Source organism: Cavia porcellus, unplaced genomic scaffold (assembly GCF_034190915.1).
Source record: "Cavia porcellus strain 051 isolate PalLab524CR breed Dunkin Hartley unplaced genomic scaffold, mCavPor4.1 scaffold_2, whole genome shotgun sequence".
Classification (NCBI taxonomy): domain Eukaryota; kingdom Metazoa; phylum Chordata; class Mammalia; order Rodentia; family Caviidae; genus Cavia; species Cavia porcellus.
The window spans coordinates 39,425,246-39,541,857 of record NW_026947485.1 but is presented as its reverse complement, the minus strand read 5'-3'; the positions used below and the strand labels follow the sequence as shown (position 1 = coordinate 39,541,857).

The 116,612-nt window shown below is 39.6% G+C and overlaps 2 protein-coding genes across 6 annotated transcripts; one reads left to right on the top strand and one right to left on the bottom strand.

The window, feature by feature from the left end:
- The first annotated feature begins 4,556 nt into the window (after positions 1 to 4,556).
- Positions 4,557 to 13,074, top strand: Irf5 (interferon regulatory factor 5). Of its 4 annotated transcripts, none has more exons than XM_013158439.3 (9): positions 4,557 to 4,573; positions 8,411 to 8,616; positions 9,915 to 10,104; positions 10,399 to 10,466; positions 10,685 to 10,718; positions 10,876 to 11,130; positions 11,370 to 11,762; positions 11,848 to 11,966; positions 12,170 to 13,074. In XM_013158439.3, the coding sequence occupies exons 2-9, from the start codon at positions 8,422 to 8,424 to the stop codon at positions 12,410 to 12,412; spliced, it is 1,497 nt and encodes a 498-aa protein (XP_013013893.2). In that variant the 5' UTR covers positions 4,557 to 4,573; positions 8,411 to 8,421; the 3' UTR covers positions 12,413 to 13,074. The 4 variants fall into 4 exon arrangements, with proteins under 4 accessions (XP_013013893.2, XP_063097018.1, XP_063096999.1 ...); XM_063240948.1 differs by lacking the exon at positions 4,557 to 4,573 and adding an exon at positions 4,669 to 4,686; XM_063240929.1 differs by lacking the exon at positions 4,557 to 4,573 and adding an exon at positions 4,872 to 5,001.
- Positions 13,075 to 18,600: 5,526 nt separating this feature from the next.
- On the bottom strand, positions 18,601 to 106,148 carry Tnpo3 (transportin 3). Of its 2 annotated transcripts, XM_013158378.2 has the most exons (24): positions 105,679 to 106,148; positions 92,531 to 92,691; positions 79,954 to 80,154; positions 78,623 to 78,696; positions 77,209 to 77,365; positions 66,091 to 66,234; positions 62,163 to 62,338; positions 61,404 to 61,542; positions 60,127 to 60,273; positions 58,646 to 58,753; positions 57,505 to 57,596; positions 55,257 to 55,396; positions 52,121 to 52,312; positions 49,876 to 49,967; positions 48,129 to 48,205; positions 46,651 to 46,711; positions 45,488 to 45,628; positions 42,809 to 42,925; positions 41,851 to 41,945; positions 39,643 to 39,799; positions 38,406 to 38,573; positions 33,613 to 33,725; positions 21,690 to 21,781; positions 18,601 to 19,713 (listed from the first exon to the last, which is right to left on the bottom strand). In XM_013158378.2, exons 3-23 carry the CDS (start codon positions 80,074 to 80,076, stop codon positions 21,721 to 21,723), a joined length of 2,574 nt encoding a protein of 857 aa, XP_013013832.1. In that variant the 5' UTR covers positions 80,077 to 80,154; positions 92,531 to 92,691; positions 105,679 to 106,148; the 3' UTR covers positions 18,601 to 19,713; positions 21,690 to 21,720. The 2 variants fall into 2 exon arrangements, with proteins under 2 accessions (XP_013013832.1, XP_003475232.1); XM_003475184.5 differs by lacking the exon at positions 92,531 to 92,691.
- Positions 106,149 to 116,612: the final 10,464 nt, after the last annotated feature.

Here is a 116,612-nt window from a genome sequence, read left to right as displayed (position 1 = left end):
CCGTGGAAGGATCCCCAGCCATAATCCTGAGGCACAGGAGCTTAGTTAGGGTGGGTCTGGCTCATAAGTGCTCAGGAGCTGAGGCCTGGGGTCCTCTGCATCCCACACTGACGATGAGTGATTGTCATACACCTGGGTGAGACACCTCTCCCTGATGAGGACATTTGCAGACTGAGCTTCACCCAGCTTCCTCTTGGAACAAAAGGAGATCACCAGTGAGCATCTGCAGGGCCGGATTGACCTCTGTGCCATCAACACAGGACTGGATTATTTGGCTGCAGGAGCCCTGGACACTGAGGTTTGCAGCGGAGCTCCCAGCGTACATCTTCCTCCTCATCCAGGCACTGCATGCTCAACAAGTCCTCTCAGCAGGCAAGGGGGGGGGCCCAGCACCCCCCAGTACAGGGATGCTGAGCTCAGCAGCCTGCAGGAGGCTTGAACAGATGGAGTGGGTGGTACCTGGGTGGACATCTAGTACTGGCTGGGAGGGCTGGCCAGGAAAGTGAGGGGCTCCACCACAGCATTAACAGGAGACTGGAGAGGCCCAGGCAATAGCGAACGGCCGGGATCGAAGCCTTTAAATGAAAAGCTGGGGGCTGGTACAGAAGGACTGGAGTGTAGGGGGTTCTATGGGTCCATGGCCTGGAAGGAGGAGTGAAGCCAGAACAGAGTCCAGGCAAAGGGTTGGAGCCAGAGGCACCGTGGAGAGCAGGGAAGCAGTAAAGAAAAGGGAAGCAGTGTCACCACCCTTCATGGGGCAACGGGAGAAGGAGCCAGGGCCTGGGTGAACGAGGGCATTTGGCAGCTTCGCAGACTCAGGCTGGATGTGAGGGTGACCTGCATGTGACAAGTGGCACCCCACTGATCGCCAGGGTTGATTCAGCTGATCTGGCCAAGTGGGTATCCCCTTCCTCACCGCTCCATGTACATCCATCCCTCCCACAGCTGCTGCTCAGTGGAGGAGGACCATTTCCTGGGTCAAGGAAATGTGAGTAGACTCACTTCCCTGCTGGAACCTCCAAACAAGCCCTCAAGGTCGGAGACCTCAGGCCCTGGAAAAAGACAGGGATGTGAGTCGGCCAAGCCCGGGTCCTGGGACACAGCTATAGCTCAGGGGTACAGAACTTGCCTGGCTTGCAGAGGCCCTGGGCTGGATCACTAGTCCCGCCAAAAATAAGTGGAGAGGAGACCTGAAGTGTCGAAGTGTCCATGTGACAGTGATGACCAAGTGGGGGACTTCCAGGTCATACCCCACAGAGGTCTGAGGAGGTGGCAGTTAGCAAGAAACAGAAAGGAAGCCTCAGCTTTGGTGTCCTGGGCATTGATCATAAAGCTACTAGAAACCACAGGATGCGGTTACAAAGAGCCAGGGCAGTCATGGTAAAACCCACATCAGATTCCATCCTGCCTCTGTTCTGAACCCTCCAGGGACTATGGTCTCGAGCAAAGCCACAGCCGGTGTGATGCTCTACAAGATCTACACAATTGTGTTCAGAATCTACAGTGCTGAGTGTAGTGCCCAACCCTGTAACCCAGCTCTCTGGGAGGCTGAGGCAGGATCATCACGTGTTTTAGCCCAGCCTGGGCAACTCAGTGACTTAGTGAGACCTTTTCTCAAAAAATAAAGCAAACAGGGGCTGGGGATTTAGCTCAGCGGCATAAGTACCTGCCTTGCAAGCAGGCGGTCGTGAGTTCGATCCCTGGTATTGATAAAAAGGAAAAAGACCAAAAAAAAAAAAAAAAAAAGCAAACAATCCTCCCAACAAACAAACAGGTCTGGGGATTAAATTCATCGAGAAGAGATTGGATTCAATTGGAATATTGAAGAAAAGAGAAAGAAAAGAAAGGATTTTTTTTTTTTTTTTTTGTCTTTTTCCTTTTTATCGGTACCGGGGATTGAACTCATGACCGCCTGCTTGCAAGGCAGGTGCTTATGCCACTGAGCTAAATCCCCAGCGCCAAAAAGAAAGGATTTTTGGCTTGAGGTCAGGGGGTTTAGGACAAATGGGTCTACTTAGCACTTCACCCCATCAAGTACAAGGTGCAAGTGTCTGTGAACTCATGACACCTATGACAGGGATGGTGCGATTCTCACTTTACAGAAGGGGAACGGAGCTTTGCTGGAGTCTCACGGCCCTGAGTAGTAGAGTCCTGTTGGATGGGGAGCCTGATGTCCAGCGGGTAAGTTCTCAGAAACTCAGGTGCCACAAAGAGGCCAGCCTGGGGATTCCCAAGATGCAGGCCTGAGGAAGTGGGTTTCCTAGATGGAATCAGCAAGAGCAGCCATCATACTCCTCTGCCGGTCTACAGTGCTGGGGCGGCAGGGGTGCATGAGCGGGTCTTTCTCCTCAGCTGTCCGTGGGCTTCTGTCCTCCTGCCCTGCCTGCCACTCACACTGGGTTTCTTTCAGTTCCTTCCCTGACAGGCTTCCGCTGCTCCTTGGTGCCTCTCCTTGTACCTGCTGACTTCTCCCACGCAGGGGAGGGGGCCTCTGATAGCACCCAGGGCAGGGGGGCCCACAACCGGGAGGAAGGCGCCCAGACACTGGCTGCAGGGGGCCTCTGGGGCTGTGCAGGCCAAGCCTCCTGTTCCCCACGGCCCCCGCCTCCCTGCTAGGGGGAAGTGAGACTGCTTACAAGGGGGCCAGGCAGAGCCTCACTTCCCCTTTGCTGCCTCTGCCACCCACAGGAAAGGACAGCAGGGGACGCTTCTTGGAAAAGTGCATTCTCTCCCAAGCCCTGCCTTCCTCCTGCTGTGTCTCTGGCCTGGGGTGGTTCTTGATTCAGAATCTCCCCAACCAGGGAAGGCAGGAACTGAACAGTGAAGAGTCCTTGCCCAGCTCCTGCATAGGCCCAGAGTCCCATGGGGATACTGGGAGCCCAGTAATGTCATCTCCCTTTTAGGGACAAGGGACTGGGAGCACAGGGTCTGCCTAAAGTTGTGCAAGCTGAGTCCAGAGCTGGAGCAAGTCCAAGTCCCCCCTGCACCCCAGCTCTGCTGGTTCTTGGAGTTTAGAGACCCTAAGGGTTGGCCTCACTTGGGCCTAGCAGACAGTGGGAGGGGAGCTGGCCTCATGGTCTCGCAGAGTGTGAGTGTGTGACAGGGTTGACAAGATAGGCTGCTCATGGCTGTGGCTATCGCTCTGGGTATCTTTTCTGGACCAACATAGGATATTTTTCTATTAAGCATAAATGATCCCCAGTGAAGAAGGTTCTTAATTTGAGAATGACCATTTTCTTTCTTTCTTTCTTTCTTTTTTTGAAAGTGACCATTTTCAATGAAATAGCAGTTAGGGTGGGATGTAGCTCAGTAATAAAGTGCTTGCCTAGCATAAGCCAGGCTCTAGAACCTGGGGCGGGGGGAGCAATTTTGATTTGAAAGAATGAATTCTTTTTTAAAAGGGTATTTATGGTTGGTTTGTTTTTTTTTCCTGATGAAACAGGGTCTCATTGTGTAGCTCAGATTGGCCTTGAATTTTCCATCCTCCTGCCTCAGCCTCCCAAGTGCTAGGATTATCAGAGGTGCCTCATCACTCCTGGCTCTTCACTTAAAATTTTAAAAATGTGGAATAGTGAAGTGCTCAGTACCTACAAACAATATATATATATATATATATATATATATATATATATATACTGATTTCCATTTAATATTAGAGTTACATAGTTGCAGGGGAGAAGAATAGAAATACAGAAAAGTACAAATGCAACAAAGGCATCTTTTGCCATGAAAGACCAACCCCAGGTATTCCTGGAGAGATGGGGAGTTTAAAATTCTGATTCACTAATACTGCTATATTTGTTAAAAATGCAAGGCTCTAAATTCTAAGGACTTTAATATTATGTAGAATTTATACATTTTATTTAGGGCTTACAACTTTGAGCTTTTCTACATTAATAATATGTTTGACTGAACTGGGCTGATGGCATGGCCCTGTCATTCTAGCTACTGTGGAGGCCAGGAGTTCAAGACAAACCAGAGCTCCCTTCTCAAAAACAAAAACAAAAACAAAAACAAAACCCAACCTTTGAATAAAAATTACTACTGAGGGCAATTAAATTACTACTGTGGGTAAAGGCTTGGGGTTTATTCAATAGAAGAACATTGTGCAAGGCCCTGGGTTGTTTTGTTTTGTTTTGATGTTTGCTTCACCTTTTGGCTCTAAGGTTCTGGATTCTATTCCTTGCATCAAGTAAATAAAAATAACAATAAAAATGGCCATAGAAAATGAATAATCAAGACAGGAATGGTTGTTGATTAAGCTGATTTGAGTCGTCATCAGATATTAAGATTGTGAAGGAGGTCTGTGCTGCCTTGGTCCGCATCACAGGGCCGGCAAGGTGACTCCTTCCCAGAGGTGTCGCTGCCACGGGAATCTGGAGAGCAGGAGTCACATAGCGGGGAACCTTCCAGAAGGAACAAATGTGTGAAGCTTAAGGCTAGTGGGGAGGCTTTTTGTAGAACTGAAACCCATTTGGAGTGGCAAGCAAATGGAGAGGAGGTCCTGGAGAAAGGGGGCGCTGCGACCACGCGCTGAGCCAGGGGGACAGTCAGGGCGGCAGGGCCGGCGCAGGTGCAGTGCGGGGTGTTGGCAGGAGTTCGCGCGGCAGGAGGCGGCGGGGACTGCGGCGGGCCGGCTGTGTGGCTCGCTGAGGCGCGGCCCTGGGCGCCCTGAGCGCGGCAGGGGTGGGGACCTGCCTTCCATGCCCTCTTGCGGTTCAGGTTCTTTTGTCGACCCGCAGTCGGTGCGCCGCTGCGCGCCGCCCGGCGTCTCCCTAAAGCGCGGGTCCGCGGGGCCGAGCCGTGCGGGGCGCGGGTGGCGCGGCGGGCGGGAGGGCGCGGCCCGAGCACCGAAGCGCTGTGGCGGCGGCGGCGGCGCGGCCGGGGGCGGGGGCGAGGGCGGGGGCGGCGCGACGCGGAAGTGCGCGGCGCGGCCATCGTGGAGGCGCCGCTCCGGGAGCGCGCAGTTCGCCCCGCGCCGACCCGCGCTCCCGCGCACAGGTAGGTCGGGCGGCCGCGCCCCGCGCCCCGCGCCCCGCGCCCTCGCTCGCACCCCGAGGGTCCCGGCGCGTAGCCAGCTCGCTTCCCCTGCCTCCGCCGTGCCCGGCGCCCCGCGGTCCCGGGCCGCGGGTGGACGCTGTCACGGAGCGCGCCTCGCCGGCCTCAGCGCCCTAAGGCGCCTTCCAAGGCTGGATCGGCGTGGGGTGCCGTGCCCGGTAGAAGCCCCGAGCCCGGAGCGGCGGCGTGGGCACCGCGGTACGGGTGCGGACTCCGCGGCTTCTCGCCCGGCTTCTGACTGCCGTGGCCGAGGATGGCGAACGGCGCCGAGGTCAAAGTTGGGGCTACCAAAATTGGGGCGAACGCAGAGCAAGACCCCGACACCCCTCTCCGTCAGCGCACTCCTCGCCCCCAACTCTTTCGGGGGGAGGTTGAGGTTTCAAGCAGTAGCCTTCCTAGGATTTAACGCTAGTGTCAGGAATGTGCTGGGAGAGTTTTGGGGGGAAGGCGGTGCCAGGCAGAGGAGCCGTGCTTTGACTCGTGGTCGAAAAGGGCTACGCGGGCCCTCCAGACAGCAGGGAAGAATGGGGGCGCGATCACTTCCTTGCAGTGCATCCCCGGACTGAAGAAGGAAATAGCGAAAAGTCTCAAGGCGGAGAAGTGAGACTCTGCCTGTTGGGGCGGGGGGACGCTCCAGAGCGCGCGCAGTTGTCACACGGGGCGCGGGCGGGAGTGGGAACTTTCCTGGACTCAGCTAGTGGCGGGCGGGTCAAAGGGCGGGGGGCACCCCAGCCGAAGGAGCGGTCCGGGTTCTGGCGTGGTGACTGCGCAGGCGAGAGGCTGTGTAGCCGGGTCCGGTCTTAGCCTGCGGGGCAGCTGGGGACGTCGGGTTTGGCCTGGGTTCCACAGTTGGGATGCGTGAACACAACCAGAAGGGACGCGGGCTGGGCGGGTGCAGGAAGCTTAAGCTGAACGCTGGCCTGCAGTGGGTCGCCTCTTGGCGCTCCGCCTGCGGCGCCGGGACAGAGCGGCTCCCAGCTAGACGTTTTGAAGCGGTGGGAAATTACCCCTTTTGACCTAAAGGCCCTGTTTTGGGGTTTTCCCTTGCACCCTAGCCTTCCCCACCCTTCACCGGGGAGGAAGCCGAGAGGCTTCTTCCTGCCGCACCTGCCGCTCCGGAGGCTCAGCCTGTCTGCGCATCGTGGAGGCAGGGCCCAGGGTGTGCCCTCCTCGTCGGTCACCTGGAGAGGGCGGGATTTAGGGTGATGCTTGCTGCAGGGTATCCCTTGCTGTCTCCCCACGCTGGGTGTGGGGTTTCCAGGGAGACCCGCTGACCCAGACAACTCGGGAGGCCGCAGGTTCTGCCCAGTGTTCCTCATGTCACGATGTAGTGTGCTCTGGAGGCCTCTCCTGGGACTTAAGGGCCCTGGTATGACTTTGGAGTTCACCACCCCAGCAGGGCTCCAGGACTGCCACCCTCGGATGCTTCACTGCCTGATCCACTTACGGAGGCCTCTTCAGATCCTCCGCACCCCGCACCCCTTCTGACATTTCTGTAGCAAGTGATGGTCCCTTTTTCCAGGTTTCTCAGATCCACAAAGCTAGGTCTGGGGGTTCATGAATTTAAAGACAGGCATGTTTAGGCACTGGAAATTAAGACTGCATAGGCATTAGGATGGACAGAAACCAATCTAAGCCTGCCTCTGGAAAGCACGATGGAGTTGGAGCCTCACCCTGCCTAGGGGAAGACCTGGCCGCAGATGGAATGGGCTGGGCTGGGGGCCTGGCAACTTGGCTTTAGGGATCCATTTATGAATCTTCTTGGTCAGCCCCCTCCCTCCCTCAGCACACAGTGAGTCAGGTTTCTGAGTTGTCCACTTTCATTTCCCCTGGGGCTGGGTGGAGGCTAGTGTAGAAAGAGGAACTGAGCCACAGCCTTGGGGGGGGGGGCAGGGCTGGAGTCTTACCACCCTCCCTGGCTGGGGCGGGCTTTACTCTTCATGACTGAGCTCCACGCTGCTCTGGACATTTTGACAGCCACAACCCAAAAAGGTACTGGTAGGGAACTTCAGTTCTGTGCTACTAGGACCAAGTAGGCCAGCTCTATCCTTTGTTCCTTACTCACTGAGCAACAGATTAATTTCCGAGGACCAAGTGGTATGATCGCTTACCCTTCCTAGGCTCATCCAGTAAAGGACCAAGGGTCCATAGGCAAGAGAAGGAAAGAAACTGCCTAGGGGTGGAGAGGGACAGGAGGGGCTCAAGACAGAATTTTCAAGTTCTGGTAATAGAGAGTGGGTGGCAGGTGAGGTGGAGCCCAAATGGTCTCATGGGTCCTGCTGTCCTGACTTGAGTGAGGCAGAGATTGTGGCCTGGGGAGGGGCTCATGCCCCCCTGGGGAGCTGTGCTTCCTATAGCTGTTACAGGCCCACAAACATCAGGGGTTTCTAGGTACTGAACGAAGCTGGCTTATACCTGTAATCCTAGCACTCAAGAGGCTGAGGCAGGAAGATCTTTTTGAATTCTAGCCCAGGATGGGCTGCATAGCAAATTCAGGACCAGTCTAAACTACACAGACCTTGTCTCAAAACAAAAACAATTTTAAAAACACCTTGCCCCCACAAACCCAACCCAAATGGGAAAACAGCTAAGTGCTGAAAGAGTATGTCCAGTAGGAGAAAGGGCAGGGACAAGAAATAAGGCACTGATAACTTCACGGGGGTGAGACCTTGTGGCAGTTGTCCTTGCCAGAGGCAGGTTGAGTGGGTTGATGGGATTTGTCTAAGGAGTAGGGGCTTCATCCCTGAGGGAAGCTGAGAAAACACAGCAGCTCTCAGCACTGAGTCCAAGACGCCCTTCTCATGGTCTGCTTTTGTTTCCTAGAAACCAGCAGTAGGATTCCTGTGCAGAGAATTTGTTGGGGGGGGGATTTTTAGGGGGAAGGAGGGCAAGAAGAACAGAGAGAAGGAAAAGCTGAGCAGGGTTGGGATGGGTCAGGCTGATCCTAAGATGCACTGGTTATAGCTATTAACCCACCTTGCAGCAAGCGCTTTTGTCCCCTGCAGTTGCTGTCCCTCTAGAGTAAGGTGTGGCCTAAGCTTCAAAGCGAGGCAGCTGAAAGCAGTTCTCTGGCACAGCAGCAGCTGGTGCTGTTAGCATCTGGGGAAAGGATGCCCCAGCCTGGTGCAGGGCTTGGGGTGGGGGGAGTTGGGCGTGTAATCATCCACTAGTGCTGAGATCTCTTCCCTTTCCATTTCCTTTCCTGCCACCCAACACCAAGCACAGCCTCGGTGACTTGAAAGCTAAGGGTTAGAAAGGAGAACTTTCCTTGAATACCTGGGTGGGCCTGTCTCTGGGTCAGGGAGTGTTTAGCTGCCAATTTGCTGAGCTTATGCCCTGGCTTTCCCTACAGAGCCCTTTGCCATGAACCAACCGCCCCCCAGAGCTCCCCCTCAGCCCCGCCGTGTGCGGCTGAAGCCCTGGCTGGTGGCCCAGGTGAACAGCTGCCAGTACCCAGGGCTTCAGTGGGTCAACGGGGAAAGGAAATTCTTCTACATCCCCTGGCGCCATGCTACGAGGCATGGCCCTAGCCAGGATGGAGACAACACCATCTTCAAGGTAAGCCCTGGATAGGCGCTGCCTGGGCCTCAGAGGCACCCCCTCCCCCAGGAAAGGGACATACCCACTCTTCTCAAGGCCAATCTGTTTACCAGCTAGCTTGCTCAGGTGATGCCAGGCCTAGACTAAGGGGACACAGGCCTAGCCACAAGTCACCTTTACTATCTTGTATCCCTAGCTAGGTGTTATGGCACACACCCGTAATCCCAGCTCTCAGGAGGCTGAGGCAGGAGGATCACTGTGAGTTCAAGGCCAGCCTGGGCTATACACAGTGAGACCCAGCCATCTCCCCCTCCCCCCCACTTTTGAGACAGGTTTTTATTATGTAGCTTTGAACTCACTATGTATCACTGGCTGGTCTCAAACTCAAGGCATTCCTCCTGCCTCAGCCTTTGGAGTGCTGGGATTATAGGCATGTACCACCATGCTCAGCTCTACTTTTTCAGAAAATGGTCTTTGTACTTCATATTTCTTCCTTCCTTTTTTTTTTTTGGTACTGGGAATCAAACTCAGAACCTCACTCTTGCCAGCCAGGGCCTGCACTGCTGAGCTATATCCCCATCCCTGCACTTCATATTTCTTGAAGAGCATATAAAAGAACCTTCCCCTAGCTTATCCTTGTGAGTTGATCATAATTTAACCAGCCCTCATGATGGACATGACATATTATGATCTTTTGCTTTTACAGATGACATTGCAGTGAGTAACCTTCTTTGTACAGTTTTGTGTGGATGCCTTTAGATTCTGCATGTATGATTCTATAGACATCAAATTGCTAGGTTAAAGCATGGAAACATTTACCTCCTGATGGGAGTCTCTGCAATTTTTAACTCTAGGAACTAGCCCTAAATAAGTCATGTAAGATGTCCAAAAGAAAATAAATTAATTAAAAAAAAGATGTCCAAAAGAAAGATTTAAGATGATTAAAGGGTAGAAGTTAAGCATCTGTGGCAATTTTTTTAACACTGAAACTCTTAAGCTCAGCTAGTAGAGCAAATGCTTAGTAAGCACAAGACCCTGAGTTTGCAAGACTGGTTCCACCCTGCTGTGCTGTCCACCTTAGACTGGACTCATTTGCCCTTCCTGGAGCAGTGAATGCAGATGCCCTTCAATGACTAGATTTCATTGAGCTTTAGGAACCCCTGGAGAAGGGCCAGGCCCTAGATACCTGTTGCACATGAGGCCCTCACCTAGGTGGTCTCAGCCAGTGGCTGAAAGTCTTTCCCACAGGACATGAGGCAGGCTAGAGCTTTGGTGAGGGTCAAGGTTCTCTGTGGTCAACTGTCCTTCTTACCCAGGCCTGGGCCAAGGAGACGGGAAAGTACACCGAGGGAGTAGATGAGGCTGATCCTGCCAAGTGGAAGGCCAACCTACGCTGTGCCCTCAATAAGAGCCGAGACTTCCGCCTCATCTATGATGGGCCCCGGGATATGCCACCTCAGCCCTACAAGATCTACGAGGTCTGCTCCAATGGCCCTACTCCCACAGGTATCCTTCCTGGTCCTATGTGGGCCACTGGGAAGCTGTGCAGCCAGGAAGCCCTGCAAGCCCTGCATGCAGTGGCCCAGGGCTCCCAGAAACAGCTTAGAATGGGGTCAGGGACCCTGATACATATTCCTCTCTGCTTCCCTCATGCTGGGCTCTTGGCTTCTAGGAGGTCCTTATAGTGGCAGCACCCTTCCCCTCACTGTGTCTGAGCGGCTGCCCAGATGGAGCCCCAGGCTGGCTTGGCACCTGCTCTACCACTGACTCCTTCCTGTCCTCTTCTCTTGCTTGCTGCAGAGTCCCAGCCTACCGAGGAGGATTACACTGTGGCTCCAGGAGAGGAGGAGGAGGAGGAGGAAGAGGAGGTGTGTGTGGGAAGGGGAGCGGTCGGGGTCAGGGTTTAGTGAGGTGCGCCTGCTTTGGGATGGAGCAGTCTCTAGAGCGTCCTCTTGGGTTCTGAAGGACCTGTTCCTCCCAGGGTCTGGCCAAGCTGTGCCACTGAAGCACTTCCCTGTGTCACATCAGTTTACTAATCTGTTCTTCCTTCTGTCTCTGCCTTTTTCCCTCCTCCTTTGCTCTTCAGCTCCAGAAGATGTTACCAGGCCTGAGCCTCACAGGTAGGGCTGGGAGGAGGTGTGGCTGGGGGTTTTGCCTATGGAGAAGCCACAGATACCATAGGTACTAGGTTGGGGCTGAAGGCAGGCAGGTCTGGGAATTGGGCCTTTGAGACAGTTCCTAGAGGTGGCATTAACAATTCTATTTCACCCTGTGTAGAAGCAGTACAGCCTGGTCCCTCCATGGCACCCTATCTACCTAAAGAAGATGTCAAGTGGCCACCAGTTCTACCACCGCCTGTGGGGCCCCCTACCTTAGACTCCAGCCTTCTGGTTGCTGCATCTGGCAACCCTGCTGGCTTTGGGCAGCGTCTCCCTGAGGTCCTGCCCAGTCCAGAGCCCCTGGCTCAAGCCCTGCCCACTGCAAATGAACAGCTATTGCCTGATCTGCTTATCAGCCCCCACATGCTGCCTCGTAAGGCCCTACCGTGGGCTGGGAGGGTTGGGCAGGGTAAAACAATACAGGGGGTTGGGGCAGGGTCTTTAATGACAGCAGAGGCTGGCAGAGGAGGGAATGAAAGTACGTGTATGTTCTGCCTGCTCCAGCACCCTGTGGGGAAGGAAGTGGGAGGGCTGAGGAGGCTGGGCCTACCACCTGGCTGCTGGATGCGGATGTGGGCTCATGGCTAGGTGGCTGACCCCTCTGCCCCACAGTGACTGACCTGGAGATCAAGTTCCAGTACCGGGGGCGGCCACCCCATGCCCTCACCATCAGCAATCCACAAGGCTGCCGGATCTTCTACAGCCAGCTGGAGGCCACCCAGGAGCAGGTGGAACTCTTTGGCCCTGTGAGCCTGGAACAAGTTCGCTTCCCCAGCCCTGAGGAGATCCCCAGCGAGAAGCAGCGCTTTTATACGAACCAGCTGCTGGATGTCTTGGACCGTGGGCTTATCCTCCAGCTGCAGGGCCAGGATCTGTATGCTATCCGCCTGTGCCAGTGCAAGGTATTCTGGAGTGGGCCCTGTGCCTCCACTCATGGCTCAAGCCCCAACCCCATCCAGCGGGAAGTCAAGACCAAGCTCTTCAGCCTTGAGCAGTTTCTCAATGGTGAGGCCCATGCTGTGTTCCTCATGGCCACTTCTCACCCAGGGCATGGTTCTAACCTCTGACCAGGGACTTTATCTTGATGCAGACCTCATCCTGTTCCAGAAGGGCCGCACCGACACCCCACCACCCATTGAGATCTTCTTCTGCTTCGGGGAGGAGTGGCCTGACCAGAAACCCCGAGAAAAGAAGCTCATTACTGTCCAGGTATGTGCCCCCAACTCCAACCCACGTTGGCTTGAATATTGGGAGATGTAGCTGGGTTTTGGTGGGGAGTATGAACCTGGATGCCAGAGATGGTCAAGATCAGGGCTCTGGAGGAGAGGCATCTACCACATGCCCCTGGTGGAAGCCATTATGCACAGCTGGCAGCCCTGCCATGGCTCTCCCTGTCCTATCTCTGCCCCCAGGTGGTGCCTGTTGCAGCCCGGTTGCTTCTGGAGATGTTCTCTGGGGAGCTTTCTTGGTCAGCTGACAGCATCCGGCTGCAGATCTCAAACCCAGACCTGAAAGATCGCATGGTAGAGCAGTTTAAAGAGCTCCATCACATCTGGCAGGCCCAGCAGCTGCAGTCTGTGGCCCACGCCACTCCCATGGTGGGTCTGGGTACTGGCCAGGGGCCCTGGCCCATGCACCCTGTTGGCATGCAGTAGCAGGGCTGTAGGTAGTGGCTGTGTAGACTAATAAGACAATGTGGTAGCTCCAGCAGGTCTGGCTGGCTGCAGAGTCTAACCACTGGGTCTCCTTGAAGTGGAGTTAGGACAGAGATAAAGAAGACACTTGTGCAGCCATTCTCCCTGCAGAGATTTACTTTCAGGGATGGCTTCCTAGGCCTGCCTCTCCTGTGCTCTTTCTGGCCCCCCCTGGAGAAACCCAGCAAGCGGCCCCTGAGCAGAGAAGGAATGTCCCCAACTAGAGAGCAGGGCAGGTTGCCCCATTCTTGTGGTTGATCATTTGCTGTGGCAAAAAGAGTCTGAGAAGAGTTGAGGGCCAGGTCCTCCTGCAGTCTCTGCAGAGCATGGGCCTGATTTGGATGTTCCCTTATTTGAGCCTCACTTCCCCATCTTTCTTAATCCTGAGACGAATTAAGCCTTTAGACGTCACTTAAGGCTGGCAGCTACGTGCTGCCTCCCCAGTTTATAAGAATCTGGGGGTAGAACTGAGGATACAGCTCAGTGGAATGGCGCCAGCTTGGCAAGCAAAAGGTCTTGAGTTCAATTCCCAGTTTCACAAAAAAAAAAAAAAAAAAAAAAAAAAAAAGCTGGGAGTAAAGAGTAGAATTTATGTATTTTTGGATTAAAAAAGTTAAAAAACAGAGTTGGCTGATTCTTTACTTTCCCTGGTATCTGTGGTCTCTGTGCTGTTCTTTTAGCCTCTCACAGGTGCCAGTCCTCTGGCTCGGCAACTACATGGGGTTACTGACTTCTAGCTACTGAGTCTGCTGGGCCTTCACCAAAACTTACCTGGCTGCTTTGCTGCCAGAAGGAAGATGGCTGAGGCAATGTTGTGGAATTTTAAATGTGCAGTCTGAAAACCTGCCTAGATTTTCAATTGTTTGGGATCATTATAATCTGTTATCTTCATTTTTATATGCTATTAAGATACTACATGCAAATTCGTAGCTCATTATTTGACTCAGGCTCACAGGTGTAGTTTTCTGGCTTGAAAAACTTATTGTAGTTTTATTTTATTTGTTTTTATGAGACAGATTGTTGCTACATAATTCAGGTTGGCCTAGAACTCCCTATGTAGCCTAAGTTGCCCTCTGTGATCCTGCTTTGGCCTCCTGAGTGCTGGGATTACAGGCATGTGCCACTATACCAGCTGTCTTTTCTATATAAAATTTTATTTTGGGGGGGGGACTGGGAATCAAACTAAGGACCTCATTCTTGGCCCTTACATAAAATTTTAAACATATGCAAAAATAGGGAAAAATGGCCAACCATGGTGGCACATGCCTATAATCCTAACATTTGGGAGGTTAAGGCAAGAGGATTCTTGCAAGTTCAAGACTAGCTGGGCTACAAAGTGAGTTCAAGGCCAGCCTGAAGAGACCCTGTCTCAAAAACAAATTAAAAAAAAAAAAAAAAACAAAGGCCAAAATGGTATGAAATCCCCATGTAGCAGTTCATGGTCCATCTTTCTCATCTAAACAACTATCTATGCCACACCCTCCTCAGTATTATTTTAAAGCAAATCCTAGAAATAACATTTTAAATATTAAGCACATATCTTTAAAAGACAATGACTTTCTTTTTTTAAAAAAAAATTTTGTGGTGCTGTGGACTAGATCTAACCAAGGGTTTCACACATGTTAGCAAGGCACTCTCAAGGCAAAACAATACTCTTAAAAACAGAACTAGTCACTACCACACCTCATGTGAAGAGATTAACTTTTTGTGTGAAGGAGGCTGAGGCAGGATTACTGTGAGTTTTGATGCCAGCCTGGGCTACATCATCAGTTTGAGGCCAGCCTAGAACACACAGCAAGACCCTCAAAAAAAACCAAACAAATCTGTGTTAAGTAGGAACTGAAATTCAGAATTTGTTTTTTGAGGCAGGATCTCACTATGTAGCCCAGGCTAGCCTCAAATTCAGTGATCTTCCTGCCTCAACCTCCCTCCTGAATGCTGGGATTATAGGTATGTACCATCACACCCAGCTTGAGAATGTCTAGCATTGAGCTACACCCCAAGAAAAATTCCCATCAAGATTACTAAAAAGTGACTTGTAATTTTATGTTCTTATTTGAAAGAATGATTATAAAATGCAATAACCAATAAAGAATGGTACCTAAGACATAAAGGAACTTGGGCTTTTGAACCACATCACACCTCACATTTAATATTCTTTTTAATGTTGACCTAGTTTAAGTGAATTGTCTTAACAAAGATAAGAGCCAGGACTACCGTGAAGAAATGAATTTTTACCAGAAACTCAAGAGTTTAAAATTTTAAGACAATTGGAGTTTTATATTGCTTCTCTGTTAACATTCTGTTTCTTCTATTTCCTCTAAACTATTGCTTAGATGTAGACTCTGGATTCTACAGGTTCACTTGTATTCAGGTTTCTAAGTATCTACTGAATGGGTATTTTGAGTTTCCATCATTAATTTCCAGCATTGTACGTACTTTGAGTCTTTTTATATTTTTGTCAATTATCTTTGGGATATAGCCCTAAAAATTGGGACTCTGGGCCAAAAAAATGTCATTTTTACTAGGTAGTAGTAAAAACTCCATAAATATGGAAGAGTGTCCTATTTCCCTACAGCCTCACCAACAGGATATACTGTCAGCTGTTTGGACTTCTGTTAGCTTGACAGGCGAGAAACAGTATTTCAGTGTATTTCTCACTATGAGCCAAGGTTAGACAGCTTTTCATATTAAGTAGCCATTGTAGATTAAAAAAAAAAAAAAAAAAAACAGGACTGGAAGTGTAGCTCCAGTAAAGCACATACTTTGCATTCATAAAACCATGGGTTTAATGGCTAACATGCTAAATAAAAGTGTAAAAATATAAGATTGTAAAAAGTTTAGATTTATCAAAAAGTTGCTAAGAGTTCTTGTATGTCACACACCATATCTTTTTTTTTTTTTGGTATTTTTCGTTTTTTTTATCGGTACCAGGGATCGAACTCATGACTGCCTGCTTGCAAGGCAGGCGCTTATGCCGCTGAGCTAAATCCCCAGCCCCCACACACCGTATCTTAATCACTAACATCTCATATTATGGTAGATGTATTACAACTAATAAAACAATATGGATACATAGGTATTAGTTAAACTTTATTTTTTGGTTCCAGGATCCTATCCAAAATATTACATTTGGTCACATCTTTACCTCCTTTGGTCTGTGATCAGTTTGTGACTTTGTTTTCAGTATTGATGAGTGAGTACTGGTAGGTGCTAATCAGAACACTGCTATATTTGGAGTTTATCTGATGTGTTCTTTAGCTTTTGAAAGGAAGACATGTTGGGGGTGTGGCTTAGTGATGGTGCACTTACCTGGCTTGTGCAAGTCAGCACCACCACCCCTACACAGTCTCATGATCAGACTGCAGATGTCAACCCTAACACCTGGCTAAGGCGGGTAGGTCCCTGTAAAGTTACCCTCCCTGCTTTTCTATACTTATAGTAGTTTCAGAATGATTAACCTGTGGCCCCTTAAAAAACTACCAACTTGAATGAAATGCTTTATCTATAGATCTTTTTATCTTTCATCTCAGTTTCCAATCATCTACAAAAGTTAGCATCTTTGTTCCCCACTGGCCTTACAGTTTTCTTTCCTCTTGACACTGAAAGTAGCTGTCATTGTTTCAAATTTTCCAGGTTCTCTCAAATAAATGGCAATATGGAAACATTGTCTCATATTTCCTGAAAGCAATAATCAGCTGAACAGTGAGACAGTCCCTCCAATTCAATAGTCCTCTCTCAGTGTGCTTCACTCCTTTTATTACATGACTTGTTCCTGAAGGCATTTGAGTTTGTAGCCCTCTATGGCTGGTGGAGCAGGGAGGCTGAGGGAAAGATGAATTATGGAAGCAGTATGTGATCATTGGTGGACTGACTTCACACTACTGATGATCCAGTAGCTGCTAAAAATCTCCCTTGGGATGGTACTTTTTGACTAAAAGTAACATAGAAAAAACAAAAAAACTTGTCACATCTTATTCTGTGTTGTAGCAGCCAGAAGGACTACACTGTGTCGCAATTCACTTTACTAGTGTTCAACTAGAATCTACAGAATACGGATACCTTGGCCATGGGAATGATTGTACCTCTTCAGTACCCAGAGTTTCTTTTCTTCTAAGTTCCTCCTCCCCACCAAATTCATCTTTTTATCCTTTCGTTCAGCTTTTCAGTGACATCAAAAACGCTTCCTTTTCAGAGCAGGAAAAGCGGTTGGTAGTTTTCCCACTTTGCTGAAGGAGCAATTTTCAGTCAGTTTGCTGGTAAATATATCCCAAAAGATCAAGCATCCCTTGTATTCTCAAGACTTTTAACTTCTCTGAATCCTGGCTCTTATCTTTAAAAGAATTCACTTAAACCAGGTTAACATTACATTTGAGGTGTGATGTGGTTCAAAAGTCCAAGTTCCTTTATGTCTTAGGTATCCTTCTTTATCAGTTACTGATTTTTATAATCATTCTTTCAAGTAAGAACATAAAATTACAAGTCACTTTTTAGTAATCTTGATGGGAATTTTCCCAATAGCAGATGTGTATTACACATTAAGCAGGTCTATTTTCTTGGCTATTCCAATCAGTTCTGTGGGGAGATGATTTGGGTAAGTTAGAGGTACAATTAATTGCCCTGCACACATGCAAGAAAGATACTGGTTTTACTTCCACTATACAATACTATGCAAGAACACAAAGTAAAAGACTGCTCTGTAACAGTTCCTTTTTTGGTTGTTTTTTGAGACAAGGTCTCACTATGCAGTTCACCTTAAACTCACTGACCTTGAACTATGTAGCCAAGGCTGGCCTTGTGGCGATTCTCCTACCTCAGCCTCCCGACTCAACCTCCTGAGTCCTGGTATTACAAGCATGCACCAACACACCTCGCCATAACAGTCTTTTTCAAATCTGTAAGGTTCAAAGAAAGCAGTGAGGCCTCAAACCATTAACAACATAGGGGTCAGCTTTTTACAGCTGTATCTGTAGTCAGAACATTCTTGACATTAACTCAGATACACAGTCCATGTGCTAGTTTTCAGTGGCTAGGAAGACTGTTGCTAAGCATTCCAGTTTTTCAATCCCAGATGCAACTTCCTGTGAAAAAAGTCAAATTCCTCAAACAAAGTCAACTGGTTGTTCAGGGTTACGTTTAATTTTGTTTAACTGGACATGAAGGATAGCTGGGATGAAGGATAGCTGGGATGCCATGCTGATCCCCAGGATCTGATAATCTTACCTCAAACATTCAAATTTTTTTTGCTGTCTTCCTAACAAGGTTTCTTTAGAGTAAAACCTTAGTACCACTCACTTTATATAGGAAGATTTGTTTCACTGACTCCAAATATTGTTCCGTAGTATGAAGACTTAGGCCTAGCCAGGCCTGAGACAGTTAAGTGGCCTACATGGTAAAGGAAAGGTAGAGACATGTCACTAACAACAACACTTTTTGATGTATCAAATCAGATACAGCTCAGCAGTCAGAACTGTTAGCCAATTACTGGGCTGGGGATATAGCTCAGCAGTACCACATCTGCCTGGCAAGTGCAAGGTCCTGAGTTTGATTGCTGGTAACAAAACCAAACCAAACCGCCAATTACCATAATATACTATTGATCCCATTGTACAAACCAAAAGAAACTAATCTACAGAAGCAGGAAACAGGTCAGTGTTTACTTGAGGGTGGCAAGGTATGGGACAGGGCAAGAACAAGGGACTACCCAGGGACTCAAGAAAATTTTGGGAGTAAAGAGTATATTTTACTCTCTTGACTGGGGCAATGGTTTCATGGGTGTAAGTCAAAGTTCATCAAGTTTTATACTATAAGTATGTACACTGACAGTTATACTTTAGTAAACTTATATACATACGTAATCAGTAAAACAATCTACTGACTCAAGTAGTTGTGGCAGTTGAGGATATAGCATTGCCACAAAAGAGGACCCCCCGCCCACACTTTCCTACTGAGATGGTACAGGAGGGTGGAATGCAGCATAAGGGGCTTTAGATGAACCAGAAGACTAGAGGATGCAAAACAAGCTACTCCCCTGGAGAACTTCATGCCCAGACATCTACTAGGTACCAACTAAGGATGCTTGCTCAGCTGCTTTAGGTGAATCTTTTAGAGCTACAAGGCAGTAAATGGAAATAAAGGGAAAGAAACACTTATTAAATTTTAAAAATTTATTGTTTTTCCTTTTTTTTGTTGTTGTTGTTGCTGATTTGTTCTTGAGATGGCTACAACACCAGACAGAACAGTACCCTCACATCTAATGGCTGTGTAGGGCTGCACTCCTTCAAAACATAAGGATTTGATTTGAGGTTCCCTCTTTAGCCTCACCCCTCGAGAAGCTGATTAATGTCCACACTTTATAGTGAAGTACAATTAGCCCTGTAAACATTTTTTCTTCATACTCCCACTCTTTTTCTTGAACATCTGTGGGTAAATAATTCACTAAGAAAAAAAAAAAAAACCCTTAAAAAAACTAAAACAGAATACACATTTATATCCTACCCTACCCACCCCGATTTTGGCTCTTTTCTCCAAGGCTGACAACAAGCTTATGTGGATTGGAAGGAGATTCAGAGATTGAACAGGGCCAAGGTTGGGTTCTACATGAATAGGAATTTTGACCCTGGCTGGTCCTGAGTATCATCAATGTGACCATGATATAAAGCAGAACAGGTTCATTAGAACAACTCTAAGAGGGGAAGGAAATGGGGAGGAAGGAGGGAGGGTAAGAGTGGGAAAGAAGACAAAACAATAGAAACCTTTCAGAGATGACCCTGACCCTTTACCTTCACTTGCAGCTATTTAATTCATTAGAATTCCCACATTTTCCCTAAGCGAAGGTTTTTGTTTCACAGAAAATCCTCACTTTTGGTTTTGTGTATGTGTGCACTGCACATTAGTGTGTGAGAGTGTGTGTACATTTGTTATTTGCTACCAGGTAAATGTTTCCATTTCGCTTTTTCTTTTTTCCCCATTTTTAAAGTTTCTTAAAATTATTTTTTTCTTTTAGAAACAAGTTCAGCAGCAAAGCAGCTCCTCTCTCACCACGCTGGATAGGCTGCAGCCATCTTTTAAAAAACCGCGCTGATTTTCCCTTGCACCCCCAAACAGGAACTCCACAGGATGCCTCAGAAGGCTGGAGTCTCTCCCTGTCTGGCGGACACCCTGGGGGCAGTGAAGGCCCCTCTGCCACAACGGAGGTTTCTGATTGTGGGACACAGTCTGGGTTTTGTTTTCTTCCTGTCTTCTAATTTAAAAAGACATTCCTGACAAAAGAAAGAAGATAGTCAATGACTGTGCTTCAGAAAATAGTACTGTATAAAAGCAACTTCAAGGTTTCTATAGTTGCTCCGGTACTGTTCTCTGCCATAAGAACTCAGTTTAAATAAAACTTGGATTTGCAAGTTAACTATTTCAAAGCAATTACTGTCAGGTCTCTGAACTAGACACTGCCCAACTCAGAGAGAAATACTCCCCAAGCAGATCTGCTATTCACACCTCCAGGAACGCTGCGTTCAACAGAAAGCCAGCAGCTTCCCCATGCAGCTCAACCTGCAGAGAGCTGATTCCACAAAAGCCACAAAAAACTGCTGGATGTCTGCAGCATCCCAGTACCCAACACCGCCTTGTCTATCACCTAGCCCTAGGCCTCTTACTCAAGAGACTCAAAATTTTGTGCCCCCTCCCATATCTAAACCCTCCTATAAAACATCCTCTCCCTGTTGCTTGGGGTTAACAGTCTTTTCGTCCTTGGCCTGACCACACCTGGTCTGCAATAAAGTTCTTGCCAGTTGTTTCTAGTTTGCTGGCCTCAGTGGTCTCAGTTGTGCCTCAGTTTACCCCAACAATTATTGTCCTCAGTGCGTCTCCAATGCTGAGTGGACTGCAGATACTAGGGATGCTGTGCAGGACCTGGAGTGACCCAGTAGATTCAGACCTCTCAATCCAAACTAACCAGAAAAACACCACTTTAGTACATTAACTATTGAGGTCTCATGTAAATTCTTATTTTGAAAGGCGGCTTTACGTACAGACAAAGTTGAAAACCACTGACTTAGGACTCTATGAAAATAGTAGGGTGCAGAGGTAATAAATTAAACGGAATGGTTAAAAGTGAGGAATTTGGCCAAATGTAGTGTCACACACCTGTAATCCCAGGCCTCAGGAAGCTGAGGCAGGAATATCATTGCAAGTTCAGAACCAGCCTAAAATATTATAGTGAGACCTTATCTCACCCTCCTTCTTTAAAAAAGTAAGACTTTAGTACCAGAATGTCTATACTTGAATTTTGGCTCCCCAAATTATTGTCTGTTGACATTAGACAAAATGTTAAACACCTCCGAATTTCAATTTCCTCACTTGTAAAATGAAAATCTAACTAACGGTAATAACTAACCCAGACACGAGGTACATCTAAAGTACACAGAGTAGTGCCTGATACCCAGTAAGGGCTCCACAAATGCTATGAACATCTTACACCCTCCAAACAGCCCTCTGAGGTGTACAAATGCAAACCCTGATAACAAATGATATTATTACTCATTTTAGTAATGGTGTGGCAAGGCACTGCTGAATGTCACCATCACCTATTAATGTGTTTATCACACAAACAGTAAGTACCACAAATTCAGAGTATTGTGGCCCAGGATAATAAAGTCTCCATATACATCAAAGGATGGGCTTAGAAAATGGTTGGTTTTTTTCTTTCAAGTCAAGAAATCTGCACCTAAATCTACTATCTAGTCTTTTCCTCAGGTAAACTTGTTTGCTTCAGAATCAAGAGACAGGAAGCACACTGAAAAAACCAACTACCAGGAGCTGGCCAAAGAGGCTACATCTCTCCTGTACCTCCTGCCCTGGTGAAACCCTGCCATTTCCACACTCAAAAAAAGTAGAAAAAGCAAGCTCCTTGGCAGTTAAATCTGGCCAGTCTTAAGAGACCAATGCCACACATCACGGTCAAATTTAGATCAGACATTCAGCATTCCTTTTCACCCAAATAGCCAGGTTAAAAGTACTTATTTGTACCACAAATACTTAACAACCTAGAAATGTCTGAAAGCAAAGACAGAAGGAAATTTGTCACATATTCTGCAATAGTAACTTGCTTATTGTGGCAAAAATGGCACCCAAATACACAGTCAGCTGGTTGCCTTGGTCCTGCATTTCCCAGCTCTCAGCACAGTTCATTCTTTCTCTGATGCTAGCTAGCTATAGAAAGTTGGTCATATGCATCACTCACCTGGGTGACAGGCACAGTGTAGGAGCGTGAGCTATCGAAACAACCTGGTGAAGTCTCTCAAGGCCCAACAAACTTGCTTACATTCCTCAGCACTGCAAGAGAAAAAGACAGGTATCCTTGACCAAGCAGAAAGATACAAACTGCTAAGAAACAATGGCAACACTGGCACACACTGCATGGCGTATCTCCCCCACTCCCCATCTTCTCTGGCCCCTGCTTCAGATTCTTCTGTAACTTGGTAAAAGTCGACCATTATAAATGAGAACAATTATAAACTTGCTGGTCCTTGAAGAATGTGGGCTTTGGAGACAAACTGCCTAGGGCTGAATCTGAGCTTCACTGTGTCCTTGGGCAAATCACCAATCACTGCCTCAATTTCCTCATCTGGACGATTAAATTTGTTCACATATGCAAAGCACTTAGGAACAGAACAATGAAGAAAGTAACATTTGATATAAGCAGGGGGGCTATGACACTTAAAAGTTTCTCACACAAATACAAGGAAGCTAAAACCCCTAAGTAGAAGACAAACACATTCATCTAAGACTGATCATGTTAACTCTGAATTATGCAAACCTCAGTACCCTAGTTTCCTCATTCTCTTCCAAAGGCAGATTCTGTTTACAAAGCTCAGTCCAGCAACTAAGTCTCTATCAGTCAGATTTTCTAGTTGAACAGGAACACTCAGGGTCTCCTCCTCTAGGAGGAAGAGGTCAGAGGAAATGGTTATGGTACACAGAAAGGGATGAGGGAGCAGGGCTTGCCCTCATAAACACTGAGATACCCAGGCATTGTGAAGAGCTCAATATTCATCTGGCTCTGCATTTCAAAAGGTTACCATTGTACAAAACTGTCAAGAAACCAACTGATGCCAACTTCATTACTTTTCCTATCTACACGTTTTTGCTAAGCCAATCTGAGGCTAAGCTGAAGCAGTGGGAAGGTACCCTTAGTTTCTTCCGTGCTAAGACACAATACCTGACACCTTCAAACTAAAGAAGAGATTTACTTTAGATCACACCTCAGTTTGTAGTTGGCTAGCATCAAATACAGGGTGGTAGGACACTAGGGTATGGTAGAGGAACAGATGCTCATGGCATGGCTGACAGAAAGCAGAGTGTGCTGGGTGCCCACCTGTATTCCTAGCATTCAGGAAGCTGATACAGGGGAACTGCTGTGAGTTAAGGCCAGCCTGTGCTACTGAGTGAGTTAAAGCTGAGACCCTATCTTTAAAAAAAAAAAAAAAAAAATGGAGAGAAAAAAAGGAGAAAAAAAAAAAGGAAGCAGAGTGTGAAGTAAGGAGGCAAGGAGCTGGGGAGGGAGATAAACCCTTCTAAGTCACATCCCCAGTGACCCTCCTCTTCTGACTGTATCTGTCTAACAGTAAATCACCTATAAGCCCCCTAATCCATTAACTTCCCAAAAGTTTCACCTATGAGTACATGAAGCTCTTGGGGAACCTCTAGACAGAACATTTCATCCCTGCCCACAAAAGATTCATATATATCACTTTGTGCAATCTGCATTTCGCCTCTCAGAGTTGTCCAAGTCCCAATAGTTCCAGAATTGCTGAAAAGTTCCACGACTAAGTCTCCTGTAAAATTTAAGACAAACTCTTAGCCACGAGCTCCCTAAAAAATCTAAAGAAAGCTAAATACTTCTACATATGATGGTGAAGGCCAAATATTTCCATTCCAAAAGGAGAGATGAGCGAGAGAAACCAATGGGACGTAGCACTGGGGAGGCTGAGGCAGGAGAACTGCAAAGTTGAAGCCAGACTGAACTACACAACAAGATCTTGCCAGAAAAGAAGAGAAGAGAAGAGAAGAGAAGAGAAGAGAAGAGAAGAGAAGAGAAGAGAAGAGAGAAGAGAAGAGAAAAAGAAAAAGAAAAAGAAAAAGAAAAAGAAAAAGAAAAAGAAAAAGAAAAAGAAAATCACTGAGACTGAAGCAAGACTGAAACCTAGCAAGGAAAACATAGCCTGTAGTTCCATGTCTAGCACCCAGGGCAAGTTGTGACGAGACATGAACAGCAAAAGGGCTTGGGCAGTGCGCTGCCCCTACGGCACTGCTGCAAGTAGTAGCCCTCACGGCTTTTCTCTGGGACTAGCTCTGCTCAGTTCTTGCAGCTTTCCTTAGACGTTTCATGTTCTAGGATTCTCCAGCGTCCACGGGGCTGCACTGCACTTTCAGCTTCACCCTCATGGCTTCACACACTGCCCTCTCAGGGGTACTGCCTGGTCTCCAAGGCCTTCTCCTCTCCCCTGGGAAAAATTTTATTAGCACATGTTTTTAGTACACAATTCCTTGTGTGGAGTTGGTACATGTACATATCCTAATTCCTTTTTTCATCTCCTTTCTCTCCATCTCTTGAACCCCTTTCCATTTGAAAAAGATTTATCTCCCTACTTCCAATGTATTTATCTCTTATTTTGTTCTATATTTATAATTTGGATTTCTCATATAAAAAAAACCATGTGATATTTAAGTTTGTGTGTCTGACTTTTTTCACTTAACATGGTCTCCAGGTGCATACATTTTCCAACAAATGACTCAAGTTTATTCTACTTTATGGCAGAGTATGTAAACACCACATTTTCTTTATCCATTTGTCTGCTGATGGACGACATATAGGCTGCTATGTATGCATCACTCTAATATAATGTCTTTTTTTGTTTTTTTGAGACAGACTCATTATGTAGTTCAGGCTGGGCTTGCACTCACTATGTAGCAGCCCAAGCTGCCTTGAACTCAAGGTGATCCATCTGCCTCAGCATCCCCAATATTGGAGATTATAGGCATGCTCTACCATGACCAGCTGTAATATGATGTTTTTAACTTTTTCAGGAAGATATCTAGAAGGGGAATAGCTGAGTTAAATGGAATTTCTAGTTCTAGTTTTTTGAAGAATCTTCATGTTGATTTCCGTAATGGTTGTACTAGTTTTTCCCTGCAGACTCACTAGCTAGTATTTGTTATTACTTGATTTCTTGATGATGGTCATTTTAAAATCTGGGTAGAAGCCTCCTGGATCCTACAACTCTTGCATTCTACATGCCTGTAAGACCAAGACTATGTGGATGTGCCAGGTCTGCAGCCAGCCCAAACAGTAGCCAGACTCCCATTGAATCACTGCTGCAGAGGCTTCGGAGTTCTTGGATGGCTGAGTACCTCTGAAGGGATCCCTGGATTCCCAGGAAAAAAAATTCCCTAGGTGGCCATTCTTTAGCACAGTGTCCTGGGGCTTTCATTTTTGTAATTTTGAGTCTGTGAAAAGTAGAGTATTGCTGGTTCTTGGGGTCTTCAGGTTATCTTTTCCACTGTTCTGTCGTAAACTTAAACTTTTATTTTGTAGTGAAGGCTGACCTCAGATTCACTATTGTAGCCCAGACTGGTCTCAAACTCACAGCCCTCCTCTTGCCTAACCTCCTAAGCGCTGAGATTATAGGTATGTGACACCATGCCTAGCCCTATTTTTTAATTTTTTGGAGACAGGGTCTCACTATGTAGTTCAGGCTGGTCTTGAACTGCAATCCTGGCAATCTTCTTGCCTGAGCCTCCTAAGTGCTGAGATTACAGACATGCACCACCATGTCTGGCTTAATCTTTTCTGCAATCAAGCTCTCCTCTGGCCAAACTTTTTAAGTCTGGATTTTATAGGAGTTTCCTTTCTAGTGAAACTCAAAACTTTTAAAATCACCTATTTGTTTCTGAGTTTCAATGTGGAGCTGGCTAAAAGTACCCAACAGTAGCCATGTTACAGCCTAAATGCTAGACTGCCTTTAAAATGTCCGCCACCAGATTAACTAATCGGACAACCTTAAAACTCAGTTTCCTGCAAAGTCTCATGCTCAGTAAAATGTACACATTTTTTTCTGCCAGAGCATAACACACATGGCCTCAAGTCTGCACTTTCCACTGAAAACTTGTGGCCTTGTCTTTACACCTGCTTTTTAAACCCTGCATTCTGGTTTTCTGAGCTCTGATCAAAATCTTTCATCAAGTTTGATTTACAGTAATGAAACTCCTCCTGCAAACCAATTTTAAAGATTTTTTAAACCACATATTCACACAACATCACAAAAATGACCTTTATTGATACCAAAATCTGTTTCAGCTGCTTTCTTCATCCTTGAGACACAATACCGGACACTTACAAACTATAGGAGGGGAGGATTATTTTGCCTCACATTTCAGTCATTCTAAGCTAGCACCAGACAGGATGGCGTGACAGGGCAGCACGATGAAGGAACAGCTGCTCATGGTATGGACGATAGGAAACATTTGAGCAAGAAGCAAGGAACCAGAAGTGCGATAAACCCTTTGAGGTCACGTCCTCAGTAACTCTTCTTCTGACCATCTGGTCCTTGCAGCGAGCTAGCTATGAACCCCCTTAATCCAATCATTTTTCAGAAGTCCCACACATGAGCACATGAGGCTCCTGGAGAACATCTAGATATAAACCGTATCAGGCACCTACCACAATCACCCTTCTGAGCCCCTTCTCTAGCTCAGAAAACTCAGATACCAGGGCCTACAGCTAGGCCTCAATGTTAGAAGATTTACTTTCTATCTCATAATGGTTAAATATTACAGGAAACTGCTAATAGTCTAATAGAAAAGATGAAAAAAAAATTTTTTTTTTTTGGTACCAGGGATTGAACTCACAACCTCGTGCCTAGCAGGCAGGTGCTTATGCCACTGAGCCAAATCCCCGGCCGAGAAGATGAAATTTAACTTATCACCTCAAGGAAGATCCCCTGATATGTCTACATCTAGGTTTCCCTACCTAATGTAAGATCTGAAACTTTGATTTACAGCTTTGTGTAAATGTATAAGCATCATGCATGCTTATAGTCCCAGGACTTGGAAGACTGAGGCAAGAGGATAGCCATGAGTTCAAGGCTAGTCCTGGACTACACAATGAGTTCAAAACCAGCCTGAACCACATAGGGAGAGACCTTGTCTCCTAAACAAAACAAAATGAACCTAATGATTTAGATGCCAGAACTTGATCTGAAAAACTTTCTTCTAGTCTCTTTCCACCCTAAGAATGTAATGAAAACAAGGGGGGTCTTCTGAGTTTCTTGGAATTGTGTCATCCCCTCTTTGTGAATTCTCAGTCTATTTCCAAGCCAATACTGACTACTATGGAGGCAGCTGGGGTATGCAAGCTATATATTGGTATCATTTATATGTCCAATGTCAGGATAGAGAAAGAATGTAATGCAAGAGAAGCTGTTGTGTGGTGTGTCATGACAAGGAACTAAGACAACAAGAAACCCTGACACTTAGAAAAGTGTTGAAGACTCAAGATTCTCTTACTGCCCTTATATCCTACATGTTTTAAATTTTATCCTTTTTCAATCCAAGATCTTGATTTAAGCTGGAATAGAAATATCTCCATTGTCAATTAATCCTTCTATAATACATTAAAAAGAATATTGAAACTGAAGTACAACTACACAAAGCTATAGTAATACAGGGAAAACGAGGGACAGGTCACTATGTCTCTAATAAACTTCACTTCTGCTTCAAACTCTATCAGTAACTTCTCTGGTGTCAAAAGCACGACCTAAGTGTTGAACTAAGTATCTCTGATGGGCAAGCCCACAGAAATGGATCAAAAAACTCCTTTAATGCTAGCACAAGGTTCCTCTTTTTTACTTCAGTCATACTGATGTTTACTAGGTTCCTGGATTCTAATTTTAGTCAACTCTTGCCATTTTTCAGGTTCTATTTTCTGACTTTTATCCCCACAATTCCAATCCTATCATTCTTCTGAATACCTTATCATTACTATTTCTCAAGCCTCAAAATCCTAGGGCTGTGTTGAGATAAGCAGCCCTTGTGATGTGATGTGCTGGTAGATAATAAGGAATAATCAAGCTATAACTGATGACTTGACCAGTGAGACATGCTCACACTGGCCTTTAATTCCAGTGTCAATGCTTTCCATGTTCAACATCTTTTGGCTTTGAAGATCCTCATGAAAGTGGTAAGTAATGAGATCAAGATAGAAAAATCATGGCAAGAGTTCTTCTGGTCCCAATCTCAGTCTTAGATAGTGATAGGCTCACCTGATGTTTGGAAAGTAAGAATAATATTCTAGAATGGAAAAGTCTCAGATTTCTTTAACTTCAACAACTAAAAAAGACACAAATTAATTACCAGCATCATTTGAAAAACAGGCTTGGACTTGTTGAAATGAAACCAAACCAGTTTACCCTCCCTGTGAGGAGGGCAAACAAAGCAGCATGTTGAGGCAGGAGTTATGAGACCTTAAGACCAGAAGGTAGACTGAGTCATACATAGGTTCAAGGACAACAGGCACACAAGAGAAAGAGAATTACTGAGGCAGTGAGCCTTCTCAAACTCTTTCTGACTTCTCAACATTCCCTCTTACTTTTGTTCATTACCCACCATCAGGTCACAGCCTACTACAGGAAAGCCTGCAAAACTTGTTTAGCAATGGAAGATCAAGTAAGCCTGATGATACTTTATTTTCCTATATCACAGACACTTTTGTTCACAGTATTGTTTTATTTAGGCCCTTTTCCTTAAATGAGGGAATGATGTCCTTAACCTTGATTTCAGACTTAATCTACTGTTCTATCCATCGTCTATTAGCCCTGTCAGGTAACAGAGGCACGCTAGAGACTTACTCCACAACGTGTGGGTGGCTACCTTAGAGCTGCGGCACACATGCCCCAGCTAGTTCAGTAGTACATAAGACATTCTGGGAGTTGCTTTGCCAAGAAGAATGAAGTTAAATTCACTGATCACCTACTATGTGCAAGATTTCCATTTGGATTGCATATCCATCTAATGAAATAGGATGTACTAATCTTTTTTATAGATGAATTAACTAAAGTTCAAACTAATTTGTTGAGTGACAAGACACAAACCAGTATTATTAACTCCAAGACCAATCCTGTAAGGTTTCCCCTCAAGTGTCCATTTGCTTTAACTTTGTAGCAATTTTTTTTCTTTTTAAAAAATTTTTTTTTAAACTGGTACCAGGGATCGAACTCATGACCACCTGCTTACAAGGCAGGTGCTTATGCTGCTGAGCTAAATCCCCAGGCCGTCCATTTGCTTTAGGACAATCAAAACCAATTTGATTGTTTCCTTCCAACAACCAGCATTACGTTGAATGAAACAAAACAAAAATGGACAAAAATGGAGAAGTAACTCTTATACTACTTTTACCTGCAGTGGCTTTTAGAAGGAACATCATGTTTACCAGAAAGATTCATAGGAAAAGGCTAGGTACTTTTATAAGGTCATCCCAGGCAGCATACACAGTCTATCTCACAGAGGAGTAACCCTCACTCTGGCAAATGTGTCAAAAAATCATATTCTATTTTTTAATCACTTGGTTTATAGATAAGTAACAGTTATCTCTGGGGCAAGATGTTAAGCAATGGTTAACACCATGGTTAGTACCCCATGGTTTGAGATTTTTAACATTAACAAAATTGTTGGAGATACCCTCAAAGGACAAGAAAGTAATATATTTACATTAAGAGATCAATTCTTTGGCCAAGGGCATAGCTTAATGGTCAAAACCTTATTAGCATAAAGTCCTGAATTTGATCCCTAGAACTATCACACAGAAGAAGAAGGAAGGAAGGAAGGAAGGAAGGAAGGAAGGAAGGAAGGAAGGAAGACAAAGACAGACTGACTGACTGACTGACTGAGTATGGTGCTTATAATCCCAGCACTCAGGAGGATGCAGCAGGAGGATAGCTGTGAGTTCAAAACTAAGCAAATTACATTCCACAGCAAGACCCTGTCTAAAAAGGAAAAAAAAAGTTAGCTATTGTACTACTTCCTAAAATTTGTCTTACTTTGTCTCATTTCTAAACACTTAGTCCTAGCAGGCCATGGTGATGCATGACTGTAATTCCAACACTTAGGAAGCTGAAGCAAAAGAACTACTGTGAGGCTGAGCATTGGCTTGGAAATAAACTGGGGCTATTATAGTGAGTTCAAATTCAGCATAGACTATAGACATCAATAAAAGAAATTAAAGATGCCAATAAATGGAAAGATAATCTATGTTCATTGATTGAAAAACTTGATATTGTTAAGATGTCATTACTATCCCCAAGAGACTACAGATTCAGTACAATCCTCATGAAAATTCTAACAACATTTTTGCAGAAATAGAAAAATCTAATCTAAAATTCATATGAAACCTACAGAGGTGACCAAAATCAGAGGTCTCAAATTCCTGGTTTTGAAAACTTATTGCTGGGTGTGGTAGCCCATAGCTATAATTCCAGTACTTGGAAGGCTAACCCAAGATGTTTGCTTTGAGTTTGAGGCTAGCCTGGGCTGCAAAGTAAGTTCACTGCAGAGGGAGACCCTGTCCCAAAAAGACTAAATAAATAAATAAATAAATAAAATAAGTTTATTATAGTCATGGTAATCAAAACATCATGGTGCTGGCACAAATAAAATAAAATAAAATAAAATACAGAACAATGGACCAGAGGGCTGAGAAATAAACCTGCTTGATGTGATCAAATAATTTCTGACACGGGTGTAAAGACCATACAATAGGGAAAGGACAGTCTTTACAGCAAATAGTGTGAGGAAAATTGGATAACCACATGCAAAAAAAAAGAGGTTTGATCCTTTCATAACATCATATAAAAAAATTAAAATCAAAGAAAGATCTAAGCCAGGCATGGTGGCTCACACATGCATTTGCAAGCTATTGGGGAGGCTAAGGTAGAATCAACAAATCTGAGCACAGTCTGAACAACATAGTGAGATCTTCTCCCAAAAATTGAAAAAAAAAAAAGGGGGGGGGGCGGGGGATTTAGCTCAGCGGCATAAGCGCCTGCCTTGCAAGCAGGCAGTCCTGATTCGATCCCTGGTACCAATAAAAATGCAAAAGACAAATAATAATAATAATAATAATAATGGGCTGGGGATGTTTAAGGCCCTGCGTTCAACTTCTAGTACTACTAAAAAACAAACCACTCAAAACTTCTGCGTATTAAGGGACACAACAGAACGAAAAGCTAATCTAAAAAGTAGATGAAAATATTTTAAATCAAATATACAGTAAGAAATTAATATCCCCAATATATAAAGAACCATCACAACTTGGTAAGAAATCCAATTTTTAAGTCCCTTGAGACATTTCTTCAAAAATATACAGGTAGCCAATAAGGTATAAAAAGCTCAGGGGCAGGGCACGGTGGCTCATGCCCAGAACTCCCAGCCTCCCAGCACTCAGGAGGGGGAAATGGAAACCTTGCTCACTGCTGGTAGGAATGAATAATGAAACTTTGTGTGTAGCTGCTATGGAAAACAGTAAAAAATAGCTACCATATGATCCACCAATTCTACTTGGGTATAAATTTTAAAAAGGGGGGGGAAGTAGAATCTCTAAGAGATGTTTCTACAACTAAGTTTATAGCAAAATTATTCACAATAGCCAACAAGTAGAGGCAATATATATGAATATTAGCCTTAAAAAGGACAGAAATTCTCGCATATGCTCAGAGACTATGTTAAGCAAAAATAAACCATATAAGGTATATAGGGTATTTAAATGAAAAGAAACATCAAGTAAGGTAAGGGACTGGGAAAGGGAGGATAGAAAATTGTTGCCTAATAAGTACAATTTCAGTTTTGTAAGATAAAAAGCTTTGGAGACTGGTTGCACAACATGAACTTACTACTGAACTGTACATTTAAAAAATGATTAAGATGCCATGTGTGGTGGCACATGCCTATATCACAGCAATTGGAAGACTAAGAGGACTTCATGTGAGTTCAAGGCCAGCCTGGATTACACAGTGAGACTCTATTAAATTTTTTTAAGATTGCAAATTTTGCTATGAATATTATAAACTGTTTTAAAAGTTCAAATTGTATCTGGGTGTGGTGATCCACACTTGTAATCCTAGCACTCTGAGAGCCTACGAAGATTGTAAGGTCAAAACCAGTCTGAACAACTTAGCATGACCCTGTCTCAAAATTAAAAAAGGGCTGAGGCAGAAGAGTTCAAGACCAGCCTGGCTACACAAGTAAATTCAAGGTCAGCTTGAACTACATACTAAGTCCATGTCTCAAAGAAATAAAATGAATTTTAAAAGAGCTGAGACTATAACTCAGTGTGAAAGCCCTTGGTTAAATCTTCAGTACTGAAAGAAAAGAAAAGAAAAGAAAAGAAAAGAAAAGAAAAGAAAAGAAAAGAAAAAAGAAAAAAGAGAAGAAAAGAAATAAAAGAAAGAAAGAAAGAGAAATTCAAGTTGGGTTATGAGACATTATTTTTGTTTTTAATGTATCCTGGATATCTTCCTGAATTATCATATGCATTTGTTCTTTATTCTTTTTAAGTGACTAGTTACTAGTGTAGGTTTGCCACTAATTAACCATTTTCTATTGATGGGCAATTAGAATATTTCCATTTTTTTCCACAATCAACCTCACTGCAGTAATTTTTTTTGCCCATTTATCTTTCTATAACTGTATGAACATAAGCTATAGCCTAAAATTTAGTCAAAATTCTAAAGACTTGACATAAAAAGGAGTACCAGTTATAAAATCAAAATTCAGTTGCTGGTATTGACATAATTAAGGACCAGGCAGTATGGTGCATATGCCTGAAACCCCAGCTACTCAAGAAGCTGAAGCAGCAGGATTATAAACTGGAGGGCAAGGGCCAGTGGTTTAGCTCAGTGGCCTAACTGCCTGACCAGCAAGCGCAAGGTCATGGGTTCAATCCCCAGTGCCAGAAATAAATAAATTAATTAATCAACTTTAATTGGAGGGCAGCTTGGGCAACTTAGTGGTACCCTATCTCAAAATAAAATTTGAAAAGGGCCTGGGATATAGTTCAGAGGTAAAGTACTTGGTTAGCTTATACAAGGCACTGGGTTCAATCTCTTAGTACTACAAAAAAAGCTCAAAACAAAAGGACTGCATGGACTTTTGATTCAATGATTATATTTTAAGGAAAACATACAAAGGCTACTTTTTAGTATTATTAGAAAAAAGAAAAGTATTTCTTAATAGAGGCATTAAAGGGTAATCTAGTAAGAACGGGGAAAATTGGGCTGGGGATTTAGCTCAGCGGCATAAGTGCCTGCCTTGCAAGCAGGCATTTGTGAGTTCGATCCCTGGTACCAATAAAAAGGAAAAAGAAAAAAAAAAAAAAAAAGGGGGGGGAAATTTGCTGAATCAGTGTAGTCTACATGACTCTGTAATGCTTTACAACCAATGTATCACCTACTTGGACCTCAGCTTCCTGACCCCAGAACACGGACAAGGTTTAAGGTCTTGGAGAAATACAGATCTCATGAAATGGGAGGCAGTGCCTCCACTTATGCTTAAACCAGCCTAGTTGCTATGTGTAAGTGATGTACACATAAACAACATGGTAATGTTTCTTTCCCCAAATTGGCATTATTTGTACAATTCACAGCTAACCACATACTAAATTATAAGTTACAAGGGCACATAAGGAAAAACAACAACAAAACCAATTAAACAAGGGTATGTAAGAACATGCTCATTTTGCCTGTACCCTAGCTCAGTGGTGAAACTTTTAAGAGATCGAGTGCCTAAACTGCAACCTAAAATCCACTTATTTATTGCAAAGTGCCAACACTGCAATTAAATTTGCATGCTGCAGGCCATGTGAAAGCTTGGAGGAGCTGTGACTAACAAGGCGCAACTCCTAATATCACTGTCCTGAGCTGCTATACCTTTCCACACACACACACACACACGGCCCCATTTATGCTGTTACCTGATTCTCTATGATGAGGTGACTTGGCTCACTTGCCAACAAAGAGGGTTCTCTGTGTGCCTGCTGCAGCGCACATCCATAGATTCATCACCACTGCCCTAGTTACTCACACTCCTTTTATGAGCTCTCCCACACCACCACTTACCTAGTGACTTGTTTGTGAAAATCTGTAAGTTGCTTGTGTGTCACTGTGACAGCTCCCACAGTTGTCTCCTTTGGCAAACCTTTCAAGGAATTCTCTAACCATCGACAAAAGGTCTGTATAGGGAAGAGGAGGAATAAGTGTTTTAAAAGGATTTACTCACCTCAGGCCCTGTGGATGCTAAGAATACCCCACAGCATTTGTTCTTCTAGAGTTGGAACAAATAAATGAAATAACAAAAGTACTAAGCTTAGCTTTCAAATGCTCTGGGTTGATGTAGTCTACAAATGTAAGTCTATACTTCCCTTCAAATGAGTAGCATCAACTCAGGCATCAATTCAGACAAAGGCCTTCAATACCTTCCAGAAGAAACCACTATTCTGTGTCTATCCTTAAATTTAAATAAATTTTTAAAAGCCTAAACAGGTGCCAGAAAACTCTTTAAACTTGAAGATCAAAAACCAACCCAAAGCCAGGCATGGTGGTGCATGCCTATAATCCCAGCATTCTGGAGGCCGAGGGAGGAGGATCATTTCGAGTTTTGAGACTAGTCTAGACTACAAAGTGAGCACAAGGCCAGCCTGAACTGCATGTCTCAAAAAAGGCAAAAAGGTGAAAAACAAAGCAACCCAAAGTAAATTTTTAGGTATAAAAAAAAGCAGTAGTAAAATGAATATTAAGTACGGCAGAGCAGGCTGACTTGGACAGTGTCACAGAAAACATCAAAAAGCTGAAAACAAGACTAAAAGATGAAAAACAGAAAGAACTTTTACAGACTTTATAAAGTAACTATTAATTGGGAATGTTAGTGTTAAGTATTCCACCATGTGCAACTTAAATGGCAAGGTCAAGTGGAAAGAGGGCACTTCAAAAGAAAAGAAAGAAATCATGAGTACCTATAGTTCACAGCAAAAGAACTGACAGAAAAATATGGAAGTTAGATTTTGGTAGATGACAATGAATTGAAATCACTATGTACTACAAATATATTAATAAAAATTAACGGATTTTGGCATATGAAAAATTTTGTTTTTGCAGACTTTATAATAGAATCAGGGCCTGGCATATTAAGAAGAAATGGACTCAATGTATCAAATATATTTTCCTTATTAGTACAAACTGCAAAACTTAGGAATATGCTAAAACTATATAGTTAAATTTACTGTATATGAGTTCTTCATTGTTCTTCTACAATGAGTTAGTGTCGCCAGGGTAATAAAAAGTTTACTAAAAAAACAAGTAAACTAAACGAGCATGTCATGCATAGCCAGGCATTGTGCTACATGCTTGTAATTTCAGCATTCAGGAGGCTGAAGCAGAGGACTGCCATGAGTTTGAGGGCGGCCTGGGCTCCATAGGGAGTTCAAGGCAAACCTAGGCTACATAGCAAGACCCTGTTTCAAAACAAAAATAAAAAACTAGATAAGCAAGCATGTCAGAAAGTACAAATATAACAGGAACCCAGACACTTAAGGATTTGAAGATTATCTTGAGTCAGTTTAAGTTATATCCATTCAGTTCCCTTGTGGTACTTGCCTATGTTCTAGGTTAGAAAATCTTGTGCTTACTGTTATTTAACATTATTTTATTTATATCTGAGCAGAATTTTTTTTGAAAACTTCACATGAAACCCCTTTTTATTTCCTTCCTCTTCAAACTAAAACTCAAAATTTCTAGAGACTTCCTTTAGGTTATTTTCAACTTAACTGTTCTTTTGAGTCAGCTCTAATTTTTTTCCTCATCTATTTCTTAAGTGTGATATACACTTTGGTCACATTTTTCAGCTGTAAAGTTATCTTTTTATACCTACTTTTTATATTATGTATTTCCTCATCATGTTTATTTATAATCATAAGACCAATGCATAAGTAAGTATTATAACATAAATGCTTACCAAACAATTCTCCAAATGTTTCCCACCAGAAAAGAATACTTTACTCAGGGAGGAAAAAAATTTGAGAGGGAAGTTTTAGAACAGAACCATCAAATTAATATTTTTGTACCCAAAAATGGACTAAGTTAATACTGTATCTCTCAACAAGTGAAAACAACAAAGTATTATAATCTAAAAGATAAAAGTTAATTAGACACAATGGTCCTTTATCATCTTTCAGTAAAGAGTTATGAAAAATATGGTTGAAAACACTGAATAAATTTGGCACAGATGAGTATCTGACAAAGAAATGAGGCACAAAGAATATTCAATTCTGATATAAGGAAGTGCTCAAGAATGTAAAAAAAAAATTTTTTTTTTTGAGACAGTCTCACTATGTAGTTCAGGCTGGCCTCAAACTCATGGCAATCTTTTTGCCTCAGCCTTTTTTGACTGCTGGCATTACTAGCATGTAACACTATGCCTAACTATGAATTTTTTTTTTCTTTTTTTTTTTTATCGGTACTGGGGATCGAACTCACGACCGCCTGCTTGCAAGGCAGGTACTTATGCTGCTGAGCTAAATCCCCAGCCCCCTAACTATGAATTTTGACACGTCTTATTTGCATTATTAATTTATATATAGGCAACCTAAACTTATGTAAATCAAACTATATAAGAGTTCTTTTACAAAAACTGTTGTGTTTTAAGTTATTTGACAGTCAAGGTCCAGGGATTTGGCTCAGTGGCTCAAGCACTTCCCAGCTAAGTGCAAGGTCATGAGTTCGACCCCTGGTACCAAACAAACAAACAAATAAATAAATAAATAAGGCTATTTGACAATCAAGTATATATCTACACAATAAATTCTTACAAGCACACTGCAACTTGATTTCTGTTCCTCTCCAAACCTGCCATTCCTAATGTTTTTCTTTTATTTGTGGTGCTGGGACTCAAACCCAGTTTCACACATATTAAACATGTGCTCTACCAGTGAGCTACACACTCAGCCCCAACTTCTTTCTGTTAGTTTGTAACAAGATGTTTAAGAATCAAGAATGTTTCTGTGAAGCGGTGTTTTGTTTTTGTTTTTGTTTTTGTTTTGTACCAGCGATTGAATTCACAATCTGGCAAGGTTTACGCCACTGAGCTAAATGCTTCGCTGTTTTTGTAAAGTTTGACTTACATAATAAGTCTTCTGTTTCCTAGTAGCCAAGAGTATTTGTAAAAATGTTTAATCAAATTATGAGTACTTTATTTCTCAAGGGATTTTGAAATTAAATCAGTTGGTCCCTGGAGGAAAAAGACTGCATTTTTAAAAACAGAAAACACAGAATAGCTGGGTATGATAGTACATGCCTGTAATCTCAACGTTTAAGAGACTGAGTTAGAAGAATCACCAAGAATTGTAGGCCAGGTTGGGCTATATGCAGTGAGTTTGAGGCAAGCCTAGAACATATAGTAAGACTTCATCTCAAAAAAAAAAAAAAAAAAAAAAAAGTGGGGCCAGGGATTTAGCTCAGTAGCATAAGCGCCTGACTGACAAGCACATGGTCATGAGTTCAATCCCTGGTACCAAAAAAAAGTGGGGGGGTAGATTGAGAGATAACAGCTAGGAGGTAAAGGGCTTTGTTTTGAGATAACAGAAGTGAACTAAACTCCACCGAAATACTATCAGATTAGATCGAAATGGAGTATGTATACTGAACAAATGATGATAGGAATTATAGGTACTGTTATATACTATTACTCATTACAATTCTATGAAGATAGCTCACTTTAACTAGGTTCAACTGTGTATCTTCCTGAACAGCTTTCTTTTACATTAAAAATTGTAAGTGCTATTTTAAAAAAATAATTCACAGGCTAATCCTCACCCTTAAAGATGGTTGTGGTGTACTACTATATTCTAGCATACAAGAGAATAGGCAGGAGATTGCTGTGGGTTGGAGGCCAGCCTAGATACAGAGCAAGACCTTGTCTCAAAAAACAAAACGAAACAGCCAGACATGGTAGCACACACCTGTGATTCAACTCAGAAGGCTGAGGCAGGAGGATATCTGCAAGTTAAGGGCCAGCCTATACGACATAGTGAGTGCAAGGCCAGCGTGAACTACATAGTAAAACCCTGTCTCAAAAAAAAAAGAGATCAAGAAACAAAAGACAAAATTCACAGGTTGTATTATAGTTCATCACTATGTGCAAAACTTATATGCAAATATGGTACATATACATAACTTGAATTATAATCATGTGCCTATAACTGAGATTACTTGGACTTTATTGGATGCTACAGCTCAGCTTATCACCAGAAAACAATGCAATGCTATAGAAAGTGCCCAAAGTGAGCAATCACTTCTTAAATAATCCATAACTCACTATAAATGATACATGAGGAACTCTCTCAAGAGAAAAGTTCCACAGTGTCTAGCTACAGAGCTAAATTCAAAGGTTTGTACTTAATTTCTGCTAATAAACAGCATAAATCTTATGACACTGCAAAAATATGCTTTTAAGAACCTAATAATCAAGCCGGGCATGGTGGCTCATGCCTGTAATTCTAGCACTCGGGAGGCTGAGGCAGGAGGATCGTGGCGAGTTCAAGACCAGTGTGGACAACAACTCAAGGTCAAGCTGAACTGCATAGAGAGACCCTATTTCAAAAAGACCAAAAAAAAAAAAAAAAAGAACCTAATAATGAATTACAGGTTTTCTGTGGACCTCTCAACTTAGCAATATCTATGATGAATGTACTCATATACTGCAAATAAATACTAATAAGAATTAACAAACAAAACTTAGTAATGTGCCTAACACACATAGCAGGGTCTAGTTTTAAAGTTAGGGTCAATTTCACGGAACTGAAGTCTATTATATTATGTCTACAGATCAGGACTATATATTCCTTATAAAACAATCTTACCGGTCTATCAACCTGCATGATCTCCCAGAGCACTTCAGCCACATCTGGTAAGGTATAAGGCGGAAGACAGAAGCAGCATGTATGCAGCAGTTGGCTTACAAGCTGCTGTCCAAGCTGGTTCATCACCTGTCCAATCAGTTCTTTCCGTAATTCAAAGTCGTCTTCATGCTGTAAGAAAGCAGATTACGGGGCTGGGGGTTTAGCTCAGCGGCATAAGCGCCTGCCTTGAAAGCAGGCAGTCGTGAGTTCAATCCCCGGTACCAATAAAAAGGAAAAAGACAAAAAAAAAAAAAAAAAAAAAAAAGAAAGCAGATTACACACATAAGTAGGAAAAGAAAAGAAAAGAAAGCAAGCAAATAGTATGACCTGTGGCTCTAGTTTCTACTATGCAAACAAGTACTTTCTCATTTAATGTAATAATTTCTCTTTCCTAAGGAATAAAATACATGTATTGTGTAACAGCTGAATCATAAAGTCCATTAAATGGTTTTTCATTAGGAAGAAAATATGAGTTTATCATTAAGAAATGGGCATAGGTGTCAGACGAGATCAATCTTAACACTTAGATTTTTATGATTAGAAGGCAGAAGAGAAACAACAGCACTGAGCACTTTCTAAATTCTTTTCCAACAATATTCCTTATTTCCTTTTTTTTAGTGTTATCATGACTTTCTGATCAAACTTTCTATGCCATTTAGACTACTCTGGTTCTTTCCAATTCATTCAAGTTCAAAATGTCTTATGGCTCCATTTAAGTCTCTACCTCTTCCAGAAAGTTATCTCATTCCATTTGTGTTCAGAACTTTCCTTCTACTGAACTCAAAGTAACCAAGACTTTTACCACTCATCTTTTTTTTTTTTTTTTTCTTTTTCCTTTTTATCGGTACCGGGGATTGAACTCACGACTGCCTGCTTGCAAGGCAGGCGCTTATGCCGCTGATCTAAATCTCCAGCCCCCTTTACCACTCATCTTAACAAATACTACCTTCTGTTGTTATTTAATTCTTTATACCTATTTACCTATTCAACTAGACACCAATTGTTTTTGTCGGCAGGGATAATTTTAGACTGCTTTATACTGCCTACTGCACTCAGCTGTCTGAGATCGGGAGTTGATAGCTTCGTAAGTGATCCACTATGTTATCGGTCTACTAATACAGATCAAATAAGTAGGATACTACCCTCCACTCCCAAAATAAGAAAAAGATAGTAGAAAAGTTTTAATGATTATACTTACATCATTGGCTACCCCTGTATGGATGAGGTCTCGTAGGAACCTCATGACACTACAATTGGCATCTCGATGATCTAGGGTAGTAGAGGCAATGGCCCACTGTAAGATTGGGATGACTACTTGGCTCCTCAGTAAGGTAACAGGGCTACGCTGAATAAACCTAATGTTGAAAGAAAGGTTAAGTATGAAAAAAAGATTAGGCTATAAAAATAGCATAAAGGACCAGGGAAACAGTGGTTGCTGGGGAGGAAGGAATGAATAAATAGAACAGAGGGATTCTTAGGGAACTAACAATATTCTATATGACTCTGTAATAGTGACTAGGTATCATACACTTGTCAAAACCTACGGAATACCTAACACCAAAATTGAACTCCGAGATGAACTATGGACATTGGGTGATAATGTTTAAATGCAGGTTCACTGATTAGAACAATGTACCAATCTAGAGGGAATGCTGATAATAGTGTAGCCTGTGTTTGTGAGAAGCAAGGGAAATACAGAAACTATACTTTTCATTCAATTGTGCTGTGAACCAAAAGCTGCTTAAGAAACCATATTTATTAAAAGAAAAAAAAGTCAGGGCAAAAGACGAAATATATATTTTAGATGAGTATAATAAAAAGACATGGATGTCCCCAAACTGTAACTTTATAAATCAAGTAGGTAGATTCAAGATCACTCCAGCATTTCCAAAACTATATTCCATAGAATATCAGTTCTCAGGGCAGGGGATTTAGCTCAGCTGCACAAGTGCTTGCCTGGTAAGTACAAGGTCATGAGTTCGATCCCCAGTACGAAGAAGAAGAAGGAAGAAGGAAGAAGAAGGAGGAGGAGGAGGAGGAGGCAGAGAAGGTGGAGGTAGAGGTGCAGGTGCAGGTGGAGGAGGAGGAGGAAGTCAGTTCCCAGGATGTCTAGGAATCCCTCAAAGAAAAGTTTAGTGTTCAGATAAGTTCAGCAAATGGTTGATTTTAGCTGGGATTACAGATATGCAGCACTATGCCTGGTTTAAGGGAGAAGAAAAAAAGAGCAATCTCTCAAAAAGAACTATGTCTTTTTTTCTCCTGGTACTACAGACTAAACCCAGGGCCTAGCACAAGTTAGGTAACTTATATCCCCAGTCTTTTCAGATTATTTATTGGATATAGAAAAAATTTGAAAAGAAAAAGATACAGTATTTTCCAATTTAGTTTTGCCCATTTCTGCAAAGAATAGGGATTCATCGTCTAAAGAAGATACTCTTAAGAAAACAGAGGTTGATAATCTGACAATTTTCTTAACAATTCACAAGTTTTTCTTTTTTTTCCCTTTTCTTTGATCTTTCTGAGACAGAGTCTCATTATGCAGTTCAGGCTAGCCTTGAACTCACTTTGTAGCCCAGGCTGAGCTCAAACTCAGAAGTGCTCCTCCTGTCTCAGCCTTCTGAGTGCTAGGATTTACAAGCATGCAACACCATGATATGTAAGTGATGTAATAATTTTTTTTAAAAAGTCAGGGCTATAGCTCAGTGATAAAGTACTTGCCAAGCAGGTATAAGCCCCTGGATTCAACCTCCTGAATTAAGTTTTTTATGTTCACTGACTTGGTTCAAATTCCTTAAGTAGGGGGCCAAGAAAAAATTCAAGCAGAGATTCAGCAACCATATTGTCAGTGCTACTGGCTGGCAGAAAGGTAGGAATATTACTGGGTAGTGTATAATCAAGAAACTTCTAAGTCACCTTAAAATCCTTGGAATCCTTTATTCTGAAATATCTAAAGGATACTAAGCTTCCCCAAGAAAAAGTTAGGATGAAGTATGAATCGGTCATAGCATGATGAAAAGTTAATACTGCGGGGATGGTAGAGATTATCCAGTCAAGTATTTGAACCAAGTACCTGGTTTTTGGGTGCTGGGATTCAGGCAAGGGCCTCTTCCATGCTATACCCCCAGTCTATACCAAACATATTTTTTGTCTTGTGTGTGTTTTTCCTTCATGAGAGCAACTCAGCTACTTTGCCCCTACTCCCACTCAATACCTTGTCACTTCTGTTGATATATCAGCTCACAATTTAACATTAGGAGATGAATCATTAATCTACCTTATCCGATGACCTCATTTTACAGAGATGTAAATGCCTAAGTGTCAGATGGCAAGGGTAAGCAGTGATGGGGAAAAGCAACAACAACAACAACAACAACAACAACAAAACTTGCTCTTCAGAAAGACTTACCGGGTAGCTAACCTGAACAGGTCATCTACAATGTCAGGGTGATTCTGGAGGCCATTCTGCTGTTCCAGGAGCTGAAAGGTAGGGATGCACAGTGCCTAGAGCAAAACAATGATTTTAAAAGGAATTATGTATACATAAAAGTCCCAGCATCCAGCTCTGCCAAATAGTACAACAAATACAAAAACAGCAAAGAAAGAAAGCACATGTAAAAAAGGAGAATGCAACAAGAAACAGATCAGCAAGTGAGAAATTTTTTCCCAGTTGAAATAGTTTTCACATATGAAATCTACATTTCAGATAAGGCTTTAGGCATATGTTTCAGTTGATGAAACTTGATAGATGAAAGTCTGAGAAACTTCTGAAAGCAAAGTTTTAGAAATTTCACAAGCAAAAGTGTGGTCTAATCCACTGAGTAGATGAAGTTTCCATAATAATGAAATGTCAATTTTAAATGAAAAGATATCTTAAAGAGAAAGCAAGAATATTTCAGTTCCCTTGTTTGTTCTCTCCAGATGACTAAAAGTGGGGGAACAGCAGGACATCAGGAGTTATGTGCAGTGCCTCCTATTTATCCTGAAGTCTTCCTGTTGCTAAGTAAATTAGTTCATTGGTTTGTTCAGGCAAGAAATCAAAAATAAAATCATGCTTGAACTCCTAAATAGGAGATCCTAATTTTAAATTCATTTGCTTTTCCTCCCCCTAAAAACTCTACCACTAGGGAACATAAAGCAGGCAGTAACACCTATTATAATTATTATATCCATGCACTCAATCTCTCTCTTTCCCCAAGCAAGGCTATCCAAAAAACAACCAGTAAGTTTCTACCCCCCTATTATTAGGAAATCAACAACATAGGAAGGAAATATAAAGAAATAGACATGGTGAAGAACATACAGCTAAGGCTTTAGACTCTCAGTTCTCCAGGCCTCATGCATCTATTCTCTCAAGAAAAACACACCTGCAGCATGTCTAGTAGTCCCTGTCGACAGCCTTCTTCCATACCATATTCATCCACAAGGATGCTGCCTAGGTACAGGAAACAGGAATGCTGATGTACATGGTACACATTTACCATCTGCAGAGGGAAAACAAAATAAAACAAAAATCAGTTCAATTCTTCATCCTTCAGAAAGGATGCTGTTTCCAGGAAGAAACTCAGAGACAGACTGGTTTTCACCTTTAAGGTTATATGGTAAAGCTTGTCAGTAACATGTTTTGAAATATAGGGCTCAATTTCTCAATAATTTTCAAGTTTTCTATTTGAAGTTCTTTCAAGCCTTTGACCTTTCCTTTCTTTTCTCTGCTCCTTCTTTCTTTCATTTTCTCCTCCTTCCCCTGCTTTTTCTTTCTGGGGCTGGGGAGAGGGAGGGAGTGATGTGGAATTTAACCCATGGCCTTCACCTGAGCTATACCCCAGCCTTTTATTTTGAGACAGTGTCTTGTAAAGTCACTAAACTGCCCAGGCTGGACTTCAAGTTGTAATCTTCATGCCTCGGTCCTGTGGAGTGCTGAGATTCAGGAAGTCTTTGATCTTTCATCTTCCTCAGATAATACTCTATAAGAGAGCTGTCTAGAAACTGGAACCCATTAGGGAGCTCATGTACTCTTTGCAAAACTCTAGCATTATACACTTAAACTTCTCATTCCCAACCTCTAGCTAGGCGTAGTGGCACATGCCTATAATCCCAGCACTTCTGAGGCTGAGACATGAGGGTCACTTGGAGTTCTAGGGCAGCCTGGACTATATAGTGAGTTCAAGGCCAATTTGAATTACAGCAAGACTCTGTCTTAAAAAACTTTTGTTGTTGTTGTTGGTACTGGGGATCGAACTTATAACCTTGCACTTGCCAGGCAGGCACTTAAGCCACTGAGCTAAATCCCCAGCCCTTGTCTCAAAAAACTTAAAAAAAAAAAAAAAAAAAATTCCAACATCTATAGGCTGTACTTATTTGCACTATAGAATTAAGTCTTATTTTTTACAAGCATATATAGCCACAGTATCAACAAAAATATCAAATGCATTCATCTTGGAGAAAACTGAAGGGACTGTTTAAATTGAGTTGTTCTTAAATCCAAGTTTTAATTAAAAACCATTGTTTCCAGTAAAAATATGGGCATACCAATAAAATAAGAATTATAGTATAATATGCACATTTAAATTAAATTATTTATTGTCAGGCATGATGGCACACACCTGTAATCTCAGCATTCTGAGAGGCTGAGCACAAGTTCCAGTCCAGTCAACTTAAGAACTTGTGGGTTACACAACTCAGTGTGAATGGCTTGGCTTCAATCCCCAGTGAGAGACAGACAGACAGATAGACAGACAGAGACAGAGAGACAGAGACAGACAGAGAGCGAGAGAGACAGACACAGAGAGAAAGAGACAGAGACAGAGAGACAGAGGGATAGAACAGAGAGACAGACAGAAAAAAAATTTTTAACTCCACCACCTTCCAAAAATTAGCAGGCAAGTACATTTACCCATTTAAAATACTGCCATAAGATATTTGTATTGATCTTATTATACAAATTCAACTATGAGCTTCGTGGGGGATGACAAAATAACTGACTCATCAGCATATGGTAGCGAATGAGCATGACATGAGAATGCTACAAATGAATAATTTAAATCAAGGGTTGGTCAACCTTTTATAAAAGACCACATCATAAAAAAGGATACCTTAACTGGCTATTCAGTCTTCTGACTAACTCAGTGCAGCATAAAAATGGCTGGGAGGTAATACTTAAATCTGCTACATTGCAAAATTTATGGCCTTGCTGAGGTTAATAGCGAAACAAACTGCTCAGTGGTCTAAGCATAGGCATTTCTTGTGGAGTAATTCTAGATGTGAATACTTCATATAGTGAGTCACAAAATCATACTACATTTTCTTCCCACCCCCGGTACTGGGAAATTGAATCTAAGACTTTATGCATGATGGGCAGGTCCTCTACATCCCCAGGTGAACTACAGGTGAACTACATCCCCAGTTCTTATTTTTATTTTGAAGGCCTCACAAAGTTGCTGAGGCTGGTCTTGCACTTGTGACCTTCCTGCCTCTACCTCCCATGTAGCAGTACTACACAGATCTTGATGACTAAGAGTCAAATTTATATATATATATATATATATATATATATATATTTTTTTTTTTTTTTTTTGTCTTGTCTTTTTCATTTTTATCGGTACCCGGGATCGAACTCACGACTGCCTGCTTGCAAGGCAGGTGCTTATGCCGCTGAGCTAAACCTCCAGCCCCTCAAATTTATATTCTGACAAATAAAATACACATGTGAAAAACAAACTGTGATCAAGAAAGAATAAAAGCTTACTTGGCACATTTTTCCCTATGCAAATTAACATAAAAATGCTTCAAATTGGTATACCAGGGCTGAGTACAAGTTCATTCTCTTCACATAATTTCACACTGGACTGTGTTGCTATTCAGACTACCACTATACAGAAGAGATTATAGGCAGTTTTCTCTTATTGATAACATGTCAACCACAGGTACTTATGGCTTTCAAATATCTTTTAGTTTGTATTTAATAAGTCAAAAGCATCCTACCAGAACTTTCTGATCTAAGCCTCCTATTTGAAATTCTGTGTGAATTCCTCTTGTGGAGAACTTACCTGTGTGACTAGTGGCTGCAGCAGGGCTGCAGACCCTTTGCCTACACAGCGAACAGCAAAACGCAGGCACCTGCAACAACGTTCTACAATCCGATTATCAGCCCGGTGCTTATTTAGTGTCTCAGACAAAACTGGCCATATCTGAGTCAAAAGTGAAAAAGCACAAGAAAGAAAATAATCAACAACTAAGAGTTGAAAAGATGTTCCTAAGCTGGTACCACCTGATTTATCTTGAAATAATTTGTATACAACGTTCTAGTGTGTGTACAAAATATACTATAACATCACTAAAACCCAATTTTGGGGGGGGGGAGGCTTTTTTAGACAGGGCCACACTATGCAGTTCAGGCTGACCTGCAGCTCTCTTTGTAGGCCAGGCTGGTTTCAAACTTGCAAGAATCCTTCTGCCCCTGCCTCAGCCTCCCAAGTACTGAGATCACAGGCATGCACACCAACACACCCGGTTTCCAATCACTTCTTAAGAAAAACAAAACAACTCTTTAGAAGAGGCAGAATGTGTCTAACTTTACTAAAAGGAAGATATACATCTTCCTAAACTTCAGATTCCCAGAATGAGGATGAAAACAATGAATTACAGGGCAACAGATATTTAAAAATTGTTCTAGCAAAGTAGAAGACCTTGGACTGAAGGACTAAGGTTAAGGAAATGGATCATTTGCATACATTAAACAATTAAGGATATTTTTTATATAATTCCTACCTAAAGTCTAAAAAGCACTTCTCAAAACCATTACTCTTGTTCCTCAGATTATCCTTAGAAAAAAAAATATAAGGGAAGTATGCTATCAGTGGAGAATTTGAAGCCACTAGCTTTGTCAAAAACATTTTCCAAGTCTTCCTAGCATGCGTGAGGCCCTGGGTTTGATCTCTATCACTACAAAAGTAAAAAACTGTTCTGGGTCACACAGTTAACCTGTACTTCCCTAGCCTTTCAGTGCATTTCCCCCATGATTGTTTTGTAATCAAATCTAAAGTTAAAACCATTCAGATGATCTATCCCTCATTTCATTGAAATTGAAACCATATGAACAATAAGAATCTCCCCATCAACCTGGAAGACAGTACCTTCGAAACCCAGTTACCCAAAGCCTTGTAAGGAAAAGAAGAAAGCCTTGATTCCACAGGCATCCATTAGCACTTACTTCCTGTATGACTTTTTGGCATGGATGAGTCTGTCCATTTTCCACAATGGGATTGGTGTGTCTGGGAATAGACAAAGACCCAAAATAGTGAAAAAAGAGCAAATTCACTGAAGACCCAGAAACCTGATCCCTGCTTGCTTGCCTGCTTAGTATAATTGTTACCATAGAAAGAAAACCATATGGTAGAATCATTTTCTTTACATCAACATCTTTTCCTCTTATCCCAGTTACACAAAATCAAGCACATATTCTCAATTATCCTATTTTTTCACCCACTGTTAAGTCACTTCCAACAGCATATACAAATTCTACCCAACTCTGGTTACATAAACTATAAGTAACTACTACTTTTCCCCAGTCCTTTTACCTTTTTCCATTTCTCTTTGTAATCCTAAATATGTAGTTTCTTCCAAATTAATAAAAAAAGTATACACAAGCTGTATAACTCCACCATGTGAAATCAAGTACTGCCCCATAAAGGTTTAGGAACTTTAGTCTGCCACAGATGTTTCTCATAGTTCTAGCCTGAATTCAAGGATACACAATATAGACTCACCTACAATTATGTCAAATCAACTCCTTTGTCTAGTTCTAAAGCCAACTAACTTGAGGAAAAGCAGTCAGAAAACGAGATGATTAACTACTAACCTTAAGTAACTTCAATTTAAAAAAAAACTCAGTAACTTAATAAAAATCTAATTTTCTTTAAGCATTTACATCCATTACAGATTTGCTTTTTGTTTACTATAAAATAAGGGTTATTGTTAACAGGTCAGAATGGCATATAAAATGTCCCTCCTAATAATGAGGAAAGCACTGCACCAACCCAGATTTGTTGACAATAGATAATAAGTGAAAACAATACCTTAACTTAATCTGCACAGAGTTCTATGCAACATTTACTCTATTTACTCACCTAAATAGCTCTACTTATACTAATGAGTCTTACAAACTTATGATTTACATAATTTAGTTGGCTATACATTTTGACGCTATCATTCAAATGCCTTTTTAATCATTAGCTCCACTTGACTTCAAAGAGTGATTAATTTCACCTGATCATTGAGGACGATTCAGTGATATTGTCTGTGTGTGTAACATACACTAGAAATAAGATGATACAGATATATCAACGGCTCTGAAAGTATAGTCTCTGAAACACTATGCAGCAGCAGTATCACTCGGGAGCTTACTAGAAATGCAACTTGTCAGGTCCTACTCGAGATCCAAAGAATCAGAAGCTTAAGAGCTGGTTGTGAGCACCTTGTATTTCAATAAACTGTCCAGGTAATTCTAATACATGCTAAAGTTTGAGAATCATTGAAATAGAGACCAAAAGAATCAATCATATTTATAAAAGTTCTTTCGACAAAAGTTCTATCATGAATAAATTAGTAGAATATGCCTTTGCTCCAAAACTTTAGGTAGGTTTCATTTGTGTTTTCAACCCAAGCAAGGAATCCAGTCTTCCTTCTTACCTAAATATCACTGCTAGGCGATCTAAGAACACAGTAGGATCTGAGGATATGCCATTGTTGGGCTCCTGAGACAACAGCTAAAGAAAGAAACAGCAACCAACACCCAGTGGTCACATGTGCAAGTTAGCACAAACAACATACATCTTTAAACATCAACCTGTTTCTGTTTCTATTTCCTTATAAAAAGCCTACAAATTACTGTTCTCCATCTTATTGCATCCTGGTCAACAGTACATATTATACGTTTTGCTCTCTTAGCATAGAAGTAGAAAATAGTATCATTTGATTGTTTCCAATTTATGATTGAGATATTAGCTTTACACAGTAAGGCTTTTAACTTTCTTACAGCTTTAAATGAGATGCCTCTGATTCCCCCCCCCCACCTTGGCTACAATGTATTATTCTTACCAGTGTATCATTTAAGATGAAATTTAGAATCATCATATAACATTTTAAAAATCCCATTGGTATGTCTATTATTGCACTAAAAATGTAACTGGGGATGAGGTGACATCTTAAAATATTCTTCAAGGATATATGATAGATTATGGTATCTTTTTTTTTTTTTTTTTTCAGTCTTGTTCTTTGGTGGTGGTATCAGGGATTGAAACCAAGGCATTCACAAAGAGCCACAATCTCAGTTCATTTTATATTTTGAGACAGGGTTTTCTTTTCTTTTCTTTTTTTTTTTTTTTTTTTGTCTTTTCTTTTTTTATCGGTACCGGGGATCGAACTCACGACTGCATGCTTGCAAGCAGGTGCTTATGCTGCTAAGCTAAATTCCCAGCCCCATGAGACAGGGTTTTGTTAAGTCACTAAAGTACCTACAGTGGGCTTAAACTCATGAACCTCTTGATTCAGCCTCCCAGAGTGCTGACACTACAGGCACCACATCCAGCAAGGTTATGGTTTTTTTGTTTTTTGTCTTTTTATCAGTACCGGGGATCGAACTCAGGACTGTCTGCTTGCAAGGCAGGCGCTTATGCCGCTGAGCTAAATCCCCAGCCCAAGGTTATGGTTTTGATTGCTAACTTAAATGGTCTTTTCCCATTTACTTTCTTATTGGTTATTGTACTGATTTAGATAGTCAAGTGCAATGTGAGCAATGTTTTGGTCAATGATGGAACATATAATAAATAGTGGTCCTAAAAGATTAAAACGGACCTGAAAATTTCCTTTTACTTAGTGACTTCACAGCTGTCCTAACAGTAGAGTGCACTCTATTGTTGTGTCTCTGGTGGTGCTGGTGTAAACAAATCAACTGTGCTGCTAGTGGTATAAGAACATGGCACTTATGATCATACGCAGTACACAACACTTGATAATAAATGACTGATATGGATTTATGTATTACCATTACTTTTAATCATTATTTTAAAATGTGTTCTTACCTAAAAGGAGCCACTTACTGTAAGACAGTATGCTGCAAGCAACCTCCTACATCTCATGATTGCAGCAAGAGGCCATGGAAGTGACTAACCCATCTGGGTTTGTGTGAGTACATTCTAATGTTAGCACAACTATAAAACTGTCTACTAATTAATCTCTTAGAATGTTTGCTGTCATAAAGTGAAGCATAACTGTACTTTTTCTTTCTATGTAGCTACTTGACTAATTTTAGTAATTTCTCAGTTCATTCTCTTGGACAGGTAGATAAAAGACAATTTGTAAATAAGAAAGTTTGTTTTTTCCCTTCCAACATAATCACTTTTTATATTTATTTTATTCCTCACTTAATTGGACTTACCTTTTTCAATGCCATAACCTGAACAGAACATAGTTCACTAAGACATTCAGTAATCTTATCCAAAGGTAATCTGGCTAAGACAAGCGCTGTCCCTAAAAAATAAAGATGAAAATGAAGCAAATAAAACCTAAACTGAGGTAATTCAACTAAATAGTCTACACCATACAGGTTAACAGAAAAGCTGATTGGTTCCATTTTTTAAAAAGGATTAGTACTATTTCTAAAATTACAGCATTCTGTTATTTATGTTTGTTCATTTTTTAATTTGACTTGGAATTTCTAACTACAGATTGGCTTTTACATTGACATTTATAAACAAAGCATTATTTCTTTTCAGCAGCCTTTTGGCTTAAAGATATTTAAACATGCCTTCCTTCTAGTTATTCAAAGACTTTACATATCATCTTCACAAAGCAAATGCCCAAGTTATTTTATGTACCATAATGCAATGTTTCCCTTTCTTCCCAGAGATTCTGATTTAGTGGATCAGTTAGAGTCTTTGTTTTGATAAGTACCTTAGGCAATTCTTATCAGAGAAGTCTAAGAAACACTGACAAAATGCTTTTAGAAGAATGAATCAAAGTCAAACGTTTCACTGTCATCTACTATACACTTTCCTTAGATTCAGTTTTCCATTTGTGAAGTAAGTAATTTGAACCAAACTTTTTATTTTTTTGGTACCAGAGATTGAACTCACGACCCCATGCTTGCCAGGCAGACACTTATGCCACTGAGCTAAATCCCAGGCCTGAGGTAAGTAATCTGAACAGAAAGTCACAAGTCTCTCTCTTCTTCGCCCCAAATAAATTTAACTTGTAACTCAACCGGGTCAAAAAAAAAAAAAAAAAAAGCAAAGAAAAGAAAGGCATTAGGTTTAAGTGAGGACATACAGCCCTGCCCTTATCACTCAACCTCCTTCTTATTGTAATCCCCACTTTATCCTCACCAACCATTCCCCAAATCCAAAGATTCCATATTAACCAACTGTCCTTCAGGTTAAAAAAAAGAGAGAGAGAAAGAACAAAACCAACCTCAACTGGGATTTTTTTTCAAGTTAAATTTCATTCAAAGTAATACTAACTCATTCCCAAAGTTGAATAAAAAACTGAGTCTATAAGCTATCGAGTTAGACTCAAAATGGCAGGGGTGGGGAGCATACAACTTAAATATGATTTTCTTGTAAATTCATTTTTACAGGAAAAAATGGTTACCAAATAGTTTTCTATGTGTAGAAGATATCACCGACAACTGGGAGACCACATCTACTTCACCTTGGACATCACTTCAGCATCATAGTTAATCATAGTTACATAACTAGTAAGAATACCTGACTCTGATTTACTGCCTTATATCTATATCTATGGGTGAAAACAACAAAACTCATGGTACAAAAACAATTATCTGTGGAAAAAGGACAGTTCCATGAGCTAGTAAGGAACCTGGTCATAGAAACAAGAGAATAAAATTCATTCACATATAAGGTCATCTCCTGCAAAGGCTGTCTGACACACAGGATCAGAAAACAGTAACAGAAGTCATATTACCTGATCCTTTACTTGTTAACACTCCAATGCCCTCTAATGTGTAAGCTAGAAGGATTTTACTACCTCAAAGGCACCCTAATCTCTCTTCAGAAAGTTTGGCTAGAAAGCATTTTCTTTCTAGGAGCGAGTATGTGCTTCTCTCTAAATGGCTAATAAATAAGTAAATACTCACAAAATAAGTATGATCACTTTTTTATAAAATAAGCTTCTAAATGTTTAAAAGTAACTGTTATGTTTGAAGTTGTTTCTGTCCTTCTGTTTCTAACCTTACTATCTCCAATTCTTCTATCAATCTGAGCCTCTTACCAGTTGGGCTGTTTTCCCCTGTCTAGGCAGACAAATAATGATGAAGACTAATGAGCCAGCAGAACCCTCATTTCTACTTCTTACACTGATCTATGTACATGACCTTGCAATTTGCACATAATCTTTGCAGAATGGCATTACCTACTTAGTCTCTAATTTTCCCTTCAATTTAAAAAGCAACTGCTCAGTTTAAATGTGTTATCTCCACATAAAATTTAAGTCTGCACTATGCATCCAAATGCAAGTACACACTGTTAATACCCTCCGAAGTGGAAAAGCCATCTTCACTGTTACTACAAACATTATAACTGAAAAACTGCAATATGCCTTATGCAAGATAACGCAAAGTAGTGGCCTATGGGAGATTGTTACTAATCAATGTCTTAATGAAATACCTTTTAGCAAGCCCACAGCAGCTTCTGGAGATAACATGAAGGAGTCAAGGGATCGGGCAATCTCCAGGAGTCCATTAAAGTGCTGAGCCATGTGATCTCGACAGACAGAGCAAATGTTATGAATGGCTTTAGCTGCAGCAGAAGCCAGGGGCTTTTCACACAGGCCTTTCATCAAATAGCCCAACACAGGGTCTAAGGAGTAAAACCAAATAGAAATTACACATATATCTCAAGAAAAACCAGTTTGTTAGAAGAAAGGTTTGTACATTTTTTTAAAAAAGTAAAAGAACTCTTTAAAAAATATGTATAGAATCCCCATATAAAAACATAAAAATAGAGCTGAGCTTGCTGACATAGTGTCAGGCAGCCCTGAGCCCTGTTTGTTCACCTCACATTTCTTCCCTCCAACCCATAATGTCAAAACCACTGAATAGTATTTAGATGGCCATCTAATTATTAAAAATATAGCATTGTGGGGCTGGGGATTTAGCTCAGTGGCATAAGCGCCTGCCTTGCAAGCAGGCAGTCATGAGTTCGATCCATGGTACCGATAAAAAGGAAAAAGACAAAAAAAAAAAAAAAAAAAAATATATATATATATATATATACAGCATTGTAACAGAGAATACAAAACTCAGAGAGTGATCATTATACCCCGAGATCAATCATTAGGTAAAACAGCCCATACTAGTGGTGGTTGTTTGCATCATCATTGAAAGCTCTAAAAGGTTCACCATCACTGCTCTACATTGATGAGGATGATGATAGTTATCTAAATCTGACATTTTATATTTGCTTCTTTCTAGTTACAAAATGCCTTAAAAACATGCAGACAAGGATTTACATTTAAATGAATTCATAGGGCTGGGGATTTAGCTCAGCGGCATAAGTACCTGCTTTGCAAGTGTGTAGTTGTGCATTTGATTCCCCGTACCAAAAAAATAAAAAATAAATGAATTCACTGTTTAATTTTACTACATGTAAATATTCAAAGAAAGTTGATTGAAATGATGAATTTTTTTGAAAAGAAAATTTTTTAGAGTAAGTTTCAAATATTTTACTTTCCTTTAGAAAAATCACTTTACAAAAACCACATATGAGGGGCTTGGGATTTAGCTCTGTGGCATAAGCACCTGCCTGGCAAGTGCACAGTCATGAGTTCCCAATACCAAAAAAAAAAAAAAAAAAAAAACCCAAACAAAAAAACAAAACAAAAAAAATCACATATGGTTAAATAGCATTTTATGATGACTGTCTTTTAGAGTGATCTCCCAGCAAACCAAGAAAAAAAAAGAAAAGAATAAGCTGTTGAGGCCCATTTCAAACCATTTATCTTCCTTTCTGGTTTAATAATGAATAACCATGCACCAAGGTGGCACGGCTTCTTCCCTCCTCAAACATGCCAAGCTTGTTTATAGTAGTAAGACTTTCAGAAATCTAGAATCTGGAACATAGCTTAAAACTTAGCTCTGAAGACTTTACTGGTTCTTAAACTGAGTATTTATGGTTTTGGCTATTTTAAGAGTAGGAACACACAGCAATTTATTCACTGCTGAGGTACAAATCTGTATGAGACATTGCAAGGGTACTGAATGGAAATTTTGCAGTTCAACCTAGCTTGGTTGTTTACTGGACAGGAACAGAAGACATCAAGTCAAAACAAATAAGCTGACTGCAGTGGTGTGTGCTTATAATCACAGCTACTCAGGAGGCTGAGACAAGAGGATTGCTTGAGCCCAGGAGTTCGAGATTGGCCTGGGCAAACAGTGAGACACCTATTTCATATCAAACAATAAACAAATTCACTTTTTCTTTCCTTGTGGAAAAATGATTTTTAAAAATGCCAAAGTAGTACAGGCATTTGCGTCACATGCACAAGGCCCTTTGGTTCAATTCCCAGCACCACCACCACCCTCCCAAAAAAAGTTGGAGCAAATAATGGAAGTGAAAACATCCAAGAATTAGAAAATAGTCAGTTTAAAAAACATTTTGAAATCATATGTTCTACTTGGAAAGTGCCTCAGTTTTTTGTTTTTGTTTTTGTTTTTATTGGTACCAGGGATCGAACTCACGACTGCCTGCTTGCAAGGCAGGCACTTATGCCACTGAGCTAAATCCCCAGCCCCTAGTGCTTCAGTTTTGATGTGAACATGTCCACCATATGCTCACCCCAGAAATGAAAGGGGAAAAAAAGGAACACATTGTTACTTACAAATGTTTTAATTGTTAAAAGCAGTTAAGATTATGTATAAAATAAAATCAATCAAGAGGTGATAATTAAAATTGCAAAGGAAACATCAAACTTAAAGATGTAGTATCATTCACAAATTTTGGGATTCTTAATATTCTCGGAATGCATTCTTCCCTATAAGGTACTTGATATAAGCTATCTATATCTTTATCTACATCTACCTGTATCTATATATCTATGTCTATATCTGTAATAGTCACTCTGGATAAATCACTTTCTTTGAGTCTCAGCATCTGTATCTGCATGAGGGGGTTAGGCTAACCAATTGCTAACTTTACCTTCAATTGTAAAGTTATTTTTAAGCCCAACTTCCCAGGGACCAGAGACCCATGTGTTGGGGACATAATAAAATAAATAATTACATACATACATAAACACAGTTATTTTATATGACCTTTCGTTATTTTTGCAAGTCAAAAGGGCCAGCACCAAAGGCAGCAAGTTCAGTAATAGTAATCTTAATTTGTATTTATCTAGTTTTGAATAATTCTTAGGTTTTCTGTTTGTATGTTTGTTTTTTGGTACCAGGAATTGAACTGAGGACACCTTGCACTTGCCAGGCAGGTGCTGTACTGCTGAGCTATATCCCCAGCTAATTCTTAGTTTTTAAATGAGACATAATAAGAACGTGTATTTAACACTGTTCATGCTTAAGCAGAGTACTAGAATCAAACAGTTTCTCTATCTGTATACTTAATCTTTCAAAGGTTCTTCTCCCAGATTAATTATAAATGTTCCTTCAACTAACCAACTTACAACATACCTACTCTAAGTGCCTACAAATATTCCATCTGTCAAAAACAATACAAATGCTGGGAAAAAAGCAAAAGAGAAGAAAAACAGAAAAATCACAATTAACAGCAACAGACGGGAATTCACACGTACCAAGGAACTGAGGATTTCGATCAACCACTTCACTCATTTCTCCAACCAACTCAATGCTAGTATATCGCACAGCTGTATGCACAGTCTCTGGGAGACGGACAACTCCTTCTAGGACTTCCACAAGAGTTAGGTTGTTCTCCCTGAGTACAGAAAGAAAGTATTTAAATTACTGACTTCAGAGATTATGTTCTGGTGAAGTGACAGGCTGCATTTAAATGACACATTGCTGAAGAACTTCTTCATAAATAAATAGTTCAAATAAAAGTTTGTTTTGTTTTTTAAAATACTGGGTATGAATGTGTTTCAAGTCCTTAAAAAAGGGAAAATGACATAAATGAGAGACATTGTTTGGGGAAATGCTCTTTCGTCTTCTGAATGTCAGAAAATTGTCTAAGATTTCATAAAGCTATCAAAGAGAGGCTCTTCCAATAGGAGAGGCAGAAATCTACTGGGAATAAAAAAGTCTTGTAAAAAAAAAATCTACCCCTTTTATTCTAATATCTATGGCACCTAGAACAGTGCCTGGCACATAGTGGGCACTCAAAAAAAAATATTACCTAATGGTTAAATGAATAACTTGCATAGTTTCATTTTTCTATGAGTTGTTACTCTCCAAAAGATTCCTTATAGATGGATATTAAAAACTTTAAAACCAGAAAGGTATAGGTAGACCAACTCACTAACTGAAAGAACAAGGCTAAGGCGGGTGGATCGCTGTGAGTTTGAGGCCAGCCTGGGCTACAAAGTGAATTCAAGGCCAGTACAAACAGCAGAGTGATATCCTGTCTCAAAAAAAAAAAAAAAAAAAAGGAAAAATACAAGAATAAATTAAGGTCCCCTAATTAGGACATGAGGGAAAAATAAACCAACCACTTTCCACAGTTTTATGAACTTATCACACTTCTATACTATACTTACTGAAGTTCTTTTAAACAGAAGATGCCCCAAAGTGATAAAACTAATCCAGAAATGAAGATGTTTAAAATGTAAACAATATCCTGGATTAGCACAAGAGCACTCCCTGCTTATTAAGTAGGTCTATTAAGTCTTTTCAATGGACTAAAATATTGTAATGCAACTGGCTTGACATGCAGATAAACAGTAGAAAATCTTTTATTTATGCTTTTTGTTTTGTCTGGACACTAAGCCAAAAATTATTGAAGACTATCCATTATCCTTTTTTAAACTAACACCTTTCAGAATATTAATGATATTTGAGACAGGGACTCTCCCTCATCTAGTTCAGACTGGCCTGAAACTTACAGCAACCCTCCTGCCTCAGCCTCTTGAGCACTGGAATTATAGAGATGGGCCACCACATCCAGCATTAATAATTTTAATAACCTTCAGTCTGTCAGAGAAAGTTCAAAGGCATCAAAATACATTTAAAACCAAATAGCATATAGTATGAAATTCAGGACCAGAACTTAATACAGAAAGATCAAACCTCGACTCTTGGATTAGAAACAAGAGAAAATCTCACTGATTAAGCCCAGAAAGGCAACTGAGAAAGAGGTACTTTTGTTTTAATAAATATCTGTCTTAACCATCTTTTCAGTTCAGGCTTTGAATCAAGAGGTTGATTAAAGGTATCTGATCAAAATATAAACTAACTTGATACTTATTAATATCAATATATAAACTCATGACACAAATAAAATTCTATCTTTAAAGGTTCATGTCACAAATAGAAGTTCCACGCTAAGCAATTAGAAATCAAATTTAATATTAAATTTTTCAATGTTAAAAATAACTGCCCTTTAAGAGTTTGCTTTTAGGTGAAATATGATGTATGCCTTACTTCTCTGAAATTCACAAAGGATTCTCTAAGAAAAACTAGGAAACAATATACTTAAAAATTGGTTAATGTTGATATTTTAAGCAAGGTCACAAAAGTAGGAAAGCCAAATTAGTACCTGTTCAATTACTTTTAAACAAGTACCAACAATTTCATACTCTTAACAAATTCTTGATCATATCTGTTTTGAAATGACAGCCTCAGTTGGAAAAATAGATCAGCATTCTATCCTAGTGTGAAGGTAAACCATTCTAACTCTAGGAAATATGGATAAAATATGGCATAAACAGTATATACCACCCTGAACAAAACTATAGAAATCAGAAGACTAGAGAACTACAGAAGTAGAACCTGCTGTGGTTTCTAACTATACAGCATATAAGAGAAAAATGGTGTAATATTTCTCTCTTTTGATATTAAGTTCTAAGAAAAGACTTATTAGACACTCACGGATCAACACTCTTTGCTATAGCAGCCATGATAAACAGAACCGCTTCTGTCACCTCCCAGGGTGGGTTGCCTTCTTTCAGAGTAGAATATAACTAGAGAAGAAGAGTTGGATTATGGATCCATTAAAAGGAAAACAATTCCAAAGCAAATAAAGATTAAAAAATGCTGTTAGAAGAAATTTAGCTGCTTGTTTCTAAATCTCATTATCTCCTAGAGCCACGCAAGAATCCTATTTTCATTTCCCACATCCTCATTAACTAGAAGTAACAATCATTTTAATGTTTGAAATACGCCTATTTGGATCTCAAAGAATTTATAAGATTATCATTTGCCCCCAGAAAGTGAATGTTATGGGAAAACAAACATATTACACAAGTCTTTTTCCTGGTCCTGACAGCTGACAAATACAAAAACACACATAAAATGAGGACATAATGTAAATCCTCTACACATAACATTCTCTTTACTTTTCCATTGTTTTAACTATTTGTCTACATCAATGCTGGCAGTACAGTTTAAATTTCTATAAAAGAACTAACTAGGATATACAAGCAAATTTTTTTTGAAACAAGAGACACCTACCCTCATTAGAATGCAATCCACCAACATGAAAGTCACCTGAAAATATGCTAATGTTAAGTGATGTGGAATAATTACGAATGCAACTGATCGTCTGGAAAACCACAGAACTATAAATCTAGTGTCAGCATTTCTGGGATAAAACTGTACAGGGTAGAAAAAGGAAATGCCAAATAACCAGAAGAGTTGACAAGAGGTGGTATAAAATTATTAAAGCAGGAAAACTTGCCTATTTTTCCTAGTTAGGTCCAAACTCCCTACCAGAATCCTGGAGGCTTTAGTGCTTATCTATCATCTTACAATCCAGCCGTACCAGTGGAACAGCTATCATTAGCAAGTGTAACAGACTAAACCAAAACTGAATTGGACTGTAATCGGATTGTTAGATACTAAATAAACATAGCTACTATATGCCAGGCAATGTGGTAGGCACCTGTACATCTATAATTGCAGTAAGCCACTATACTTGAAGAAAAGAAATGGAACGTTTACAATAGGCCTAGAGGTGAACACAATTTAAGGTATAGGTAAAACTGGCTCAAGAATCTCCCTATGAGCTTACCTGAGCAAAACATTCCATAGACCCAATCAAGAAAATCAAGTCCTTCACCAGGTCTGACACCCTCATCCGAAATTCTCCAAAGTCATCAGTTTCCTCAGGAACCCCCTCCTGAAATTTTAAATTTGGAATTATTTATTTTAAACTCACTGAGGTTTTCAAGTGACTACTATAAAGTTGACAGAAGAAAATGCCATTAAATAGTTATAACCCAATTAACCCAAGTTGCCTAAATCACAACTATATTTTACTTTAACAGGGGAACAAAGTCTCTCAAACTGTTGGGTATGTTGAATCAAAACAGCCTATTGTCTGCCTTTACTATGAGAAACTCTTCAGTTTATATGTGTGCCTGCTTCCAAGCTATACCTTCCAAGCTATACCTCTTTGATATTTGGAAAAATGTGGGGTGGTAGAAGTGAGAAGTGGCCTGGAAGAAGTGGTACGTTAAGAATTATGTCTATCTAAGGAGGGTCATCTCTTTAGTACTTACTGAACAAGTTTCTGAAGCTTTACTGTTCAAAATCTTCCACATCAACCATTATCACAATAATTTCCAAAAGAAAATAGAATTATAAGTCCTTCCTATCACAACATACTTACATAAGTAAAGAGTTACCAATTAATGTTCACATAGTTAAGGGTCTATATGAAAGCAGTTTAAAAACCATTTGACGAGGTCATCACTAAGATTCTGCAGAGATATATAATGCCATGATTCAAACACAATTCTAAAATTCAAATTAAGACAATGGCATGTCAGATTTATTTGTAAGCAACTAAATTTGCTCCAGGTCTTAGATTTAACAAAAGGATAAAATAAGGCAAAATTTGAAGAAACCAAGAATGAAGGTCTTGCAATGGACTTTTAAAACAAAATTTCTAGAAATTGCTTTCCTTCAAAGCAAAGGAACTACTTTTATATTTTTAAAATTATGAAATCAGTGTAAACAATATGAAGATACAGATACTTAAGTACAGATGGGACCACATGTAATTTTCAACATTCTCACGTAAGTATTTCACTTTGGTATTAGTTTTAATTCAAGCATACATACTATTAAAAACATACATTACAGTATTAAAACATTCTACATTGATATTTTTACTTATCCAACTATTACTATTTCAGTAGTCATTATGATTTTTAATTGATAATAGTTCAACAAAGTGCTGTGACATAATTTATGTTACTTTTTATATTGTTATACATGGCTTACCATTTTCCATTTTTATAGTAAATACAAAATAGTTAATTTTTTTCTGCAAAACTACTAAGATAAATTGCTAGAAGAAGAATTGCTCAGCAGGAGTACATCACCTACTCTTTGTTCTGTACATCACCTACTCTTTGTCTTACTGGTATTGACTTTTTCACTGTAAGCTTGAGTGGCAAAATCTGAAGATTCTACAAGTTCTAATCTTCTCAAATTACTCTTGAAAAGAGGAGGAAATTAAGATTTGAAGAAGGTAAGTGAACTTACATGATCTGGTTCTAGCTGGCAGTGTCGAGCCAAGGCATGAAGCAGCCTCTGAATATAAGCTTTGAAGATGCCATGTATGACTTCATCATTAGTTTTATATAAATGCTCCCCTAGTCGGTACCAAAAATTAAAGGAAATTTCTACTACCTGTCAGATTAAAAAAGAAAGCATGGTTTATTTCAGTAAGAAAAAATAAAGAAAACTTTAAAAATTTATTAACTGAAAAGAGCAGTTATTGTAAAAATTGTGGGGGGTAGCTTTTAGAGACAGGATTTCACTACGCAGTACAGGCTGGCCTTGAACTCAAACTCTGTAGTTCAGGCTGATCTCAAACTTTCAGCGATCCTTCTGCCTCGGGCTCCTGAGCGCTGGGATTATAGGTGTGCACCACCACATTAGGCCTTAAAGATTTTTAAATAAAGAAAATTTTTAGTTTTTTTCAATCATTTCCTCATTTGGAGAAGAAAAAATGAGGTGTGAAGACTTGTGAAGGCACAATTAGGACTGGTGTGTGTTAAGTTTAGACCTTGAGTAATTCCCAGTCTGTGCCAGTATTAGGAGGTTGCAGATCCTCTAGGAGGTGGAGCCCAGTGGAGGTTGGGTCATTAGAGCATAACCTGAGAGTGGTCCCCCTGGAGCCCTAAGCCCTTCTCTTCTTCCTCTCTCATACCTCACTGGGTTTCCTCTGCCATGAACTTTCCAACTCTATGATTTACTACTGCCTTGCCACAGGCCTAAAAGCAATGAAGCCAGAGGACCACGTATTGAAACCTGTGACTGTAAGACAAATCTCTTCCCTTTTCATTTATCTCAGCAATTGTTTAACAGTAATGAAAAGCTAACAAACGCAGTGCAATTTTTAGCTGCTAAGCTCTAGAAAATAAAGCTGGAAAAAGGGCTTGGTGGAAAGGTAATAGGCTTTTTCCTTAGATTCTCTGAAATGCTTACATGTTAACCCACCTAACCAAATAATAAAAAATCGAGCTGGGGATTTAGCTTAGTGGCCTAAGAACCTGCTTGCAAGCAGGCAGTTGTGAATTCAATCCCCGGTACCAATAAAAAAATAAAAAAATCAATACAGACATAATTCCCACACCAAGACTAATTTCTCAAGAATACAAGTAGAGTATGGAAAGGGCTGAAGAGTTAGCTCAGCAGTATAAGTGCCTGCCTGGCAAGTGTGAGTTTTCAATCCCCAGTACCAAAAAAAAAAAAAAAAAAAAAAAAAGTAATATACGACTTAATAGAATGTGGCCTTAGCATAGTACTGATATTACCTCATATTGAGGATGCCCTGCACAGATCAGAAGCAATTCCAGAGTTCGTAGATCTCCAAGACCTTGGCCGGGAGTACAAACAATTTTTTCAAGAAAAGTTTCACATAGTTCAGTGAAAATACGGCAGTAATTTAGAACTCTGTAGAAAAAAGAAAGAGCAGCAAGTCAAAAACCTGGGTGACATATATATATATATGTATTTTCACAGACCCCATGAATCAAATGAATAAAAGGTTCCTTAGCCTAAGGAATTACCTAACATGCTACATCATAGTATCCACAGCAGACACCTTCATGTAGATCATTTACTTCTACATAGATAAGCAAGTGACTAATAAGTCAGTTCAATTTTCCTTTACTAAAACAGTTGAATACAAATTTCCATCAAGTTACAACTGGTGTTTTAAAGTTTATCTCCAATTCTTAAGCTGTTTGCTTTGTAAACACAAAAAATTAGTACTTTTCATAATTGGGTAATTCTCCAACCTCTACTTCATCCAATTTGCCACTCTGGGTTTGGGTGGGAATAACAGAAAATCTTCAGGATGCACTATTTTCATACTTAAACAGAACTGCTGAGAATCACAAATGATAGCTATACACTGAAGTGTCTTAACCTCAGCTTAGGGATGTAGCTAAGAGATTACTTGTTCAGTATGTGTGAAGTCATGGGCTCAATTCCCAGCACTCAAAAAATAAAAAATCTTAAAAGAATACCAGCCTGCAGACAAACCCAGAGGTCCAGCTTTAATTACTCACTTGTCTAAATCTTCACGTGCTACAGCCATATGATAGGCAGTCTCCAATGTCAGGACTCCCTGAAAAAGTTGCATGGCTAATGGCAAATTAGTTTCCACATTCTCTATGGCATACAGAGCTGAGCACACACAGTCTGAAGCAGCTTCATGTAGGTTGGATGAGGTTTTATCCTGTTGCTGGAAGATACCAGGCACAGAGAGGCAAGAAGTATGATCATTGTAATCCAAGTAACAGGAAAATAATTACATCCTTTTCTAAAAATGTACTTTAAACATGTAACAGCTTAGAAGTCATGGCTTTCCACAAGACACATCCACATCCATCAAACTTCCCTTATGCTACTTCTATTGTCGTTTATGCCAAATAATTCAGCCTTTTTGAACCTCACTCACCTTCATCTGATCTCTAATCTACATGTTTTTACTCATATCAGCCCATTGAAACAGAATGCCAGACTTCTCCACCCTATTTTTGTTTATGGAAATCTTTTCCGTTCTCTTTTGATATGGAAGTACAACCTAAAATGAAAAGGCTCAAAGCTACCAAATGCCACACTTAAACACTTCACTGAGAAATGTCAGAATATCAAAGTTAAAGGTTCTTCAAGTTTCTGAGGAAGAGAGAATGTAATTTAGTAGCAAAATGAAACAGTTCTCCAACTTCTCATTAACAGTGACAAGCCAATGAATAGGATCAAGGCCATAAATATGTTGAAGGAAAAAAAAAATCAAAAATTTCAAAGAAAAAAATATTGAATCTAGAATCCTACATCTAGCCAAACCATTACTCAAAAATGAAAACAAAGCTTATTTTTTTTGTTTGTTTGAGACAGTTTTGCTGTGTAGTTCAGGTTGGCCTTGAATTTACTACATAGCCTGGGCTGGCCTCGAACTCAAAGAAATCCTCCTGCCACAACCTACTGACTGCTGGGATTACAGCTATGTGCCACTGCACCCAGAAAAAATATTTCTTGGGCATGTAAAAACTGACTTGACTTTCTATTTGAAGGAAGTTATTTGAGGAAGTAAAAAAAATAACAGAAAGCACAGGTCAGGTTACAGATCTAAAGAACAATCAGAATAGACCAGAAGGTTAAGGAAGGGAACTCTAGAATTTTTATTAAAAGACTACAGTTAAACAGGTGTGGTGCCACACGGCTGTGATCCTTGAGCTTGGGAGGCCGAGGCTGAAAGATTACTATGAGGTCCAGGCCAGCTGGTGTCTAACTTGCAGTGGTCCTGCTGCCTCAACCTCCTGAATGCTGGCTGGGATTACAGGTGTAAACTATGTCCCACATTTTAAATTATCCTTAAAGCTATGTGGTGGCTCAATTATATAATTTATACTACTATATATTAAATTAGGTTAAAAAGTAAATGTTCAAATTTATTCTTATAGATCAAAATATTTTTTGAAGGCTTTTTAAAAAAAGACTATAGAAGAAATGTTATACAAGCTACCTGTGGTTAAAATATAAAGCAAAATAAAATATGGCATGCTTTTAATGAAAGGGTGCAAAACAGAAATACTATATTTTGACCTTGGAAGCATTCTTCTTACAAGTGATAGAGGGGTTCTGACATGGGAAGAGCAGAGTGCCAAGGATAATCCTGGACACTATTTAGCTTCTTCCTCATTCAACTTCCAATTCCCAGAAGTCACCAATGTTGAGTCGGAAGTGTATTCTAGACTTTCCTCCTTTCATACGTAATTATAAAACTTTGAAACAAAACTAGGATTTTACTCTACTCATAATGACTTCCCTTTACATAAGTGGGTGAGATAAGAATAAAAATTGTCATTACCGAAGTAGGTAGAGTACTGAGAAAATGCAATGCCTAGCAAAACAATCACGAGCATCCTAAGTTTTCTGAGTTCTTGATTCTGCTGAATTGCTTCTGATGTAAGAGTACAGCAGAAGTACACTAACAAGAACCACAACCAAGTCAATGCTTGGGACACTGAGACAGGAAGATCTTCTTGGGCTCAGAAGTTTGAGACTAACATGGGCAACACAGTAAGAACTCTGTCTCAAAAAAAAAAAAGCCAAATGCATCCTTGAAGAATGTACTTTTACTTTTTTTATATACTAAAAACATTTTTTGAGGCAGGGTCTCACTGTTTAGTTCAGACTGGCTTTAAATTCACTATGTAGCTCAGGCTGGCCTTGAACTCACAGCAATCCTTCTGCAAGTGCTTGGATTGCAGGCATGTGCCACCACACCCCATTTTAATTCACAGTATTATCAACTCGGTATCATGCTACTATCTTCCAAAAAAATACACTATTAACATACTTTCAGAATATACAAATTTTCAGTATATATCTTCATTGAATGAAGTCCTCTAAGAAAAAGATATCATTTACATCTCAGTATTAGTACTTGAAATTAAAAGCTTCATACCACTGCGACATATGCACACCCTTACTTACAGAGACACAGGCCAGATTTATCATAGCCAAATCTTGCAAACAGCCCAAATGCCAATCAAATGATGAAGACAAAGAAGATGGAGTTTTTTATACAATAGAGTACTTCTCTGCCATAAAAGGGATAAGCCTATGATATTTCTAGCCTCATGGATGCACCTTGGGATGACACTTTTAAGTAAAATAAATCAAACACATACATTGAAATATTCCACAGTTTCTCTGGTGTAAGAAAACAAAAGTGTAAATAAGGACCAAAATGTATAATAGATATTAGAAAATATTTGAATAAGAAGAGGAATAAGGGAGGGGGAAAGGAAAAAAGGGACAAAAAAAAAAAAGAATAGAAGGAAAAAAATGGAAACAAAACTTGTAACTAGAAAGGGGAAGAGGGGTAGTAAGGAGAGGAGAGGAATGGGAAACAAAGGAGCAAGATATATCATATACAGATACAAAGTCCCTATGATAAATGCTTTCATTATGTATACCTAAGATGTACCAATAAAATAAAGTTTAAAAAAAACAGTGCTTAAGATAATATAATGTTTTTTGTTCTAAAATATTGTCTAAGTATTCACTGATTCCTACCTACTTACTAAGTAAGACAGGCATGCAAAACTAGGTTCTCCTATCAAAGTATAAAGAAATGTTAAATATAAAACAAGGCATTACCACTGTACTAATCTTAAACACTCAAAGTCCATTCACACATATACGGATGAATGTTTATTTTTTGAGACAGGGTCTCACCACATAGTTCAGGCTGACCTTGAACTCCCACAATGTAGTCCAGGATGGCTGTAAGCTCACAGGGATCCTCCTGCTTCACCTCTCCAGTGCTTGGGTTACGGGCCTGCACAACCACATCCACTAGACTTGGCTATACTGATATTTAACTAAACTATTCCAAACTAAAAGGATAATATTTTGATCTATAACTGTACTACAGATGTACTAAGGATGATTTTTAAAATTCTATTCTTTCTGTATTGTCTAAATTTCTGAGATATAGAGTTATGTCAAGATAATGTCAGAGACACAATGACCATTACTAAGTCTTTTATAAAAGCAAAAAGAGATTCATGGTTTCTTACTTGAATTTTAATATAAAAATTATTTATCTGCATATAAGACTGCTCTTTTTCTATTTTACCCCCCATTCTGAGTAATCCCAGAACTCTGAAGGCTGAGGCAGAAGAATCACCACAAATTTGAGGACAGCCTGAGCTACATAATGAGTTTAAGCCTGAACCACACAGTGAGATCCTGTCTAAAAAAAAAAAAAAAAAAACAAAAGGAAAAAAAAAAAATACAAACGGAAGTACAAATACAATACCACAAAACTACATTTGGTATTTAACAGCAAGGAAAGCACACTGCTTCTTACAATTTACTTCCGAGGCACTATGCAGGACTAGAAAACATGCTGTGGCCCAGAAGTCTAGTTACTAAAAGGGGCTATAGCAGGAATACTTGATAAGCAAAACCATTACTTACCAAAACCTCAAAAAGGAGTGCCAATAACTTATTATTAGCCATAAAGTTACTATCCAAAACACCCAAGTTAAACCAACTTCCCAAACAGCGAAAGACCTTCATAAGCATTTTCTCATCTGTTCCCGCCTTTTCTACACAGGTCATCTGAATAGGAAAAAAAAGTTAAAACAATGTCAGTCACCTCACAAAGTATAATAATGAGGACAACAATGATAACAACTAAAGTTTACAGTGCTTTGGACATAACATTGTTCTAAACACCATGAATCTCCCCAACAAACCTCCATTGGTAGGTCCAACACTATTGTCCCTTTTTCAACAGGGAAACTGAGATACAGAGAGGTAATAAACATGTTTTAGAAACTTTCTCTCACAAATAATTTACTAGGTTGCTTAGTCCCCACATTCCCATTATCAGTAAAATTATTTTATCTATTTATTGTTTGTTAGTTCAACTGTTTGAGAGAAGACTCCCTATGTAGTTCAGGAACTCACTATGTAGCCCAGGCTAGCCCCAAACTCACAGTGATTGTCTTGCCTCAGCCTCCTGAATGCTGGGATTACAGGCACGCGCCACCACACTCAGTAATACAATTACTTTAAAAGTAAAATTTATTCACCTATGTACCTGGCTTTCATAGAATAAAAGTAAACTAGGTATGCCACTATATAATCCCACATGAAAAACTTCAGCATCTGAATATTCTATTATATATGTCAACCTACAGAATATGATACTATTATAAATATTATAAAAGAGATATAATAGAAGTCAGACTAAAACTCACCACTTTTCTTTACAAACTGTTTTTGTGGCTCATTATTTTTACTAAAGTGTCACCCAACATTTTCTAGATAAGGAATATTCCAAATGTCTGGGATGCAGAGTGCTTGAATAGCATGTGCAAGGCCTAAGGTTCAATTGTTGGCACTAAAAGGGTAGGAAGGGCATGAAAGCTTTTGTAGGCAGTGGTTTCCAAACATAACTGCCATGGATTCAAGTGACATGGGTATTATACCTTTTGTCTAAATATACCCCCAATGCTTTATATACTCATAGGAGAGGCTTTTTTGAGGTGGCTGGACCTAGAGTATAATGCTGGGAATAAGGGTATGTGATTACTAAATTAGTCCACTGACTGGTTTGGCACACTTCTGGGTATGATTCAGGGTGCCCCAACTTAGGTGGGGGTGCTACTCATCCTGAAGGGATGTAGCCTGCATAAGATACAAGGGACAGAGTCACTGCTTGTCACCTTCTCCCTACCATGAACTGTTTCTCCTCTACAATGCCCTTCTGCCATACCACCTTGCCTTAGAGCCAACTAACTATGGACTGAAACTTCTACAAATTATAAGCCAAATAAACCTCCTTTAACTTTAGATGTTGAGTATTTTGTCTCAGCAACCAGATAATGAGGAAGCAGGGGTAGGATGGAATACTATTAATATACTATCAAACCAGATCTAAAGTCTGGTGCTCCTACTTCTAGGTAACCAACCCTATGTTTGCATCATCAGACAAGAATGATACGTGATTCTTTTTTTGTGTGTGATACATGATTCTTAATTAGTTTGAATTAAACTTAATTAGACTGAAATAAAAGAGAAAAAGAAATGATTCAAATACGTTTTTGACAACCATAATCTAAAGAACAAGTTTTTGGTACTCTTGTTTACATTGCATATTTAAGCAATATAAGAAAATCCTTCAGATTTAAACTTCCTCTAATATACAAGGTACACCCAACATGACTGTTTCATTGCTGTCTTCCAAGGGTTTTTAGGCTGCTTGTAAAAATGAAGAGAAGTGAGGAGTTAGTATGTGACTATATTCTTCCTTCACTCTCACAGGATACAGTATTAAAGGATATTAAGATCTGAAAAACTATCAAATTTTATTTAGAAAAATCAACCCCTTCTTTTTCTTCTGGCTGCTTCTTTTTATTATGTACATATAGTACTGTGGGTTCAACCCAGGGCCTTTGCATTAAACTACATACCCCAAGATCCCCACCCTCACCTGCCTTTTTGAGACAACGTCTTGCTAAGTCGCTAAATTGTCTGGGCTGGGCTCAAACTTCTGATCTTCCTGCTTCAGCCTCCCAGAGTGCTTCGATTACAGGTGTGGACCATTACACCTGGCAAACTAAGCTTTTTTTCTAAGTCAGAAAAAAAATGGAAGAAGAAAGGAAGTACAAGTATATGAACATACTTGGTTTTTAAAATTTTTCTTCTTAGCCATTACATTTTAGAGGGGGAAAGCAACACATAATAAATAAGCTGATCATTCATTATAACTAACATTTACTGTGTCCTCAAGTCTGTATCAGTTTAAAAACTTTACATTAATTCACTTAATTCCCACAAAATGGAATAGATATTATCCCCGTTATACAGATGAGGAAACTGAGACAGAGGAATTAAGTAACTTACCCAACATGGCAGAGCTAATAAAGAGCACAACCAGGACTCAAAGTTAGAAGCATGGCTTCAAAGTCTATAATCTAAGCTATAACACTATAGCTGCCTCTAAAATTTCTCTATCTGCTTGCATATACACAAAAAAATGCATTACTAATAATCTAAGACTTCCTATATTCAAAAACAAATAACAATTGGCAGCAGTGGTGCATGCCTACAATCCCAATCATTTGGGAAGCTAAGGTAGGAACATCATACATTCAAGGCAGCCTGGGCAACTCTGTGAGATCCTGTCTCAAAATAAAATACAAGCTGAGCATGGTGATGTATGCCTATGATCCCAGATCCCGGAATGCTGAGGTAGGAATTCACTAAAAGTTTAAAACTAGCTTGAGCTGCACAGCAAGACCCTGTCTCACAAACAACAACAACAAAAAGGGCTCAGAACATCTATGCACCAGACATCAGCACAATCAAACCTTACCCAACATAAAGAGACTGGTGGATTCCAATACAATTAACATGGATGACTTCAATACCTCTCTTTCACCAATGAATAGGTCATCCAAACCAATAAAACAACAAACAAACCAACAAAAAAACCACAAAGAAACATCAAGTTAAATGCACAATCGACCAAATGGACTTAACAGATACCAAAACCAGCAGTCTTTTCAGCAGCTCACAGAACTTTCTCCAAAACAGACCACAAAGCTTATTGCAGACCACAAAGCTAACCTTAAAAAAATAATAATTTCATGCAACCTATAAGATTACAATAGAATAAACCTAGAAATCAACAAAAGTAATCATAGAAACTAAAACACACACTTCTGGAATGATTGGTGGGTCACGAAGGGAGAAAATTAAAAATTCCTAGAATAAAATGACAAGGGAAATATAGTACAGCAGAACCTATGAGGTACAGTGAAGGCAGTTCTGAAAGTTTATAGGTCTAAGTGCCTATATGAAAAAAGCTTAGAGGTCTAAAATTACCTAATGATGTATCACAGGATCTTAGAAAAAAAGAATGAATCAAACTCAAATCTAATAGAAGCCAAGAAATAATAAAGATCAGAGCTGAAATTAATGGAGACTGAAGAAATATAAGAGATCAATGAGACAGTAGGTTCTTAGAAAAAAAAAGATGGGTAAAACTTTAGTCAAACCAACAGAATGAATCAAATTTAAAAAAATCATAGAGACAAAAAGGCAATATTGCAACAGACAGCACAGAATTCCAGAAGATTATTAGGAATTACTTTAGAAATACATGTTTGAACAAATTAGAAAATCTAGAAGAAATGGATAAATTTCTGACATACATGGTTTACTAAAATTGTACTAACAGAATGTAAAAAACCTAAACAGATCAATAATGAGCAATGAGAATGACAAAGAATGTCCAGGACCAAATGGATTTACTGCGGAATTTTACCAGTTTTTTGTTTTGGGAAGTTTTTTTGACACCAGCAATTGAACTCTGGGCTTTGAGCTTGCTAGGCAAGCACTATTTCACTAGGATAAAACCCTGGCCCACCAGGCCTTTAAAGAAAAACTAACTCTAGTGTTCCTCAAACTATGCCATGAAATAGGGAATAAGCACTTTCAAATTCACTGCATAAAGTGAGGGTCACCTTAATACCAAAACTAGACAGTGACTTAACAACAACAAAAAAGACCATTATCTTTGATGAATATAGATAGATATGAAACCCCTCAATGAAATTTTTTTCTTTCTTGGGTTTTTTTGTACCGGGAATAAAGCTTAAAACTTGTGTTTGCAGGGAAAGCACTGTGCCACTGAGCTATACCCTCGGTCTCAATGAGATTTTTTTTGCAAACAGAATTCACAAAGAGATTAAAAAGATCATACACCACGATCAAGTTTGTTTCATCACAGGAACACAAGAGTGGCTCAACATATGTGTGGTGAATTGAAAACTGATGGTCAACTTAAACACCAGCTGAGTTGCGTGTAGATGGCCCACCCACGAACTGTTGCCAGCATAACAAGAAGACCTGAAGAGGAAGAGTGCTGTTGTTTGGAGCTGTTAATTCTCCTAGAGGAGCTTGTCATGCTGGCTTCCCTGATATGAACTCTGTTGTTATCATTGGAGGTGTCTGGACCTTGCTGCTGGGAAGGCTGCAGTTCATTTTGAGAGCTCTGAGCGTTACCATTTCCTGGCTCTGGGGTTGGGGAAAATAGTGTACTGTTTAATCTCCAGTTTAAACTTGCCTGTTCTCATTGTCAGAGGAGCTAAGGACCTCGTTGTCACTGAGGATGGCTGTGGTACTTTTTGGGAAGCTCTAATTATTACTCTTGAGTGTTGCTTCCTGGCTCCAGGGCAGAATTCTCATCCTACTGGCACAGATCCTCCTCAGGGGCATAGACTTTCTAGCTTCCATCGCTGACCTTGGGGCCTTCCCAGTGCAGATCCATGAAACAGTCTTCCATAAGTCACCATCGTGGGCTCCAGGCTTCCAGTTGGGACTTACGGGAGGCATTGTCACGCCTTAAGATGGATCTGCACAGTATACTAGTACATGAGGGTAGAAAGCAACAGCACTGGAGACCCACTTACCATACAACTGATGATCAAAATACAGAGAATGCTTAAATTTTAAAAAATTGTTCCAGTCAAAAATGTATCACCATTAATTTCCTGAAAGTACTCCTTTTCATTTTGAACACACTTATCCCTTTATCTTTAACAATTTCTGAAGCAGTTCTGGGAGTTCTCTTTTAAGGTATCTTTATGAGGTGTGATCAAAAATATAGTGAATGTCACTGCAGGTGTGCTGTCTAGCTCCCAAAAACATTACAGTTGTATCTGGCATTGAAAAATTTCTAGCTCTTCCTCAAAGTCAAAATGACCACAAAATTAAGCATCTTGAACTGATTAAGGCACTGAGGTACTCACAACATTAACTGAAGACACAAAAGACTTTCAGAATTGCTTCAGAAAATGACAAAAGGGAAATCAGGACCCCTCCTGTGTCTCTGAGCTATTTCTATTCCCCATTCCTTTTCTCCAATGAATTTTACTATTCCTAACCCAAGAAAAAGAAAGAAAGAAAGAAAGCAAGCAAGCAACAGACAGACAGACAACAATGATGGGATAAGCCAGGCGTGGTTGCACACCTGTGATCCCAATGCTGGGAAAGTTGAGACAGAAAGATCACCACAAGCTTAATTAAGGCCATGCTGACTTACTTCTACATCATGTGTGCAAGGCAGCTTGCAAAACAAAACAAAGCCAGAACCTGTCTCTTAAAAAAAAAAAAAAAAAACACAACAGAATAACTGTTTAAAGCAAGAGAGAATATTCTGAAGGGAGTTAATGGTGACATACCTTTAACTGTAATTAGAGCCTGTGGACTGGTTATACAAATGAGCAATGTAATAGCTCCTACCTTTCCTAAAACTGCTAGTTATGATACTGTATAGAGTGTAAACAGGATATGACTCCAGCCAATTACAAACTTACTGCCTCTTGACTCCAAATTGACCCTACTACACTCCTTTGTGAGAACACTTTTGGACACTTTACTTTTTTCCTGTGTCTATACAAAACTTTTGTCAGTCGAGGACATTGGACAGACACTACTGGAGGAAAAGAATTTATTCCTGATTTCAGTGTGCCCATGTCAAATCCTTTGCAAAATGTAAAACTGCTCTAGCACCAGATTCCAAGCTTCTATAGGGCCCAGCTCTTCCAGAGCTCTGGCCAGCAACTTCCTCCAGGATCCCTTCAATCTTAGCAATGGTTTTATTGCAAGTATTCTTTCAAAAAAAATTTAAAAATTTACAACACCAGACTCTTACAATTCTCCATTTTTCCAGTATCGTCAGTGCATAATACCAGCAGCTTCCCCTGGTAACCACACCCATGCTGGAGTTTATTTTGGTTTATTTTTGCGGTTTTTGCTTTTGGTTTTTCTTTTGGCTTTTTGAGACAGGATCTCACTATGCAGTTCAAGCTGGCCTTAGGCTCACTTTGTTGCCCAGGCAACAAATTCTTTTTTTTTTTTTTTTCCCAGAAGCCCATCTCTGAAGGCAAATTTCTTTATGCAAGAACTTGAATAAATCCTCCTGCCTCTGCGTCCTAAGTGCTAGGATTACCAGAGCACACTATCATGCCTGGCGCACCCATGCAGTTTTATAGCGGAGTGCTTCTGGTGTGGTTTAGTGGAATAGCGCTTACATAACACGTATGAGGTCCACGGCATCAGTGGGAGAAAAAAAAACGCAGAGAGAACCCTAAACAGCTGTCTTGGGTGTTCCTGGAAAGTTGCTTTCCCAAAAATTCAGGAGATGGATTTCTAGCAATGTAGTGTCCCAGTTACTTTGAAATAGATTAGGGTGTGGCAAAACTGGCTGGAGAAATAGGCATGTGTGTTCATTACAACTTCTTAGAACTACAAACACAGAACAGTTTCCAAAGCCCAGTATGTAGGGCTCATCAGCCTAAGGTATGGAATCCCAGCATCGCTTCTCAGGACCTGTATGTAGAAACTGTCACAGGTTTCCTCAAGATTCAGACAGTATTAAAGGACACAAATTCCAAGGAGAGGTTGCGATCCTAGCTTTCCCCACGATAGCCTATCCTTCTTTCTCCAGGGTGTTCTTTAATTGCTTTTACTTGGTCCAAACTCTCTCTGCAGAGCCAGTTTTTCTCCCACTCTTCATTTTCACATACATACACACAAATTTTTTTTTGCTTTTTGCTTATTTTGTCCTTTTTTCTTTCTTTCTTTTGTTCCAAATGACAAGAACAGTGAATCTAAGTCCAGAAGGAGAGACAAGTAACCAACAACCTGGTATATTTGGCGAGCCACTTTTAGAAAGACTTACCCAAAAACATTTTGACGTAGCCAGGAGATTCCAGTAACAACTTCTCTATCGCCTAATAAGTCATATGTTTGTCCAAGACAGTCTCGATTTCAGCTCTGCAAAGATTCTTCCATTTTTGGAAACTTTATCTCAGCCTTAGAGACAAAGGCTATTCATTGTATTTATTTTATTTCTATATTTTTTAGACTTCTCTTTACTTCTTACCAGGCAATTCCTCACTACTGTAAACTTCCCTCATTAGAATAAGTAATTCTTTATATTAAAGCATGCTTGCTGAAATCAAAAATCTGTAATTCTTCAAAAAGCAGAATGCTTTTTTTAAAAAAGGGAACTTAAAGCAAACCCTTATTTTGTAAGTGGAAAATTTTCTTAGATTAAGATTTATCCTATTTTTCTAGTGGAAACTCAGAAGAATGCTAACATTTATGTAGGAGAAATGATAGAATTACTGAAACATCACTTAGCAAAATAATGAAATTATTGGTTAAGGTAAAGATTATCAGTTGGAACTTAAGAATCAGGAAAAAGATTGATAAAAAAATTGGACATTCATAGAATAACAAACTACCATCATATGAATTATATTAAAAAACAGAAAAAGGAAACAGAGGAAGCAAATTGTCATTGTTTAATTCAGTGGTAAACCTTGGTATCATTAACGGGATGTCAAACTAAGATAATATATCTTCTAATAAATTGCAGCATGAATTATCTATGACTGTATTCTAGCTAAAACTATTTTAATGTTTTTTTTTAATTAACCCATCAAGTTTCTCAGTTTTTCTCAACCAGGAAAAAACTAAACACTAGAGAAAAGGATCTGATAAGTATTTTCTCAATTATCCTAAAGATGGTACACAATTAATACCATTATTAATGAAGGGCAGTGAATTCATCACAGATAATGGATGACTAAGGGAACTAACACTTAATTCTCTTAAAGAACCCGTATAGAGCAGGGCTCCTTTGGATATAATTTCCAGTTAGAGAAAACACAGCTAGTGAAAATATAGCTAGTGAAAAATACTAATAAAAAAAAAAACCTAAATGAAACAAAGACAGAGCAATCAGAAAATCCAGAAAATAAGATACTGTATATTATAAAATAACTGGTTCAATCTTTTCAACATCACATCATTTTGAAAAAAGGACTATGATTAAGAATTGGTTCTAGGGCTGGGGATTTAGCTCAGAGGCATAAGTGCCTGCCTTGCAAGCAGGCAGTCGTGAGTTCAATCCCTGGTACCGATAAAAAAAAAAAAAAAAAAAAAAAAAAAATTGGTTCTAAAGTGGATATTGATTTACAAAAACTATGTAAAGGACATAAAGAACATTTTAGAACCAGCTGGAGAAATGTGAACATGACCAAAACATATTATTTGGATAGGAAAATTTACTAAGTGTAAAGATGAAACTAGATGACTAAAGAACTAGAGTGCAAAAGGGTAGGCATGTGGACTTTTTAAAAAATCTGCCTATATGTTCATAAAGAAATACTATGTTCATAGAGGACTGTATTAAAGGATTAACTGCAGTCAGTTCAATGACATGCCTCTGGAGACCAAAGCAGGAATACTGATTGAGCCCAGGAGTTTGGGTCAGCCTTAAAAACATAGTGAGACTCACCTCCAAAAAAAAAAGGTGGGGAAAGAAGGTCGGATAGCTCAATGATAAAGTACTTATCCAGTGTGGGTAAGGCTGTAGGTTCCAATCCCCAATCCCACAAAACAAATGAAAATAAAGCATATGACCTCCAAATGGTTTGAACGCAACTATCTATCCTTTCTAATTCTGTTACAATATTCCTTTAAATATGTTTTTTTTTTTTTCTTTTTCTCTTTTTATTGGTACTGGGGATCGAACTCACGATCGCCTGCTTGCAAGGCAGGTGCTTATGCCACAGCTAAATCCCCAGCCCCCTGTTAAATATGTTTAAAAGAATAAATTTCCAATGGATTTCTAATATCAAGCTGGACATAATTTTTATATAACTTTATTTTATTTATTTATCTTTTAGTACCAGGGATCGAACTCACGACCTCAAGCTTACAAAGCAGGCACTTATGCCACTGAGCTAAATCCTCAACAAGCTGAACATAATTTTTAACAAAAAAAATTTTTTTCAAACAAAAAGCTTTATGATATCACAGAAGCACTGAAACTAATCCCTGAAAAAGTATCTTCTATAACCACATTACTAAGAATATTAAGCAAAACTATGAAGACCTAAAATAGGGACTACATAATTTAAGACGATCTGGCTTAGGAATCAGTAGCCATTTTTAATAAAGACCAGTAAGTATTTTTGGCTTTGCAGGTCATGTGGTTTCTGAGAAAACTACCCAATTCTACTGATATAGCCCAAACTAATGAACACATACAATACATAATAAGTAAGTCTAAATGTATTCCAATAAAACAATTTGAGAGCAATGTGGGCTGGTAGGAAAACCAAGAAGCTAATCTGTACCCTCCAGTGAGCCACAGGCAGCCATGCAAGCCAGGAAGAAAACCAAGAAGCCAACTTACACCAGCCCATGAGCCAGTGGCAATCACGGGCCAGGAGGATAACCAAGAAGCCAACACACACTCTCCTATGAGTCATCAGCAGCCATGCAGGCTTGGAGGAAAACCAAGAAAACAATCTACACCCCACCAAGAGCCAGCCATCACAGGCCAGGAGGCAAGAAGAGCACCACTCCCTACCCCTATAAGCAACCATCTGGAGAAATTTGGAGGAACACAGGCACAGATGATAACTACTTAAGTAAAAAAACAACTTAATGCTTTATTGTTTCACTGAGTTTGCAAGCCTAAACCCGGTAGTCCAAGCATCTATTTAGAGGATAACAATATGCAATATAGCAAGTATGGGGGATTTCCTTCTGTCTTGTTTTTGAAATCCAATATTGTTCTCATTGTTTTGTTCCATTTCATTATTTTGTTTTATTCTCTTTAAAATAAAATTTTAAATTTAATTTGAAAAAACAAAACAAACAAACAAAAGTAGCCAGCTCATGGACCATAAATTTACCCACCTTTGGTTTATACCATTAAAAATTAAGACTAGCTTGGTATGGTGATGCATGCCTATAATCCCAGCACTTGGGAAGGTGAAGTAGGAGGATCACTGAGTTCAAGGTGAGCCTGGGCTATACATACTTAGCGAATCCAAGACCAGCCTTACATACATAGCAGACTCAAAACAAAAAAGAAATTCCAACTAATCTATAAAGAACTAGTTACATTTAATTTTTTTCTTTTCTTTTCTTGGTAGTGGGGATTGAACTCACAACCTCGTACTTGCCAGGCATTTATGCCACTGAGCTAAATCCCTGGCCCTACTTTCAATTGTTTAAAAAAAAAACAACAAAACCACAGTGTTATTAGTTAATGAATAACTAATATATACTCAAAGATCAGGTAAGGTCTTTTACCACCTTCCTATCAAACTGTCAATTTGTCTCTATCAAAGAATCACTTCCTAAGTTTATACACATTTCTTTTAACATGATCCTTCATCAAAAGCTAACAGATTATAGAATAAAATAGTAAAGCATATGGCATGTAATCAGAAAGCCTGAGTTCAAACTCTGAATTAACAGTTGCGTAATGTTCATTTTTAATTCACAGAATGGATATCATTACCCTCAGATTATGTAGAAGCTAAAGTGTAGTTTTTAAAGCATTTTGTGATTATAAAATGTCACATGTGCACCACAGAACTATCACTGCCAAATTTTGCAAAGAAGGCTATTTCACAATAGTACAATTGAATCACAAAAACCACTATGGTTTCTGCCCCTAGGAAAAAGAAAAGAAAGGACCTTACTCACCAGTAGAGACACTACTGTGCTAGAGTAATAGGCCAAATCTTCTATAATTTCTGTACGCCGGTTAGCTCCAATTCTTAAGGAACGACTATGTACTTCTTCAGGTAACACTGTAAGGATCTCCAGCAAAAAAGGCAAAGAAGTTACATCATTGCTATATCTGAAAAACACAAAGGAGAAGATTTAACATAAATTATTGACAGCCAATCAAAAAAGAAAGCAGGGGACTAGGGATTTAGCTCAGCAGCATAAGTGCTGCCTGGCAAGTGCAAGGTCATGAGTTTAATCCCAGGTCGCCCCCCTCGGCCCCCCCCTCGCCCCCCCCCCCCCCCGGCCCAACACCAAACCAAACCAAAATAACCTTGTGTCAAAAAACAAAGCAAGGGGCTGGGGATTTAGCTCAGCGGCATAAGTGCCTCCCTTGCAAGCGTGTGGTCCTGAGTTCGATCCCTGGTACTGGTAAAAAAAAAAGAAAGCAGCTATCAAGACACCCCACAACAACAAAAGGAACATCCCCACTATTGTTAAGGGCAAGAGAAAAGACATAATATCTTATACAGAAATATACTCTTTTAGAAAGGTAGAAAGATCTTCTAACCAAAGCTTCAAACTATAATTTTTGACCAATATCTCCACTTTTGGCAATTTATCTTTCATAAAACACTCATATGCTGCAGGTTATGGGTGGTACTATAATCCCAGCACTTGAGAGGCTGAGGTATTACTGCAAGTTCAAGGCCAACCTGGCCTACCTAGTAGTTCAAAGCCAGCCTATGCTACATAATAAGACCCTTTCTCAAAAAAAGAAAAGGGGAAAAAAAAAGCTATTATGGAGAAATTTGCTAACAGTAGCTAAGCATTAACTGTTTCCCCAAACTCTTATTGGTAACCATTTAGTAAAAATATTATCATAGATTTAAGATACATTCTTACTAGTTGACATATGTTGTATGTCTGTCAAAGGGGCCATCTTCCTTTTAGACACATGAAACCTACTACTTTAAGTAAAATACTTCCTCATGGGTCCAGTCCAAAAAACCCCTTTTCCCCACAAAATAATAAAATATCCAAATGAGGACTTTCATGACATACTCTATTTGGCAGTTAAAAAAAAAAAAAAAAAAAAAAAAAAGAACATCTATCTATCTCAAACTTAGGACCTCCTAGGCGAGCATTTTGCCACTGAGCTATATCCCTAGCTTCAAGTAATATTGATATCTGCATTGGTTGGGAAATTAATTTTGAACAAAATGGATGTCCTTTATTTTACTGCCAAATACAGTATCACATGAAAAATTCCTTAAAATTGATAGTTTATTTTAAATGAAAAAGGTTGTTTTGTTTCTGTATTTACCAAGGTTGGGAATAGGGCCTTTACTATCTAACTGTTAGTATACTGTTAATACAAATTACTTACTTTTCCACCAATGTCTGCACACATCCCTTCCAGGAAGGCATTTGCAGGGCAAGGTCTGCTATTGCTAAAGCCAGCTGAATAAGAGAGATTAAATAAATGAATAGTAAAGTTATAAATAGAACAAGTTTGCCATCTACATTCACTAGAAAACAAAGAAACTAAATTTCTTCAAAACAGTGTGATGAGACTGACATACCTTCCCTCTATGCCTGCAACTATATACTGTATACATGTAGCTCACGTAAATATCTTAAGAATAGTTATAAATTCCAGGGATTTAAATATTAACCCTTAAAAACATTTAAAAACCCCAAAACAACAAAAGGAAAAACTATACTATAATAATACTACAGATATTCCTTCCAACTGTATCAGTATACACAGCTGTGGTGGTGTATCCCTGTACACTCTGCTGCTCGGGAGGCTGAGGCAGCAGAAGCAGCAGTTTGAGGCCAGCCTGAGCAATGTAGCCAGACCCTATCTCAAAATAAAATAAAAAGAGATATGAATGTAGATCAGTGGAAGAGTGCTCGCCTAGCATTTGCAAGGCCCTGGGTTCAATCCACAGTACTGAAAGGAAGTAAAACAAATCAAAAATATACTCATATGTACTTCTACTTGGCAGTACCATACGACTTCATGGACAGATAAATTTTTTTGTCAAAAGGCTAAAGCTAGTGACAAAATCAGACCTTTGTCTAAGTCCTCAAGTGATGCATTGCCATTTCCCTTCTCTTTCCACTTCTCATCTTGAAGCCTTATACAAAAGCCTCCTCGATTGCCAAGTTCAAGGCTAGCCTGCATATAGTGAGTTTAAGACTAGTCTGAATTATAAGGTAAGACCCTGTCTTAAAAAACGAAACAAAACACAAAAAAGCCTCTTCTTCAAGGGCACTTTTATGCCAGGCAGAGAACACATGGGATTATATATTAACAGAAGGTTCCAATTTTCCCTTTTTTTCCCCCTCCTTTAAGTCAGGAAAAATTTAAATTAGATTTAAAAATCTTCAGGAAGGATTTTATTAGCTCAGAATGTTTTTTAAACAGCAACTCAAAATCTCTTAGTACAGAATTTTTTGTAATCTTCAGTTTTAACACTAGGGGGCACACGCATTGCTGTGAGAATATACACTATCCACTTCTAGTATCAAAATTTAAAACCTAATATACTCAAAAGATTAAAATTGTCACTTTTTATTCACTTATAGAAAACCCTCTATAATAAAGTTAACAGTATTCACATGGCCTAGCAACAATAATCAAAATAAACTTGATAAACCCAAACAAAGGATTTTTTTATAAATTTCCCTAACAAAAAGCACAGGATTTACCTGTGTTACAATGACAGGTGACAAATCTTTCAAGTTCTGTATGTGGGTTAGTAATGAGTCCCTGAGAGAGGCATGAGAGTCTGTAGGGAGCTCATAAAATGAGGTCTGAATCTTTATCTTCATGGTTTGTGCAGCAAAATAGCATGATTCCACATCCTGCCGGATCTGTAACAATTGGTCAGAAATTTCCCATGCATGAACCTAAAAGAAAATTAGACAAAGATATCATTAAGACTATTTTCCTACATAATTTTAAGGCATATATATTTGGTATATAGACCAAAGCGTAACACAAGAAAATCTGAAAAGCTAATTACCTAATTCAGTCAACATTTCAAATTGTAGGCCCTACTCAACTAAAGTACTACCTAAAACCTGATTCATTAAAGAAGTCATGAGAGCTATCAATCGAATCAAGAGACACAATCTTGCTGTTAGTTACTTATAAGAGAATGAAATGATAAATATCATAGAAGTTTCTTGAAACTCACTATATAGCTTAAAGTCCCATTTATAGGGTTGGATATTTCTATTTTTACACCTAATTTTAATTTTGCTCATTCTAAGAACAGAATTTAGAAACTATTTTAATGTATCTATAATTAGGCAAATATATTTCATATCAGTCTCAGTAGACCTACATTTTCAATTTTTAGCACCTAATAGTATTTTCTGATGTGTTTATATTTGGGGAATTGCTATACATGCCACTATAGTGTTTTTCACAAAATAACATATGAAAAAATAAAGAATAAAAACAAAGAACTTGGTCTCTAAATAGCTACTCATAATTATAAAAGGGAATCCTATTTTGAAAATAACTTTAGGAAAAAATCTTGAGGCTCACAATCACTGAATTAATGGTCGATAAATTTGAATCCAATTCTACACCAAACTGATTTTTCATGGGAGAATCCTAAAATAGACTGACAATAATAGACTAAAACTTTTTTTCAATCTCAATTCAGGAATAGAGCTAACTGTGAAGATCATATCATTTATCCTAGTCAACTTCTTATAAAGGTAGAGCACTTTGCAAATAATATTCTTCAAGATCTTTCCAAAGACAGATAAGCATCAAGATACAGAAATACAATACATACCAGCTTGTACAAATTCCTAAAGCTAACTGAAAACAAAGCCTCTTAATTTTACAACTACAGAATCCCTAACATGAAATTTAGCTTTCAATCTAATAATACGTTGGTACAAATAAACATGAAACATTAACTTCCTTCAAAAGATGGTATATCTGATTCTAAAAACAGGAATGGTTAAAAAAAAAAAAGATGGTATATCTTATTAATTTTTTGGTACTTCTTACCTCTAGAATTGTGTCTAAAAAATACTCAACATTGTAATTTATTTGAAAAGCCTCTAGAATTAATAAATTCATTAAGAAACAAAATAATAAATGAATTGATATGTCATTAATAACACCAATGTCTTCCCTAGATATATTTTTCCCAGTCACAAAATTTTTGTCTATTATTATTAACTAATAACCCAAGTACACCTATGATTTATGATATCTATGACCTATGTATGATATCTTTATTTTTGCCGAGTGGTGGCATATGCCTGTAATCCCAGTATGGGGGAGTCTGAGGCAGGAGGATCACCAGGAGTTCAAGGCCAACCTGGCCTACATATGCCGAGTTCAAGGCCAGCCTATATTACATAGTGAGACCTGTTTCAAAAAAAAAGAACAAAATCTTTATTTTGTTCAAAGTGATTTTAAAAAAAAAAAAATAAACAGATATACAAAGTTTTAGAACTTCTACAAATACCCTCAGAAACACACAAAGCAATTCACAAAACCAAAACACTAATGGACATTTTAAAAACTAAGTCAGTTGGGGATGTAGCTCAGCAGCACAGTGCCCACCTGGCAAGTACAAGGTTCTGAGTTTGATTCCCAGTATGACAAAAAACTCAAAACTAAGTCCTATCTACTTATCTCTAAGAACTCCAAAATGTAAGTGGGTGAGAATCAACCAGACCTCTGTGGCTTCAGACTAAAATGTCAATAGGTGATTCAAAAAAATACAAGGGGCCAGTGTGAGGACTGCAATTGAAAACACAGTTTCACCAAATCCAGTAACAGAGCCTATGTAAGGAGATTGAACACATTTTAGCCTCTAAAGACCTTAAAACTGAAGAGTCAGGAAAGTGATCCAAACTAAGGAGACAGCTATGACTAAACAGAAACTAAATTACATAATTCTAAGCAAATTCAAAATTATGCAAGTATAATAAATGAAGTATAAGTATAATAGAATAAGTATAATAGATGAAGAAAGAAGATAACGCTAGAAAATTATAGAAATCAAACCACTGTATTTAAAACTACTACTTGAAAATATCTTAAAAAAAAATACCTATGAAGTTGGAAGTACTAGCCAGGCATAGTGGCTCACGCCTGTCATCCCAGCACTCAGGAGGCTGAGGTGGGAGGATCATTGCAAATTCGAGACCAGCCTGGGCTACAAAGTGAGCTGAAGGCCAGCCTGAACTGCATAGCGAGATCCTGTCTCAAAAAAGGCAAAAAAAAAAAAAAGTTGGAAATATTATCCTTACCCAAGTCTTCCAAAAGTTCAAGAAAACTGATTTTATGAAAAATAAGCAACAAGTAGGTCAAAAAAATAAACTGAAAAGGTGGCCTACTATTTTCAAATGAGCTAAACAAAACTGAGAAAATGATATGTGACTCAACATACCTGATGTCTTAAAAAAAATGAAAAACTGGTTTGTTTTGGCTTGATTTTTTTTTTTTTTCTTTTTGAGAAAGGGTCTTGCTATGCAGTTCAGGCTGGCCTTGAGCTCACTTTGTAGCCCAGGCTGGTCTCGAACTGGCAACAATTCCCTTGCCTTGGCCTCCAAGTGACTTTGCAACATTTCATGATAGAAGAAAATGAAATAACAGGCTAAAGATACTGAGAAAAAATATGTAATAAGGATTTTATTCAGTCAAACTAATTTTCAATTACAAAAGCTACAAATTTTTACCTGCAAGAATTCAAGCCAGGGATGGTGGCCCTGCCTATAGTACCAACACTCGGAGGGCTTAGGCAAGAGGATCATAAGTTAAAGAGCAGTCTGAATTACACAGAGAGTCCCTGTCTCAAAAAAGTAAAAAAAAGAATCCACATTATTATTCCTAAGATCCCTTCCTAAACAATCTTAAAACAAAATAAAGAGAGCTTCAGATAGAGTGACTAGAGAAAAGAGATAACAGCATAAAGATTAATGGTGAATGCTAAATATGCAGTTTACAAGGACAAGTTAAATTAAAGAAATAAGATTATTAATGCTTCAGCCAGGTTTTTAAGTTGGTGGCTCAAGAGCTTGCCTGGTAAGCACAAGGTCATGAGTTTGATCCTTGGTACCAAAAAAAAAGAATTGTTAATGACTGCACATTCTGAGTGCAATGCAACCATTAAAGAATGAGGGGGAAAAGGCAATAGTATAAGGGTTGGGGGTTTAGCTCAGCGGTGTGTAGCACCTACCTGGCAAGTGCAAGATCGTGAGTTCAATTCCTGGCACCAAAAAAAAAAGCACTAGTGTATACAAAATACACTGTTTTCAGTACATATATTGATGATGGAAATAATAGTACTATTAGTCTGAGGCTACTTAGTGCTAACATGGGATAAAGCAACTAAATAATTACGGTAGACACTAACTCTACCAACTTCTGCATCCGCAAGACTCTGTATCTTATAATGGAAGGAAAAGCATAATATAGAAGGGTTACAAACAAAAACCTTGTAGTGCTGAATTTGAATAAAAATATCTATATAGGGCAGAGGCTGAGTTTAATGACACAGCATGTACTTACCATACATGAGGCCCTAGGTTAAATTCTAACAGGGAAGGAGAGAGACAGAGGGTGGGCAGACATATATAAATTCATGAGATAATTTATCTGTAAATATTCTCTTATACCTATTACTCATATACATACTTATTCACATACATATATATATACACATCCACATGTACACGGTGATACATATAATTTACAATTATGTATCTATGTATTTATATGTATATGTAGATATAAACATATAACTTCCTAGTTCTATTACCCACTGCAAGTCCTAAGCACACAATCCTACCAATCACAATCTGCTTTCCTAGTGCCTACCTTGCAGTTTTTCAATTTAACTTCCCACTGAGAGATACAATGCCCCTTGAAACAGCAGAGTCAAGGTCTGAAGAAGGCAACATACAAGGGAACAATCAAACATTTATTTTGGTTTTCCTATGTAAACTATACCACTAGGTAACCCAATAGGAGATGGGGGAAAAGATCTCTTTATAATAAAGAAGTATTCTAAAAATAGGTTTAAAAACATTAAAAACAGTATAGTACCACTATTCTGTAACCCACGAACAACACATTGAAGCATTGATCCCACCACCAAAAACAAAAACAAAAAAACCCAAATGGGGTAAAGATAATTACAAATTTAATGCTATTTCTACACTGAAGGATAAAATCTATTTCGTTTCTCTTTAATTTAGACTGACATTAGGTAACCTGCATAATTGACAGAATCAGGCAGATATGACCTGGGATAGCTAACGTTAGGTCCCAAGACTGCCTTGGAATCCTCAGTATTACTGTACTCAGAAAGCCAACTACCATGGAAACAGCCAAGACTACCTGAGAGAATTGGAAAGGCCCAAGACTACAGGGAAAGCAAGAGAGGCCCAGTTGAGTCCAGCCTTTTCTAGTCACTCCTACCACAGAATGTAAAACACATGTATAAAGCCACTTAGAACCTCCAGGTCAGCCCTTTCGCGAAATGGATGCCTCATAATCATAATCCATTGAACCCTGCTTGAATTCTTGACCTATAAAGTTATGAGATACAACAAAATGGTTTTGGTTTTAAGTCACTAAGTTTTGGGGTAATTTGTTTCACAGTACAGTCAGTACTAGAGCAGGTATTCCGAACAACCAGATATTATGTGCCTTCTAATGAAAGCAATATCAAAATGACAAAGAGATCAACTCTGTATCCCATCAAGTCTTTGGATCCAGCTGCTAACCTGCAGGAAATACAATGGTCTTATCAGTGTCCTTTGGGGACTAAATCCAGGATCACTTTGGGACATCAAATCTGCAGATACTCAAGTCCCTTATATAAAATAGGATAATATTTCCATATAGACTACACATATGCTCCCATATACTTTTTAAAAATTAATTTATTTATATATTTACTTATTTTTGAGACAAGTTCGTACTATGTATCCCAGACTGGCCTCAAACTCTTGGCAATCCTCCTGCCTCAGACCCCCAGGGCTGGGATTACAGGTGTGCATCATCACACTCAACTCTTTCATATTTTTAAATCATCACTAGAGAATACTTAATAGAGTACAAATGCTTGTAAACAGTTACTATGCTGTTATTACTTAATGAATAATGGCAAGAAGAAGTCTGTAGATGTTCACCACAGACAGCATATTTTTCCAAAATATTTTCAATCTACAGTTGGTTAAATTCACAGATGTTAAACTCATGAATACAAAGGGAAAACTATAAATAGAACTACATCATGACTTTGCAATAAAAAAAAACCAGACTGAGGGCTGGGGGTTTAGCTCAGCAGTGTACGCGCCTGCTTGGCAAACTTGAGGTTGTGAGCTCGATCCCCGGCACCAAAAAAAGAAAGAAAGAAAGAAAGAAAGAAAGATCCAAAATCCAGACTGGGTAACTGTGCAGATTAAACTGTGGCCCAGTTCCTCCACGGATAATTTCCATGAAAGACACTCAAAAACCATATTCCAAGCCTGGCACGGTGGTACATGCTTGTAGTCCTAACTATTTAGCAGTACAAATGAAAGGATCACAAGCTCATACTCAACCTGGGCAATTTAGTAAAACTGTCTAGAAATAAAAATTTTAAAAAGGGATAGGGATGTCATTCAGTGGTAAAATACTTGCCTGGGATGCGAGAAGCCCTAGATATAATCCCCAGTACTGAAAAAAAAGTTCATTATGCAGCACTATGTTGAATTTTATGGAAAAACTTGCCGCCCAAAGTACCAACTAGATCTTCCTTAGTTCTACATTTTTTTACTTTAAAAAACTTTTTGCTTAAAGTAGTTTTCAAAAATAAAGAGAAGAACCATATACTGAAACAAAACAAAAACTATCCTTTTTTTTCCCCATGAACTCGTGCTTGCCAGGTAGGTGGCTTGTGGGGCTGAGCTAAATTTATTTTTTAAGCACCTTTAATGATGCTTGATTTTGTTGTTGCTGTTTTGTTTTTTGTTTTTTGGTGCTGTGGGTTAAATCCGGGGCCTCAGGCATGCCAGACACGGTCACTTTCTACTACTGAATTAAATTACCCAGCCTTTGAAAAAAAAATTTTTTTTTTAATGACAGGGTCTCAACTATATACTTCAGATTGATCTTGAACTCTTGGCAAGCCTCTCATCTCAGCCTCTGGGATGCTGGGATTACCGGTATGCCCTACCATGCCCACTTTGAATTTTTTTTTAAATGGAAAGGCGTGGTGGGGTATGCCTGCAATCTCAGTACTCGGGAGGATGAGACAGGAGGATGTGAATTTAAAGCCAGCCTGCGCTACATAGCCAAACCCTGTCTCAAACTGCCCTCCCCCCAAAATATATATATGGAAAGATCTCTATGATACACAACTTTTTTTAAAAAATGCACCTTGCACATCTTTTGGTAGGATACTTGCCTTGCCCCCAAAGACTGTGTCACAGACTTTCAGGGTCCGCAGGGGTTTCCAGTGGCGATGAGAGCATAGCACCCTACCCCAACTATTACTGCTTCTACCAGGTTCCACTTCCAACAACAATTCCTGAAAAAGTGCTATGGATAGGCCATCACTCACCAACACGGGGCACAGGAGGGGCAAGCTTCCTTGTTGGGTAGTCCACTTTCTCCTTTGTGGCCATGGTACTCAAGTTCCCAGTGCAATGGAATTCTTCTAGGCTTCTATCCATAGTCTGACTTAAGAAGAAGCCAGGAGAAAGCAGCCCAGCAGCAAGATCAGCAAAGCCAACGTTATACCACATCTTGACCGGAGTGGCCACCACCAGTCCCAGGCTTCTGGATGCACAAGCTGACAGATTCTTAACTAGCCTTTCCTGTTTCTTCCTCAACAAGTAGACTATAGACAGAGTGAAGCAAGCTGAGGAACAACTGCCTTCCTTCATATCAAAGCAATAAGCACCAAAATGGAAGTCTAAGCCAAGCTTGGTGGGCACACTCCTTTACCCTCAGCACTGGAGGGACTGAGGCAGAAGGATCTCAAAGTGCAGGGACAGCCTGAGCAAATTGGTAAGACCCTGTGTCAAAAATAAATAAATAAATAAATAAATTTTAAAAGGACTGGAGATGTAGTTCAGCAGTAAGTGACCCTGGGTTCAATGTCCAGTACTGAAGAAAAATAAGTCAAGGGTCTCACTCTTCTTTTTACTATCCAAGATACATGAATTGGCCAGATACGCCATAACAATGTCTTACGCCATAGAGAAAATAAACACCAGTTAGCAAAGCAAAAATTTAAAAATGATGCAGATTCTTTTGGTTGGTCTTTTTAAGAGTTTTCAGAAAAGGTAGTTAAAGGTTTAGTTTTTTGATACCCGCAATTGACCTCACAACCTCACACTTGCCAGACAGGCATTGTGCCACTGAGCTATATCCCCGGCCGATGTACTGAAGCTTTTTAAGAACACATAGCAGTTAGATCTGTGTCACAGCACTTATTCAAGTTTCAATTTGACTGCAACAAATTATCTGATATTGTGCCAATTCTCCAGCCAAAAGCGACCAAAAAGATTAAGCATCAAAAAACATCCTTTTCAAGACACTAGAACAGGTCAACAGGAGGCCACAGGATCCCACAGAGAAGGGACCAGAAAAGCAAAGAGATCTGCCCTGCCACCGACTCCCCTCTTCATCTCAAGGTTATCTGCCACTTTGAAAATGCAAAACTAGAGGCTGAAAAGTTGAAGAGCTTTGAGATGTCTCAACAGATTAGGGACTCTTTTCAGAAAACCGGAATCTTGAATTGAAAACCAGAATTCAGCTAAATGAATTCACCTGTAATCAAGGCCCCAGAAGTGAGATGAGATGTCAAAAAAAGAAGGGACAGAGGGAGGGAAAAGAAAGAAAAGAGAGGGAGAGAAAAGAAGAGAAAGAGAAAGAAAAAAAACAAACTGGAATTAAGACTGCCAACAAATCTACAAATACTCCAAACTTTCAGTTTGGATGTAATGAAAGAAACAAGAAATAAAAATGCTCCTCAACTTATAATGGCACTATGTCCAGATAAACCCAACGTTAAGCTGAAAATATCACAGGCTAAAAATACATTTTGTACACCTAAGGCACAAATACCGTTCTAAGCCTTATATAATCATACTCCAAATACTTACATCAGACTACAGTTAGATGAAAATCACCTAACACAAAGCTAATGCAAAGGACTGAACCCAGGAGCGTTCCCACTAAGCTATACCCCACCCGCAGCCCTTTTTGTTTTCTATTTTGAGATAAGACCTTACTAAGTCATAAAGTTACCAGTCTGTGCTCAAACTACCAATCCTCCTGCCTCAGTCCCACAGAGTATTACCACACCAGACTCCACAAAGCCCTCCAGCTCAGGTCTTCTTGAGACAGGGTCTCACTCTGTAGTTTTGGCTGGCCTTGAACTCACTAACCCAGGCTGTTCTCAAACTCACATCGATCCTCCCGTCTTAGCCTCCCAAGTGCTGGGATTAACAATTTTATAATAAAGAGGCAAAAATCTCAGGTAATTAATTGACTACTGCACTACAGAAGTTGCATGGCATGCTTCTGCACAAAGGTAAGGTCAACAAATTAGAGATCAAACAGGATTATCTATATAGCCAGTCCTCAAAAACACTGAAACCTCCAGGATACACTATGGTAGGTCACCAAGTAAGTCTTAATAAATTTAAATACCCTGAAATCACACTGATCATCTTTTCTAATTACAATTAAATGAAAACTAGAAATAAACAGAAGAAAAACAAAAAAATTCAAAAATTAGGGCCAGGGATTTAGTTCAGCACATAAGCACCTGCCATGTAAGCTCACAGTTGTGAGTTTGATCCCTGGGGTCAAAAAAAAAAAAAAAAAAAAAAAAAACCCAAAATCAAAAATTTGTGGAAATAGGGGCTGGGGATTTAGCTCAGCGGCATAAGTTCCTGCCTTGCAAGCAGGCAGTCATGAGTTCGATCACCGGTACCGAGAAAAAAAAAAAAAATTGTGGAAATTAAATAACAATTTTTCAACAACCAACAAGTCAAAGAATTAAAAATCGGAACATATTTTGAGACAAATGAAAACAGATCTAATAAAACCTATGAGATACATCAAAGTGCTAACAAGGAAATTTATAGCTATAAGCACATCTTAAAAAGAAAAAATATATCAAATCAACAATCTAACATTTTACAGAAGTAAAAAAAAAAAAGAAACAAGTAAAATCAAAGCTAACAGAAAGAAAAAAAGATAAGATTGATAGATAGATTGATTTTGACCAAAAGGCAGGCATGGTAGAAAACACCCGTAATCTCAGCACTTGGGAAGCTCAGGAAGAAGGATCACCACAAATTCAAGTCCCCCTGAACTACATAGTGAGTTCAAGGCCAGCCTAAATTACTTAGCCAGACTCTGTGTCTAAATAAATAAGTACATAATTAAATCAGTCTGTCAGTCAGTCAGTCTAGAGCAACAAAACTGTTCCTGCCTCTCACCAAACAAACAAAATATACTAAACACATCAAATTCAAACTGCTAAAAACTAAAAATAAGGAGAAAATAAGGGAAAAAAAGGAAACACTAAACAGAAGACTTCTTGCCAGAAATCAGGATGCCAGAGGCCAAGTAAAGCACATCTCAGTGGTAAAGTACGAGACCTTGGGTTCAATCACCAGTACTGGGAAGGAAAAAAAAAAATGTCAAGATTTCTATACCAAATGAGATTATTTTTCTAACATGAAGGCACTCAAGGAAATAAACAATTCAAATAAACCAAGTATGGTGGCACATGCCTATAATCCCAGCACTTGAGAGGTGGAGGCAGGAAGATCTCTATAAGTTCAAGGCCAGCCTCAAATATATAGTAAGATCCTGTCCCAAAAAAAAAAAAAAGTTTAACTGTATTTGTGTGAATTTCTTTCTTTCTTTTACTGGGAAGTAAACTCAATACCTTGCACTTGCCGGATAGTTGCTATCTGTGTGAATTTCTTTCTTTCTTTTTTTTTTTTTCAATTGGTACCAGGGATCAAACTCACGACTGCCTGCTTGCATGGCAGGTGCTTATGCCACTGAACTAAATCCCCAGTCCCTATTTGTGTGAATTTCAATAAAAAAATTTTTAAATAGGCAAAAGTAATCTATCTATGACGATATAAGTCAGAATAGTGGTTGTTGGGGAGACAGGTAATGATTTACTAGGCAGAGGCATTCAGAAACCTGTTAAAGAATAATTTAATGTTCTCTGTCTTGAGGCTATTAGTGATTAGTCAACTGTACATATAAGTTAAGAAAACTGAGTTATACACTAAAGGTTGTGTACTTTACTACAGTATATGGAAGCTATCTTTTTGATGAAGTTAAAAAGCACATTTTCTTTTAGCAGAAAATTGAGACCTGAGTCACAACTTCTAGTTGTCTAACAGTTCTCATGTTGATGGCTATAAACTATAGAAGCCTCAGAATTCTCAGTCTAGTTTTTAAGTTTGCTAATATGGGGGCTGGAGACATAGCTCAGTAGTACAGCATTTGCCCAACATGCGCAAGGAAGGCCCTAGGTTCAATCTTTAATAATATCACATGCAATTAAAAAAAGTTAAACACAGAATGACAATTATTCTGACTTTATAGTACAAATTAAGATTTTAATTGTTCCATACCTACATAATTTAACATAACTAGTTTATGGTCATGCAAGATAAAATAAACATCTCTATTAGGAATAAATGAGTCCTTTTAACTTTAATAAATGAATCATTTGCAGCTCAACTGTGATACTCCGTGCTTAATAACTTGTTTACATTTTCTAAGCAATTATAAGTTCTCTTCAAAAGTTAAAATAATAACAACAAAACCAAACATAACTTAATTGTCTTTGAGCCTCCCAAAGTGCCCAGGTAGTGCAAATCCTTTGGTCAAACAGGCACTTTATAAAGTACATACAAACTGCTAAATATGAAGCAAAATAAAATACCAACATCTTTTATCTCTGTAACACTTTGTTCTCCCAAACATAAAGTCCATCCTTTTACTAGGTATATAAGCTATTACATTGGGGATGCCTTTCAGAATGTGTAGAAAAATGTGTAGGAAAAAAAGCTAACAAAGAATAAGTAAATCAGGTCTTTACAAATAAAGAACAACACACACACAAAAAAAAAACAAATAAAGAACACAAAAGCTCTGCAAAGATGAGAATTTTGGGGTTGTCTTTTATAAATCTGCACCGGCCTTGCCAAAACAGAACTTTTGTTTTAGTGATGAGAAGCTCAATGCTTTTCCTAGCTATCACTAGAAGACGTAAAAATTTCAGTGATGAAAAACTGGGGAGTATAGTTCTGTATTACTTGTACCCTTACACCGCTTTGTTTTGTTTTTTCTTTTTCCTTTTAAATTAAAAAAAAAAAAATGGGGAAAGCTTCTCATGTGGAATAAGCTATCCATTTCTAATATTTCTGAAATAGGAAAACAGTGTTTAGACCAAGCAACTAAGTCAAGTACAAAATTTGTATCTTCTAATGATGATTATCTTATCTAGTTGATGGGGTGTTTAAACTAAAATGTAGAGGACAGCTGGGCATGGTGGCGCGCACGCCTAAACCCCAGCACTCTCCAGCACTCGGGATCTCTGCAAGTTCAAGGCCAGTTTGGACTACAAAATGAGTTCAAGAACAACCTAAACTGCATAGTGAAACTCTATCTCAAAAAGACAAAAAAAAAAGGTGGAAGACAGCTATGTGTACCATATTTCCTTGGACAATTCTGCAGGGAGTTGGGCCTCATAAAAATCCCTAAATTACTCTTGTACCAAATAGATACAAACAGGGAAAAATATTTCCTAGTTTCAAGCATTCTTTTTGATCTTAAAGTTGCCTCATTTGCTGGTCAAATGTGACTTTCCCATCAAATATTTGTCATTTGGAATAAAAACTAACTAGAAGAGTGACCTCTACAGAAACCAGGCAAATTAGTATCAAAAGCTGCTAAGTAAACTGTTAATATGAAAAATTTACTCGTGATGATTCTGAAATACTAAATATCAAGACATCATAATTTATCATTTTATTTTTTATTTTGAATTCTAGGAGAACTCAAGAGTTGTTGACATCCAAAAAGACACAAATCATCTTGTTCTGGTCACTGAATCAAAGAAAATGCAACCAAACCCTGCCACTTTTGATACAACAATACACTGCTCATGGTTCTTCCTTCTATTCTGCTATGCTACAAAAAGGAAGAGAAGAGATAAAAAGGAAGGAAAAGAGATTCTGTACAAGGAGAGAATAAAGCACTTACACTTCATAGGACTTTCTAGCCACAGATGCCAGGTGCTACCCACTGAAATCCAGGCTTGGACTAAGCTCCACATTTCTGAAAGGACCATCTCAACCGAAGCCTGGGGCTCAGAGTCAGCAGGAGGAAGCTGCAGCTCCCACTAGCAGCACATTTCAAAGAGACTGCAACAAGAGAACATTTTCCATTTAAGCATCTAATTCCAATCTTCCATTTCACAAAGCAGTAGCAGAACAGGCCTTTATATCAGTCTTTTCAAAAGATACTTCAATGACTATGTGATGAATATGGAGCAAGCTATGGCCCAGCAAACCTTTCACTAACATGCTCTAAGCCCTTCATTGTACTTCACAGCAGATCTGAAAACTACTTTCCCCTTTTCTTCGTAAATGGTGCATTACTGCTCCAGAACTCACTGCTCCACCAACATTTCTAAAACTGCCAAATCAGCCCAAATCACTGAACAGGCCTCAACAATGAAAGCACACACCCAGATAGGAGCTAAAAGAGTCATTAGCTGCCAAGAACTAGAAGCAGATTAGGGTTACCAGTTAGTTAATGCTATACAGAAAGATTTAAATTAAGCAGAATTACTTAAATACTTCATTCCAAGAGCTCTGACAAACAGAAAATGAAGTAGTAGAAATACAGATAACTCAAAAATGAGTCCTAAAAGATAACATGTCAGGTTGCTGAATTTCTTAAAGCATTGGCAATCAGTCGGTGACATACACGTTAAATAAAGATTTCCTCAGATTCACAGCATATTAAGGGGAGGATATAAGAACGAGGAAACTACATCAGAACACAGAATAAGAACAACTGTTAAAAAGAAAACTATACATACATGCCTGGCAACAATGTGGTATAGAGCCAGAAAATCTGACTTTTGCAAAGAAAAAGGTCATTTTCATGAAACAAGTAAAGAAAGAGGAAGGGAGTGGGGACCCTTATTTGCACACCCACCATCCACAGTAAGCTTTCAGCCCTCCCCTTCATGAACACAGGCCTGCAGCTACGGTATAAGGAGTACTCCCTCCAGTATACTGACTCCACTGTGTTGCAGCACAGGCCCTGTTAAAATAAAGATTCACTTTGGTGTTCCTGTGAAAGACAGAAAAAGGAAAAGAGAGTCTAATTTAGAAAATTAACCTTTTCTTTTTTACCTTTTCCTTTCTCCCCTCCCTCCCAAGGCTGAGGTTCAAACCTAGGGCCTTGAGCACTGAGCTATATCCCCAGCCCAGATCAACCATATTAAGTTTCTATGTCATCCTTTTATTATAAGAATTTTCCAATTTGAGACAAATCACTAGACTTGTCAAGAATTACTTGCTGGCAGGGGATTTAGCTCAGTGGCATGAGCGTCTGCCTGGCAGGTGTGAGTTCCTAAGTTCGATCCCCAGTACCAATTAAAAAAAAAGAATTACTTTCTAATGACTTCTTGGACAATGAAAGGGTAAAAATGGATTTCGATAAAAAAGAAAGAGAAGGGATAGTGGCTTTAAGGGATATTACTTAAGAAAAATACCTGAGCAGGGGGTATAGCTCTGCAGCTCAGTGCCTTGTGCCTAGCAAGCACAAGATTGTTAGTTCAGTTTCCAATTAAAAAAAAAAAACTATAAATAGACAGAAGATAACTATCACTGCCTAAAAATACTTTTCAATTTAACTCATTTTATAAAATATCCTGAAATACAGAAACCATGATGAAATGAAACTTGGTTAATATCTTCATCACAGCAGGTAAGTTAAAAACTTACACCTTCAAAAGCAACTGTAAAAGAAAAATAATCAAGGGCTAGGGATTTAGCTCAGAGGTGTAAGTACCTACCTGGCAAGCGCAAGATAGTAAATTCAATCCCTGATACCAACGAAAAAAAAAAAGAAAAGTAAAGAAAAATAATCATAAAACCCCCAGTGAACTCTCAGATCCCTAAAACACACTTGCATACATAAATACTAACTTACCTAGAAGCAAAAAAGCTCATGATAGTGGTAAATTCAGTGAATTTACATTTTCATAGCCATTTCCCTAATAACTGAAAGATTAATAAAAAAATATTTTTCTTATGGGGGGTCAGGAAGAGAGCTTTAGCTAAAAATCATTATTTAAATCATAGCCATTCGGGGATGGGGATTTAGCTCAGCGGCATAAGTGCCTGCCTTGCAAGCAGGAGGTCGTCAGTTTGATCCCTGGTACCGATAAAAAAGAAAAAAAAAAACAAAAAACAAAAAACCATAGCCATTCAGATTCCAAGAAAATAAACACTCTCAAACACTACATATCTGCCAAAGTCTACCACATGTCCTATGTTGATCTCAAAGGAAAGAATCAATAACACCAAATGACAACACTAGACACTGGTCTTCTTCACATTCTGGTGAAATCCCAGTGCCTCTAGGACAGGGATTTTCAATTTTTATCACACTGACCTCCTGTCAAATGAACTTGGCTCAACTTCGTATCTGTTAGTCACACATAAAATGGTACTGAAATATTGTGCCCAAATTTTTCGTAACAAATGTAAAGAATATCTATCCAAGTTAGAAGTTTGCAATCACCTATATAAGGTAAGTATTATATTAACCTCAAGAATAGTCCTAAAACAAGATAAATTTGGATTCATAAAATCAACTTTAGCTTGGCATGGTGGTACATGCCTATAATCCCAGCAGCACTCAGAAGGCTGAGGCAAAAGGATAGCCATGAGTTTGAGGCCAGCCTGGGCTACACAGCGAGTTCAAGGCCAGCCTGAACTGCATAGCATGAACCTTTCTTAAAAAGAAAAAAGAAAAAAAAAAAAATCAACTTCAGCTGGGCATGGTAGCAAAGGCCTATAACTGCAGCTACTTTGGAAGCTAAAGCAGGAGGATTTCATATTTGAAGCTATCTTGGGCAACACAAGACCTCCAACTCAAAAAGGAAAAAAAAATCATAAATGTAGCTAACTCATAAATTTAGTTGAACTAAAAACATGCATTCCTTAATAATTACTTCATTGTAGATTTTATTAATTACACTAGGCAGCCTTGCAAAGCAGAAAATGCCAAGCTGAAGTTGGGAATGTAGCTCATTGATTCGGAACTTACATAGAGTACAGGAAAGCCTGGATATGACCCTCAGCACAGGAAAAATAGAGGGAGAGGGAGGGAGGAGAAAGGGAAGAGGAAGAAAAGACACTAACCTGACTAAACATGGTAGTGCATAACCTGTAATGCCAATATTTGAAAGGTTGAGGCAGAGGATTACCATGAGTTTCAGGCCAGTTCAGTCTATACAGTGAATTAAAGGCCAACCTGGAGTACACCAGGAGACTTTGTCTACCTAATCAAATTTTACATTTTCAAACTTATAAAACTGTGAGATGGGGCTGGGGATTTAGCTCAGCAGCATAAGCACCTGCCTTGCAAGCAGGTGGTCGTGAGTTCGATCCCCGGTACCGGTAAAAACAAAAAACAAAACAAAAAACCCTGTGAGATGTCAAATTAAAATACTGTATAATATATAAAAGTGTTTTTTGAGATGGAGCCTTGCTATGTGTAGTTCAAATAGTCCTTGAATTCATTATGTAGCCCAGATTGGCTTCAAATTCATGGTGATCCTCCTGCTTCAGCCTTCCCAGTGCTGGGATTACAGAATAGTGCCATAGCTAGTAAAGTCTTTTTTAAACTGAGTATTTACATAGCATACATTTATCTTCAAGCCCAGTTCTAAATATATTCTCTTGCTTTAGAGCTAACTGTTTAAATGATAGCACATTACAGCTGAGACAGAAAATACAAGGAAAAGATGAATAGACAAAAACAAAATAACTGTTACAAGTTCAAGAAAAAAGAAGTAAAAACCATAATGTAAAATGAAGATATGAATAACTGCATGTATGTTCAAGTGTATACGATTGACAACCATATTACTAAGTTTTTGTTGGATAGTTGAACAGCAGGGGCTGGGGATTTAGCTCACCAGCATAAGCACCTGCCTTGCAAGCAGGCAGTCGTGAGTTCAATCCCCGGTACCGATAAAAATGAAAAAAAAAAAACAAAAACAAAAAAAAAAAAGAACACAGATAGTTGAACAGCAGAACTGTTTGCAGTCTTGCTGTTTGAATTCCCACTTTATATGTTCCACTTTTGTATCTTGAACAACTATTTGTAAAAGGACAGTATGTAAACATTAACTAGTGATTTCTTATGTTTATTTTTTTCTCTAAACATATGTATTATTTCTACCCATTTTGTTTTGCTTAGTCTTTCTTTAAATAAAATTTTAAAAAATAAAATAAAAATTAAAATTAAAAAACCATAATGTAAACTTTAAGAGAAACTCACAAAAAGGGAAAATACCCATTTCCTAATTCATTTTAGAGCTTCATTTTAGAAGCTCTACCAGAAGAGAAAAAATTAAGCCAGTACTTTAAAGAGGTCCTGCGTGCCAAAGTACAAAGTTATAGAGTATTAATTTCCAACAAAAGGGAAATAAGACTTCTTTCCGGGCTTGAGATGTATAACCATAGCACACTCTGGGCAGGTGGGGGGTGCATGCCGCTATCTCAGTGCTCTGGGAGGTAGGAGGATGGCAAGTGCAGGCCCAGCCTGGGGAACTTAACCACTTAGAGAGATCCTACCTCAAAATCAAAAGTAAAACTGGGGTAGAGGGGTAGCTCAGTGCAAAGGCCCTAGGTTCAATCCCTAATACCACAGAGGGTCCTCTCCACAAAAAAAACTCTCTAGTAATATTTTAAAGACTTTTTGTGTGTGTGTGTGTGTATCAGGAATCAAACTCATAACCTCATGCTTGCCAGGCAGGTTCTGTGCCACTGAGCTATATCCACAGCTCTAGTAATATTTTAAAACCTTGTACAAACTACAGAAATACAGGACAGGTAGCCATAATAAATCTCAACCACTTAAGAATTAAAACTATACCAGTTGTGGTGTGCACACCTGTAATCCTAGCACTTAGGAGGCTGAGGGCAGAAGGACTGCCATGAGTTTTTGAGGCCAGCCTGGGATACATAGTGAGTTCAAAGCAGGCTGAACTACATAGCAAGGCACTATCTCAAAAAGATATTTTTAAGTTTAATACAGCTTGAGGGTGGGGGTATACAGCTCAGTGGCACAGCACCTGCTTGGCAAGTGAGTGGTCCTGAGTTCGATTCCCAGTACCAAAAAAAGTTTAATAGATCTGTGAAAGATCTGTGAAATTTGGAATACAGTATGGCAGTTACAACAAAACCAAACAATTACTGTGTGATATAGCAACTCCACTTGCAAAAGAAATGAAAGCAAGAACTCCACATTTACAGTCATCAATGAATTAATGGAAAAACTAAATATAATCTACACATACAATGGAGTGTTGTTCAGCTTTAAAAAGGGAGAAAATTCTAGCTGGGTACAGTGGGACATGCCGGTAATTTCAGCACTTGGCAAGGTGATGCAGGAGGATCACAAGTTCAAGGTCAGCATGTACTACATAAGGACTCCCTGTCTCAAAAAATAAAGGAAGGAAATTCTAATATATACTATAACATAGATGAACGCTGAGGATATTATGCTAAGTAAGAAAAGCCTGTCAAAAAGGACAAATACCACATCATTCCACTTATAAGAGGTACTAGAGTAGTACTTAATACACCTGAGCCTGAGGCAGGAGGATCACAAGTTTGAAGCCAGCTTGGACTACACAGAGTAGTCCAAAAACTAAATAAACAACTACCAAACTTTCTACTTCTCCTACACATCAAACCAATCATAAATGCAATTATAGAAAGTTGAACTATTTGGAAGGCTTCTGGAAAAACTATTATAATTAGGAAATGCAGCAGTGACCTGTTAATTTTATTTAAGAGTAGGAAAATTTATTGGGGAAAAAGAATGGGAATTAAGAATGGCTCCTGAGCCGGGCGTGGTGGTGCACTCCTGTAATCCCAACTTGGGAGGCTGAGGCAGGCGGATCACTGCAGGTTCAAGACCAGCCTGGGCTACAAAGTGAGATGCAGGCCAGCCTGAATGGCACAGTGAGACCCTGTCTCAAAAAAAGACAAAAAAAAAAAAAAAAAAAAAGAATGGCTCCTGAGAGACAGGTGGGGTCCCAAATGGTTTGCCCCTGTTAGTTTTATAGCTAAGTCAAACCACGAACTGGCCCAATACCTGGTAAAGTAAGAAATAAAGGAATCCAAAGAAGGACTGCTATCAATTAAGACTACCATGCCAACAGAAATATCATCACAAACACTACACAGGCTTCAAATTCCAAAGACTAATAATGTTCTGTATCTCCACTGTCCAACTGTTGGAATATTGATAATGTGGATAAAGGCCTGGCCTTAATTTTAATTTTCATTTCATTTAATTAAAATTTAAATAGCCACACCTGCCACCACACTGAACACTATAGCTATATTAGTAAGCTCTGGGGTAAAGGCCTTTGTTTTGTTATTAACCTTTACACTCCCAATTTCTACCTACGTAAGACATAGTATTCCTATAGTCAATGAACTGACCAACAAAGTTGTAGAGAAGCCAGGTGTAATGGCACACTCCTGTAAGTCCAGCACGTGGGAGGCTGAGGCAGGAGGATCTTAAATCCAAGGCTTGCCTGGGCTGTAGAGCTATATCAAATGACAACAACAAAGTTGTAAAGAAACACTTTTTACTTTTTAGAAAGTTTTCTGTTCAAAAATTATAATGCCAGATGTGGTGGCAAACACAGCACTCAGGACGCTACAGCAGTAGGATCACTAGATTGCTGTGAGTTCTTTTACAGCCTGCGATACAAAAGCCAAATTCAAGGCCTGAACTACAAAGTGAAAACCTGTCTTAAAAAATAAAGTTATGTTTTAGGCAGGTGTGGTAACACATGCTTATAATCCCAGCACTTGGGGGTTGACCCACAATGATCTCTGTGAGTTGGAGGGCAACCTGAATTACACAGTGAGTTCAACACCAGCCTGAACTATATACAGAGACCTTGTTTCAAAAAAAAATAAGTCACCTGACTGGATAATCACAGCATAAACAGAAAAAAAAAAGTCAAATTAAATCTGGGCTGGGGATTTAGCTCAGCAGCGTAAGCACTTGCCTGCCTGGCAAGTGTAAGGTCGTGAGTTTGATCCTTGGCACCAAAAAATTAATTAATTAATTAATTAATTAAATCAGTAAGTTCAATTGCTAGAGAAAAAGCGAAAACCTTAGATAGTGGAACTAAAGAATCAACTAATTCCAAAAGGGACAGAACTAGGAAAGAAGTCAGAAGCTAGTATCTGTGACACGTCCTTTCTGGTACAATATTTAACAGGACCCAGCTCAGTACTATGTACCTATAGTGCCCACTTACTTGGGAGGCTGACAATGATTGTGAATTTGCAGCCCACTTAGGCAAACAGACCTTGCTTCAAGCAAAAACAGAAAAAATGAGAGAGAGAGAGAGAGAGACACACAAGAGCGGGGGGGGGGGGGGGATCTCGCCATACGATTATTAGTTACAAAGGGGAAATAAATTTGTAATAGAGAAACTTGAAAGCTATCACAGTAACCAAATGATCAAAGCTAATACCAACAATTTGGGGATGAGGGTGTAGCTCAGTGGTACAGTCCTTGGACAGCTCAGGTGTAATCACAAACACTACAGGGAAAAGGGAAGAAAAAAAAAGTAGTACTAAGTGGTGGAAGAGAAAAGAAGGAAACGTCCATGGACATGGAACAAATCATAGGTGACAATGCCAAGTGATTCTATCAAAGCATGATTTCATTTCATCTGATTTCTTTCTTTCTTCACACCTTTTTTTTAAACCTTTTGCACTTTTAGAGTGGACTACAAAACTTTTGAGATAATCTCTAATCCATAGATTTTCTCTAAAAGCACAATTTCAGAACTACCAAGCAGCAGCATAATCACTAGCAACTAGCCCTATCAAGCTCTTCATAGCTTTTTTTTTTTTTAAAGCAAGAGTCTCACTGTGTAGGCCAGGCTGTCTCAAGTTCACAGTCCTCCTGTCTCAGCCACCTGAATGCTGCTGGGATTACAGGCATGCACCATCATGCCTAGCCCTATCTACACTGTCTATGAAATTTTGGTTACTGAAAGTGGAAAAGAAAACTGCTAAGTCTTTAAGGCTAGCTACTCATTGATAAGAATCCTTTAGGATCTGCCTAAAAGTGATTTCTTTCTTTAGAACGCAATATTGATATCTGCCCATCACAGAACATAAGCATGGTTATAGGTTTCCAGGAAATTTGGTGAAAAGTTTAGAGTAATGAATAAGATTCTTCAGACAACAGCTATTTTATAGAAATATTAGCGAATAAGAAGATATACTAAGTCATAGCATGAGCTTAACTGTATCCAAATTACACCTCCATGCCAAGTCTACTGTCACCAGACTATTAAAATTACACTAAATGACTTCTAAGATTAGTACGGTGGAGAGTAAAATTAAATAAAGACAATAGTTTTCAAACCGTTGTTTCTGCATGTGCATGTTTGCATACGTGGTTTTTGTTCTTGTGTGTACCAAGAATCAAACCCAGTGCATGCCAAGCAGGGGTTCTATCATTGAGCTACTCTCATTCCCAGTCCCAAAATGTGTTTGTCTGCTTTCAGACAAGGTCTTGCAATAATACAAGTTGGCCCTGAACTCACAGCAATCCTCCTGGCTCAGCCTCCTGAGTACTGGGATTACAGGTGTGGACCACCTCATGCACATCCAAAATGAGCTTTTTTTTTTTTTTTTTTTTTTTTGGGTATTGGGGATCAAACTTACGACCTCGTGCTTCCCCGGCAAGTGCTTATGCGCTGAGCTACATTCCCAGGCCAACATGAGTCCTCTTAAAAGTGGTTTTGTAGCAAACCAGACAAATTCTATTCCTTACCAAAATGAATATTCTTGAAAGTAGTACCAAATAAATTCTGTTCCTTACCAGGAAGCATTAAAACACTATGCTTAGCCAAGAGCAGTAGCACATGCCTATAATCCGCTACTTAGAAAGCAAAGGCAGGAGTATCTCAAGTTGGAGGCCAGCCTGAGCAACTCAGTAAGACCTTATTTCAAAAAATAAAAATTAGGTGTGATGGTACATGCCTATAATCCCAGCCTTCAGGAATTGAGGTGGAAGGATTCTGAGTTAGAGGCCAGTTTGAATCACCTAGTGAGACCCTGGTTTCTGGAAACAAACACACACACACACCAAAAAGCTGCAGTGGTGCGTGCCTGTAATCTGAACCCTGGGAAGCTAAGGCTGGAGGAATCCAAGTTCAAACTGCCCCCAAGTAACCTAGCAAGACCCTGTCTCAACAAAACCCTGGTTCAATCCACATTACCCCACCAAAATACCATCATACACAGAGAAACCAAAAGATCAAGGTCCCGGGAATTCAAAAGATGAAACGCAGAGCACCTAGATCTGACAGGAAAAAAAGATAGCTGGATTCATCCATGCTACTGTTTTACCAAATCAGAGGGGAAGGCTTAGTGGTATACTTGATTAAATGACAAACAAACCAACAAGAGAGGAAAAAAGAGATAGTGCACTGAGGTTTACATGAATTCAACAACTAATACAAATGGCACCAGGTATGACATCACATACTTGTAATATCAGCACTTGGAAGGCTGAGGCAGGAGGATCAGCTAAAGTTTAAGGCCACCCTGAACTGTGTGAGACATGGTGAGACCTGTCTCAAAATGTGACACTCTTTCTCTAAAAACCTATATAAACCGGATGTGGTGGCCCATGCCCATAATCCTAGCACTTGGGAGGCTGAGGCAGGAAGACAACAGTGAGTTGAGTGCAGACTGGACTACATAGACAGTTTAGGGCCAGCCTGAACTACAAAGTGATACCCTGACTTAAAAAAAAAAAAGTTCAATGACACAGCACCTGCCTGGCAAGTGCGAGATCCTGACTTTAATTCCAGGTACCAATAAATAAGTAAAATTTTAAAATGTTTAAAACTAAATACATACAGGCAAGCAGAGAAATACTCCAGCAAACACACAAAGAGGCTTTTTACAGTACTGGGAGAGATTCTGGAAGAATTACTACACAGAAAACAAACAAGCATTTTTTTAAAGGGGAGGGGTACTAATAATAATCAGGAAAAAAAGTTGCCATGAAATTTTTAAGTGTTAAAAATAAAACTCTAAGTTTTCATAAAAATTAAAATTACATAAGATTTCAAAAAATAAAAACTTGACAAAATGGGGTTACTTAAAATTCCTGAGCCAGTAAAGTAGAAAAAAAGTGGACTGGGATCAAAGGAGACTGTCTTAAATAACTGGAGGATTAGTGATTTCACTGTGACAACTCTCTAGACTGTGACTGTGTGACCATGTAGTTTAAGAAAATGAAGAAATAAAAGAATCAAGAGGCAGCTGAGTGTGGTGGTACCTGCCTATAATTCCGGCACTTGAGAGGATGAGGCAGGAGGATCAAGAGGCCAGCCTGAACTACATAGTTGAGTTCAAGATCAGCCTGGAATACACAATAACACCCTGTTTCAGAAAAGAAAAAAAAAAAAGAATTGAGCCTGAAGTGTTAGCTGAATCATCAATTTAGATGAAGTTGTCCAACTATGGTATGTGACTGCCACGCATATTTTTCAGATCCACTTTTCTACTCCTCTCTACCAATGCCAGGCATATTTTTCAGATCCACTTTTCTACTCCTCTCTACCATCTTTTCTACTTCAGCAGGCTGACCTATATAAAAGTTATCAACAAGTTGTGTGTTTTCTGCCTTCTGATTGGGTTTCACTAATGGGGAATCCAGAAATTGGGAAAATAAATTCCCTCCACAGTTCCTCAAAGCTAACTGTGTCTCTTTATCCAAAAATTCCCATTCCTTTCAAAGCAGGCAAGTAACCATTCCCTCTACTACCCCTTTCCAGCCCAGGAATACTAAGTTTGGATACAAGTTACTAGACTATTTCTTGTGGTACCGTTATACCTACAGCTTTATATATAATACCTTTATAAAACAGACTCGTGAATTATCTTGCCAAATGTGTCATATGTTCCTGTTGAAACCCTATTAATAGTGATAATGATGATGTAGGTTATGAGAGAATGGATAGTAAGGAAGTAAAACTAACTGCTAACATACATTAAGCTCTATGTTAAAGAACTTTTCTAACCTTTTTGTAGATATTAACACATGTAATTATCACAATTACCCATAGCATAGATTTCTGCCTAGTTTGTTTCCAAATACTAACACCCAGCACAGTTAGGGGTTCTACTGATTTAAAATATAATAAGCACCCAGTACTTGGGAGGTTGAGGCAGGAGATCATTCAATGGCAAGTTTAAGACCAGCCTGAGCTACAAAGTGACCTCAAAGCCAGCCTGAACTGCACAGCGAGACCTTTTCTCAAAAAGACCAAAACAAAACCCACAAACAAACTATACAATAAGTTTAGTAAAGTTCATTTTAAATATTGTTTAGCATTTCATATATATCTATACATAGATACATACAAATGCACATAGAACACACACATATACACATACTTTTTTGTTTTCAGTACTGAAGCCTGGACCCAGGCCCTCTACACTGAGATGCATCCCCCAACCTTTATTTTTTTAACCTTGAGACAAGGTCTTGCTAAGTCCCTAAATTGCCCAGTTGGGACTTAAGTTTGCAATCCTCCTGCCTCAGGCTCACAATGCTGGGATTAGTCATGTGTCACAGTTTTCCTATTTATATGTCAGAAAGCAACACAAAGCTGGGTATGGTGGTATCCTTCCTATTTGTATTTTAGAAAACAACACGAAGCACATGAGAAGCTGAAGCAGAAAGATGGCAATGAGTTCAACACCAGCCTGGAATGCATAATAAAACCCTAACTCAAAAAAAAAAAAAAAAAAATCTGACATGAGAATCGGGGAATTGTAATTCCCAGATCATAGAAGCCAAACGCTAAATGAGACCATATGTGAACAACTTGCCTTAGCAACCTACAGTAGTCATTCCTTTGTCTTCCTCACAAGGTAATCAAAAAAATTGGGCCCTAATTTTTAAGTGTAATATTGAAAACTAAAGCTGCAAATTTTTAAATATTACGCATGGAGAGCTCATTTAATAGGGCAGAGCATCTTTAAATATCAGCTATGAGTTATACAGATAAAAAGTAAGGGGGTTAAACAGAAAAATATACATGTGAATATAAAACTCAAAAATCAAGGGAAATGTGAGGATCTAGTAGAGCACTGGATGGTCTTTCCTGAGACTCCGGACTTGATCGCCAGCATCGTTTAAAAAAAACAAGCTAAAGGCGAGTGTATTTATAAGGTAAATCTTACAGTTAGGACCCAAGTCGGCAAGATCACCTAGTACACACACAGAAATAAAGCACATAAAAGATAAGTGTAAAAACTTAGGGCAGAAAGTATAAAACCTATTAATCAAAGAATGAAAAAATACAATGTAACCGACAAACACTCCACTGGATGTTCTCAGTTACATGGAATAATAAAGGCAACTATGATTGCCCCCCCCCCAAAAAAAAAAACCTCGGGGAAACAAAACGAAGCAAAAATGAGCAACTCCCGTGACTTTCTCAAACCTGGGTTGGTTTTTGTTTTGTTCTGTTTTTTGCTATGTTGCAAAAATAAGAAGGCAATTCATAAGTCTATGAATTTAGAAATCTGAGAAGTTTCGCGAATAATGGACTCAAACAGGCGTAAAAATCTGAAAGAACAGCAAGGTGTGAGTAAGGGTACAACTGGATAGGAACTGCCAGGTCCAATACTTGGACACGAGAGAGACGCGGATAAGGCATCCTTAAGTGAAGGTGGAGAAACCCTGGGGTTGGATTTGGTTGAAGAAAGACAAAATAGAAAAAGCACGGCCTGAAGAAGCAATGGCAAGAGTGGAACTTAAAAGAGGGATCGAAGCCCACAAGGGAGAAGTACAGGACCTACAAATCAGCTTCTACGGGGTGGGGATAGGGCCAGTTCGCGACCGATCAGTAGCGAGTAGCTTCCGAAAAGAGGCAGAGGTATAGCTTCGCAGCCCCACCCCACCACAGCAACTCTTCCTCAAGAGAACCTCGCGAGGTCAGCCGGCCAGCCCAGGCGCTCCCCTCGAGGATAAGTCCCACTCCGCCCAGACCCCGCGGCAAAGAATGGTTTCTCCGGGCCCCTCACCGAACGCTGCAGCTCCCCAAGCCAAAATGAGGCGCGCTCCTTTCCGCTGGGATCTGGGTCATGGTAAAGCGCCTGGACTGCCTGATAAACGAGCTGCAATGTCGGCTTTGCTCCTTCCATGGTGGTGGCTGCAGTGGTGACAGCGACAGCTCTGATTCTTCTCCTTGGACTTCCTGGCTGTTCCGTCTTCGCACTTCCTCACTGTCTTGGCCACAGCCGCTCCCTGGCTGGCGCCATCTCCTCTTTGGCCGTTACCAGGGCAGAGGGGTTCCCCGTAGAATCTGCCCCCTCGGAAACAACGGATAGGTCGTATTCCGGTTCCTGGCTCTTTTTCACCAATCTTTCCACTAGAATCTAGCCTCCTGGGCCTGGATTGTGGTAGTGTCTTTCTCACTTGCTGATTTGAGCCCAACAGCCAATCGCCACATGACACAGACCACGCCGCTTACCTAAACCGCGTTTTAGCGGACCGGAAGCGGTAGCTCTGATCTCTTAGGCACACTTCCGCCTGGTGCACTACAAACTGCCTCCTTCCCGACACGCCTCTTCCTATCTTCCCTCCCCTCCCGGAAGTGACCCTACTGGGTTTGGAGCTTGTCCTAGTTTTTGTAGGTTTTTGTGTCCACGTTGAGTTTAAGACCAGCTTGTGACACTCAGCCGTGCCGTTCTTCTTTCCTTGGCAATAGGTCCGAGGTCTTTTCTCCCCCTTCTGCCTTTCCCATCCCTCTCTAAAAAATCTCTTGTCCTAGTGGATGGTTAAGACACCATCAATTCAACAGTTTGTAGTGTTCACTGTACTAGAAATCCAAAGATCACTTACAACGGAGTGCCTACCCTCACTCTAGGGGAAGAGAAAGACATGTAAACAAATAACTATTTACAAACCTGAGTGTGTGTCCCACCCAAAATCCAAATGACTAAATCCAAAATGACTAGAAACTGTTCAGATTCCTTTTTTAAATCCTTACATCCAAAAGGAGGCTTCCTTTATGCCCTTTTGAGCTCCAGAACATATGCACATATCTCTAGGAACATTCTAATATTGGATTATATTTCTACATATGCCCTATTGGAATAAAAAACTAGTCTAAAGTGGGTGAGGTGGTGCGTATCTGTAACCCCAACACTGTGGGAGGCTGAGTTGGAGGATCTACAAATTCCAATCCAAAAGGGGAATTTGGCCATTTAGTGTAACCCTGTTTCAAAATTTAAAAGAATTGCAAATGTAGCTCAGTGTGAAAATCTGAGTTGAATCCTTATGTACAGAAAAAACAAAAAATACAATTCACAAAATAGAAATTTTAGACCTCATGCTATTGGACAAATGTGGCACTATAAACAGCAGCATGTTGAGAGGTTTCTCAGCATAACTGCTACCCCTTAGCACTAATAAAGAGCTACTACTATGTGGTAAGTGCTTATGATGCTTAAAATATTACAAGAAACCAATCTCCTGAACAAATCCCCCCATTTTAAAGCATAAGTATAGAACAAGAAAATGGGGGGCATGTAATTTGTCCAAGTTACACGGTTTTAAAGTTATGATTTGAATCCGGATCAGTTTTGCTCCAAAGCCTGTCAGTTGGTACAATTTTTATAATCCAGTGTGATAGTTTGCTTCTGAATTGTTATTGTCAAAAAAAATTCTTTTTGAGACTGGGTCTTGCTATGCAGTTCAGCCTGGCTAGAACTCACAGCAATCTGCCTGCCTCAGCTTCCTAAGTGCTGGGATTACAGGTATGTGACACCATGCACCATTGTTGTTAGGTATTTTAAATACCTAACACCATGAGTTTTTAAAGAAATTATTATAACTTTGGAATTGGAAAAAAATTGATATTTAAATTACCTAGTTCATTCTTTCATGAAGTACTTTAGTAAGATCACTTTTTCTCTGCCTTTGTGGAACTTGCAGTCTAGTTGTAAAGAAAAACAAGCAGGTTTATGAGAAGTGATCTTATGACACATGATGAAATGAACAGATATTTTGAAGAAAAAAAGACACTGAAGTATCCAGTGCTGATCCTGGAGTGACATAATGTGAAACCCAGCAATAGTATTATTCTTTGTTCAGAGTGATATTAGCCTGCTTGGGTTTGTTCAATTTCAACATAACTGAAGATATGGATAACTGCACATGTGTTTAAGTGTATAGGATTGATAACCATATTTCCAAGTTTTTATTGGATAGTTGAATAGAACCAGATGCAGTCTACTGTTTGAATCCCCACTTTATATGTTCCACTTTAGTATCTTGAATAACTATTTGTAAGAGGACAATCTATAATTATCAACTAGTGATTTTTACTGTTTATTTTTTTCTTTGAACGTATGTATTATTTCTACCTGTTTTCTGTTTTGTTTAGTCTTTCTTTAAATAAAATTTTTAAAAACCAAGCAGTTCAATACAATGTAAAAAGTTCTGTGACTATCCACAAAGGAATGGCTTGGGCTTTTTACTTTTTTTGAAAGATTGTAGAACCCAAATATAAGAGCTAAAATTATAAAACTCCTGGAAGCAAACAGGAATGTATATTCACAACCTTGGTTAATCAATGTTTTCTTAGATACAACACCAAAAACACAACCCATGAAACAAAAATAGTTAAATTGCTGGGCATGGTGGCACATGCCTATAATCCTAGCACTTGGGAGGCTGAGGCAGGAGGATCATTGCAAATTCAAACCTGGGCTACAAAGTAAATTCAAGGCCAGCCTGAACAGTATAGTGAGACCCTGTCTCAAAAAGACAAAAAAAAAGTTAAATTTCACCAAAACTTAAAATTTTTGTGTGTCAAAGGACAAGTCTTATGTTACTCTGCTCCTTGCTGAGACACAATATCCAACACCCACAACTTGAAGGAGAAGAGGTTTATTTTGGCTCACAGTTTTAGAGGTTTCAGTCCCTAGTTGGCTGCCTCCAAAACAGGATGGCATGGCAGAAGAGAAACAGTTCATGGTATGGCAGGTGGGAAGCAAAGAAAGTCAAGGGAGAGGGAGGGATGTATACACCCTTCCAGGCCATGCCTACAGTGACCAACCTCTTCCCATCAGGTTTCACCTCCCAACATCATACCAGTTTAAACATACCAGTGGACTAATCCAGTGGTGAGTATCACACACCCATGATGCAGTCACCTCCAAAAAGCCTGACCTATGACAGCATGAGGCTTTGGGGCCACATCTATATATAAACCATAATCAAACACTATCAAGAAAGTGAGCAGAGTATGATGGCACATGCCAACTATTCCAGAAACTAGAACAGAAGTATCAGAAATTCAAGCCCAGTGTGGGCAACTTACCAAGACCCTGTATCAAAACAAACAAACACATGTATATTTAAATAGGACTGGGCATGTGAAGGCCTTGGGTTGTATCCCCACTAACACACATCACACACACCACAGTTCTATGATTAAGAATTATTAAACCATCACATCAAGGACGGGGATGTAACTCAGTAGTAGATTGCTTATCTAGCATTTATAAAGCTCTAGGTTCATTATCCAGCACTGAAAAAAAAATTTGACCAGTAATTGGAGAAACATAGAAGTGACCCTTAACCTAAAGTGAAGGAACCATAGAGAAATTACTTCTAAACTTAGACTCAACTGATAGATAAAAAGGAAGCAACTAGGCAAAAATCAAGTATTTCAGGCAGAGGCAACAAATGTGAAGACCTGTAAGCAGCAGAAGAAATCATGTTCTATTCAGAAATCCAAGAAATTTTTTTGTTTGCTTTTTTAGTAATGGGTTGAACTCAGGGCCTTTTCTATGCTAAGCAAGTGCTGATCGCTGAGCCACATCCCCAGGAGAAACAGTCAGGTATACTGACACAGGTACATTGACATAAAAATTCAGGTATATATTACAAGCCTATAGTCCCCTCAGGGGCTGAGGCAGAAAGATTCCAAGTTTGAGCCCAGCATGAGCAATTTAGCATTTAGGGAAAACTTGTCTCAAAACGAAATTTTTTTAAAGGGCTAAGGATGCAACCCAATGTGAAGGTCTTAGTTCGACCCTCAACTCTGCAAACAAAAAGACTGGGATGTATGAGTTTCTTGGGCATGCAGCAAGCCCAACCCCATAACATAAATGGCACTCGTTTTTGGTGTTGCATACACAGCTGTGGGTGTCCTATAGACAAGTTTTAGCTACCATCAGGGCTTGGCCAAACTGGTGAGCTGATATAAACACATGACCTACTGACCTTTGGGCCGTACCTTTAGGGCTACCATTTCTCTAGGGCCCCTCTCAAACATCCACATTGGTTTATAGCATCATTATGTGCAATCCTTTTGGAAAATTCGCATGCAGGTCAAATCCAGAGCCAGAAAATGGAAATCCATGAAAGAAAGACTCACAAATCCTTTCCTGAGCTAAAGTGACAGACAGCAATTGTCTACTGAGGTCTCTTTTTAAAAAATTCTTAAAGTTCCAGTCGGGCACAGTGGTACATGTCTCTAAGCTCAGCGCTTGGAGGTTGAGATAAAAGAATCACTGGCAGTTGGAGGCCAGCAGGGCTTGAATGTTCTGCACTACAGGGAGAACTACATAGTAGGAACCATAGAGCAAGACTGTCTCAAAACACAGTCTTGAAAGGAAGGAAGAAAAGAAGGGAAGAAGGAAAGAGAAGGGAAGGAGAAAGAAAGAGCCGGATGTGCTGGTGCATGCCTGTAATCCTAGCACTGAGAGGCTGAGGCAGGAGAATCACCCCAAGTTCAAGGCCAGCCTGGGCTACATAGTGAGTTCAAGAGCAAGCCGAACTACATAGCAAAATCCTGTCTCAAAAGAAAGAAAAGGAGAAAGAAAACAGAAAGTAAAAGAAGGAAGAAAAGAAAGACAAGAAGATTCAGAGGCTAAAAGAAATCTGTACTACATGGAAGTAGAATCAGCATTAAATGGGAACAAGAAATGAGACCTTTGTGTTCTCAAGTCATTGCCTAGTATATATTGAGCACAAAGCTAATGTTTTAAGTGATTTGTCTCTTACTCTTAGAGGTTTCTCTTTAAAGAAGTAATTCTGGCTGCAGCACACTGTGTCTCAGACAGGGAAGGTGTTAAGAACAAAATTAGAAAACTGTTGTAATATTGGGGGGGGGTGATGATGGCTTAATGGAAGGTGTTACAGTGAAGATGGAAAGAGAAACATTTAAAATGAATTAAGAATCTGGGTATGGTGGCACACATGTGTAATCCCAGCACTCAAGAAGTCTGGGGCTGGGGATTTAGCTCAGCAGCATACGCACCTGCCTTGCAAGCAGGCAGTCGTGAGTTCAATCCCCGGTACCGATAAAAAGGAAAACGCAAAAAAAAAAAAAAAAAAAAGAAGTCAAGGCAGGAGGATCATAGTGAGTTCCAGACCAGCCTGAGCTACAAAGTGAGCTCAAGGCCAGTTTGAACTACATCATGAAACCCTGTCTCAAAAGGAGAAAAAATACAGTAAAATGAATTAAGAAGCAAAAAAGTATCCATGTTGTCTGGGTTTCAGGGTATGGAGAGAAGGAAGAGAACTCAGGCTTCTGAGACACAGAACCCAGAAGAAGAAACAGTTTTGATGATGGTATTGTTATTTTTTTTTATGCCAAGACCTTTAGATCCAAGATGATGGTATTGTTATTAAATCGCTTACTAGACAGCCAAAGCCAGCAGCAGATGGTAGCATGTGTGGGACTGAAGACCCAGGGTTGAAATAGAGATTTGAAGGTCATCATGTCTAACTGGCTGCTGAAGACAAAGGAGTAACTGATGTGAGCCAAGTGAGTGACATCTCCAGGCAGACATCTGCAAATAAAGACTGTTGAAATTGTTGAAATAACCTGCAGTTCAGTGAAGCAGGTGAGGAACTCAGGTCAACAGACTTTAAACATCCTTAATCATCATCCAGTAAGTGTGAAAGAAACCAAATATTGTTAGAAAAACAAATTTGAAATAAAATATTAGAAATACATGACATATGGAGCTGGGGATACGGCTCAGCGGCACTGTGCCTGCCTGGCAAGCTCAAGGTCCTGAGTTCAATTCCCAGCACCAAAAAAAAAAAAAAAAAAAGAAATGTATAACACATCTGAAATATCAAACCATATAACTGCTGGGTGTAATGGTTCATTCATGCCTGTAATCCCAGCACTTGGGAGGTTGAGGCAGGAGGATCATTGAGTTCAAAACCAGCCTGGGATACATAGTGAGTTCAAGACCAGCCTGCAGAGTAAGACTCTGTCTCAAAACAAAAAAATAAAAAGAAAATCTTTTACCCTAGAAAAAATTTGCCCGGATGCATAACTGAATGAGCTCACCCCCAACCTCACAAAAAGGACTCCCAATTACTTGCTCTTCTAAGCAAATGAATATGCTTCTTTCAATGAGAAAGTGAATTTTCTGAATGAAAAGGAGGATGAGTGTTTCACTCATTGTTGGTGAGTTGACCCAAGAGACATAGACTTGTCATGTTAGTCCCATCAGGTCCTAACATGGGGCTTCCTAAACGGTTTACGTCTGCCCTTGAGAGAGTGTACATGACTGAAGGTGACAGGAAGTATACACTTAGTTGTCATCTCTTGTCCTTGGTTCAGACCCCCACTACACTCCAAACCCCATGGTGAGTTTGGGAAGTTGTAGAGACAAGGTACCAAAGGCCAATAGCTTTTCCCTAAAGACTCTTTCTTTTCTTGCTTGGCTTGTTCAACCTTCCTAGTCTCTTGAAGGAATATTTTTTCTCTTGAAAGCGAATTCAAATCAAATTCACTATTGCCTTCAAGATATTTTGTTTTGTTTTGTTGGAGTTTTTTTTTAATTTAATCTTTTTCTGACAGGGATTCACTATGAGGTTCAGCAGGCCTTGAACTCGTTTTGTAGCCCAGGCTGTCCTTGAATTCCCAGTGATCCACCTGCCTCAGCCTCCCAAGTGCTGGGATTACAGGAATGTGCCACCATACCCAGCTCACCATGAGTTTTAATGAATGCTCTGCTGTTTTAGCTAGCTCAGGCTGCAGTGAGAAAATATCATAGACTGGGTAGTTTGAACAAGTTTATTTTCTTATCCTTTTGGAAACCGAAAGTCAAGATTGAAGTATCAGTACAGTGAGGCCCTGATGAGGGCCTTTCTCCCAGCTTACAGATGCTCTTTCCTCAGATGGCTTTGTCATTAGGCTGAAGTCCTATCAGATTAGAGTCCTATCCTCGGGGGAGCTCAGTTAGTCTAACTGCCTCCTAAAGATCCTTTCTCCAGATAGTCACGCTGGGAACTATATGTCAACAGAATTTAGGAGGAGAAACAGTTCAGTTTGTAGCATTTACGATTATCTCTACTGGATTTAAAGGGCTAGTAAAAGACTCACCTCCTGTCCAAAAGAAATCAGGTAAAATCCACCCCCCTTGGCACAAAGATAGTAAAAGTTCAGGCAAAGTCAGGCTGATTACATGAGGGTCAGAGACATGTTATGTTTCACTAGATGATAATACCTTCATTTGTTTGTTGAAATAGGATCTTACTATGTAGTCCAGGCTGGCCTTAAACTCACTGTGTAGCCCAGGCTGGCCTCAGACTCATGGCAATCGTCCTGCCTCATCCTCCTGTGTGCTGGGTTCACAGGATTTAGCCACCACACCTGACTTATGACATTTTTAAATTGGATTTCATGTCTCTGTGGTAGATACAAGCGGTCACAATTTTTGCAGGTAGTAAAAGGATAGTTATGAGATGGGAATACCTGTGCATATGAATGCTTATTCCGATGTGATTTACCTAGTGAAAAAGCAGAAACATTCTCACTGTCCATCAAATCACTTATCTAACTGTTTAAGAACCTTATAACATATGCACACAATACATAGTAAATCAAAATTTACTGAATTTTACTGTTTGCAGACACAGTTCCCAAAACTGCAGAAAACTTTTGTGCTCTGAGCACTGAAGAGGAAGGATTTGGTTATATTATAATTTTCTTAAATATGATAATAGTATCTTGGAAAATAAAGTATATAGGAAAATACCCTTATTTATTTAGAGTCTTCCTAGCAAATTATCAAGTATGATGCAGCTGTGGTAACCCCTCTATTTGCAGTGGGTTAGCCAAAACTAGCCTAGGGGACGCTCCCAGCGCAAGGCTGACATCTGAAGTAAAGGCTGTCCTGACCGAAACTGAGCTCTTAAACCTGCAGAGTCTGACTTTAACTGCAGGAAAATAATGTCAGCACTCCACCTGGTTGGGATGGAGATGGGACAAGTAACTGAGTTTAACATGTGCCAGTAAATAAATAAAGTAAAGTGAATTGGTAAACTGTTTACAATTGTTATACACAGGATAAGTAAACATGATTACCATATCATTCTTTTATGTATTTTGAAATTTTCCAAGGTAAAAAACCTCACAACTGGAAATACAGTCATATCAATTTTTATTTATTGGCATGAAAAGGTGTCAAGGAAAATAACTGGAAAAAGAAACAGATTATGAATTCACATGAAAAATATTGTATCTGGCCAGGGATATAGCTCAGCAGCACAAGTACATGCCTGGCAAGCACAAGGTCATGAGTTTGATCCCCAGTACCAAAAAAAAAATTCTGTACCCATTGATATGAAAATGCACATATGAAATGTGATCAAACTATATGGTGAATGCTTAAATTTTTCAATATTTTATTACCATAAAAGACACATTGCTAGCCGGGCATGGTGGCTCACGCCTGTAACCCCAGCACTTGGGAGGCTGAGGCAGGAGGATCATTGCGAGTTCAAGACCAGCCTGAGCTACAAAGTGAGCTCAAGGCCAGCCTGAACTGCATAGTGAGACCCTGTCTCAAAAAGACAAAAAATAAAATAAAATAAAATAAAAATTTATAAAAAGACACATTGCTATTAATCCTCCTCAAAATATGCCACTTGCTTCAAACTCATCTTATCATTCTTGTCACTTTCTGAAGCAGCTCTGGAAGTCTGCAATGGCTGTCCTCCATCTGCAGCCAGACCACACTGAACACACCTGATCTCATCTGTTGTGGCTGCCTTGATATCCTTCACCATCATTTACACTTTGTGGAAGACCCAGAAGTCACACTGTACCAGATCTGGAGGTGGGTGAAGGCACATCATAATGTTTTTTACTTGACAGAAACTCTTGTAATGATTTCTTTCTTTTTTTTTTTTTTTTGTTCTTTCTTTCTTCCTTCCTTATACCAAGAATCAAACTCAGGGCCTCATGCTTGCCACGCAGGTGCTGTACTGCTGAACTACATCCCTGGTCCAAAATTTCTGTAAAGAAAGAGGACTTCCAGAGCTGCTTACAAACAGCAAGAAGAATGAGATGATTGTGTTTGAAGTGAGGGGGAGTATTTTGAAAGGAATTAATGGTGATGTGTCTTTTATTGTAATACATTTTTAAAATTTCAATATTTAATACACTTTTTGATCATACCTGTTTATATATGTGTATAGGCAAAAAGGAAGTATCCAGAAAGACGGTCAACAAAATGTTCATAACAGTGGTTATTGCTGATGCTTGGTTGATGCTGCTATTTCCCCAAAGCCAGCTACCACTGTCAACTCTGGTCAGTCACAGCATGTACAACATCATAGCCAACAGCCAGCCCTTGGGCCATGCCTTCTTCAAGCTGTTTGCAGACACAGTTCCCAAAACAGCAGAAAAATTTTGTGCTCTGAGCACTGAAGAGGAAGGATTTGGTTACAGGTTTCTGCTTTCACAGAATCATTCTAGAATGTATGTGCCAGGGTGGTGATGTCATATGCCATAATGGCACTGACGGCAAGTCCACTTGTGGAGAGAAATTTGATGAGAACTTTATCCTGAAATGTACAGGTCCTGGTATCCTGTCCATGGCAATGCTGGACCCAATACAAACCATTCCAAGTTTTTCATCTGTACTACTAGACTGAATGGTTGCATGGCAAGCAACTAGTCCTTTGCAAGATAAGAGGGCAAAAATCTGATGCCTAGAATGGCAAGATCAACAAGAAGACCATATTAATGACTGTGGACAATTCTAATGCATTTGACTTTTGTGTATCTTCACTGCCAAACCATTCATCATAGCTCAGGAGAGCACCCTCCACTTAATCTCCCCGCCATGTCCTACAATCTTTGTGCTCTTGTCCTGACTGCTCTCCAAATCTAGATGGATTACAGACTTAAATTTATGATTATGAATAAAAGCTAAATAACAACAACAACAAAAAAGCTTATTTCTTATTTCTAAGATGGGTGGGGCAGGGTCTTTACAGCCTATGCTGACCTCATACTTGAGATTCACTGGTTTTAACATTCCAAATGCTGAGATAACAAGGGTATGCCACTAAACCTGGCTCTCTCTGTGATTATCTTTCTTTGTTTCTTTTTTGTTTTGTTTTTTATTTTGAAAGTAGTAAGATAAGACAGAACAGAGCCAATTGAGACAGTGCAGTGAAATTGGTTCAGAACTTCACAGCAGATTACCGGGATAACAGTAATAGGTACTGTAGTATATCTTGTTATATTCACAATAGTTATCCTTTCAATCAGGTATAGCAAAGTCAAACCAAATACAGAACAGTATAAAACCTATCAAAACACAATATTGAATAGAGCAATACAATTAATCAGAACAAAGCAAAACAGTGATAACAATATCGGCCTTCAAAGAAATGATAAAAGGAAATCCCCCATATTTGCCATATTGCATATGGTCATCCTCCCAAGAGATGCTCAGACCTGTGGCTCCCAGTTGTGTGTGGGGGGGGGGGTGTTTGATTCTCAGCCTGCATGCTGATAGGCTCACAGCTGCCTATGAGGGAGGCAAGCAGGTTGCTTTCTTGTCCTGCGCCCTAAGTTCCAACATGGCGGGGTCTCAGGAGAGGCCGGCTGGTTCTCTCCCTGGCTAGCCTGCTGCTCGCTTGAGGTAAGGCTGCTTACCAGGGAAATGAGCTCGTGTGTGTG

Bases quoted from the DNA above. Each gene is read 5' to 3' on its own strand.
- Irf5 (XM_013158439.3), top strand. From the start codon at position 8,422: ATGAACCAACCGCCCCCCAGAGCTCCCCCTCAGCCCCGCCGTGTGCGG. The intron at 10,467-10,684 runs GTGTGTGTGGGA...TTTGCTCTTCAG, and splicing joins AGGAGGAGGAGGAAGAGGAG to CTCCAGAAGATGTTACCAGG. The intron at 11,763-11,847 runs GTGAGGCCCATG...ATCTTGATGCAG, and splicing joins CCTTGAGCAGTTTCTCAATG to ACCTCATCCTGTTCCAGAAG.
- Tnpo3 (XM_003475184.5), bottom strand. From the start codon at position 105,798: ATGGAAGGAGCAAAGCCGACATTGCAGCTCGTTTATCAGGCAGTCCAG. The intron at 46,712-48,128 runs GTAAGAAGGAAG...GTCTATTCCCAG, and splicing joins CGCCTAGCAGTGATATTTAG to ACACACCAATCCCATTGTGG. The intron at 42,926-45,487 runs GTAAGTTCTCCA...TTCCCTCTGCAG, and splicing joins TGCAGCCACTAGTCACACAG to ATGGTAAATGTGTACCATGT.